At 39.0% G+C, this 144,179-nt stretch overlaps 1 protein-coding gene across 2 annotated transcripts; it reads right to left on the bottom strand.

Moving 5' to 3' along the window:
- Positions 1-35,063: 35,063 nt before the first annotated feature.
- METTL15 (methyltransferase 15, mitochondrial 12S rRNA N4-cytidine) lies at positions 35,064-119,661 on the bottom strand. 2 transcript variants are annotated; one of them, XM_058807520.1, is made up of 6 exons: positions 119,582-119,661; positions 117,901-118,180; positions 87,241-87,377; positions 46,029-46,220; positions 43,286-43,464; positions 35,064-35,610 (listed from the first exon to the last, which is right to left on the bottom strand). In XM_058807520.1, the coding sequence occupies exons 2-6, from the start codon at positions 118,162-118,164 to the stop codon at positions 35,165-35,167; spliced, it is 1,218 nt and encodes a 405-aa protein (XP_058663503.1). In that variant the 5' UTR covers positions 118,165-118,180; positions 119,582-119,661; the 3' UTR covers positions 35,064-35,164. The 2 variants fall into 2 exon arrangements, 1 of the variants encoding a protein (XP_058663503.1); XR_009274848.1 differs by lacking the exons at positions 35,064-35,610; positions 43,286-43,464; positions 46,029-46,220; positions 117,901-118,180; positions 119,582-119,661 and adding exons at positions 75,212-75,432; positions 76,134-76,205; positions 91,083-91,156.
- Between the last annotated feature and the right edge of the window lie 24,518 nt (positions 119,662-144,179).

The following is a 144,179-nucleotide window of genomic DNA, read 5'->3' as shown; positions in this document are numbered from 1 at the left end:
ATTTGTATCTCCAAAAGTTTATTCTATATAAGCTGAAAACCAGAAAATGACAAAGTCAGAATCTGAATCAGAAATCAGAATCTGAGTAGGCAGAAAAACCTCACCAGCTCTGTCCACATTAGACATCCAGAAACAGAGTTGTTGTTTTTACCTTGTTGTACAAAGGGTTTAATGGCTTCTAGACACACAGCACTGCCTTGTAATCAAAGAGAATTAAAGTGTAATTAATTACACCCATTGAAATAAATCTATCAGTTGCTCAATGGTACCATTTCCATCCCTAATATTCTGTGAGCTGGGTAACTGAAGCAGGAATTGTAACCCCAGCACGACTTGCTCTATGCACAGTGACCATCAGCTGCCTTTAATGGTTTGCACACCAAGAAAGGGCTGCAAGTATTCAAATAGCACACTACAATGAAGCTGGAAACAGGCATTCCCTGCTCCCTGGTGGAAAGGCAACTGCAGGAGGTGGAGAAAAACAACTTACAGGACAAGAGAACCTGGGCTAACTCACTAAGCATGGAGAACATTCAATAACCAGTGTTTGGTGAAGGTTTGAAGTGACCAGCCAGAAAAGAAACCAGTCATTATTTGCTCCAGAATGCAAAGTTTGTTTACTTATTTTTTTGTTATTTTTAAGTAAAACAACACAAACACTCATGCACACATGGATGGATCTTTTAGAGTCAGTAGAGAGTAAAGGATGGTGTTGAGATTCCCAAATGATAATTCTTATATTAGCAATGTTATCAATACATTCTAAAGCACCTGCTCAAACAACAACTTCAGAAGCAGCACCAATTCTTCCTTGCAGGGAAAGCTCTACCAAGCAGTTTGCAGTAAAACATATCTCAGGAGAGTGAAAAGATTTCAGTGCTCACGAGTGAGGGCTCAATGCTCATTTGGGAGAGCACTGCATATTCACAGCTCTCTGGAACCACCCTAGGAAATTCTGGAGGGCTAATCACATCAAGCATCTCATTTAAACAAGCACCTAGGGAAGGAATTCCTGTTCCCCTGCCCTGGGCAGCTCATGGCAGTGGTGTCCTGCTGAAACCATCACACATCTCTCCACCAAGCAGGAATGGCGCTTGTTTATTTGCAACGTGCAGTCATAACCTCACCAAAAACCCCACCTTTCCTGATTTCCTGTCTTTTGACCTTAAAAAGCCCACCCCTAAAGGGCTGTGGCTATGATTTGGTTATCCACATTACAAAGGACCAAAGAAGTTTCAGGGCTTTTCCCTCTGCCTTTTCAGAGGCTCCTGAAATGCTTGAGCCGATGCCTTGTGTTGAAACCTCACATCTTGAAAAGTTTTGTTTTGTCTCTATAAGTTAAAAGAGTAATTTTAATTTCTTCCTTCCCAGCATTTATGTTCCCTGTCTATTTGTTATAATGGCATTTCAATGTGTACATCAATAGATTAATTTAATTTTAGTGTCTTTCCCATGGCACAATCAGTAAAACTTTGCAGCCAGTGCCAATCCTAGAAAAAACCTGCATTTCCTATCTGGCAAAATTGTCCAATTCCAGGAAGAGCTAAGGGCTTACCACTTAAAATGGGAACTTTTATAAAAGACTTCCATAACTAAACGAAATATTATCTGGGCTTGCTGTCTGCTCCCCATGGCCACTGAAAAAGTCTTCCTGCTTTTGTACTATTTAACTTCCTTTTTCTGAAACAGTTGGGAGAGATCCCTTACCTAAGGCAGCTACTTTCTGTCCCAGGAACTACCAGGGAAAACACTGTCTGAGCAGGCCAAGTAAAACAGGCCAGGAATACTTCAGCAGGAAATAGCTTAGGCAATTGAGATTCCAGTTTTGGGAAAGGTTCCCTGTTACTGCTGGACAGGATTTACATCTTGGCACTGCTTGTAAGCCATAAATCCCCATTTTGTGCACAATCCCTTTCCACTACGTTTTTGAGGCCCAGATAGGCGCTTTTGTAAAACTGACACATGAAATGCTTCTCCTTTCATTAGCATTGCAATAAACTAATATACAGGGGAAAAAAAATTATTATTACTTCCTTTTAAGTGGACTTTTCTCTGGATCTAGGACTCATGAGATCTCTGAACTAGCTCTTCAGATGTGCTGTTTGCAGCCTTACATTATTCTCCGTTATACAGCAGAGCAGCTTGTACCATCTCATTCTTCAGTTACAGCTCTTCAAAAGGACCCAGAAAATTGGGTGGAACCATGGGGGACTGAATGGCAACCAGATCCTTCAATATATTAGCAGCGTGATTTTCTCTGACTAAAGCTATAAAAGACATACATACACACAGATATATAAAAATATATAAATGCATCATGCAAATGCAAATCTTAGCACCAATGAGAACTTTTTTAACCCACTGAGCAGGCATGCACCTGGTTGAGAGGCCCTCAATATTTGGGATCTCCATTACACCAGCACATAACCTAATCCCAATTTTGTTTATAAAACCCCTAATAAAAAGCCAGGAGGTTGCTCCTCTGAGTCTGCTGTTCCACCTTTTATCCTTTCCTCATTCCTCTCACTGCAAGCCAAATAAAGAGCCATGATTTCATACCTGCCTGCCCCTGGTGGGTTGCCACCTGCTTTGCAGCTGGTGGCTCTCTTCCTTTGCATGGAACAGTTCTCAAACCAGCCCTTCCTTCTGGCACCACGAGGCAAATTTCAGTCCCACTACAACTTCGTGTCCAAGTGCCTTCACATAATCACAGCCACAACCCCAAGCCCTCCTGTAATTATTGCAAAAAGACGAAAAACCTGCAGCAGTTTGAGAACCTGCCTTTTTCGTCCAAGATTTAATGGTCTGTTTGCTCCTTCCGGACACTGCATATTGTGACATTTTGCTCAGTCTAACAGATGCTACAAACAACTCTTCTTAAAGCTGTGACCCTTATTCTTATTTACTGCTTTTGCATAATGTGAAAAGACATATTAACAGTCCCTCCAGTAACTGGGAATTACTGCAATGTATTTATTCTTTACCTAAGTGTTTTTCCACGTGCACAAATTTCCAGTGAACCTCAGCCCAATTGTAATGGAAACTCAGACTTATACCCTTGTATTCCTCCTGACTGTTGCATGATTTCACTCTTATTTTTATTACAGTCCTCTAACAGCAAATGTATTTTATTTAAGAACCTGAGAGGAAAGCAAGTGTCTTTTCAGAACAAAAGAATAAGGGCATTTCAGAGAAGATTTTACTGAAGAATCTGTTGTTACCATGATTAAACCTTCATTTAAGAATTAATGGGTATGCCAGCAGGACAAGTTCAGATATCATGACATACACTGAGATATTCAATTTCAGTGCATTAAGAGAATCTATATAATTCAGATTTGTTGCTTAGTATGTTCCAGTATGGGGGTCATTTTACACATGATTTCTAAAGTTTGCCGCTAAGATTTTCTTCCTCAAAACAAAACACATTAGCACCTTTTGGATTTCACCAAAGAAATAATTTAAACTAAGAGGGCAATTTAATTGTTTTAAAATTAAGATGGCAAATCTTGTTCCTTGCACAAATGCACTAAATAATGATGTGCAACTTGGACTTAAAAGCACTTTGTAACAATTATCACCTTCAGCCTTGCTCACCGTATTTTGCACTTGTTGCAGCTGAAGTGCTTGAAGAGGCATCTCCAGTTCTGCTGTGATAAAGGCTGGAGATAAAGCTGGAAATAAAGCATGCTGATAAAGGAGGAGAGGTGCTGACACAGCCTGCTTAGCTGATTCTCCTCTCTGCCCCGCACCTGCAGCACCCACTTTATCCAACAAGAAACACCAGACTGGGCAGAAGCAGTCAAATGAAGTTCAGTCCACTGAACTCTTGAGAGAGCAGAGCACACAGCAAAATCCAGCTCTCCATACCTATAAATGTACCCCTTTACCCTCTTTGTCTTGCAGTCTCTTTCCTCTGACAGTGCTGTTGCTAAAAAACACTGTTTTGGTGTGGAATCTGCAGGAAAAGCTGCATTGTGCCCAGAGGAACAGATCCTTGAGCCACAAAAGCCCTCTGGAGTCTCCCTCTGCCTCCTGCAGCACTGAGGGATTCTCCAGAGTCAGCCAGGCTGAGGAGATCTCAGCAAATTTTTGTATTGTACCAACTGCAGCAGCTTCAAGGGGATTTTCATGCTAATGATTCTCTTTAATCTCCATATAATTCAGGCCAGCTAAAAATAGACCTTTCCAAACAATGAATCATCACGATTCCAAGCGGATGCAGTCCTGCCACAATAAAGTTGAAATCTCTGTTCCAGAGCACTTTTCTTCACTCCCTGCATGTAACAGCCACCCAACAAGCCACTGACAAAAACCAACGCAGGTAATTTTTCCTCTCCCCTCTCACTTCAGATGTCAGAGACAAATAAAGAAACAAATCCAAGTACCATACTAATTTGCAGGCTAATTCCAGAAACTAAACAGGACTTCAAATTTTCTTTTAAATTTAGAAAATTAATCATGAGATTGTCAAATCTCACAACAGTAGCCATGGTAATTTCTTTTTTGAAAGGAAAGAAAGGAGTACCTAGCCCCAAAGCAGGCTTTAGAGCCACTTTTGCTGCTGTTTAACCCTCCTGGAATGTGTAAGACCTCTGAGACACACAGAGCAGCTGATTACGTGTGATTAATTAGCATCCATCTCACGTTAATTAGATCTGTCTCACAAGGTTTTGCACTGTGTAAATACACAGATATTCCACGTGCTAAGATATCTCCTAGTGTCTCACTACCAGGAGACAAACAGCTTTGCAAATCTATCTCCAAAGGTCAAGCAGGCCTGTGCAGGAAAGGGTTAATTTTGTATCTGTTGTCCACAGCCCATTTTACTCAAAATACTATCTCCAAAGGAAGCAGAAACAGTCATGTTGAAATCCTAAACACAAATTTAACAGAAATTTTAAAAAATGAAAGACAATCAATTGGTTGCCTTACACAATTCTTGTAGATGCTTTGAATTTTGCCAACACCCTTAAGGAATTCCCTTAAGACAAGTGCATAAGATAAAGGATTGAGTGCAATTTTCTTAGAAAGAAGGTGGAATAAATGAGCAACTGCAGAGCAAAGGCCAACTATTAATATCAGAGGTTTAAGGCTAAGGGAGATCCAGGCATTGGCTGATGAAAAGTAAGCATGAGATAAGCTTAAAGATGGTTTCCTGGACTTTTAAAAGCTTTCATGCATGAACTTCTCTGACATTTGCTTTTGGATCTTATTATATTTTATTTTGTTCATTTTCAATGGAAGTGAGCAGTGTGATCCCTGGGTTAACTCATGTACCTTGCTAGCAGTGAGACATATCTCTCAGCTTAGCCAAATTTCAACCTTCATGCTTCTTTAAAGGGTCAGTGTGAAAGGATGCCAGTGTCAGGTTTGGGTAGCAGGGTGGAAACAAACCCCCAGCAGTGTCCTGCAGCCTCTCACACACAGGATTGTGACCCACAGTCTGAGCTGAAAGGGACCCACAGGGACTCCCACAGTGAGTGTCCCACCTGGAGATGGAGCCCACAGCCTGGTGTTATCAGCACCATGCTCTGAGCAGCTGAACTCATCTCAGGCTCCCTGCATAAGGAGGAGTTACAGACATTTCTAAGCCCACTCTGTTTTAAAATCACTTTTGAAAAGATTGCATTATATACACCAATGAAAGCAATGGGCACAGATGAAAATCACCAACCAGGAGACAGATGTCACAGCTGTGACACCTCAAACTAAACCAATTTCTACACATTCCTTTGAGTTTTCTTTCTCTGCATTACACATATTATTCACATATAATTCCCAGGTAAAGAAACACATCCTAAAGGACACCAGGAACAGTGAAGCCCCCAAATAGAGGGCTTGCTACATCTCCCATAATGAAAAATGAAGCTTCCTACTGAAACTAGAGGAGGAGAGATTGGCATTCACAAGTGTTAGGAAGAAATTCCTCACTTGTGGGTGGTGGGGCTGTGGTCCAGGTTGCCCAGAGAAGCTGGGGCAGCCCCATCTCTGGAACAGCAAGCTGCTGTGGTGGGTGGCATCCCTGCCCCAGGCAGGGGATTGGAGCTGGCTGACCTTAAGGTTGCTTCTAACACAAACCTTTCTATGTTTCTGTGGTTTCTGGTCAAAAGGAGCCCATTTTCTTCTCAGCCATTTTTCCCAGTCCAGAGCAGAGTGGTCAGGGAGAGGTGTTAAGATCCAGTTGTTCAAATTGTCTCCGCCCAAATGAGGGTGCAAAAAAACCTGATATGCTGAAGGCAATACTAAAGATTTATATCTAACAGTAAATGGGGAGTGGGGAGGGAGTGATAGAAAAAAAAAAGAGGGGAGAAGAGAAAGAAGGTGACAGAGGGATAATCAGTGGGTCCTGGCCGCATCCCACTGGAGCTTCCAGCCCTCTCAGTGTGAGGGTGGAAGGGATGGTCAGTGATCCACCTGGGGCTGGAGAAGGCTGAAAACACAGAGTGCCCTGGGTTTACACTCACATGGGAATGCCCAGCCACCTCCTCTGGAGAGGCAAGTTCTTCTCTGGATGATTTATCCTTTGGATCAGGGCACACCTGGGGAGCTTTGATGGTCTATGACACCATGTAAAACATTGCAGCTGCCTCCTACAGCATCTCATAGGGGAGCTAAAATAATCCAGCCTGCACACAAAATATTCCAAACCCCTTACGTGCCTTTCCCCTTTGCAGCTATTTTGGCTTTCAGCTTTAGTTTTTTCCTCTTTCCTCTTCTAGTTTTTCCTTTCCAATTATGGTTTCTTTCCTTTCTTCTTACTACCAAACACTGTTCTCTCTCCAAGCCAACAGTTACCAGTTCATGGAATTCATACAATTCATGTCACATTCATAGAAGAATTAACATTGAAGTTTGACTCCAAATTTTTGAGTTCCCCCAGACATTACTGCAGAGAACACCCAAGGAAGTGCAGTCACGTAGCATACCCCAAAGGCCTGAAGTAATCTGGCCTGAAGAATTCCCACTGAAGAATCCTTATTGGGCCTTACTGAGCCTTGGCACAGCCCCTCTAGAAAGGTTGCTCTTACATGAATAGCACACATAGGGACACACATCTCAAAGTCAAGTTCCAGCTGCAGGCAAAGAAGGGTAACAGTGAGTTCCTTCTGCCTTTCTGAAGGAGCAAAGACACCAGGGCTTCACTTTGCTCACCAGCAACTGAAACAAGGATTATGTGAAATGTGGAAGAATTTAAGGGCCACCTAGTGCTTAGATGCACCTCCCTACTTTCAATTTTGTTTGTAATTTCTGAGGACCAAGAAATCCTCAGAAGGTAGGTATTCTGATGGTTTCCTGTTGTGTAAGATATAGGAATAACCATTTACAGAGTATGACCATAGGAATGACTCTTTAGACTCCCTTGGCTCAGACTAAGGATGATAATTTTAAAATTTCCAGATATTATGGCCACAATGAGTCAGAAAAAGCCTATGTGAGGTGGGTTAAGTTGCTTTGTGTGTGTTGCACCTCAAGCACATCAGCACAGGGACCTAGCTTAGAAAATTCTGGTGAGCTACCATGTGCCTTTACCTCAGATGCCTTAATTTCTACATATTCCTTTGAGTTTTCTTTTTCAGCATTACACATATTATTCCCCTGCATTACTTAAACCTGCTTACAAATTTAAACTCATGCCAGGAAAGTCCTTCCTTACAGGTTTTTTTTTCCTTTCCAGCTTTGTGTACTTACCATATTCACACCATGATGTCCACGGATCATGACTGCAGAGATGAGTGGTTTGAATTTACTGATTATTTTCCATAAAAATGAACACTATCCTCATCATAGCCCTTTGGTAAATGATGTTCCATGGTTTTTTTCAGCAGCATACATATCCCAGAAAAACACTAGAACACAAAAGATGCCCATTTCTTTCTCACCTTACATTCCACTTTTCTTTCGTGGCATTTCCACAGTGCTGTAATAAAACAAGATGCATTTTCCAGATTAAAAACTGTTTCTGAGTTGTGTCCCCCAATGGATGTTCCACTGTGCAATGTGTCACAAACAATCTTACAAGTAGCCCAAGAGAGAGAGAGGGAAATTCTACAGTACCTTTGTCTAGATTAAATTATTTGTAATGGTGACATCTGTGTATAGACCATCTTAGGAAATATTAAAAATCAATCCACTTTGGTGAATTACTAATAAACATAAATAAATTACTCCATTCTAAATGAACAGAAATGCAAAAGAAAAAGGATTAGCCCGCCCTGCAGTACTTTGATTCCTCCCTTGTGCTCCATTGCTACCTAAACTGGATCAATTTAAGGATAAACCTCCTCCAACTGAAGGAAGAGCAAGTTCCTTTCCCTCCCTCTCCAGAGGGACAGCACAGCAACTGTGATGAACTGAACACAGCTCTTCCCACAGAAAATTTTGCTGGACATTGTCATTGATTCCTGGATTTGTAGAAAACCATGGTGCCAAAATAAATCATATTAAATCTGCTATTAAGGCACTTTCACTAGGAATGCTGTGAATCTCTCAGTCCATGGGGTGTAAAGAATAAACTCTAACAAAGATTTCCTAGAGCTGACCAGCAAAGAGGGATGTAATAGCTCTGGGACAACACAAGTAGTCTCCATCAGCATAAGTGCACAAACATATTAAAGATGCCTGAAATATCCCTGGTTTGCATCCATATAGACAATATCTATGTGAAATTATCAAGTTTTTACTTTTTCCTGCAAAAGTATATTCCTATTTTTTTTTTAACATAAGAATGACATTTTTAAGCAATTTAAGATTTTAGGCTTCAGAAATCTGTATTACAAAACCAGCTCACATAATGTGAATGGAGTTTTAAAGCCCCTGATGAAAATTTCATAACTTGATTCCCTTTTGGAGGTGTTCCTACTACGTGCACAAATGAATACTGACAGTTTGATTAAAAATCAGAATAACCTTTTTCAAAGCATTCTGGTCTTAGCAAAGGTGAACAAATGCCTTGAGATGGTCAGAAAGCCACCTTCTTCCTTCTTGTCCATCCAAAATAAATGCAGCTTGCCCATTCTGAGTTTATTTTAATAATGCACTAACAAGAGCACTGGTGTGGGGAGCAGAAGCACAGTTTTGAGTGGTATTTCACACCAAGATACTACTGGTGGCTGTTTCAGATGGCCCTGTTGAGAGTTCCATACACCAGGGCATCTTTATCCGGTTGGCCTGCTAGAACAATGCTATTTCTGGGGGGGGGAAGGCAGGGGGAGGAAGAAATCTATTTTTCAAGTAACAGATGGATAAACAGATGGGTGGAAAAGTCCACTGAATAGTGTGTTGGCTGCCTGTCACTGCCTGTAGGACAGCCAATAAATATCATATGGATTAAACCTGTAAACTAACATGTCCCTATTTAATGAGTTCTTGCAGAACAGTGGGTGTCTTCTTGCCAATACCCATAGAAATGAAATGCCACCTTGGATAAGGGGAATTTTTGCAAGAAGACCAAACACCTAGGCACAGTTTGTTCTAAGATGAATAACCAAGAGCAAACAGGGAAGGAAGCCCCGTGGTGAAGTGTGTGCATTTTTACAGACTGGCTGTGAGGTGCTCCTTTTGCACATCTGGAACAGATTCCAGCAAATAACTTCACTTTCAGGACACAGTTTATACTCAGCATAATGTTTTCATCCTCCTTACACCTCGTTTTGTGCGGATTTTACCCTTTTTGTCTCAGGCTTGCATGAAGTGTTTAATACAGTAGCCAGCCATGGAGGCAGCACCCCAGGCCAACAGCAGAGCACAAATTTCATCCTCTTCTGAGAGATTCTCTCTACTTTGTGCTAAGACAAAATTAATGGGAGAAAAGTGCTGAGGTGCCACAAAAATCCAGGTTTTCTGGCACTCAGGCTCCTCAGAGCCCCTTGCACTGCAATGATGACAATTTGCTGTGAGGGATGGGTGGCTCCTGCTCACCTTAGAACGTTCATCAGCACGTGGATCATTACGTGTAAGAGCAGCACCTTTGCTTTTCTTCCTGCCTAATATTCACTCAGTCATTTATAGGTCCTCTGAGACACAGCTGATAATTCTTTCCTCATTCAACAAACCATCCCTGATTTTACAAAGACTATCCCAGGCTCAGCTCCACCGGCTGCAAAATGAGAGAGAGAGAGAAAAAGGCTGCACTGGAAAATCTGCCTTGAGAAGGAGTTCAGCTCTCCTGAGCAATGCCTCCCCACATTCAATCTGGTTCCTGAAGTTTTTCAGAAAATACAAAAGAAAACATTCAGGAACAATAACCACATGTGAATTTAAGCATTAACATCACTTTCAGTAATTTTTCATGATTTGCTGATTTTCAAAAGCTTCCTTGAAGACAGTATTCTTGAAGAGAAAGTGCAGGGCTCGTTGGTGCCATAAAACATAAAATATATAGCTGTGCCTAGATGGAAAAATATAGAAAAAGAAAATGCAAAATATTTTTGTTCTGAAAATATAATCTATAAATTCACTACCAAGAGGTGGGGTGAATTTCATTAAAAATTTCTAAAAATGTATGGACAGTTGCAAAATGCTGAGAACAGTATTTTGCAGCACTATCAGATGTGAAACTCTGGATGCACCCAACAGAATGTTTCATGACAGCAGGATACTGATTATTATTGGAAAAGGGAATAAGAAATAAGTCCAAAAATCCTGAATTGGTGATAAAAAAGATTTGACCTAGGGTAGATGTGGCGTATATTATCTTTGAAACTCAGAAGTACATTTTGGCATATGAAAGTATCAGCATGAAAGCTTCTTTGCCTTTACACATCACCTTTTCCTTGAGGAGCTCCAAATCCTGTAAAGAGGTTAACAGCTTTGTGACATTAATTAGTTTAATATTACTCTATTTATATGAAATGTAAAAAGTGTGACATAAGAGGAAAGAAACCATCAGCACTTTAAGACAATAACTTAAGAACTTTTTAAAAAAGCATAAAAAGACCTGATCAGTTTAGTGTCCCAAAGAGCTTGGAAAGGAGAACTGTGAAGAGCTCAGAGGAAGACTTGGGCTCCAGTGTTTGTCCTGCACCATCTGTTGGAGAGCCCAGACAAAGCCAGGGGCTGAGGGGTGCAGCAGAAGACTAAAGACAAAACTGCTCCATGGTCAGCAGGTTCCTGTTGCCTACAGAACCACAGGGACACTGCCACAGGGTGCCCCTGGATCCCTGGAAGGGTTCCAGGCCAGGCTGGATTGGGCTATGAGCAACCTGGTGCTGTGGAAGGTGTCGCTGCCCACGGCAGGGGCTTGGAACGAGGTGACCATGGAGGTCTGTGCCAAGCCAGGCCATTCCATGGTTTTGTGCAAGGAAACACAAAGCACTGAAGTGATGCCATGGGGAGTGATGTGACCAGTCCCTGCTGAAGAAACTTCTCCTGACTCAGGTTCCTGATAAACCATGCTGAGAAAACCCCACATCCCCCCTGCCAGCTCTAAGGCACTCCAGGAGATCTGTTGGGACATTGGGGACTCGGAATTTGTTTGCATTTTTAAAAACAGTCTTATAGGTGCTTTTGATTGTTTTGTTATTTTGCGTTGATTGAGTTGATCCTTCAGAGAAGCTTTCTTAGTAATATAAAAAACAGGGAATTGTGGAGACCCTGGGTGGGCATTTCCTGGTTGAGGGAGACACAAGAACTTCCCTCAAAAAGCTGTTAGACCCCATTCCTTCCCCTGTTCCTATGTCCCTGAGCCACTCTTTCCCTATTCCCTGACTGATCCTCATCTTTGCACTGCCCTGAGACTAGGGTCAGCCCCCAGGCCCCTGGGGAGAGAAAGCTGCACCCTCCTGTGATGGTGTTCACAGGACTCCCAGGACAAGGGAAGAGATGAGAATCTTGACCCCATGTTTCAGAAGGCTGATTTATTATTTTATGATATATATTATATTAAAAGAAAAAGCTATATTAAAACTATACTAAAGAAAGAGAAAGGAGATATCAGAAGGCTAGCAAAAAAAGGAATGGAATGATAATAATCTTGTGACTGACCAGAGTCCCAACACAGCTGGACCTGTGAATAGTCATCAAGTAGAAACAATTCACATGAGACCAATCAAAGATGCACCTGCCACATTCCACAGCAGCAGATAATCATTGTTTACATTTCCTTTCTGAGGCCTCTCAGCAGAAAAACCCTGGAGGAAGGATTTTTCAGAAAATATGTCTGTGACACCCTCCATGTGTGTGTGCCTTGGACCTGATCATCTCACCACATGGCTGAATTCAACATCTGTGGATACCATGCAAACGTGCTTTTTGCTTCCTTACCCTGGACCATGCCAGCAGCAATTCAGCCTGCTGCAGTGATGCCATGAGCAAACACATACAGGAGATTTCTGATCAGGATTTCCTGACTTTTCCTCCTCTGCCCCAGGAGCTTGCCCTAAGCAGAGGCAGGGGACAGCAGAGGATTTGCAGCCCACTGGTGCAAGGTGACCCTCACAGTGGTGCTGAGCCCTCAGTTAGAGCTGATGCCTGCTCTAACAGCCTGTGAAAATCCCTTTTTAGCTCCAGAGCCTTGACAGGGCTCCAGTGCACCCCCAAACAGGTAACTCCAGCTTTTAAAAAACAGCTTTCATTTTTCTTGCCTCTTTGGGCATGTGAGGCATGTGCTTGGATCCAGTCTTGCCCTAGGGCTGGAGAGTTCTTCAGTAGCTGGGTACATTTCCTTAGGCACTCCAGCAGCCTTTGAGTGGCTGCACACCTGAAGGGGTGAATTAAAAGTAAAATATTCTCTTTTAGTGGAATGTAGCATGTAACCATGCATCTTGCTGTACATTTAGTCATCCCTCTATGTGTGAATAAGCCCTCCTGTGAAAGAGCTGCTCTACTCTGGGCATATTATTATGATTGACAGGATCTGTCAAAAACCATGGTGAGGTTTTTGGCCTCTTTTCCTTAACTTACATGTGGCAGAAAATGACTTTTTTTAAAGTAGTAGAAAAGTTAATAAAGCCACTAGAAAGATAGCTGACATAAAGAAACACAGGCACTATATTTTACCTCTCAGTACTGGAGAGTCTCAAATTTGGCCAAGCAAATCTTTGTCCAACTCATTCTTTTTTAAACAAAGAAGCTTTACACATCTGAAATAACTAAATAATTCCATAGAAGCTTAGATTAAAACTAAATGAGGCTTAGATATGTTTCTGAACTGATTTTTTTCTCCTCATCTGGTTAGTATCTGGAGTCTTAGAAATGTCCATGTCCCAGTTGCTTAAGGCAATTCCAAGTCCCCACATTTTGACAGCATCCAAGATTTCAAGCCACAATCATAGAGTAGGAATTTATTCTCCTGAATAAGAGCAACATGAAGCAATCAAGTGTTCTCAGCCTGCTGGGTGCATACAGATTTAAAGCTACTTCTGCCTTGGAATTTTTGTGTCCCAGCAAGGATGGGTTATTCCATAGAACATCAGCCAAAGCAGGGCATGAAGAAATTGTTCACACCAAAGCACACACAGTGAAGATTATTGCTAGCCTTTCCATAGTCTTCTCCTTCGTTTTGATTGATTTTTTTTTCTCAAGATCTATAGCTTTGTTTTCTCAGCTATCAGGATTTTCTCAGGTTTTTTGTCACTTGGCTACTTCAGGCTTACCTTTTCAGCGCATTGGGCGCCCCCAGTTTCTCCACCTCTGCAGCTTTCAGCCCAATGCCTGCTCCCAGCAGATGAGACCGAGATAATTCAGCTAACAGGTGATGAGATTGTTGTACAGGTTGATGCCATCTGCAGCTGAGCTCACCTGTGAAATTATTTCCCCAGAGACCGTGAGGAGTCCCTCTGAAACTCAGCCACAGAACACACAGGCACAGCACAATTCACAGAATATTCTGAGTTGGAAGGGACTCAAAGGGAGTCCAGCTCCTGGCCCTAGGCAGGACACCCCAAGAGTCACATCTTGTGCCCAAACACTTGGCATTGTCCAAGCCCTTCCAGAGCTCTGCCAGGCTGGTGCTGTGAGCTCTGCCCTGGGCAGCTGTGCCAGTGCCCAAACACCCTCTGGGGGAAGAACCTGTTCCTGATATCCAATCTGAACCTGCCCTGATTCCAGGCCATTCTCTGGGTGCTGTCCCTGTCCCACAGAGATCAGTGCCTGCCCCTGCCCCTGCCCCAGCCATCCCTGGGTGCTGTCCCTGTCCCGCAGAGCAGAGATCAGTGCCTGCCCCTGCCCTGTCCCACAGAGATCAGTGCCTGCCCCTGCCCCAGCCATCCCTGGGTGCTGTCCCTGTCCCACAGAGCAGAGATCAGTGCCTGCCCCTGCCCCACAGAGATCAGTGCCTGCCCCAGCCCCAGCTCCAGCCATCCCTGGGTACTGTCCCTGTCCCACAGAGCAGAGATCAGTGCCTGCCCCTGCCCTGGCCCTGGTGAGGATGCTGAAGGCCACCATGAGCTCTGGCCTCAGTCTCCTCCAGGCTGAGCAGACCCAGGGCCCTCAGCAGCTCCTCACACTCTGCCCCCTCAGGGCCCTTCCCCATCCTCGAGGCCTCCTTGGGATGTTCTCTAATGGCCTCATCTCTTGTTTATGTTGTGGCACCCAAAACTGCCCCAGCACTCGAGGTGAGGCCACCCCAGCTCAGAGCAGAGCAGGACAATCCCTCCTTGTCCTGCTGGCCATGCTGTCCCTGATGTCCCCAGGTCAGGGCTGGCCCTCCTGGCTGCTATGGATCAGGAGCCCCAGGTCCCTTTCCATAAGGCTGCTCCCCAGTTTACACATCCAGCCAGGGCTGTCCCCACCATGTTGTCTTATAGAGCATTTGTTGTCTTAGATATCAAGGGTTCTATTATCATTATAGTGCAAGGATTCCATATCCTCAGAGTTTTGTACCTCTAGATGTTTCTTGTAGTCATCTCCTCTAAGCACTGACTGCTCATGATCCTTACAGCAGCTGGATCGCACTCTTTTACACCACTGTTCTTATTGGCTACAGGTGTGGCCTGTTAAGATCAGGCCTGCTCCTAATCTTTAGTAATTAGTCCAGCTGCAACTCACTGGGGGATAAGATTACATTCTGTATTACCTTAATTTACCCATACTGTATCCCCCTACACCACAGAATCACAGAAGTTCAAGACTGGAAGAGACCTATAAGATCATCAAGTCCAGCCAATGTTCTAACTGTTCAACCAGATCATGGCAGCAAGTGCCACATCCAGTCTTTTTTTGAATTCTTCAAGGGATGATGACTCCACCACCTCACTGGGTAAATGATTCCAGTATCTGACCACTCTTTCTGTGAAATATTTCCTTCTTAATTCTAACTTACATCTCGCTTGACGCAGCTTGAGACTGTGTCCTCTTTTTCTATCTGTTGTCGCCCGGAGAAAGAGGCCGACCCCCAGCTCACCACAGCCACCCTTCAGGAAGTTGTAGAGAGCGATGAGGTCGCCCCTGAGTCTCCTTTTCTCCAGGCTAAACAACCCCAGCTCCCTCAGTCGCTCTTCGTATGGCTTGTGTTCCAAGCCCCTTATTAGTCTCGTTGCTCTCCTTTGGACTCGCTCAAGTAACTCGATGTCCCACCAGGCGCAGAAATTGGCACTGTCCTTGCTGAACTCCACATGGTTTGTGATTGCCCATCTCTTCAACACCTTGAGGTCTCTCTGCAGGGCGTCCCTGCTTTAGGAGAGTCAGCAGCTCCTTCCCATTGTGTGTCATCTGCAAACTTACCTGGTTTCTCTCCGAGTCCTGTGTGCAGCTCTCCCCAGCACTGCCAGCAGAGGGTCAGGGCCAGGGTTCCACACACACCATCAGTGCCCATGTGGATCCTCTTCATGCACATCTCTCAGCACCAGGCTAGAGCTGACCAGCTCTGCAAGTGGTCTGGAAGACAGACAGCAGGATTTGTGTGTCTGTGGTCACCCTGCTTTTCAGAACCCAGGACATTGCTCTGGCTGCCCTGGAGGACTCGAGACCCTGGCAGGGGGCTCAAAAACCTTAGCATGGAGTCACAAACACCTGTGCCTTTGATTTTAACCCATGGAAACAATTACCAACTTTGTGTGAGGAGTTACAGGCCACAAGGGTTTGAATAGAATGATAGTGAATTTGTCACAAAGTAAAAAAGTAGAATTTTAGAGTTTTAGAAAGAAAGTTCAAAAAGCAAAATAAAAGAATCTAAGTGTCTCCTGCCTTGTTCTTGTCCTCCATCTTCTGCTGTAATGGTGGCACCTTTAGATTAGTTTAAGATAGAGACAAACTATTGGGAAATTATTGTAAATAAAGTACAGTTTTAGTATAAAAAGTTTATAAGTAAGTTTTAGTATAACAAGATAACACTGCCCCAAGGGCGGTCAATGTGCCTCAACCCTGCCAGACAGACCTCCATAAGTCTGAAAAAGAATGTATTAAAGAAGAGAAAATAAACAACCTTGAAAACCAAAGCTGAAGAATCCCAACTTCTTCAGATGCAAAGCTAAGAAAAAAAACTCTTTAATACCTCGAGAGCCACTTCCAGCAATAACAAACCCAAGACCTGCTGTCACACACAACTCCCACCTGAACCTGCCAGGAGTGTCCAGGAAGGACCTGGGCCAGGTTCTGTGCAGACACATCCAGGGAGGCTCCAAAGCAGCAGCTAGATCAGGCACAGCCTCACCACGTGAGGCTCCTGCTGTCCAAACACAGTCTTTTCATGTGTTTGACCCTGAAACATCAAAGCTGCATTGCTGCAGAGACCACCTTCACCAGAATATTTGGTTTTTAAGGTCTACTTTAAACACAATATATGCTAGCGCCATCAGTGCCTTGCAAAGGTGCGCAAGAGACTCTTATAATTTGAATGATCATAAAAAATACTTTCAAAAGTGTGTGTTATCATTTAGGAAAATTTTAAAAAGCCAACAAAACAAAAAGACACAGAAGAATGAGGTTGTAGTAATATATCAGATTATATCATTTAATAATAATATACTATCTTACCATTGGATAAAATAAAAACCCTGATCAAAGTAGTCTTTGAAAAACACTGCTAAAAAGTTTGGCATTTAAAGTGACAGTAACCCCCAACATTGCTGGTTTTATTCCTACACATTTTTTTTCCTCTTAAAGCCATTGCAAATTTGTAGGACAAGATGGGAAGAACCTGCAGGAAAATACTTTGTAACATATGAGCAATGCAGGCTATGTAGGCTGATTTCATGTCTCTTATTTTAAAAGTCTTAGTGATTCACATTAGATTACTTTCTAAATTTATTTGTTGATAGAAGAAAAGCTAAAAAATCTCCAGAAAACAGCCTGCCACTCAAACACCTAAAAATGAAGATAAGAGCAAGTGTGGATCATCAGGGTATTTAATTCTTAGTTTTTACCAAACTTTTGCCAATAAAATTTTAAAAATTCCAGCTCTTCCTTTATTTCACTTCAGGTTATTTAATGCTGAAAAATCATGACTGGAAGGTTTCATGTAGAGTGTTTCTTAACTTAATCAAATCAGCTAATGAGGAAAACATCCCATGTAAGTCTGAAACAAATTTTTGGGTTACGAGAAGTTCGACAGAAATTTTGAACTTCTGTGGTTCCTGTAAAGCTTAACCTCTGAACGAAATTTCCAGATTACATTTTCAATGTACCAATAACAAATGTGTTTAAAGGAAAGTGCCCATTTAAGAATTGCACCTGAGATTACAAGCACGGTGCAGCGTGGTCTCCTCAAGCATCGCCCCGAACACATCCTTCCCTGTTCCACAGCTTTTCTGAGTCCAAGCTGTGATTCAGAAAGAGAAGAATAGTTCAGGGGCAAAGGCAAGGCCTGAGTCATGCAGGCTCTGTGGAAAGAGTTGGTGTATCATTAAGCAATAGAGGAGGAAAGAATAATTGATACAGCCATGGGAGGACAGAGCCCACATCTGTGCTCCGTGACTCAGCAGCGGCAGCGCTGCACACAAACAGCTCCAAAACAGGTGGGGTCTGTCCAGAGGAGATTTGGCAATTTCTTACAGCCCAGAACATCTCTGCAGCATCACTCACATGTCAGGGGAAGTGATTGCACTACAGGAGGGAGTTTGAGAAAACATAGGGCCTCTTTGTGACTTCTGTGTGCCATGCAGACTACAAACTTAGCACTACATAAACAAAAATCACCTCCTAAAGGGGAAAGAAAATTTGAAGCATCACAGACAAAGAAGCTGGAGTTTAGCAATGCCATTTGCCACCTCAGTTCTGCCATTTTAGTTGCAATAGTTCCATTATTTTCTCCACACCCCTGTTCACACATGGCTCTTTCAAACCACGGGCACATCACACTGCAGCAGAAACACAGACATTGACTCATCTTGATTTCAACTAAACATCAGCTGAACATGGACAGGAAACATAACAAACTCCTTGGCTTTCTGGGAAGAAAATGGGTGTGCTGGTTCCCACTATTTTCAAAAGAAAACCCCAACAGAACACGGCTGGGAAGAAGAAGGTGACTCTACCAACATTTTCCATTTCCAGCTACTGAGGAATCAAACATAAATATGAGAGGTCAACGCAATCTAATGACCTAAAATGAGAAATTGTCTTCTTTTATTTCATCCCCCTGTAGTACAGAAGAAATCTTTACATGATAGTTGCCATTTCTTCATCAAGTCTGACTGGAAAAGCCACCTATGCATCACCTTCCGAAAAACCTGGGCAGTGACATAACATTCACCCTTACATCTATTTATGCTATTTTTTTTTTGCCTTCAAACCACCCCAGATTTGCTTCCATCTCTCTCTTTTTCCACGTTCCAATTATTTCTATTCCAACATCACAAATCTCTGCAATGGTCATTTGTGAGCCAGTCTCTCAGCTGTCACACGGGTACAGGTACAAGACAATATTGCAATAAATGGATTTACAAGTGCAGTCCATTACTGTTGTTAGTGGCTTGTAAGCCCTTACATTTAAGGGCTTACAAGCCACTAATATAGGAACTTTCCTTCATTAGCCTGGCTTCTTCCTCTTGAACTAAGGCCTTGTCTTCTCAAATACCCTAAGGATGGCCATGGTAAATAATGACAGTCACATTCATATTTTCTGAAAAATCCCTTCACCCAGGATTTTTCTCCTGGGAAGCTGAGAAGCTTCAGAGAAAAGGGAAAACAACAATTATCTGATTTGCTTCTCCTGTGCTTCGCTGCTTTGGAATGTGTTTGGAGATTGTTTCATGTGAATTGTTTTGACTCTTTGGCCAATCGTTGCCAAGCTGTGTCAGGACTCTGGAAAGAGTAATGAGTTTTCATTATTATCTCTTTAGCATTCTCTAAGTATCCTTTCTGTATTCTTAAGCATAGTTTAGTTTAGTATGCTTTAATATAATATAGTCTCATAAAATAATAAATTAGCCGTCCAAGAACGTAGCCAGATTCATCATTCCTTCCTGCCACAGGGCACCACACAAATACAACAAATGACAAAATATTTATTTATGGTGTGTGTATATATATGCACATATGTCTGTATGCAGACCACACCTGCATACACATACCATTAGTTTGGGTAAAACAGCACAGATATATGAACTTTGTGTCAGGTAAACAAAAAGTGCAGAATTCATCCAGAAAAAAATGAAACAGAGATGGAGGAATGGCCAAAACCTCCTCCACTTATTTTTCCTGTATCTTCATTTTGGGGTACAGAAAAAAACAGCAGAATTTTCTTTCCTTCTACTTAAAATCTGAAAAAAACCCCATGCTTGTTTTCAAATACATAGGCAACTCTATTTCAGCATTCTGACTGAAAGTATTTCACATTTTCCAATGGTCATCATTTGGAAGAAGTGCAATATTCTCATTAGCGACAAGCTAAGAATTTCCAACAAGCTCTGCCTTAATTCAGTGGCATGAAGGGAAGAGAGAAATAGAATTTATGCAGGGAAAAAGGAGAATTTGAGAAAAAATGCCCTGCCTCTTGGCAGGCAGCAACTAAATGGTACAACCACGTGAAAACTGCTTTGTGTAAGACAAAGTGTTTATCCCCTCAGTTTGCATCTAAAGACTTTAGCACCAATAAAGACTTTAAGAGTGGCAATTAGCATAATTTCAAATGAGTTACTTGAGCTTGCATTTCACTGCCTAAGTGATGCTTTACTCAACAGAAGGTGTTTCATACACACACAAACCAGAGTTTTATTAGAAATGTGGTGGGTGTTTTATATTACAGACAAAGTAACATGCTAATAAAGCTGGAGTTAGAGCTATAATACCATTTTGAGACTGTGCTGGTGCCACAAGAGTTTTGCAGCAGAAACTATATTGTAACTATATTAATAACAGCTCTGCTGTCAGTTAGCTCTCTATGTGCTTGCCACTTGTAAATAGCTGTAGATATGTGTAAGCCTACCCATATTTATGATCACTACATATTTCTGCTATTTACCCTTTTTCCTCATCAGAAATGACTAAAAGGTTAAGGAGATAAAGTGCACCAGAAGTTTCCTCATCCCCCTAATAAACACCGGAAGGTGAGGGAATTTAAAAATACTCTGTTTGCTATTTCAGATAACTCCAGCCCTGTGCAATAATCAGTACCACTTTTAGCAATGCCTCTCCACAGATTTTTTCCTCAATCTGACAACTTGACTTCCCCTGTGAGAGGAGGACAAGCCCCATTACAGAGCACTGGAAATATCTGCAGCAGATGGATTGTTATTAATGGGAAGACCAGAATTTGTTTATACAGGCAGAGGTGGCACAACTCTATTTTTAAATACAAATTTAATTCATTTAGAAAAGAATACCTGAAAGTTTAAAGAAAGTAGACTGCTGAAACAGGTGATAACACTGTTAGTTTTAAGACCTGGAAAACGTTAAATAAAGAAAGATACAGTTACTTAAACTCTGCCAGTATGATAAAAGAAAACAATAATAAATTTCTGCACGAACATATTAAACCCACACATGAACTACATTTCAAGGAAAGGAATCTTTCCCAAAACAGCCACTTAGGTTAAATGGGAGGAAATTATGAAACTGAATCACAAATCTGTAGGCCTCATGTTCATATTAAAAAGAAAAATAATAGGAACCAATCACCCACTCTTTGCTTTTTGTGATTGCTATTGCTTATTTATTTTTTTTAAAACCTAAGCAGGGAAAATTAAATTTTTCTACTAATGAGTATGTGTTGTCTCCTGTGAAACTCTAGTGAGGACTTCTCACAAGTGTTCACCACAGCTATTTTAAATTTACTGCGTGGGCTCAAACATCCTGAATGACCCCTTGAATGACCAATGAAAACACTCATTCTGAAAATACTTTTTAACAGTTTCAGCTTCTGTGCATCTTTAACACCCAGATAAGAGAAGCTTGCTAATAAACCTTTTTCCTTTTCCAATTTTCTCTTCACCAAATGCCTTGCTGTGGGTTGAGCGAATTACTGCCACATTTAAGCCACCTGCAGTACTGGGCTGTACTTGAACAGCAGCACCTACTTACCCTGGCTGTTAACACCACTGAATATCATCATAACGCTCTTGGAAATGTCAGTATTTAACCTAATTTATCCATTTGTGCAGAGATAGAGATGGGGACCTTTTCACAAGTCCCTTTCAAAGACCTGTGTTCATCCCAATGAAGTTTTTTAATTGATTCCCTGCAGAAAGCCAAATAAGGAACAACCACAGGCAAAACACTCACCAGAGCCCAACCTGCATTTTGCAAGCAGAACTGGTTACTTCTAGTAGAAAAATTGGGTCAGCAAAGGTCTGGATGGACAAGGAGAAGGAGAGGATGCCTGGGTGAGCAAAACAGCCACAGGCAGCCTGCAGCGCAGAAAAGAGAGCTCATAAAAATAAAACCTGACAAAATGCATTAAAAAAGGGCTTAAAATTTTAAATAATATGCTTATTTCTGCATGCAGACACACATTTCATAAACTGCTTGTTGAGCATCAGATAGAATCTCGCATGGGTATTGAATTAGATTCTGAATATTTTTCCCTACACATCTGGAACATTTCCAAAATATTGAGATTATCAGGTATATATATATATGGATATTTGGATATTTTTGCAAGCAGGATTTTCATCTCATTTTTTCTGCATGATGGGCCTTGCCATGGACCCACTGGTGGAGAGATACACCTTCCATTTATTTTTGCAACTTGTGCAGCTCATTGTGACAATAAAAACCAGCACGGCTGAGGGCTTTCATCCCTCCATAACCCTGGGTGGATTTCTCCAGGCCAGTGGTTAATTTTTTTTACTGAGACTTTGATACGTCTTAAGGATCTGTACTTTGTCCCTTAGAAACAGCTTTTTAATTAACTTATTTATTTATTGGTGAGTGTAGATGAGAGGAAAGAAGCAAGGGTAATAAGGGAAGCACACACTCCCAGCCTATTAACCTCTGCTATTGAGAAATGCTCCAAAACCCTCTTAACTTTCATCTTTTCTCTCTCTAGATAGAAAAAAACCAATGTTTTACATTCTGTATGGAGGAGAACTGACATCTTTGCCAGCTAATATCTGCATAAAATGAACCCTAGATCAATAGGGTTTTCTATTTACAGACATCTCTCCCAGATGACTGATTCTCCAGCAGATAAAACTCAGGAGAGATGAGAAATAGTTGTTGAGATGCTGCTGGAGAGGGGCTCCATGGCCATTTCACATGAAAGACTACAGGGTTCTAACAGTCTTTAACCTTCTTGGACCAAGGCCTAAATCCCTGCATTTGCCAAAACTGTGCCTGTCAACTTCTTTCTGATTTATTTTAACGTGGTGCGCTCCTCTGCTGCTCATCACACACTATAAATCATTCTAAATAGAGGGATAGCTGCCATGACTGCTATAAAAAGACAACTGCAGGCATTGCAAAGAAAGCAGTTGAGGATAAAACATGAATTGGTATTTAATGACATTTTGACACACTTGAAAGTCAGCTGAGGAGCTATTTGAGTAGAACATCACTGGTGGAAACCCAAGCTGCCCCAGTCAGGTTAGCCTGTTCAGGAAAAAAAGGTTGTGAGGGAGACATGGTTTCCCCTGCTGCAACATAGCCAAGCTAATAATTTTTTGTTGAATAAGGATTAACAGCTCTGCTTTAACTAAATTGCTCTCATTTCCAGGAGTAACATTCATCTGCGCAGCTTTTACTAAATGAGCTATTAAAACAAATTCACATCAAGTAATTACAGATTGTGTGTATTTAAGATCATTATTTTAAGTGAAATCACGGCTTTTCCTGTCACATTCAGGCATCTCAAAACCCTTCAGGCCTGCCTAAGCTTTATCCCTGGATTTTGCTGCAATAAGGAAAATGTTATTGTTGTGCCATTGCCCATTTTTGCCACCAAAAGCTGTCAGGGCATGCAGTGGGCTGCAACTCCCTTGGGATTTGGAAAGGCAGCAGTGGCCGCAGTGAATGCAAATAGAGGTAATAAGAATTATTAAAGCCAACTGGATACCAGTCACACACATTCTAACATTTCTCAATTTTTCTCCCAACAACACTTGAAAGCCTTAGAGCATTTCAAGCTGCTGGATTTAACACAGGGACAGATCCCATATAATTGCCAACTGCCCACCAGCATAGCATGATTTGGGGGAAAAAATGGCAGCATGACTCAGGCAATTTGAATTCTGTCTCTGGAAGAGATATTCCCAAAGAAGCATCTTTCAAGTGAAACATTTCTCTCCACTGCAGAAGATATACCCCTGCAATTTACCCTGCCCAGGAAAAGCTGAGTAATGGACACAGCTTTTCCTGAGAGTGATGAAATGATCCTCCTCATCCAACAACAGCCCTCAGCCTTCATGGCTACCCAAGGCAACTGTAAATTGCACAATCACCAATTGCACCACGTCCTGCCAGAGGGATCCTCAGCACCACTGAGCAGTCCTGGCAGGCTGCGGCTGTCTCTGGCATTTCCCTGCTTTGCCATGCAGGATTGCTTCAGGGACAGCGTGAGGGGCTGCTCAACTGCAGACCCCAAATCTCCAGCTGTCCCCAAAGCCAGTCTGGTTCTGGCAAAGTGCCTCCCGTTGTGGTCACCAATTGTTGTGGTGTTGCTGAGGGTCCCCAGGACGAGGCAAGAGATGAGAATTGATTCCAAGTTCTCAGGAGGCTGATATTATTATATGATATGATATGATATGATATGATATGATATGATATTATATTATGTTATGTTATGTTATGTTATGTCATGTCATATCATATTATATCATATCATATATCATATGGAAATGCTATACTAAAACTATACTAAAGAAAGAGGAAGGAAACATCAGAAGGCTGGACAAGAATTAATAATAAAATCCCATGACTGACCAGAGTCCTGACACAGCTGGGCTGGGATTGGTCATTAAGTAAAAACAATTCACATGGAACCAACCAAGGATGCACCTGTTGGTCAGCAACCTCCAAACCACACTCCAAGCAATCAGATAATTATTGTTTACATTTCTTTTCTGAGGCTTCTCAGCTTCTCAGGAGCAAAGGGATTTTTCATAAAATATCACAGTGACATCCTATCATTCAGCAGCCTCCTCTGGAAATGGATTGACCTAGCATTCAAGACTAAGGAAATTGCTCATTGGGAAAAATTGTGATTACAAAGCTGGATTGATAAATCTTTTCACACAGTCCTTTAAATTCAACAAGAACCTTACTAGGATATTGTTGGAGTCTGAAATGCAGGGAACTCTCAGAACTTTGGGCCTGTAAGCCAAAGCTAGAATTAAACCCAGGATTTGACCTGAGACCTTGGAAAAGGCTTGCAAAGCTTAGAATAAACACAGGATTTGATCTGAGACCTTGGAAAAGGCTTCCAAACTCAGGGGCTGGAAAGGATTTATAATTTAAAGCAGAAAGGTAAGAAGCTAAGTAAAGGAAAATTTAGAGTTTAAGATATAGAAAAAAGTAGTTACAGAGGTAAACAAGGAGTTTAGCACTGTAGGTTTGTGTGCCATAACATGACTGGCTAAGAAAGCTTACACTGTAACATGGGCCCATAAGACGAAATTTTGGTGGATTGGGTCAAAAGTATAAATATCCTTGTTGGCAGTGTTTTATTGATCAATAAATCCTTAAAAGGTCCTATAGCTGAAGATCTTGTGACCTTCTGAGCCATAGAGTGAAGTTGTGAGCCTTCCTGCCTATGTAGAAGGTAAGAAAAATAAATCCCATCATCTAAAAAACTCAGAGGTCCTGTCTCGAATTCTTTGAAATCTCCTCACAGGATACAAAGTATAAGAAATACTTTCAAGGATGCATTTGTAAAGGCTTACATTTAAGAGAGGCTTTTATGCTTCAGAGAGCAAAAATTGGTGTGTTGAAGATGACCTGATCAGCTGATAAATCACACATAAGCAGGATGTAGCAATGAGCCTTTTTCCTCCAGTTCAAACCTTTGCATACGTCTCCTGGAGTGGAAAACACAGGGCAGGGGAGGATGGAAAATCAGAAGAAAGGGGCCAAAAATCCTAAAAATCAGAATCAAGGGGCCAAAAATGCCTTGGCCATCCTGAGGGAAGCCAGAGGGGATGGAGGGTGGAAAGGAGTAAAGTGAAACTTAAAGGAGGGAAGGACAAAGGGGGAAAATAGAAAAGGAAAATGCAGAAAGATTCTACTTGACTATCACACATAGTTCTGGGAAAGATAAAGAGCTTCAATTTGCATGGTTTTCTCTGCTGCCATGAAGGCTGGGATTCAGCTTTAATGTTTCAGGAAAATTGATATTCTCATGCCCAGGGGAAAATGTGGAGCACCATTAACAACAAAGGTAATGAGTGGTGTCAGCACTGAATCTGATGTGGCGACTTGAACACAGCAACAATTCATAACTTTACATGCAAGAATAAGCAGAATTACAAGTGAGGCTTTTTCTTAGAGAAAAGAAAAGCCAAGTTCAGCACAGATACTGCACAGCATCACTATCAAACGAAGGGGAGCAAACTGTGAGTGCCTGCTGAGGAATGCCTGATATTCTGTAGGCTATGGGGAGTGCCAGGGATCAATGGCAGGGCAGGTGGCACCCTGTGTGAGGGGGAACATGAATGACAATCACTATTGAGCAGGCAGCATTAATTCTGCATCCCTAATACAAATAATGAATTACTTCAAAGGAGAAACCACAGCACGAATTCTTAGATGTTTATTTCTTCATCAAAGTTAAGAAAAAACCAAAACCCCAAACAAACAAACAAACAAACAAACAAACTAACAAACTAACTAACAAACTAACTAACTAACTAACTAACTAACTAACTAACTAACTAAAAAAACCCCAAGCACTAAACAAAAAAGTGCAAAGTTTTCTTTGCTGAAGACTGTATTTGGAAAAAAAATGAACTGTCTAATTGTCTTTTCTCTGGAAACCCAACCACTTCGTAACATTTTATTCTGTACAAAGAGTGCTCAAATGAAACAGAATCCTGAAAACAGCTAAAACTTGACTAGGTCAAATGAAATATTTGCCAACTGCAACTATGGGAGTGTATAAACTGTGAAAGGGCATTTTAAATACGCTGTTGAATTACTGAGCTATTGGGAAATGTGGTATTTAGGGAGGGCTGTGCTCCCTTTGGAGTACAACTGGATCTAATGGTCACTGCAAGTAGATTCATTAATTATTTTTGTCTCAGAGACAAATGCTGACTGCTGCTGATTGTATCACTTAATTTCAATAGAACAATAGCCAGCTTGCCTGGAGGAACACAAGTTACCAGGTTCAACCAGCAACCAGAAAATGCCCCCTATGCTGATCCTGCCTTTTCCAAATAATTTGAGATTTATTAATAAAGCCTAAAGTCAGCGCTCTGAAAAAGTAAGATACTGGCCCACTGTAGGGGAGGCTGGGATTTTAATCCCCCAGTCAGTCAGGCAGGCAGTCAGCCATCACACGGATGGCTCCAGCAGTGCTCCTGCCCAGGTGTGCAGGCTGCAGCCCAGAGCTGCTGGGTTTGCTTCAGACACAGACCTGAACAACGGGCAGGGTGCTGGGGAAAGGCTGGTGTGACAAATCCCCAGCCCTCCCTTCATCACCTTGGCTTCTCCAGTGCAGTACAAATACATGGCAGGGCATTTGCCAAGCTCATTTAATTCATCTGCTGTGGTGGTGTTCACAGGGGTCCCAGGATGAGGCAAGAGATGAGAATCCTGACTCCATGGTTCAGAAGGCTGATGTATTACTTTATGATATATATTATACTAAAACTATACTAAAAGAATAGAATAAAGGATTTCATCAGAAGGCTAGCAAGGAAAGGAAAGAAATGGAATTATAATAAAATCTTGTGACTGACCAGAGAGTCTGAGACAGCTGGACTGTGATTGGCCATTAATTAAAAACAACCACATGAGACCAATCACAGATGCACCTGTTGCATTCCACAGCAGCAGATAATCATTGTTTGCATTTCCTTTCTGAGGCCTCTCAGCTTCTCAGGAGAAAAGATCCTAACAAAATGATTTTTCATAAAATGTGTCCATGACAATCTACTATTTTACAATTTCACATCCCCTGTTAGTTTTTAACAGCCTGAGTAACAGTGATAACCACAGGATGTGTGCTGCTGAGGTACAGACCTCATGTTTTTTACAACAGTGGAAACTTCTCCTATCTGTAATAGGTGCAGCAACACCAGAGACTAAATACCCTTTTATCTCAAATAATTTTTCTGTCATACTCCTGCTCTTCCAAAGAGAGGCAGGAAAAAGAAATATACAAGCTTCAATTCCAAGGAATTTTTAAATTATAACTTTCCTAACTTTAGTTTTCTAAAACCCACGAAGCCATTCTAGAATGCACTATACACCTGTGAACCTGCCTCCACATCCAGAACTGGTTCAATTCAGCATCATCACGTTCAGTCACTATCACACACGTGCTGGCAGTCAGCCTGCACTGCCCCATTCTCAGCAGAGTTTGTTTTGCAGAGTTCCAAGTCCTTTCTGCTTCCAGAGAAGCCCAACATCAGCCTACTGACCTTAACCCCTGCTCTGCCAGCTCTCACTGCTCACCAAGGTTCCAATTTCCACTTTAGAAAGAGGCATTCACATTGCCAGGCACTGGAGCAGGCTGCCCAAAGGAGTGGCTGAGGGATTTAGAGACTTGTCACACCTGCTGTGGCACTGGGGGGACACGGTTTGGGGATGGACTGGGCAGTGCTGGCATGACTGAAAGGTCTCCTCCAACCTCCACAGCTCCATCATTCCACAGCAAGGCTGCACCCACAGCTGTGAGCTGTGCAGGTATTGACAGGCAGGCGTGTCTCATTTCTCCTGACATTGTGACTTCTGCACTGCATTTCAAAACAGTTTCATGGAATCTCCATTTTCAGACTTATCAGCCAAGACTGTCAATACTCATTTCAGTTCTTAGCAATGTCTACAAGAGATGCTCTTCAGTGTGAAACTACTTGATGAAAAAAAAAAAAAAGTATATCTATAATTTACAAGAAAGATGTGGAGAGATGAGCTTAAAATACTGTTCAAATTAAAAAAGAATCTTTCCTGGCCTGAATTGTTGATGACTAAGTGATTACTAAGCTTCCACAGATTTTAGTGTACAAGCTATCACGATGCTTTGAGTTTTGTTTTTTTTTACAGCTACTAACTTGTGCTATGACCTTGTTAATGCTGTGTTTCTGTGTTAATATCCTTAGTATAATTATAGCTAATAGAAAGTTCTAATAACATGGTAAGTCTAGCAGAAACCTATTCTGAGCTCTGGTGTACCTTCAGTACAAATATATACCACAGACAGATAATATTTTCTATAGTTTTTTTGCCAGAATCACATCCACAGACTGGAACTGAAGAGATGACAATGGAGTACATAAACCCTAAGTTTTTATTTAGGTATTCCAGCATGTATAAATTTTAAGATGTGATTTATTTAGTGTCATTTATTTTCATTCCAGTTTCTGTCATATTCAATAATGTTTCACTAATGTTTGGGCATATTTTTTAAATGAATGGTCAAAACCATGAAATGTATTTGCCACTGTTATGTCTGCAAAAATTGTATAGGCACTAAAGAATAGACAAAAGTTTTATACATACATATTTCATTCTAATAATAATAATCTTATTATAAATTTTGAGAAACTGGACAGGTTTCTTTTTCTGTGTTTTGAATTAGGCACCTCCATTGAAGTATTTTCAGCTAAGAACACGACCCTTTTGCTCTTTTAAAATTCCAGTTAAGGTAACTTAAAACAACTACAAACTTGTAAAACAAAGTTATCCCCATGTTGTTGTCATGTTGGCAATAAAGATGCTCCCCCTGTGACCATTTGCAGGTGCTCTCAAAAGACACCAGAGGCACTCCCAGGACAGACAGAGGGAGCTGTATCTCCAGTTTTCCCCTTTAAAAAGACATCTGTACACAAGCTGTCAAGTTTGAACTTGCAACCATAAAAACAAATTAAAAAACACCCTCTGGCTTGTTTTTCACCATTACAGCCAATCAAATTAAACTTGTAAAAGCAACAGGAAGAATAAGATTTGCCTAAAGATCATGGTACAATGAAGAAAAGTTTAGCTTTTGTAAATATTGCTATGTCATTAAGAAATTTAGACAACTGATGACTTGCTCTGTTTTTTTAGCTTTGATTTCCTATGAACAAATATTTGCCTCTTTTCCTGATTTAATGATGTAATGGCAATACTAAAACACATGGCATGTCATCAGTGAAACATGTCAAGTACAAAAGTATTATCTAGCATTAGTTTGAATAAACTTCTAAGGACAGGTTTTATGCTTCACCAAAAAAAAGAAAAGCCCTTCCCTCTCATTCACCTGAAACAAGCTTAAAGAGGATCCAGAAAGGCAAACACAACTCTAACTACAGAGGAGACAGAGGGAAAACACAGAGATCATATTTAGAAGCATGTATCCCTTGCCACTATTCCATCTTTGTGCATGAGGAGCCATGCTCTGCAGACACTGAGCTCTCCCACTGCTGCTCTTTGTCCCCAAACAGGCAAAACCCAGCAATGAACAGAAAAACTAACAGAATACTGCATATGTGAATTTCTGTTAAAGTTGGAGATCAACCTCATAAAGAAAACTTTTAAAGACTTTTCAACTTTACTGCCTATATCTTTTAAATTCAACATACTTTTCCATTCTATCTTCTACACGGTCTGGGTGAAGGGGAAGGGAAAAAGCTGTTCTACATTCATTTAAATTATTTGCAAGATTCACTTGTAGCAATGAAGTCTTAATTAATCCCCAAAATCCTGCTTTAATTGCAGTATAACTCCAGTGTAAAATGGCCTCTGCATTTAATTATATTTCTGAAAGATTTATAAACTTAATTTCAGATTATTTTAACTCACAGATAAGTTTTAAGCAGGTGCTTTATGAACAAGGAAATGTGTGGATTTAAAGACTGACTTCTATCCTCTTGAAAACCCTGCTGTAAATGGTATTACATCTACTGAAGGGCTCTTTCTTGAGAAGAGCACAAGGAAACCAGGCCTGAGCTCCTTTCTTGCTGTGCTAAAGATGTTAAGTAAGGTGGACAGCAAAAAACTGACTTATGAGTTCATTAGTTCTCTGTTTATTCAAATTTGTCTCATTTTTCACCAGTACTTTTGCACTAAAACCAGTGAGTCACAACTGATTACTTAAAACAACTAAGTTATTTTAAAATTTAAATTAATCAAATCACCAACAATCTGTGTCTTGGGCTTCTTATTGCCACACTCCCACCCCCTGCACATCAAATTCCCTATGCTGCCCTTTCCTGAGGGCACAGCTCTGGTGTTGCACAGCTCTCCAGCTAACACCATGCCTTCCCCTGCACAAAAAGCAATCTCAGAGCAATTAAATGAATCATTAATTACCACAGACACGCTGCTCTAGGAAGCAGAATGCCAAACACCTGATAGAACACTTGCTGCTGGAGGAGGCGCTTGCTGAGGGCGCTCACTGAAGTCAGCATTTTCCCATTTGTGCCCCATTAGGAATCCTTCCCCTCCAGCTTCCATTGCTCAAATACCTCCACTCATCCTCACAGAAACTCACCTTCCAGACTGGGATTTTGTTCAAGTCAAGTGGCAATCATAACTGTAAAAGACACCTGATAAAATACTGAACTGTGAAAGCTAAAAATAAAAAAAACCCAAATAACCCAAACTGAAGAGATATTAATTCCTTCTATTACTTGCATTATGAAACAATGAAACTCTTTCTTCAGGAAGCAATAATTGTCAGTAGGCCTTCACTGGCTGTAAATGCAGACAGTTGTGTTTATACTGTTAAATTATGTTTTAAATGTACTGATTTTTTATTTTAAATGTCATAGTCACAGGATAAATGTGCCTACTTTTCAAATAATTATTCTGTGCCAATTTCTTTACCAGGCAGGTACTTCTGATGGCATATCAACTCCTACAATAACTTGGATTAACTAATTAAATCCCATTATCTAGTAAATTCAATAGAAAGCATGTTTGCAATGTATACAAACAGTTTTATAGCTGGGTTTCATCCTTTTAATTTTTTTTTCCCACTCTTTTAAAGTACCAACCTGAAAAGATACACTCTTCAGCAAAGTGCTCTGCATGCATATATTCAATGGCACCAGAGCTGCCACATGATGCTCTCCACAATTATTGCATTTTTCTATATTATAGAATATTGCATATTCTGTATTATAGAATATTGGATATTTCTACCCTTCTTGTTGTGTACAGGACCACATTCTTGTCACATTCCCTGCAAACACAACCTTTTTTTTCTTGATAGATAGATGACCTTGCATTTAGCTGTATGAAAATGTGCATTGCTTAGGTGGGATGGAAGTTTCTAGAAATGATCACCTGTACCTTGACAGCAAGCCTTGGATTCCAGCAAGACATTTTAAAAGAAAATTATATTTAAGGATGTCTCCTCCTTAAATATAATTTTCAACTGTGCCAAAAAACCAGTTAGTTTTAGTAACATGACATACACACACAACATTAGAGAAATTTAAGGTGTGCTCTGCAGACTTGTGTTCTGCCAGCAGGATCAGTGTCCAATACCCTGCACAGAATTTCATGTGGCTCACTAAGTCACACCATCACAGAGTGGTTTGGGTTGGAAGGGACCTTAAGGATCATCCATTCCCTGTCCCCTGCCATGGCAGGGACACCTTGGTCACTCTGATATTTTCTGGAAAAGTCCTCTTTGCCCAGGATTTTTCTCCTGAGAAGCTGAGAGGCCTCAGAAAAGAATGTAAACAATAATTACCTGATTGATTTGGAAGGTGTTCTGGAGGTTGTTTACCAACAGGTGCATCTTTGATTGGTTCCATGTAAATTGTTTTTAATTAATGATCAATCCCAGTCCAGCTGTGTCGAGGCTCTGAGGAGTCACGGGTTTTTTATTATTCATTCTTGTCTGGCCTTCTGATGAATCCTTTTCTCTTTTTCTTTAGTACACTTTTAGTATGCAAATATAATATAATAAATATAATATAATTATAATATAATAAAAGAATATTAATATAATTATAATGTAATATAACATAACATACCACAAACATAACATATATATGATATGATATGATATGATATGATATGATATGATATGATATAATATAATATAATATCTCTAATATAATAATAATAATAATAATAATAATAATAATAATAATAATAATAATAAATAAATCAGCCTTCTAAGAACTTGGAGTCAGATTCATCTCTCACCTCGTCCTGGGACCCTCACAAACACCACACACCTCCCACTGTTCCAAGCTGCTCAGAGAAACAGACCCTCTAAAGGGGAAAAAATAAAATCAACACATTATGTACTGTCCTGGCTGTGCAACTCCAACCTAAAGGCAAAGAAAAGCCTCTTTTCCTAAATGATGGAGCATTTACACAACCCTGTATGCAGTCGTTCAGTTATCCTAAGAAACTGTGCCTTTGAATTTAGCTGTGAGAAGTGTGGATTTTAAACAGTGTTTTAAGCATAAGGAATTTTAATGTTTTCATATAATTTCTGAGGTATCAATTCTGCTATAATAATTGGATGGTCTTTCCCTGAAGTGTGTCCTGAACAAGGCACAGCATGGCACTACAACTCTTCTGAGCCTATGCTGGAGGCACAATTTTTCAAATCTACAAATGAAATACATTCCAGTATGAAATCTCAGCTAAAAATAGCCTTAGCTATTTATATTTAATGTTTGCACAAAAGAAAAAAAAATCTGTCTATGTAGGGTACAGTGTGTTGTCTCAAAAATGACAAGAGTAAGCAATATTATTTGAAGTGGAATGTTTTATTTAAGCAGCATGTAAAATGAAGCTAGTGGAAAAATATTGAAATTTCAGAAAAGAATGAAATGCCCATCATCATTTAACTGTTATTTCAGGTTTGTGATAGATGTCATGATCTATTGTATTTGGGTGGTGCCCCATGGCAGGAAAGAATGATGAATGTGACTCCATGTTCTTAGAAGGCCAATTTATTATTTTATGATGCTATATTATATTAAAGAAGACTAAACTAAACTATGCTAAAGAATACAGAAAGGCTACAGACAGAAGGCTAAAAAGATAATAATGAAAACTCGTGACTCTTTCCAGAGCCCTGACACAGCTTGGCACTGATTGGCCAAAGAGTCAAAACAATTCACATGAAACCAATGAAACAATCAGCTGTGGGTAAACAATCTCCAACACATTCCACATGTGAGCAAAACACAGGAGAAGCAAATGAGATAATTATTGTTTTCCTTTTTCCCTGAGGCTTCTCAGCTTCCCAGGAGAAAACCCTGGGCCAAGGGATTTTTCCAGAAAACATGAATGCCACAATCATCTATACCTAAGAAACACATTATATGACTTACCTTTACTAAGGAATTAAATATCCAGCTATTTCACTATATTGTGTATTAGACAGTGAACCTAAATATCAACTTGTGTCAGTATGACCCAAAAAACCACCAGGAAGTCATCATTTACATCAACACAAAGAGGATGATTGGTCAAAATCAAGTTCAGAATGATCCAGTCAGTTGCTCAGGAGCCAGTGTAGTGGTCATTTCGCTGAGTCAGAAATTGCATTTTTTCATTTTACCAACCAAGTTTCAGACATCACAAATGAAATCCTGGTACCAATTTGATTATTTAAATTAAGACTTTTTCCTGAAGAGATGAGTCAGAGGTCAAAGAAGTTGAAACTTGTACTATTTTCCATTCATTTGTAGCAAATAAAACTAGAAAACCAGTGGCCTCTTAAGATAAAATATAAACCCCAAACTAAATTAAATTCATCGTAACTAAACAAGAAATTATGTTGAATGTTCTACAGCTGAGTATAGCACCCAAACAGAAAGCTAGTGTTAAGAGTGAGCCTTTCCTAAAATAATTTAATACCTACCTCTTAATAAATGATCACCAGCAAAGGAGAATACTTCGTAAGGCCCACAACATTGTTTTTTTGATGGATTAATTATAATTCCATCAGCACCTAAAAGTTTTAGAGGATCTGTGCAAAGGAGTTATGGCTGCAGGAAGAAATTCAGATGATCAAGTACAAATCTGACTGCTTTACTGTAGCATCCAAGTGCCAAAAGTGGATTTTTCATGACCCTTTTTTCACACCCAAGACACATGTATTATTTATCATTAAACAACCAGGTGATCACTCAGACATAAATACTTACTTTAAAAAAGCTAAGAGTCCATTTACAAACTGCTGGACAGAACATGGGACGCTGAAGTCACTTTATTTCAGAATTACCTCTTGTTCCAATGGCATTGATGCAACAAGTTAGCTGGGATACAGAAACAGATATATAAACAATTCTTAGGTTAGTTTAAACTTACTCTAGACTAAACTACACATCTGAATCAGGTGTGTGAAATCCACCCCCATAAAAATATGTCTCAATTAGCTACTGAATTTAGACTCTTAATGCCAGGATTTTGAAATTAATCTAAAGGGAATACTATAAATACATCAAACCTGCAAATTTTATAAACTTGGTGTTTGATGGTCTTTTAAAAAATGATGTCTTTTTTGTATAATTAGTGACACCCACTTATATGCATATAGTTTACATTTTCATGCTCTATACTACTTCCTAAGCAAAGCACAAAGAAGCACAAAGGTAAGAAAGAAAAGTTTTCTCACAGCCTTCCTTTTATTTTTTCAGTTTGACAAATATCAGTTTGACAAATGTCCAGTTAGCATTCTGGAAAACAGAATTTCAGGAAATGATACAATCACATAATCATATATTTTCATTTAGAGTTTAATAGCAGCTCTTAGCTTGGCCGACCTTCCTCTTGGGTTTGTTTGAATATCCTTGGCCTTGGGTGTGAGAACTTTTTTGTGTATAGAAATCCACTTGGAGTTGGATTTTCCACAGGGAGATCCTTGTGTGTCTTCTCCTTTGGAGGCATTTTTCAGAGCCTGTCTGATCTTCTGCTTTGAGCCAAGGTTGTGTTTCTCTGTCATGTCAATGCCATGAAGGAAACGTTTGATGATTCGATCTTCCAGGGAATGAAAGGACAGGGCCACAAGGCGACCTCCAGGCCTCAGGAACTTCTCAGCTGTCTTCAGCCCTATCAGGAGCTCATGGAGCTCATCATTCACAAATATCCTCAGGCCTTGGAAAGTTTTAGTAGCAACATGCACAGGTCTCTGAAGCAAGTCCTTCCGTGCGTAAAGCGCTGATGCTGGAAAAGCACCTGTCACACATTTTAAAACATGCATGTTAATAACTTCTTATTTCTACATCTTGACATCCACTCGTGCAAGATGACTTTAAAGGAAAGCATAGTCAAAACTGAACCTTGAGCAGTGAGCTTCCTTCTTTGTAATACATCTTTATTTTATGTTTTGAATTCATATCTCTGAACATGATGTCTATTAAACTAATATGCTTTGTGGTTGGGTTTTTTCCCTAGAATCTTTTAGAGAAGTTCCTTCTCCAAAAGCATCACCAATTTAAACTAAAAAATAATGGCTGAAATCCAGATAAAGAAAAAAAAAAGATAGGACAGACAAGTCTCACTTTACAGCTCAGTGTAATCAATGTCAGCTTGGAATTTGTGGTTGTGTTACACTTTTAAGGAAAAAAATTAATGTACAATGGACACAATCTTACCTGTGGCTTCCAGATAACTGCATTTCTTCACAGGCTGAAGAATGTCTACCTGGCAATAACTATCTTTCAATGAACTACCTGAAGTTTAAAAGAGGTATTCTTGTTTGGAAATAGCAATTGTTGAACACTACGCCTGTGTTTCTTCAAATGTTCACAAAAACCCCTCGAGAAATTTAGAAAATGCAGCTGACACTGCTTTGTTTTCATGTGCCTACACAGCAGAATGTGTAAAGGTTTGTTAGACCTAAAATCACTAGCTTAAATATTTTTTTATTAGATACACAAAACTCCCTCTTCTTTTCCTCTAAATTCTTATGAGTCAAATTTTTGTAGAGACCAAAATTTTGATAGAAATTTTCATATATCAATATTTAATGTATTTTAAGCTTGAACTTTCATTATATGGATACAGAACAAAAAGCTAGAGAAGCCAAATGTGATGGATTTTAGAGGAACTAAAGTGCAAGAATCCTGTAAGATCTGTGAAACCCGAGTAAATTTACCATCTATTACCTAAGTGATCACATGAGTCTGGTAAAGATAAATTTAATAAATCATGCTAGCACATAAGTGGACAGTTATTTTTCTAAACAAGAGGCAATAAAATTGGTATGTATGCATTAGAATGCCCCAATTTCATGTCAGTGCTAAGTTACAACATATTGAAGCAAAGAGTTTGAAGTAAACACAGCTCACAATCAAGTAACTGATATTCTACAGAGTGAAGTGAAAGAGGGGAATACTGTACCTCTGAAACTAGTTGTCTAAATTCAAATTTGCATGGGTGATTGAAAAAATTAATAGAGATATCATTATTGAGAGGCTCTCACAGAAGAATTTATTAGTGTAATTCTTGAGAGTTTTAAAGGTAAGATTTTACTTATGTCAGAAAGTGTAAGTGTTCACAAATCATATCACAAACACAAAAGCAATCTCAGTCTTCAGCAAAGACAGAGGAAAATAATGGGATTTTAAAAGTCAGTTGTTATTAACACAGCCATTATCACATATGCTATGTCCCTAAGATATGTTTCTGCATAATTGATTTTCCTACCCACCTTGCTCCTCTGATCTCCAAAGCTAACAGCTCCTGAATTCATTGAAGAGACCCTGTTGTAGCTGTGGCTACTTCCAATCCTTATAGTCTGAATGCTTCAAGACAGAAAGGGGCAACAGGATTGACTTGTCCCAGCCAAGGAGTGCACGTGAATTTGTGGCCTGAAGCTGTCTCACAAAACAATAAATAGATGCAGCCTGCAGGAGTGAGGCTTCTCCATCATTTACCAACTCCAGAAAAAGCTACACTAGCTGGTCAGTGTAATTCCTGTCCCTGAGAACATAACTTGCTGTACTGACCATGAATCACAAACAGAATGTGTGCTCTCATTGATGAGAGGTCACAAAGCTCGTTTTGATGAGAGACCTCAATTAAAAGGAGAGCTAAAAGCCATAGAGCATGAGGAATCCCAAGAAACCCACACCAAGCTCGTGCCTACGGGCAGGCCTCTGTTTCCATGTCTCTTTGCACACCTAAAAATGGGTTCTTTGAAAATGGAGCCCTTGGAACAGCCACTGAGTGCCAGCTGTGTGTGATGAGAACTGTCTGATAGCATAAAGGAAAATCGTGCCAGGCAAAACAAACACAACTTTGTTTAAAGGCCAAGTAACAGCCACCAGCACTGGTGGGATGCTCACAACTATGGAATTAATCAGATTAGAAGAAATTCTTCCCTTTGTGGATAGGGAGGCACTGTAACAGGTTGCTCTGTAGATTCCCCATTCCTGTAAATGTCCAAGTCCAGGCTGGACACAGCTTGGAGCTCCTTGGTCTAGAGGAAGGTGTCCCTGTCCATGGCAGGGCAGTTGGAACTGCATGGGCTTTAAGGCCCCTTCCAACCTAAACCATCCTATCCATCTAAATTCAACTTCCAAAGGCTTTGTAAAAATGTAAATGGACATAGTATGCTGATACCTGGGCAGGTTTTCATTGGTCTGCTCATCAGCACTGATATTTTGCAACTGCAGTGCTGAACAGATGAATAAAAGAACAATGACACTGAGGCTATTAGCATGACTATGACACTAACACTTTGGGAGGTTCTTCCACTAATCCTGCCGTGGCTGTTGAGTGCAGTTTCCTCCTACAATAACCTTCTATGACAATTAACTCTGACATTAATTTACCACTATGAATAATTTATCACACACTGAAGAAAAATTAATTAAAGCCCAGATATGTTCTGTAAGTATAACTCAACCTTACATGCCTCAGTTGAATATGCACAAAGAGCACTGCAGCTCCTATAATACAGCACAGAATACTAGTATTCAGGAAATTGGCAAAGAAATGCAGCCACTTTGCAGTTTTATGGAACCAAAACCTCCCAGACTAAAACCAAAATCAAACTGTTTACATGTTCAAAGACTTACTGGTCTACTGTCAAAGACTGGAATTAACTCATAAATGGAATCTCTGGTTATTCCAATCTGGTTATTATTATATATTAAATTTAATTCAGGAAATTGGTAATGTTTATTATTATATAGTAAATGTAATTCAGGAAATTGGTAAAGAAATGCAGCCACTTTGCAGTTTTATGGAACCAAAACCTCCCAGACTAAAACAAAATCAAACTGCTTGCATGTTCAAAGACTTACTGCTCTACTGTCAAAGACTGCAATTAACTCATAAATGTAATCTCTTGTTATTCTGATCTTTTATATATTATAAAATTACATATTAAATAAATTCTACATTAAATGTAATTTCTGTCACACTGGTCTCCAGCTTTTTAGCCAAAGCAATAGATTCTGATCTATGTTCCACAGGTGAAAAATGCCCCTATCACTCTTAATCCTCTAGTTCAGTTAAATCAAAATCTATTTGTGCTTTCTGCTTAGGCGCATCATTTCTCACCCAGGCCCCTCCAGTTACCAAGACACTTAAAGAAAATCCTTCTGGTAACTGGCTGTTCAATGCACAAAAACATTTTAAAAATTAAAAAAAGAATCTGTATGGGAAGCTTGTAAAGTGAATTTCATTCTGAAAAACACCACGTTTTTGGCTAGATGAGTGCTTTGGAATCCCAGTGAGAGAAATATCCATTTTTAGTTTCAGGATGCCCTGATGATGGTTAGCACTTTAAAAAAACAATCTAATAGACTCTCACGTTGAAACATATTGAAATTTGAAAAGCTTGTGAATGGAATTAGCAGTGTGCTGTGCCTGTCAGTAGGAACTATGCAAGTCCCCAGAGTGTGAGGGAGTGGGAGAGTGTAAGAATGAATCCAGAGGCTGCACCTGTTGGCAGGAATTCATCTGTTGAATTAGCTCTGCATTTAATAAGTTGCTGTGACGCAACCAATGTCCTTTTGTCTGGGCTCCCTCAGCACAGTGCTAATTCTCACCCAGCTGAAATGCAGACAATATTACAAATTCCAAACTGATAATTAAAGCCTGTAAAAGTGAGCCAGTCTGAAAGAAATTGACTTCACCAATTAAAGCTCTCTTTAAACTTTGAAAAATTTTTTAACATGTCATCAACTCCTTTCAAGTTAAGGCCAGATGATCACATGATCTCAAAACTGTCTGTTCATAGATTATGTGCCTTAATAATGCTCAGGAAAAATAAATTTTGGACAAAAATGAATAGAGAAAAAGGTATATTGCCCCCTGAAAAGAAATCAAAATAGACCATTAGTTGTACAGGAAAAGCATATGAAAATTACATCCTAAAAATTTCACCATTTTTAATGAGTTTTCCTGCACATGCAGTCAGAGCTAGTATTTCCAAACAGCTCAATGAAGTACAACAACAGACATGAGGAAGTGCTTCTTAATCAACTTTCCCACATCTATTCACTACTCTTCAGCTAAGAACTACTGATTTTCACAATTTACAGAGCACTCAATGCTGTAAACAGCTCTGTGAAAATTACAAACAGTGAGAAGAGTTCCACTGTGCTGCAGGAAAATATGCTGTTCCCCAAACTCCTCCTACTGCAGATTCCACAGCTCCTAGAGATCCTATTTAACCAGATCAGAAGCTTTTTGGATAATATTTATAAACACCAGGAGGAAGACAAAATTTTTAATGCTGTTTTGTTTTCTTGGGGTTTTTTTTAAACTACATCCTTCACTTTTATCTCCCAGTGGATTAGGAACTGCAACATGTGTTCTAAGCTTTTAGGGGGTGGTAGGAAAGACCAGAAATCTAGCATTCTATCAAAAGAAATAAAATTTTCCAAGCTCAGGTTAGTCCAAGTCTAGATTCACTGTGATTCTGATGATCAGCTGGACCTTAAGATAAAACTTGGGAGCTCTGGAACATCTGAAGCCACAGTAATCAATAAGAGGAGAGAGAAATACAGGCACTATACAGATTCTCAGATGCTGACACCCAGCTTCATTGGCTACATTGTTTAGCTTGTGTTCTGGTTCCTGTACCAGGCAAAAATGATGACCCTGCTCTGGAAGATAATCAGGCTTGCAGAGAATCTGCAAAATCTGAAACACAAGATTTTTCTCTTCTAATTAATATTTTATTTTTTAAAAGACATAACATTTAACTAATAGGTCACAAATCTTACTCTGGTCAAGTCCTGAATTAGTCAGTGGTTTTTTGGGCTGTGCCATCATGAGGTTTCTGTAGCTGTGGTCTCTAGCACTGTAGCTCTGGCTTATCACAATAACTTCACCAATATAATTCCATGTAAGAATATATGTTAATTACAGATGATAAATGAATCAAAATATTGATTATTTTGAAATAATCAATTCTTAAAAAAAAATATAAAAATTATGAAAAATTTCCTTAAGGTTTTCTCAATCAGCTAAAAAACTGATAGGATCCACCACAGTGTTTCCTTACTGGATAAACCAAATTAAAACTGGAGGAAGTTTTATGCAAACAGGGATCAGTGTAACAGCTCTAAAATTGCTATAATTACATGTGTACTCCCAGAAAAGCACACCAAACATACATATTTATTGTCTTGGATACCTGACTTGTGGATCAAGAAGCTCTGCAAACATAGCAGGGAATTTAAAGGGAGGACAAAAAAAGTCCTTCTCATTGTCAACTGCTGGCTCACATGAAACATGAAGGGATCTCCAATTGCTGCCTTGCATACACCTGCATTTTCACTCCCTTACTTTCAGCTATGGCACCAAATTATTTCAGAATTACTGAGTTGCTTGTGTGTAACAGGTTATCTCTTTAACACAGTGGGACATTTGCTTCCAGCTCAGGGGTAGTACATTGTCTTGTCAACACTATTTCAAAAAGCATGGAATATATTTGACAAAGCTCACAACTGTTATTTCAGGATATTGCTAATGACAACATTAAAAATTTAAAAGCTTATAAAAGCCTCATAGTGCTTTGTCTCTTTTATTTTTTATTTTGTTTTAAGATAGGTTATATTCACTGTATTTACAGCAGGGGCTTACAACAGCAAGCAGTGTCTTCAGGTCCTTTTATCACATCAGCTGAACTTTGAGCCTTGGTTGACTGGGCTAAAGCATCCTGACTTCTACAAATCCAGACTTTCTAATTTCTCCATCGTTAAATTTAAGTGCCTTAGACTTCCAGTTTAAGTAATACAAATTTTTAAGAATACCATAAAATTTTTAATAGTCTTCAGGATACCAATAAAATATTTTACGCTGTTCTTTGGCAAATGTTAAATTTGGATTAGAATTTTAAAGGTCTGTATTCAAAGTCAGCAGTTTAGACTTATTTGTGACAAGATGTGGTGATTTTCATCATTTGGGTAAAAAAAAAAAAAAAAAACATCCTGATGCTACATATTATGTTAATGAACAGGATTCGCGTGTCTTATGAAAATTTTTACTTGAGAAAACAAACAAAGGTTCTTGATGCAAACACTGCTCCTGCTTAACTGCATTTTCTTTCAGCTGTTTACAGTGAGGAGCAAGGAAGATGAAGTGTTTCAATAGTCTCTTCAGGCTGATCTAGTTGGCATGCCCAACGTGAAGCAAGCCATGTATTGCTTTGTGCTTACTGATTCTTTAAAAAGACAGAAATGATCTGATTTTACTGGTAATTGGAAACTGCCATGGTACCTCCGCTTAAAATATTAAAATACAGACACTTAAAACTAGGATAGATATGACATATCTGGTATTTGAAAGGATCAATAGCCAGGGATAAAGAATACCCAAGGCTGCTGTCATTCTGTGGTGTATGAAATGATAAATCACTTCATGTTAAATCTATTATTGAACTAATTGTCAAATTAAAATACAAAAAAAAAAAAAAAGAGAAAAAAAAAAAAAAAAAAAAAAAAGAAGAGATCTGACATCAGAGCAGAAGGGGCAGGATTAGACCCCGCACCACTCCAAGGACAAATAGATCCCTCTGGGACTTGGCAGGGATTAATATTTCCTTCCCTCCTGTGCAGAGTTAACAAGGGTACCTGTAGGGGCCTGAGTAAATATATGTATTGTAAATATATGTATGGCAGTAAAAGATCTCTGTATTGTAGAAGTGACCCTGCCCTGATTCTAGTTATTGTAAATGGGCTGCAGCTGTGATGTGCTTGATGGGGCAGCAGCTGTAGCCCGTGGAGCTAGCTGGGATAAAAGGGGGTGAGGCAGCCAGAGAGCGCTGGAGAGGAGCCCTGACTGAGAAGACAATAAGAATACTGCTGTGAAGATTACAACATCTGGTGACCCCGACGTGATGGAGAACATGCAGCCATAACAGAACACCGAAAGAAGGTATGGGACCCCCTGAAATGATAGAAGATAGGACATCTGAGAGCTGTGGCAGCCTGAGAGCTGGGACTCTAGAATATAGTATGGCCTTTGAATCAAGGAGCTGTAACAGCAGAGAGCTGTATGACTATGGCCTTTGAGGAAAAGAGCCTGGGAACATCTAGGGGTTTGTATGTATTCAAGACAGCCGAGAGCTGTGGCAGCCTGAGAGCTGGGACAAAAATGTGTATTGTAATTGTATAATTGTTAAAAGAAAAGGGGGAAATGTAGGGGCCTGAGTAAATATATGTATTGTAAATATATGTATGGCAGTAAAAGATCTCTGTATTGTAGAAGTGACCCTGCCCTGATTCTAGTTATTGTAAATGGGCTGCAGCTGTGATGTGCTTGATGGGGCAGCAGCTGTAGCCCTTGGAGCTAGCTGGGATAAAAGGGGGTGAGGTATTCAGGGAGGGCTGGAGAGGAGCCCTGGCTGAGAAGACAACAACACTGCTGTGAAGATTACAACAGGTACCTGCCACGATGCTGGCCAGCTGCCTGGTGCTGGTGATGGGGTAGATGCTGCGTGCCTGCACGATGGCAGAGGCAATCCTCCTGGCGTGCCGCTCCTCGCCGTACGCCCTCAGCACCGCCGCCAGCGCCCGCCGGTCCAGCGCGTTCACCACGTCTGCGGCCGTGGCCATGCCAGGACACCTGCACACACAGCAGCAATGTGTCCAGTTAGTGCCCTGAGGGCAGCTGCCAGGCACCAGGGGTGAGCTTCCATGGAGCCACACACACACACACTGCCTGGGAGGGGTGCACGTTGGAAGGGCCAGCGCTGTGCAAACAGCTCGCGCCTTCTACATCCCCTTCTCTCGCTGGTTGAGGTGGAGTTTGTCCCTTAACTTCAGTTAGAACAGTTTTCATTACCTAGTGTTGTGATAAACCATGCTTGTGCCTTTCAAATCCCCTTTTCTCACTCTTCTAAGTGGAGCTTGTTATTCAACTTCAATTAGAACAGTTTTAACTTCTAAGTTTTATCACAAACCATGCTTGTGTCTTTTACATCCCTTTCTCTTTCTGATCTAAGTTTGTTCCTCAACTTCAATTAGAACAGTTTTCACTTCCAAGTGTTGTCATAAACCATGCTTGTGCCTTTTAAAATCCCCTTTTCTCACTTGTCTGAGTTTGTTCCCTAACTGTTCAGTTAGAACAGTTTTAACTTCCAAGTATTATCATAAACTATGCTTAATAATTTAGAATAAAGAATTAATTGTATGTTTTCTCTGATTAGTAAACCCACAGATGATGTTCATAAAACACCCTGAACTGTTTTATGTAGTCAAGTGACAGAGATATAGATACATAGATTGAAGGCTTACACTGTTTAAATTGTACTGAGTTCTGTAGTTTATATGACTAGCTAATTTCTATTATCTCAGGAGAGTATTTGTATATAGATTCTTATGCCTTTTAGTGAAAAGTAATGTTAAATTAAGAATAAATATATTCCAGTATTGTGCTAGGATAGAAATTATGTGTGACCTTTCTCTTTAGCCAGATTTAGAATATGAACTTGCCTCTTATGGGTTCATTTCAGCCACCTTGCATCATATGTTGTTTTCTAGCCAGAACTGATTTCAAAGATCTTTTATTTCTAATCTCCTGCTATGAAAACAATTGCTAATGAAGATAATTAAGCATTACTTTTCACTAAAAGGCATAAGAATCTATATAGAAGTACTCTCCTTAGATAACAGAAATTACCTAGTCATATAAACAACAGGACTTATTACAATTTAAACAGTGTAAGACTTCAGTCTATACCTATGTATTTACATCTCTGTCACTTTGCTACTGAAATAGTTCAGGGTATTTTATGAGCATCATCTGTGGGTTTACTAATCAGAGAAAACATACAAACTACCTAATAAATTCTCTTCTTGGCTTTCAGGCATTTTTTAGTCCCCTGCAGTATCTTACAAAAGATAAAAAAACTTGGAGGCAAGTAGTATCATAGCAACAACCAGAGTGTAAGGCTTTTGTTATGCCTCAGGTACCCTTTGTTCTGAGGCTCCTGTTCTGTGTCTGTTTTCTCATGATGCATCCAAATTACACGTCAGCCTGGGGTTCAGATTCCTGGAATCTGAGGACTGAATCCCAGGAGAAACATGGGAGCATTTTGCACAGGACCAGAAAAAGCAAGTATCATGAAATTTGCTGTGTTAAAATGTAGCATTAATATGGTAAGTTAATTCCTTAGAAATTGAGGCTTCCCATTGGCTCCTGTGGGCAATGAAAGAACAAAAGGCATTTCTTAAGACACCACGTTCATCAAAACACCAAGAAAAAATTGCCCTTCCCTGTCATGTAATGTGTCATACAATTACAGCCATCACCCAGACAAGACAGATCTTTGCTGCTTGTGCAAAAAGCAGAGTGCTGCAGAAACACATCAGGTTGTCTGAAGATGAAAAAGACTGTATAAGTGGAAATTATCACTCCACGACTACTTTTCATGCTCTTGAAAGCACTGAACACCAATCCAAATTTAAATAGAGGTGATTTACTCAGTAACCATTAATTTGACAATTAAGTAAGCCTGATGTGCCTCCTACACAAAGAGAAAGGAAGCTTATAATTTTGCTGGCAGAGCTTACAAAAAATGCATGGCATGGAAGACAACATCACACCAGCAAGCTAAAAGCAATGTGGCTATCTGATTTAAGCTAGCAGATAAAATGAAGAGGATTTTATTTATTAATTTTTATGATGTTCCTTTCACAGAGAAGTAACTGGATCAAATGATCATTGCACAAAAGAGGGACGCTGCTCCTTTCCTGAGGGAGCAGCTGGACCTGCTCAAGTGAAGTTTCCACAAACAGCAAGTGTGGCAGAAAAGGAGAGGGACTGCAGCAAGAAGTTGTGAGCCTGCAGATCAAGTGCAGGTAGAGAAACTGTGGAAATAACAGGCCTCTGAAAGACAGAGGTTCCTGTAACTGTGTACCACATACTCCAAAAATGCTACCATTTAAAGGTGCAGCTAATCACTCACCACTGGAACCTTCCCCTCATCTCCAAGAAGACAAAGACAACCAGGGCTGAGCACTGAGACAGGAAAAAGCTTTTTTGGCAAAAGACAGACAGGACACTCGTGCAGTATCAGATGTGGTTGGAGGATAAGAATTCTCCATTTTAAGAGGCAAGGAAAAGCACAGGGGTTGCACAGCAGGCAGTTTTTGAGGTTCAAAAAGAAGCGTTCTATTATAGTGTACCTGTCATGATCCATCCTCATGTCCAAGGGCCCATCCTTCTGCAGGGAGAAGCCTCTTTCAGGTGTGTCTAACTGCATGGAAGAACAGCCAGCATCCAGGAGAACTCCGTCCAGAGTGCCTGGCTCAACCCCAGATGAGATTAACAAAGCCTCTGACTGGCTGAACCTTCCCAGGAGAGGCTGAAGCTGGTTCCTGTAAGAAAGGAACAAATGAATAGCCCCAAGTTCAGTTATAACCTTGCCCTCTCTCCCCCTTGCACAGCAGGAATTAGATAATAGCACTCAACTTGTCTCAGAAGCAATAATTCTATTCCCCAAGTAATAGTTTATGTCTTTTCTTATGCCAACATTGAAAACTGGTCCAGAACACCCCTCAGTGGCTACTTCAGCTTTAACTCTTTACTCTCTTCCTGCTTTATCTTGAAGTAATGGAAAACTGACTAACATTTAATTTTTTCAGTGAGCAGGAACTCAAGAGGACACCTTGAGCAGCAATGTCCTGACTACTGAAGTACCTGCCCTGCCCAGCAGGGCCCTTAGTAAAGCTAGGCCAAGGTGCAGAAAAAAAAGAAAAGATCTAGAGAAGCAGACAAAATGGAACAAGAGGGCACAACCCTGTGGTTAGTATTTAACTAGCAGGAAAACAATTCCAAGCTCCTGCCATGGGACCAAACACGTTTTTAGTGGCACTTGTGATTTTAAAAATAACTGGGAGAATGAGGTGCACTCAATCACAGGCAGGTTAAACCCTCAGTGCATTTTGGATTTAGGCACCTGATGACTGCAGAGAGTGGTTTAACATGCACTTTTGTGCTTACTGCTCTTTCTTGGATTCAAAGTGGTTGTTTCTTAATGTTCCCATGCTGACAAGGAAAAGAGGAATGGCAAGGGATGAGGGAACACACCTTGGGCACACGCACACACGTGTGTCCAACCACACAGAGCTCAGCAGTGCTGGGACAATGCTCAGGATGGAATTCCTGGGCTCAGTGATCCTGGTGGGTCTGCTCCAGGATGTGATTCCATCATCTCTCAGGTTTCCATTGCTCTCATGGGTATCTAACCCCAAACTTCTGGGTTTTGCCTATATTTAAGGTGGCTTACAATTACGCAATTTATTTTCCCTGTCTCTCAAAATCTAAATGGGTTTCACAGACTTAGAAAGATTAATCAACAAATTGCTGCGTTTTTAAGCAGTACCTGAAAAGCAGAACACGTTTCTGGAAGCCACTGCCTCCCATGTGGAGAGGAAAAGCTCCATTAAAAGGAAGACACTCACGAATCCAACCACATGGAAGAACACTCAGCTAACACAAGGCTCTCCTCATTAGAGCAGGACAAATCCACCCAGCAAACACAGCACAGAACCTGGGAAACAGTGTGAATGGACAGTGTCCACCAGGGATAGCATGATGGAGCACACAGTCTGGAACTGGTTTCTGTCCAGCCCATAACTGAACACAGCTACTCAGCATAATAAGAACTGACAGCTCCTGAAAAGCACAAGGATCCACTTCAGGCACTTAAAACAATTTAAGCTACCTAGTTAGATAGTTTTGAGATTGTATTTCATCCCCAACAAAATGAGGGGAATTTCCTTGAAAATGCATACTACTTTTTCCAACCGGGCAGTGTTTCTACCTTCCTGACTCGTGCAAATGAATGAACTTTAAAATTCCATATGTGGGAAATGAAAATTAAATGAGACCTGGATAAAACTATAAATTGCCATTGTCCAGTTCCCCAGCAGCCAGTAATCCATGTCAGGGGCTCTGAAGCAGTGCTCTGCCAACCCATCTGAAAAATTACTCTAAACATGTTTTTTTATTGCTATAAATTGTCTTACATTTCTTTAAACAAGCCATAAATATGTGGATAGCTAAGATGTTTGTGACAGCTTTTGATTTGTGATCTGCCAAACTTTTGTGATAAGAAAAGGCTAATTTAAAAAAAGAAGTAAATTTTGAGTAACTAGAAATTTACTCTTTGGTAGAGAGATGCTTCAGCTGAAAAAAAAATCTGGAGCTTGCAAATAAAATAAAAAAAATATTGAGAAATTATTAGGTTGACATTTGATGTCAGTCTTTCAGCTGTGTGGAATTACAGCTTCTGTATATAAGGTGTTTGTTATGCACTGCCTTGTGTGTACCAATGCTGGATACAGGAATCCTGGTGATTATAAATTATAATTAATTATAATATAAAATATAAAATATTTTATTAGCAAGTAATACAATATTAATAAATAATTTATAAATTCTCACTAAAACCAGCTGGTTTTTATGAGGTTATAATGAGTGTATTACAAGGTTCAGGCCAACTCTCTGGATTCCTGTTTCTCTGTGGAACAGAAGACACAGAACAGTTTTAAGCACCTTGGCTCTCTCATACCCTTCCATTAATCAAACCAAGTGCACAGCAATGAAGGATTTATCATCTTATAAAGGGAAACACAAATATCAACTCTCTTTTTGGTCAGACAGTAACTATGATAGTGATGAAAAGGCCTAATCCACTAGATTATAAGCATGACACATTTATTTGAAATAAAATATTTTACCAAGAGTTCAGGACATTTGTTAGAAGATACTCTCCCCTAGTCTACCATTCTTTATGCCTATATTCAAATAAAACCTGCCCGTTACACACAGGATTTTTCAAAATATTCTTAATTTTCCCTCAACTTCCTTTTGAATTTCAGGTTTTTATTTACGTGATCTGTAAATCCACTTTGCAGAAAAATCTCAAATAAATAATAAATGAATAATAAAGGTTACAAACCTTTATATCCCTACAGTCACATGCCTTCTGCTCTACCTAGGTGTGCAGAATTCTTGCCACTTTCTTTTTCAGCCTTCCAATGTTTTCTGTGGTCAAGAGAAGATTTATCTTCTATGACATACTTACCTAGTGTGAAAATCTATTACCCTTTCTTGACTTAATTTATTGCAAAACCAGTGCTTAGTGGAAAAAGCAGGCAAGGTAAACCAGTGAACATCTGTAAACACCAAGAAAAACAGCCAAGCTTACAGTTCTGAGAGGCCTGAGAGGAGAGAGCACATCCAAACATCACAGAGCAAGACTGGATGGGGATTTTCACCACTGCTGACACCTTGGAAAGCTGCTGGGACTACAAAGGGTCCCTGTAATCATTTTAGGCAGTCTTAGAAGGTTAAAACCTGACTAAACCAAGTTGCCTGCTGAAAAGATTTAAACTTGGTACTTGAGCAGCATTTTATATATTCAGAATATTTTAGAAACATAAAAAAAAACTATGAAGAGCTTTTAGCTCCTCTCTTATAAATGGAGAAACAAGACTTGTAGAGCTTAATATTTAATGACTTGAAGCTACCACGTAGAAAGCTAAGACAATTCCAGAAACCATGGTCTGAGGATGTAAGAAAGCAGAAAATACCTGTCACATTGGCTCTCCTTTGGGGGGGTGGGTATGGGGTAACAGCATGGCAATTTTTCAGCAAATTCCCAACTGCTACAGTCAAGCCATCTCTAACTTCTCAAAATATTCAACATGTTCACTCCCCCTTTAGTAATCCTGACATTCTACAAGAAAAATGTATGTAAGATTTCAAAAGAACACTGGGAATATGGACAACCTGGGCTGTTTAAAAATAATTAAAAGTTATTCACAGCAACTAATGTTGTGGGGCCCCAGTAGATTTTCCTGTGCAACAACTTCAGAAGCTTGCAGAATTCTTGGGAAATAACACAGTTGGAAAATACTATAGAACCTTCAGGGTTCAGGTCCTTTGTTCAGGTCGTAGCACAGTATTTTATTATATTGTGACACACAGCATAGTAATTCTGCTAGACAGGGCTTGATCCACACTTCTCAAGCACAGGAAAGAGCAGAATGAGAAAGAGTTCAACATCTCCTAAAGTATTTCAGGCTCGGCAGGTTTCAGTTAATCTCTGGTATTCTGCAATGCTTTATAAAAATATTTATTTCGCATTTTACTCAGTTGAGAGGGATCCATACAGCAAAAAAAAAAACAAACAAGTAAAGCATTAACACAGCTTTGACAAAATAAATGGAATCTTTTCTCTCATCTAATTTCTCTTGATTGCCACAGACATTGACATGACGTCAATCATTCAAGGAATTTCACAGAGATGTACAATGATGCTTTGATGGTGCTTCAGCATTTTTTATGTATACATATTAACACTTGCTCCTGATGTTTCACTATTACTCCACTTCAAAATTCAGTGTATAAACCCAGGCCCACCCCTTGTGAGCAGTGAAAACTACATTTCACCCAACCAGAACAAATGGTTTCTCCAGGAGAAGAGAAAACCAAGTTTTCCAGCCAGCTCTTGGCACTGCACACCAAACAGGGAGACCAGTGTGGTGCTGGGATGCAGTGCCTGCACTGGGATTGCCATCAGGGTGTGACGGTGCTCACAGGGGCTCTGGGATGAGGGAAGGGGTGGAGAATCTCACTCCATGTTTCAGAAGGCTTGATTTATTATTTTATTATATATATTACATTAAAACTATACTAAAAGAATAGAAGAAAAGGTTCTCATCAGAAGGCTGGCTAAGAATAGAAAGGAATGATAGCAAAGGCTTGTGGCTCGGACAGAGAGCTCGAGCCAGCTGACTGTGACTGGCCATTAATTAGAAACAACCACATGAGGCCAATCACAGATCTCAGCTTCTCAGGAGGAAAAATTCTAAGGAAAGGATTTTTCATAAAAAGATGTCTGCGACAATCAGGGGGTCCAACAGCCCCAGCTGTGGTGAGGACGCTGGCGCAGACCTGGTGTGACACTGCCTCCTCACCTGGCTGAGGTCACCCACAGCTGTCACTCTGCTGCCATTTTCACTCCTGGCTGCACTGCCCCAGGCACGCCCAGAGGCAAACTGTGAAGCATTCCAGCCAGAAATCCCAGCAACTTCCAGCGCTCCTGCCTGGGAACTGCGGCGTGTTACTGCACCTCAGTGCAACATCCCTCTCAAAAAGTATACCTGAAAATTGCAAAAATCTTTACACTGCCTTTACCAAATGGAAAACTGGCACGGTTTTCATGCCTGCCAAGTGTATTGGTTTTGCATGGCCTGGTTTGGGCAGTGGGGGGCACAGAGGTGGCTCCTGTGAGGAGCTGCTGGAAGCCTCCCCCGTGCCCAGCAGAGCCAGTCCCTGCTGTGGGACAGATGCTGGGACAGGGACAGGTGCTGGGAATGCCTCTGGGATAACAGAGTGAAGGAAAAAGCAAAGCAAAGCTGGGGGCCAGAGGAGAGGAGGAGGAGGAGAAAGTAAGAACACGAGAGGGAAAGAACCTGGAGATACCAAGGGCAGTGGGGAAGGAGGGACAGGAGGTGCTCCAGGGGCAGAGCTGGGATTCCTCTGCAGACCCTGGGGATGATCAGGGTGAAGCAGCTGAGCCCCTGCGGCCCCTGGGGATCCAGGGGGGATGCAGGGATCCACTCACAGCCCCTGAGGATGCAGAGACCCACCCACAGCCCGTGGAGATCCAGAGGGGATGCAGAGATCCAGGGGGGATGCAGAGATCCGGGGGGAATGCAGAGATCCGGGGGGATGCAGAGATCCGGGGGGAATGCAGAGATCCACCCCCAGCCCACGGAGGAGGTGCCCAGATAATTTCTCCTGGTTCTTATCACAATCCATGAACCCTTTGTTAAATTTTCTCTCCTCTGTCCAGCTGCAGAGAGGTGTGAGTGGCTTTTGTGAGTGGCCAGCATCTGGCCAGGGTGAAGCCAGAGCAGCAAGAAAAAAAGGGAAACCAAAAATTGTGGCATCTATCACCTTATAAACCAACCGTGTCTTTGCATTTCTAGTTTTATATAAAATAAATTACAGATCTGTGGAAAGCCCAGTAGCTACTTGACAGCTAACAACTCAGTCTAGGCTGTGTTTTGTGCAACAAAATTATAAACTGAAATCTCAGCCACTGATCAACAGTGTCCTAGGAACTGGAAGAAGCATACATAAAAACCAATTTCCATAGAACCAAGTTAAGATTTTCAAATTTGAGGGCTACAATGACAACTGTACTCTGTCTGAGAATCCCTGAAATGCCATTTCAAGTATTTTTAAACTGGTAAATTTTACTCACCACATATTCCCACTTAAGAGCAGAGAGCATTTAAAAGGCATGCATACATTTGAAAAGTCAGCTACTTCTCTCTCCATATAACCTGAAGACATCACAGCAAAAAAAATCCCAACAAAAAACAATCCCCCCTTTTTGTATGGACTTGTAGAGCACTGAGCACCTCACACTGTCAGAAATGCTATCCCAGGAGTGCCTTTCTGTGCCTCCTCTTGCCAGCTGTGTGTATTTCTTACACCAACCTCATGGACCTGGTTATTTCCTGCTTCAGTGGTTCTCCTCCAGCTCCCTGGAAAATTTCCCCTTCTCCTTTCTCTGCCACCTTCTGCAAAGTGATGCAATCCTTCACTCCTCCTTTGCCATTAGCACCAAATGAGCCCAAAACTTAATTTAGAGGTTTAATGTCAGAAGTTTGTAACAACCTCTCAAGCACGTCTGCTCCAAACAGACTGCTCACTGTTTAAATGCTCATTTTCATTTCTATATGAAGTCTGGGTTCCACTGTTCTGTCCACTAACACAACTTCAGCAAAAAACTGCTGGAGAAGACACTGTTCCAACTAAAGGAAAAGATGTAATTTGTAAACCAAGAGCACAAACATCAAAGATGGTTTCCATTGAGTATAAATCCAAAATCTGGCCATATTAGACATCTTCCACAGCAGGTATACTCAATCTCATTAAAATAAGGATGAAAATTTAAGTTCATAATGGACAATGTGTCCTGCTAAATTACAGATTAAGGAGGCAATTCTTTTTCTTTTTCTGGGAAAACCAAAGACTAACAGAAAAAGACAATGGAGGCAAATTTCAAAATTACACGTCCCACCAAAATTTGAAAAAAAAAGTTTTTTTAAAATTTCCTAAGTAACATAAAGTTTTGCTGCATAATAAGAGCAAACTTTATGCAATTGCATCTAGCCATTAAAGCCTTTGCTATAAAAGATATATCATCATTATGAGTGACACCTTTACTACAGAATATTTGTGGCACACATAATATGCTGCCATCATTGAGATGTGCAAAGAAAACCAAGCTGTCAGAATGATCTGCCTGTCACTCATAGGACACAACAGTTTAGAAAAGTCCTGGTTTCCATTGGGATCTCAGGTTGGCAATGGCCAAGCTGGAACAGCTGAGTTATCATCATCATCATCACCTCAGGACTCCCAAACACTCAGTGAGCCCCCCTCAACTTTATTGCCAATTTTAACCACCCCAGCACAAACCAGATGAATCTGCCTGTTCTTTCACCTCTCCTTATAAACTACTACGACCACTTCAACAATTACTGCAACAAGTTTTGTTGGCCCTTTCTGCTGACAGTTTGCACAAACACTTTTAAAAGGCGAATATCCAACTCACCGCTCAAGTTCTAAGATTATTTTTTCACTGTAAGAAAACACTGCAAAGCAAGTTTTCTTAGAGCTAATCAATCTTAATAATGATATTCTTTTTCTACTGGCATCTTAAAAGACAGCTGGATAAAAACTGCCTCTCCAGCCCACAACAACCCACACATAAACTCACAATTTCACTAGAGACACAATGGTACTTAATTGAACTCAAAAGCAATGCTGCTACTGGCCATAGAAGGAAGGAAGGAAAGTTCTGTTTAAATCAGTTACCAGTAGAAAACAGAAAGAAATTCTGGATGTACACCAGCAGGTTGAAAGGTACAAATTACCACCAGGAACATAAAAGCTGTGTATGAACACGTTTCAGTCCATGAATGTAAGAACACTAAAATCTGTAGCAACAAGCATTGTAGACAGAAGTTTTTCCAACATGCAGGAAAGAGGCAGATCTCTTTTTTCCAGGTTAACACACAGTCTCAGAGGAATCTGAGAAAATTGTATTGAGTGTTGCAGACTGGAGATAAGGCACAAACTCAGATTCATTACTCAATCAGCTTTACTGATCAGTTACTGAATAATTGAGATCAGGTATGTACAACGACCACAGTACCATATGTTACAGTCTAAAAAGACAAGAACTTGCCTCAGTTTCGTCTCATTTGTTGAATGAACAAAAAAAAAAAAAGTGTATTTCTCTAGTACCTGCTGTCCCCCACTGCAACATTTCAGTTTCTGAATATGTTTCTGTCTTAAATCAGTAATTTGTCACTGTGATATTTTCTGGAAAATCCCTTCGCCAGGATTTCTTCTCCTGGGAAGCTTCAGCTTCTCCATGTTTTGATGCTTTGGAATGTGATTTGGAGAATTGTTTACCCAGCATGTGAATTGTTTTAATTTAATGACCAATCCCAGTCCAGCTGTGTCAGACTCTCTGAGTCTGTCGCAGGTTTTTATTATCATTCTTTACTCGCCTTCTGATGTCTCCTTTCTCTTTCTTTAGTATAGTTTTAGTATATAATTTCTTTTAATATAATATCATAAAATAATAAATCAGCCTTCTGAGAACATGGAGTCAAATTCTCATCTCTCACCTTGTCCCAGGGACCTCACACCACCACAAGTAATTAACTATTCTTTCTTTGACAAACCATTTCCTTGTTTGAAACAGCACTTAAACCTCAGAACACTGAGGATAAATACATCCAGCATCAAGAATTCATTTATTACAGATGAAACAAGTAACTTTTTGTTCCTTCCTGCTCTTCTTTTCTAAGCTGAGCCATAGAAGAACATATCTACAATTGGAATTGACTCTCACCTCAAGCACAAAACTTTCTGCCTGTTCCTTGGACAGCATCCCATGCTCCTGATTGTGGGGAGGAGAAATCACAGAGGCAAAACGCAAGAGAAATGCAAATTAGGAAATGGGGCATCACTCAGCCACAACTGCAGTTTGCTCTCCTGTGCCTTGGCTCACACCAAGTCCTTGCCTTGTCCAGACAAAGCAACACGAGCTCTGCATAACATTACAAATTCCACCACATCGTGGTGTTAAAAGACAGGCCAGCAGGCAGTATTTGTTCTCTATTCCTTTCCCAGTGGCTTTTAGCATGCTCCACTACCCAGCAGTGAACACCACCTGTCATTAAGGTTCCCAGGACAAGCCCAGCGTCTCACCTGCCTCTGGTCAGCTCACAGCCCACACGAGTGAACCTGACATGTTTTGCCACACCTCTTAACTCTGAGTCTTTCCACCTGCTGCCTTGTGGGGTTCTGCAGTTCTCCAGAAAAAAAAGCTTCATTTTCCCTTTATTAGGTAACATAGCCTAAAATCAACAACAAAAAGCCAACGAAAAGTCAACGAAAAGTCAACGAAAAGATCAACCAAAAACCATGCCACCCACCAATATACTGGCTTATTTTGATAATTGATGAATAACTAAGTTGCATCCTTGTGGCACTGCACTGGTGAGATCATCTGAAATGAGGCCAGAGTGACCCCTATAACCAGGCAGAAACTCCACACCAGAAGATTGCTTTGCTTCCACTACTCACTCTCTACACAACTTTACCTTGTTAAATTGCCCTTGCTACTTCTGTATTTACCAACTCTGAAAATTGCTCCAAAGTATGAAACATTTGAAAATCAAAATTAAATCTATATTTGTTTCTCAGAACATTGCAATCCAATCTTGGGAAGAAAGTAATGTGCTTAATCCTACTAAAGGTTATAACATGTATAATACTGTAATCATAATAAAGATTATAACATGTATAATAATGTAATTCTACTAAAAATTATAACATGTATAATAATATAACATTACTAAAAGTTATAACATGTATAATAATATAATCCTGCTAAAGATTATAACATGTATAATAATATAATACTACTAAAGGTCATAACATGTATAATAATATAATCCTGCTAAAGATTATAACATGTATAATATAATCCTGTTAAAGATTATAACATATATAACAATATAATCCTACTAAAGATTATAACATGTACCTGCATAGTGAAAAGATGTGTGTAAAATATTGTAAAGTATTTTTTTACAGGTAAAAAAAAAATGACTTGTTCATCAAATGAAAACCTCCACAAAGTCATGATTTCCAAATCCTGCATATGCAAACTTAGGTATATCCCTCAAGAAAACCTCAATTACAACAGTAAGCATTAAATTTTGGAAATTAAATTTTGGAAAACTACCAAGGGTACACAAAAGATTATTATTATACATTACCAACTCTAAGAATGCTTTTGATTGAAAATGCTTTCTTAAAACACAAGTTGGCAGCTATCCACTTCCCCAGTGACCCTGACCCTTTTTTCTAGTTTAAAAATGTCAATTTCAGAAAGGAATCCTAACAATAAAACCAGTTTGTTCAGGAGCCACGAGCATCTTGGACACCACCAGTTAGCATCCACGTGGAATTGTACAGACAATTCTATATTTAAGTCTCATTCTGTTACATCATTTATTAAGTGCCTTGTTATAAGAGCTGGGAAATTTAAATACATCCCACCAGTGACAATCTATTCTGACATTCAGTGTTCCCTGCACTGACATTTTTACTTCATACAAGTCATGAAATGCTGCATTCAAATGAACTTCCCTCCTATAAAATGAACATCCAGAAATTGTGCACATTATCTTTTAAGTCAATATCAGAAATAATAATTTATTTTTTTTACTGAAATACCCTAGTCTCAACAATGTTATTTTTTCTGCACAGAGACTACATGTAGTCTAATTACTTGCCACTGCAGATTACAACATAAAGTCTGAAACTGTAAGTATTTGAAGAAGTAAGAGAACTTTCAACTGAATAATATTTGCTCCTGAAAGTACACATACAATTTTAAATTACTGCTCTGATTGTCTCTAATGGGAAAATATATTCAACTGAGATACACTGAGAAAAAAAAGAACAAAAAAGCACCCCATTTGTGAAATAAGACAACATTCTGAGGGAAAAATGGAAAAAAAAGAAGCTCTACCAAATATGCAAGGTAAGGAAACAGACACATAATAATCAACAGTTAAATCAACAATCACATAATCAGCAGTTAAAAAGACACCTTATAGAAGTAGTAATATGAAAGTATAGAAGTATAGTATAGTACAGTATAGTATAAAGTAGTAATATCGAAGTATAAAAGTGTGGCAGACCATGAGAACAGAAGGTGTTGCATAACCCCACCTAAAGTATCATGAGATATAATTCTTACAACTCCATAAACAAGAAAAAAAAAAATTTGCAGCAAGTTTCTAGCCTAGAAGGGGAAGTGTCAGCCCAGCTAAATTTGTTGCATGTGCCCCCCAGTAAAGGAGGCCAAAGTTCCTAAAAGATTGCAACGGATAAATGTGATGAGCTCAAAGCACCATGCGTAAAAATATGTACTAAATATGTTAAGAAAACCTCTGAACAACTGAAAAAACCCTTGCCTGAGCTGAAAGTTCATCACCTGGACATAAACATGAAAAAAAGGAGCAGCGAGTTTCATTTGGCCATATGAACAGTAAACAGCTGTGAAAAGGGAAACAAAACCCTACAATATGCGAGCCAGAAGTCTCAATTGGAATAGAGAAGTATTTAAAATAGAATAGCAGGACTTATCCAGAGTTTGGTATGACATTACAGGAGCCTTGTCTAAAACAGAGGAGCTCAGAGTGGAACTGGCACAGAGGAGCTGGAACAGGATGAGCAGAAGTGAGAGATTATGAAAAGATTAAAAAACCCCAGACTTGTTTTGCATGCAAAAAAGGAGGGCAAGAATAGATGTCAATATTCTACAGCAAGTATTTTAAAATGCCAATGAGAGAAAAGAGCTAAGAGATATTAATAAACTATTACTTAATTTTCTTCAATTAAAATTAAATTAGGTAACTGCTTTAACTGGAAATTTAAAAAAAAAGTTTCATATTATGAAAAATTAGACTCTGGAATAGCTGGAGCACTGCATATAGAACTCCTAATTACTTTTAAGATAGAGCACAGGGGAGGAGATTAAATTATGCAGTGGCTTATAACACCATGCAATTGGATTCAGTGCTGTCAGAAGTCTCTTACAGCATGTTTATACTTGAGCAGCTATTGTAATTCTCCTCTGAAAAGTTCACCCTGAAAATGTTTATGTAAACTTATCATGACATATACACATTACACATTTTACATGTGTATAAACATACTCCAACCTAAGAATAACTTACCCCTTAGGTATAAATGGTTCCTTTTATTTTTAGAAACCCCTTAACTGGATGCATAAATACAACATTGGCACTGAAAAGGCTTCTTTCTCTTAATTTTATCCAAAACAGTTACTGGGGAACTTTTAAACAAACATAACCTTGATATTGACTGGCAACTGCTATTTTCTGATAGAAAACTCAAAAAATACATTGCTCTCAGATGCAACTTTTTCTAGCATATTTTTTATGCCCTTATTCGGAAGATGAGAAAGAAACTTCCAAATGGAACTTCCAAACCTGCCACAAAAGGATAATTAGGACCCCAAGATCAACAACTTTTGATTGTTATTGAAGGAAGAGTTCAACAGTTCAAAAGTTGAGTGTCTGCTTTTCCATAGGGTGCAATAAAATACTCTAAATGCATTAACTTAATGTGATGTAGAAGGAGATAAAAAAGAAACTCCCAAACAAAATCCCAAGTTACTTTAGTGCTACTTTTAAGTATAATTCTACCCAAATTGAATAAAAAAGAACAGGCACCTCTAAGAACATTTTAGCCCTCTGCTCCATGGCTTGGGACTTTGCAGGCTGTATTTATTTCTCCACGCTCATCAGCAGGTTCCCATCTGTTTTGTAAAGCAGCTGATTGCTCAATTAGACAACTACTTTCTAATATGTCCCTACAGGTTAAGATCCCATAAGTAAAATAATTACTGGCAATTTTCACATCAAGATGAATGCCCTTCCAGGTGCTAGAAAACACAACGTGATCCTGACAGCCTTTAGAAAACAACTACAGCCCACTCCAGCATTTATTTAAACTCAAGTTTTCAAAAACTGGAATTAGGCAAGAATCCATTTGATCCACAAATGCTCAGACTGTTGCAGGGAATTTTTTTCTTTGTGTGCCATCTTTTTACCTAGTGTTTTGCGGAGAAAAGAAGAAAACCCCAAAACTTTGTCAAAGTTGTAAAGCTTGGTATGTTTATTACAGCGCTGGACGCATGCGGAGATTGCTCTCCTCAAAAAGGCATGAGTACCTCTGGGAACTTCAGGTCTCTTTTTATCTCTCTCTCAAATACATATGCATACAGTTTCACAATAGGTTCATACATGTTCATTTTTATGGGTTTCGTGTAACTTTTACCGCTAGTTCCTTTTTATCAGAAAGAATTCCGAGGTCAGGCTGACTTGCCCTTACAGCAGTCCCTGCCTCTCTCTATCATCTTCTGTCTCCCTCCCTTTATCTCTGTCCTTCACTGAAGTAACTTCACTGAGCTTAGGCCTTGCAGTCTGGCTAAATAACTATGGTTTCTAACCACAGACTCAACTCAAAAATGTACATTTCACCTAAAGTAAGATGGATTTTTATCCTGGAAAATCTTCACTTTGCTTCACTAGGAATCACAGATCTAGGAAACAATTTGCCAAAGAGGCCTCCAGAGATGTTCCAGCCCAAAGCTCGGTGCAGACCTAACTTAGGTGGGCTCCCCAGAGCCAGGTCCAGCCGGACACCTCGAAAGATATTCCACAGGAAACCTCTCCCAGTTCTACAGCCCTTCTGGCCCTCTCCTTCCCTGACACCTGTAACTGGAATTTCCTTTTACTCATATCTCAGAACCCCCACCAGACTCCAGCTCTGGGCCAGCCCTTCGGGCAGGTGAAAAACTCCAGTGCAAATTGTTCACAAAGTTGGCAAAGGGTTTTCAGTTGTTTAAGTCTTCAAAAAATACTACGGATCGCTGATCCTGGTTTTAGTATTTTTTCCCTAGAATTACCAAGACAAACTTGAGATTAGGATGTAGTAACTGTGTATTTAATCAAAATTATCAAAATCAATTAATACACTACATAAATCAATTTAATAAAAACACAAATTAATAAGAAATTAATCAAATCAAATTAACAAAATAAAATTAATAAAAATATTATAAATGAGCAGTTTGACATTCCCCTGGAAAATTCATTGTTAGCTGTGTTTTGTCACATAGAAAGCTAAACAGTTACTCTTGAATCATTTACATATTTACTACAAGCAGACTCATTTTCCATATCAGGCTACTAATTTATGACTTAAGAGTTTTTGATGTTGGGTTTTTGGCAGGATATAAAATAATTGCTTATTGTTACCTGATGACATGAAAAATTTAAGAATCAACTCTAAACACAAGCTGGTTTACATCTCAGTATTCCTGCATGTTCCCAAAATAGATGATTTTTCAGTTCTATTATGGTTTTCTTTGGAAGTACCAGTAAATTGAATTTCATTGCTCTCCATTTGCTACATTACTTTAAAAAAAAAATCATTATTGAGCAGAATAACTCCCACTGGAACAAAGTCTCACTTCTGTTACTATACAAACACATTTCTGTTCCTGTTCCCAAGCTGAACTACTGAAATCATTATAAATACCAATACCAGCACTTCAAGTGGAAAAAAAAGACCTTTTATTTAGAATAAATGCCTCTTTGCCAATGCAAAACCATGAGTAATCCATTAAATCCTTCAGAGTACTGCAGATGGCTCCACTGGTGTTCCCACTGGGTGCTCTGGTAACATTTCAAATCACCCACGGGAGATGCTAAGGAAACACTGTCTATTTCATTTTGGCAATATTATGATGCCTTACCTGGAGAATCTCTTCCCTAAGCTGCCATACCATAAGAGTAAGTATATCTCCATCTGAGAAGCTCCTTTACAAGAACTTTAAAAGATCCCACCTTTCCAACAACAAAATATCAAATGAAACCAAGCAGAATTGCACAGAAGCATCCACTGGAAGTGGTCAATGCCAGGACAAGCCAACCTTCTGCAAAGCATTGCCACCAACTTGCTGCAGCAAATTTCATCCCCACACACCACATGCACCACCACTGACTCTTGTGTCATAGCCACAGTGTGGCTGTGGGATTTGTCACAGAGTGCATGGCTCCATTGGATTTATGAAAGTAATCCTCAAGTGATCCCATCTCGGAATCTCTGCTGCTCAGAGTGACCCCGAGATGTGTTAGAAAGTCTCTTTTCCCAACCCGGTGGTTGAATAAAGCATCAGAACTCTTCTATTCTCATTCTCAAGGTTGTTTATTGTTTCTTATCTATAAAATTCTTTCTCCTGTCCAGCCAAGGTCTGCTCAGCAGGACAGACAGAGGCACTCTGCCTGCCCTCGGGGCGGTGTTATCTTTTTATACTAAAAACTACATGTGCACTATTTACCATAACTTCCCAAAATCTATTACCTATGTTAGACAGTGAGCTTCTACTCTAAACCAATCTAAAAATGCCAACATCACTATCACAGACACATTTTATGAAAAATCCTTTCCTTAGGATTTTTTCCTCCTGAGAAGCTGAGAGGCCTCAGGAACAAGATGCAAGCAATGATTATCTGTTGCATTCAACAGGTGCATCTGTGATTGGTCTCATGTAGTTGTTTCTAATTAATGACCAATCACAGTCAGCTGGTTCCGACTCTCTGTCTGAGACACAAACCTTTGCTATTCATTCCTTCTTTTTCTATTCTTAGCTAGCCTTCTGATGAAATCCTTTCTTCTATTCTTTTAGTATATTTTTAATATAAGATATATCATAAAATAATAAATAAAGCCTTCTGAAACATGGAGTCAGATCCTCGTCTCTTCCCTCTTCCTCAGACCCCTGTGAACACGGTCGCACATCACAGCAGAGGATGGAGGTCAACAAGAAGAAGGAGAAAGGCTGGACACACCCAGATCCCTCCATCTTACCCCCTGAATCCCCATTCTAAAAACCCAAAAAAATCTATTTCTCACCCCGTGCCAAACTATTATTCTACTTATACTTTTGTGGCTTTTAGATCTTCATATAAGGCAGGTAATTTGCTCCATGGGTCATAATCAAAACCACAGGGGCATCTTGGGCTCTGTGCCAGCGTCTCTGAGCCCCTTGGCAGGGATCCTGGCAATCCAGGACAGCCAGAGGGATGTCCTGAATTCCAACAATCCCAGAGCTATTGTTCTGTCTCAGAAATTGTTGTAGTGTGTTCGTTAAGTTCATTTAATTCCTCCCCCATTTTATGTATCTGCTCCCTCCCATTTTGTGTAAAATGGTTCTGCTCTCCTCAGTTTTCCCGCCACAGCCCTGCCAGTTCTATTGTCAATCTGTTAGGTTCTATAATTCCTCCTCCCCCTTTTCCCTTATATGTATGCTTTTTCTCCTCCCTGGGCCAAGTCAATCACCCCCTCCACTCCACCCAGTATTCCAGAAGCTTCTCCTCTTTGGGGGTTGTGGTTGGCTGTGGTCCCGGGGCCCCTCCCATACCTGGTACCTATTGGGCTCTCCACTATGTCATTTGTGTTAAGCTCATCCCCTCTTCTCCCCCTATTGGTCTTCTGTAAACCCCTCCCGGATCCACCTCTTCCCTTTATAACCCTGAGGCGCCCTTTGTTCTGGGTCATTTGCTGGGACATCGTGGGCTTTCCAATAAATCTCTTTAGCCCCCAGCGAGTGTCCAGCTCCTTCCTTCTCATCGTTTAGCAGCGATCCAGTCCGCAACCAGCACAGCCCGAGGCTTACGACGCCGAGGGGCGCTGGCAGGTTATGCAGTTAGGTGTCAGCTTAATCTCAGCTAGCCAGACTCTGATCTTCTCTGCCCTTGAAGGCCAAATACACCTCGCTGCAAGAAATTAATCCAGAAACCGTGGCCCAGAAACCTTCCACTGTGGGTCTGACTGCCCAGCACCTCCTGCATTTCTGCTGACTTCCTTATCACAGCCCATAAAATGGGTGAATTATCTGACACACAGATTATTAACACCTTGTGGGAGATACTGCCTGCCAAAAGGGCTCTCAGAGAGTGCTGGTGCCATCAGATGTGGGGGATAAAAAGCCTGTTCACCTCTCTGTAGCTGTTTGGCATCATGCATCTCACAAAGGAGGAGCTGAGCCAAACAGCTCAGGCAAAGGCTTAAATCACGGCAAAACCACACTGGGGTCTTCTCAAAACATGCAGATCACTCTAACAAATATTAGACAAATACTCTCTCTAAAATGGAGAAAAGAGTAGAACCACATTCTGCGCAATAAGGGTGTGGCACAGCTTCTTTACAGATGCATCCACCAGGAAAAAAATGCTAACAACTTCACAGTATAATTAGCAGAAGTCTGATAATCAAAATTAAGTCAGGTAGCCTATGTGTCAGAGAGTAATCAGGTATCACCTCAAGTACTGGGCCAAATTTTACAGCAGGTGCTTTAAAACGAGAAGTCAATAAGCTGAGAAAGATCCAGAGAGCAGCAAAGAAGCAGGCAGAAAACATGAGTCACGTGGAAACACTGGAAGCTGAGATTTTGGTTTGTTTTTCTTTGTGAATAAGGAGGCTGGAGGGGATCTGATGGTTATCTCTGTACCAAGTTACTAAAAAGTTACATTCTGCACGCCAAGCCAGAGCAAGTCAAGGAATGCTTGCCTGAAGTGGCAGAAAAGGAGCTCTGAGCTGGACGTTGGGACAACTTCTTCATGTATAAACCACAAGAAATCACCAAGACATGTTATTTATGCAATTCCTGTTATTATGGAATGCTTCTAGGAAGAGGAAAGGCAAACAGTGTTTAGGAATTCCAGAAGTACATTAGATTTTGTTCTAATTTTGCAATTTATTGACAGTGCTTAAAGCCCTTATTTCCAACATCCATTATTTATTTTATTTGAATTTTCTTTTGGGAATCATTCGGGGTTTAAGTTGTTTCATTGCTAAGTTTGATCAGGAAATCTGCAGTTAAATTTCAAGTTGGTAACATCTGATTTCACATCTTTGGAAAAGTGACTGATGAAATTTTTGCCTGTGTCACTCTGTTCTTTCTTGCCTTACCTCCTGATACTCCTGTAACTGCATCAGGGCTTTCTTTACCTTCCCAGTATTTTTATTTCTTTGTATTACAACAAGGACACAGATAGTTGGCATGCTTGCCCATGGAGCAGGGGTTGGAACCAGACAATCTTTAAGGTTCTCTTCCAACCAAAACTATTTTTTGAGTCATTATTTGGGGTATTTTTAAACAGGTACAACACACAGAACCCATGTTTCTTTCCGAAATCGAAAATTTTGGCTCAAAGCTGAACGTATGAACATAGATGTTACAAAACAAACAAACAAAAAAAATAAAAGTGGGTCATTTCCAGTCAAATCTGAAGGGAGCAGAGTACACTCAGAAGCCTTTTCACTGATTGATTTAATGTTGAAGTGGACAGAGAGGTGCAAAGCCACAGCTCTTTCCATGGCAACTCTAAGGCATGCCACATATGTTTCTGCAGAGCAGAAGCAGCAGCTAGGCTGTAATGCACAACCATGCACAATGTTCAGGTTTTTCCCCTCTAAAAAAACTACCAAAACCTGTCTTTCACTCAGTACATCTCCCTGAACTGCACATTCCTGAAGATGTACCCTGAAGCTCACATCAAGCTCTTTTTTGGCTATCCCTGACTTACTCATCAATTTTAACTGCTGCTGTCCAATGGCCAACTGTCGTGGTTTGACCGCAAATGGGACATCTGGGATATGTTGTTTTTGTAGTGGTCACCAATGGGTGTTCTGATTTTAAGATGAGCACCTGGTTTGACCAGTGGGGTACTGGATCCGCCTCTTGAGACCACAAACCCAAGGAGTTAAAAGCAGGGCTCTTGTCCTTCAGAGCCCTCTTTGGATTTCCAGCGGGAAGGAGTTGGGTCTCTCTCCCCCAGCCCAGTTGCTCCCTTTCTGGAGACGGAGAGAGAATGCAGCCCGTGCTGGAACTGTTATCTTGAAACTTGATATCATGTGCTGGCAGCACGGCTGGGAGGGGGGGGGGGGGGGCAGCGAGCAGCCCAGTGGCCTGGGAGAGCTTTTAACCCTTGTGGATAATGAGAACTTCACCGAACATTACCTTTCCCAGGAAAGGGATAAGAGTGGAAGATGAAGGAAGAAATAGGCCAGTAAGGGGGTCTGGCAAAGAGAAAGAGAGATGTTGAAGGAATGGAGGAAGATGGAGTGGCAACTTTGCTGGACTCTTTTGTTGTAGATCCATGGACTGTTTCCTGGTGATACAGAGGCTGCATTGCAGGGGGAAGCGGAGGCTCGGAGCCAGGAGAGTTTGGTGTTGAGACCCCTCGGCCCCAGGGGGTATAGAAGAAATGGGGGGGACAAAGGTCCCAGAGATGAGACTGTGCTCTGCTTGGAACGAGACGAGGCATCCTTAAAAAGGGCCACTCTGAAAGCAGGCCTCTGCCCCATCCCATGCCTGGTGGTGAGAGCACCTTGGCATGGAAAGGAGACGTCATGAGATAGCAGGACTCCAGGCGGTGCTAATTGTGACAAGAAGTCCGTGGTACAAGGAAGGACTCCGTCTACTCTTCATGAGCTGAAGATTTGATTTTCTAAAGGGTGGTGCCAGACCGAGTGTGGATAATTTTGAGAGATCAATTGTACGGGGATCTGGAGAAGGAGGGGGAAGTGTTTCTGTGTAGTTTTCATTCTCCTTGTGATTTCTTTTTTTTTTTTGTGTGTGTAGTTTAGTAATTGTGTGTAGTTTAGTTAATAAACTTTTCTTTATGTTTAAGCTAGAGCCTGCTTTGCTTATTCCTGCTCACATCTCACAGCAGATATCAGGTAGAGGGCAGACTCATGGGGGCTCTGGCTTTGCCAGGCCCAAACCATAACACCAATTGATATTTAATTTCTGTTCTTTGTATTTTGCCTGTCACATCCCATATTTGCACCTCTTCCATTCCTTTTATCTCTGTCTCATAATACTCCCTTCAATCATGAATTATTCAAACCACTTGTTTTCTTGGTATTTTTCTCATCAGAACTTACACATAGCTCTTGTCCTCTAGACTTGCTTTTTACCCTTCAATTGCTCTATTTTCCCAATTCTCCACATGTTCATTCATTCCTTGCTCTCTTCCATATTCTTCCCTACTGCTTTTCTACATCTATCAAGGCAATCCCATAGGCATTCTTGTAACATAAAAACTTCCATGGTCTGTGAACAATGAAGAGGTGTTTACCACAGAAAGCATCACATAGAAAACTTTTCCCACTTCCTAGGAATAAAAAAATTTGTCTTAGGATGCTTAGTTCTTGCTATTGTATCTAATTTACCAATGTATAACACAAATAGTTATGAGCCAGGCTTCTTTTCCAGTATGATACAGAGAGTGATCAAATTGAACGTATTCATGTTCATTACAAATAAATCCCACCTAAATGATATGAAATCGCTGATATTTTACAGTTCTGCACAAATGAAAGTCAGCTTTTTTAGCTCATTAGTTAAGCCAAGTTTTACCAACCAGCCACTGGAGCTGGAGGGCTGAAACTCTGATTTGTAGGTATGATTCAGTTCTTCCCAAAAAGCTCTCCACTACAAAAGCTCACAAACTGGAATTTAAATAATCACGTGTGAATCTTGCATGTCTAGCTCAATCCAATCTCTCATGGAACAGCAAATGTTAAGAAAATTAATCTGAAATTAATTTGTGTATCATCAGTGTCATGTATTAGAGACTTTGTTCATTCCTGTGCCCATGAGAATACAGGGTGGCTGAATTACAGATATTCTCCTATACAGGGTAATGTATTGAAGGAGATTAATATTGTCAGGCAGACTACTCTAAGAAGCTAGCATTTGTGATAAAAGTACCTCTTTGGGAGTGGGGAGGAAGAGGGAAGGAATGCTGAAAAAAATCCAGCAATTAAAACTACAGTGAAACTGCGCAACTGCTGCCTGTATGATGACATACAAGAACCTTAGCTCATGATTTTTAAAAAATCTGCCTGTTAGGGATATCCACATTGCAATTATCTGGATTCTCTGCAGGTTGTGAGAGCCTAAACACAAACTCATTTTGACCAGTTAATTCAGAACTTTAGCAGTCATTACCCTGATCTCTTTTTTTACAACACGTTCTCCAAGAGATCTTTTCTTCAATTTTTGCATGTGTAGTAGCAGGAGAACGTCTACAATCATTATTCAGATATCCAAAAACTACTGTTCCAAATGTTGCCTAAACACCTGCAAGCACCCAGGAAAACCCAGCTGAAATAGTGAATTGTAATTTAAAACTGGATTAACATTAGAATGTAACTCTTAAATCTGAGATTTAAAGTCGCTTTCCATCTTCCAGAAGTAGTCAGCCCTGTATTCACATTCCCAGTCAGGCACCACAGGCAACCAGAGAGCTTCAAAAGGTGACTGTTCCAAGGAGAAAAGGCTGTTCCTACTTTTTTTTAGAAAAAATATTGGAAGGATCATTCAGAAAGACAACTGACATTTTTGATGTGACAAACTTTCACTGCCAGGGCAATGACTGCACAGCACTGAAAGGAGATTCAGGACAAATGTGCACCCAGGAGGAACCAACAAGGCTTTCTGGGAGACTTAATGCCTCCTCCATAAAATTACCAGACAATTAAATCCTTTTCTCCCTCTCTAATTGCCTTCCTGTTTTTCCCAAAGAAACTGGAAACACTTCCTGCAGTTTTCCTTCTCTTCTGGAATATTTTCTCCTTTTTGTTTCAATGGTCTCCAAATTTTGCCATCTCCTGGGCAGTCCCTCCATTCAAACAACCCCTTCTGTCACGGGCCTCACAACTACTTTCTTCTACCTTCAACAATTTTCTCAGCCACAAAGAAAATGTTTGTCCCCATTAACTTGGTAAGGTTACAGCTTGGTAAAACACAACAAAAGTCAGGTAAAGAAAAAAAGACAGGTAAAATCTCTGAGGTGCTGCACCCAGAATATCCAAAACACAGCAGTGAGGGATGTCAAAGGTTCCACACATGCAAAATAAAAGAACCAGGAACAGAATATCCAGAAAGTTTCCCTCTCGTGGCTGCTCAAAAAACAATTGTTGGCCTGGAAATCACATTACAACTAAATTACACTTAAATGCAGATAGCTGATACTTTAAGATCAAGCAGCTTCTATTTGCTTGGAAAATCAGGATGTAGCTGCTAAATTTAGATTGCAGCCACAACCTTTAACACAACACGTTAAAGTTGCCCTCTTAAAATAAAGATCAGAGCCTTGAAGAGAAGCAGTTTTTGCAGGGAACAACATACGACAAAAGCTGGTGATATTTTCACTACTGATACAAAGAACACAGTACCATTAATAAAGTGCAGGAATGGAATAATATCCTTATATAAAAGAGCATTCCCTTCCAAACAAATCCACAGCACACCAGCAAAGCAACGAGTATAAACAAGCATTTTGTAACTTCAGTCAACAGGCAGCTCTGAATTCATGCCTGAATGCTCAGTGCAGATCACCAAGCCCTCAGGAGAAGATCACTGAACATCACACAGAAGGAAAACACATCTGGTGTTTTCCAAGTCCTGCTTGCAGACATTTCTTATGCAGTGAACCAACAAGGATGAATCGCATTCCACAGCACCTTCTCATGCAGCTGCTCCATCCCTCTTGGTGTGTAGGGTCTACAAAGCTGCTTAAAAAATACGCTACCAAATGTGCTTTAAAAAATATGCTACAAATACACGTAAAAAATATGCTACAAAACCTCTTAAGGGCTGCTAAAGTTTAGCTTTTAGAGGAAAAAGGCAGCATCAGAAACCTCCAGTGGAATTGCTCTCCATTTGCAACCAGCCCAGTGCCTCCACACCTCCTGCATTGTCATATTTTCTGAAAAATCTCTTTGCCCAGGATTTCTTCTCCTGGGAAGCTGGGAAGCCTCAGAGAAAAAGGAAAACAATAATTATCTCATTTGCTTCTCCTGTGTTGTGCTCATGTGGAATGTGTTTGGAGATTGTTTCATTGGTTTCATGTGAATTGTTTTGACTCTTTGGCCAATCAGCGCCAAGCTGTGTCAGGACTCTGGAAAGAGTCAAGAGTTTTCATTATTATCTTTTTAGCCTTCTGTAAGTATCCTTTCTGTATTCTTTAGCATAGTTTAGTATTCTTTAATATAATAATATAATAAATTGGCCTTCTGAGAAACATGGAGTCACATTCATCATTCCTTCCTCCCAACAGCAGGCGACCTCACAAATCCAAGATTGCATCTTCCCAGTTCTCCCTACCTGGCCCCTCCAACATCCTGCTGGAGCTCCCAGGCTGAGCTGAGAGGATGACTCAGCTGCAATGACATTAAATCCTGATGATGAAGGCTCCTGCCTCTGCCAGGGCTGGACCCCTGCCTCCCCAAGCACACGTGTGCAGCCAGCAGGAGAGCCCAGGTGTGGCCCGACAGAACCTTTTGGGAGCTCTGAGTGCAACCATTCACTCTTTTTTTTTTTTTTTTTTTTTTATTATGTTGTTTCTGGAAAGCTGTATTTAGTAAGTCATAAAAAAGATCCCTTCCCTTATTTCTATCTTGAGAAAGGATCCTAACTGGCTAGAGCCAGTCATAAAAATTTAACCGTGTTTCTGAAAACACGAGTGCCAAAGGGTAATGCATCTCTAATGGTTGCCAGTGGAATAAATAGCAGTTCTGACGTCAGAACTTTGTTACACTCCAATAACTGGCTCATTTGGGGTTTCAGGTACAGCAAGTTACATGTCAGTTTTAAATAAAGTTGTAAAAATAGAACGCACAGTGAACCATATTGCCACTATGCCGTCTGAAACTACATGATTTATGTCTAATGAAATATTAACAAAGGTGACAGAGGTTATAAAAATAGTATTTTCTGTCTCATAATATCCTATTACTTAGATTTGAGAGGGCAAAATGAGGCAGATACAATTTTTCTTTTGTTTTTCAAAACATATGGCCGAAACCAGAGTAAGCAATTTTGAGTGAAAGTGACATTTAAAAAGTATTTATAGTACCTTTACCCAGAAGACAGCATAGTAAAACCCAAGTTCCAAAAATCTGCATCTCTGAGTCCTGCTTGAATAAACACATTAGGCAGCAAAGAAGCTTTGTCTTTTCATTCTTTCTGCAGTGCAGCAATTAAACAAATTACCCTTTCATTGTGTACAAGATGACACCTTGGGCTGTGCCTGTACAAATAAGAGTTTAATGGTTCAGGGATTCAGCCACCCAGCTGATGGACAAAGCTGTGGTGCATGGATGGAGCTGAATATTTCAGTTTAGGAACTTGAACACACAGTGCTTAACACTTGGAATTAGGGGCGTGCTGGAGCTGGCAGTGCTGGGTTAACAGTGGCACTTAGAGGTCTTTTCCAACCTAAGTAATCCTATAATCCTTTACACAAAAAACAAGAAAAGTTTTAGATGTGCCAACATGGCTGCACTCACAGGGAAGGAAAGGACAATACTCTTAGGGTAACACAGAAAGCCAGAAAAGTTTGAAGAAATCACATTAACTCCAGAGCAGTGTAGTAATAGATAAAATTGTCATTTTTGACCTGTAGGCTCTCCAATGTTCAGCTCAAAGATATTGAGACATTTGTACCACTCCATACAGCCTCCAGAGCAAAGGGAATTCAAGGAGCCCCCAGCACTGCAGATCAGAGATCACACACATGAAATCCCATCCTCGTAAAACACAAGAACCAGAACATCCAAAAAGTTGTAAAAGGCTGCTGAAACACTCACAAGTTACCTACACTGACCTAATCTTTGGGCAGGAAAGATTTAGTAATTATAGGAGCCTGTAAAAGAATGGGAGTAAAGTGTGGCACCAACTGAAACAATCTGCATTTGTAATCAAATTATGTAAGTAGCAGAGTAGGAAATCTAAGATAAAAATTTTGGAGTGAGAAAGGAAATTTTGCCACAAGTCTTCTTCAAAAAAACCAAGATTTGCCTTCATATAATTGAATGCAGTCAGGTAACCTGGAGGGGAGTGTGGCAAAAAAAAAAAAAATTTAAAAAATCCCCTTGTTTCACATACAACAAAACTTGGTCTCTTTCAAAGGCACTAGCTATCATTACATAAAGGTTTACTAAATATTTGCTCTGATTTGAAAGGATCACAAGGTTTAAGAGAGAAAGAGACCAGAAGAAACGCTACCCTTTAGTCAGAAACCTTCAATAGGTCATAGAAACACATGTGCTCTTCTAGTCCTGAAATATTTGAAATATTAAATGCCTTCCTGCTGTAATGGCAATCTTCAGAGTGACTTAGAATTTAGAGAAAAAAAGGAAACAAAAATTACACAATACTAACATCCATTTGAGTGGATGTTCTTGAGCAAAAGCAATGCAGTAACATTTGATAAATTGAATAATTTTTGCATTAAATATAAAGAGGAAGGTTTAGGTTTTACATGAAATTACCAACAAAATATCTTTATTTGAATTGGTTCTTTGTATTCCTTACAAGAAAGCAATTTTTTATAGTATGAAGTGCAACCAGTAATACTTATTTTTGCTTCTACAATTTATTTTCTTTGTTCATCAGCATCAACTGCACCTCAGGCTCCTGCTGCTTATTATCCTGGTCAACTTTAAGCCCTTAGGTGACTTGTTAGCAAACGATTTGGAAATAGAAGGTGACACAAAGGCCATGTAAATCCTTATTAATTATTAACTCAAACTCCAAACCACCTGCAGTACCTCCTAAAGTTGATTATGGGGCAGAAAGACATCAGAAAGCCAAAATAAAAAGAACATTCTGGTTCTAGTTAAAGGGTGCACAGTTCTTTTTCATACAAACTCTTATTGAAATTGTCATTCAATCAAGATTAAAATATTCCAAGACGAAAACGCATTGGATATGTGTATTAAAATTGTAACAAGCTGTGACTGGATTGAGCATTGCAGATGAACTGTGTTGACTTAGGGTATGAGTTAAACCAGTAAATGATAATTCCCTTTTCTATTTAAATCATTTAACTCTAGAATAAAGTCAAATACAAGTATGGAATCCCTCTTAGCTCAGGTGAGAGCAGAGCCCAAGACCATGTGCTGCTTTCAGAGAGGGGCTCCACCTCCCCATGCAGAAATGCTTGCTAAGAAACCCTGAACCACAACTCTTTTTTCCCAGACCTTATCACAGACAATATAGAAACAAAGTTCTAAGATGCCATTCATTCCCTGCTTGACTTTTACACAGGAACCTTCCAAAAATCCTTCCAGTGATTCAAAGGAAAAAAAAGTCTTATTTAAACATGGTAATGTTCTTTGAAAAAATTACTTTGAACCTATCATCAAGTTGCTTATTATTTACAGTACAGGTTTTGCTTTTCATTGGTTTGTCTTTGTTTTTTTCTTTAGAAGGCATAATCAAACAGCTTCAAGTCAGCTATAATTATTAGAGGGTTTGCCATCATTTATATTCACAACACAAACAATATTTTTAAAAGAAATAGAAGCTAAGTCCAACTTCATCTCTGACAAGGATAATGCTCTCTGATGATTTTAAACAAAGCTGTCAGTGACACAACTGACTGAAATTCATCTAAAGAGATCATTTTTGAAATTCATCTTAAGAGATCATGTGTTATGCAAGTTACGTTTCTCCTCTGCATCATCTTTCAAAGACAAATAAATGACAAGTTCTATTTCTCAAAAGCACTTGAAACTTTATACTACTAAGAGTATCAGAAACTATATTCATATTATAACTTAAAAATGGAATTGAACACTTCATGAAATGAATCAGTAAGAAAGTGCTAAGCCAGGTTGACACAGGACAAGAGGGACCACTTGTAGTAAACTACACAACACCAAAAATAAGGAGTTGGTAAAAACCTTCTGGTTTTAGAAACAAGTATTCCACAAAAATTTGACACCTCAGGTGTCAGAGCTCCTGACACAGCCTCAAACAGATTTTGGAGGAATAACAGTGAAGGGTGCATCAACAGATTCTTTTTTATGGAAGCAATACAAGAATCTAATAATACTTTTGACCATTGATCCTAGATACAGTGACACCCTGCAATCCAAGTCTTGAGGCAAAACTGCAGAACTGGTGATGGTAGCAGAGGAGACAACAAACTAGAAACCACAGGATCCAGAATGTGAAAAATGCATATTTTATGATTGGCTTTTCGCAAATATTAAAATGAATGTTATATGTGTTGTGTTAGAAAGTTATGACGCATTAATTCCCTTAAGTAGTGTGTTAAATATGGTTTTAGCTTATAACATAATGTTAAAATAGAAACTATGCTATGTAAGATACTTTTTTAAAGGAAGGACTTAAAGGAAAGCAAGATAGCAGCCACGGGACACCTCTCACTCTTTCAGAGAAGAGAATTTATTGCTCCATTATCAGAAGAAATTAACTTCTTCCTGCCTTGCTCAGCCATGAAGAGCTGTCAGGATTCAGAGGAAGAAGCTGGCACTGACCAGATGGAATCCTGTGTTTGAATGGAATTTATGCATCATGTATGAGGTGGATGAATGTGCAACAGGCTGTTTTTTTTAAAGGTTAATCCTTTGTTAATGGGTGCCCTTTTTCAGACTCATGCTGCCCAGAAAAAGGTACCCAGATCATCTGTAACTCTTTGTTTCTATTGTCTCATATTGTCCTTATCCAAATTGTCCAAATTATTATTACTCTAATTGTATCACTATTTTTATAACCATTTTATTACTATTAAACTTTTAAAATTTTAAAAACAAGTTTAGCGCACAGGAGACCTCAGCCTTTTGAGGGAATAGGTAAACAGGAGGCCCTTCCTGGCATGAGAAGGAACTCAGGACAACAGGTCAAAGCCCAGGAACAATTCCTGCCATGTGCAAGGGAATCCATATGAATCCACACCCATATGAAAACAAAAAGATGCCAGCTTGGTTGAACAGGGAAATGCTGACTCTGTCAAAGAGAACAGGGCCAAGAGGAAGAAGCAGGGCAAAATACTTTCAGAGAAATCCTGAGCTGGACTTAAGAATACTTTGAAGATTGGATTTAAGAATGGGTTTAAGAATCTGTCTGAAGCAGAAACTGCAAATGGACATACCGTGAAGATCTCGAAGAATGGCCCAGACGACCCAGTAATTAACTTCACTAAAAAGGCTGAGGCAATTAAAGCTTTGGCCGAGTATTTCCTGGCAAAATGTGCCCACTGTCCTTGCCCAGGAGGGAAATGTGCAGCAGCACAGCACAGGAGCGCCAGCGAGCGTCACACAGAGCAGCTGGGCACGGACACCAGGCCAGAGCGTGTCAGGAGAGCCGGCTCGTGTCACAGCTCCGCCAGCTTCTGGGCAAATCCCTGTAACTCTGACAAAGCCACTGCCATCCTAACTCCAGAAGAGCATCAAGAAGGATTTTCCAGAGAATCACAGGCCGGCAGAGCTGCCTTCATCATTACACACTGCATGAAGTCTGCATGAAAACTGTTACCCAGAACTCGAAGAGCAAGATGAGAACAGGCAATATCGGAATAAATGAGGTTTATCCAGGAGTGTTTTACCTTAAATAAATCTAACAGGCAATATAGAAATAAATGAGGTTGATCCAGGAGTGTTTTACCTTAAATAAATCTAAGACAAAGTACCTGCCTCTGTAGGTAGCAGATAAACAGTAGATTTAATTCCATTTTAATACATTTCCTCTGTTACCTTGGTAGGCAATGTTAGACCCACAAAATATGGGCAAAAATCTGGATTCAAGGACTGTTGGTGCATTGGATCAAGGTGTGACTTGGGCCTCAAAGTCTGGCAGGAGGAGAGAGTTTCCTTCCAGAGACAAAAACCTGCCTGAACGATCCAGTTTTGAGTTGACAACTCAAAAGCAAGATTCAGTAATTATAGGGTTTACACTGCCTCTCTGAATGTAGAATTAATGCATAAACATTTTTATGTACCATAATTTTATTACATATTTATCTATTTCTATGAAATGTGCAACACCAAATCATTGAGAAGCTTCCAGATTGGCACCCAAGTATGGACATTTCTTCCTATAGTAATGGAGATAGGGGAAAACAAGACATTTTTAGTTCTGCACACTTCTATTTTTCAATATCTTATTAATTATTTTAATATCTTATTAATTATGATAATTAAAAATGGAAAAATATTCCTTTGAAAGCAAGAAATTCCCCTGATTATACAATGAGATTCAGTTCTTGTTTTAAGCCATGAAGTCATTGCACAAAAGGAGTAGTGAATTTTAAGTTTTTAAAATTCAGTAACATTTTTTATTCACAGTTCTTGCTACGACAGATCTGAATTTATAATAAACTAGTATCTCAACTAAAGAGCTATGAAAAAAGACATCAAATTAACACCAAAAGCCTACAGAGATTTCCTTTTCAGTCCATTTTTTTAATCTGCAAAATATCCAAGGAAATACTACTCAAGATTTCCTCCAGACATAGTTTTGGTGCCCTGTCCATCAAGTACGTGACCCTGCAAGACAAAGAAACAGATGAGACCAAGAAAACCAATGTCTGCTGCTCTATTCTGCTAAATTCCCCCATTTTCTGTCACCAGAATAACTCAAGAGGTCTCATCCACTTTGTTCTACACAACAAATATTACAACCAGCTCAAAGCCTGGTTTTATGACAGGTCATATCATCTCCTCATTATTACCAGCCATTTTAGCTAATATCTAGTTAATCTATTTGAAAGTTTAGTCTTTTTTAATCTTATTTTTAATCTTATTTTTAATCTTATTTTTTAATCTTATTTTTAATCAATTTGAAAGATTTAAAAGTGTATTTCAAATATAAATTCTATTTGAAACCCAATGGGTTATTTTGAAGGCAAAAGAGAAAGCTATTTTGATTATGCATTTTATTTTGGGAAATCTAAATATTTTTCAAGGCATGGTATGCTTTCCAAACAGGCAGAAATAAGATGATTTAAACCACACAAGTCATACCATAACCACATATAACACAAAAATCCTACCTTAAGCATACTGTAAAAGTAAACATATTTGTGGGGTTCCCCCTCATTACCATGATAATTACCATGATAATAATTTCATTACCACACTAGCATTAACCTTTGTACTCAGCCTTTTCTTAGCTGCTAGTATTGACACATATGCCAGATTAACCTGAAGGACATAAACTCCTGCATAAGAAAATTTCACTTACATACCCAGATTTTGTTAGCTTGAAGTAAGAAGTTGCCCTTTATACTCTCAGAGCAGTATCCAAGATGGCCAGCTCACTGTGAGTGAAATAAGATTTCTTGCAGCATGAAATTTAACAAAGTGACACCACTGATTATTCAAAATGTTCACACAACATTCAATATTCACACATTTTTGGTCCTGCTATTTGGAAAAGTAACAAACTACACATTCAATTCTGCCATGACACATAATTTTTACTTATCTATAGAAAATTAATTTTACGTATATAAATTTAGGACACCAAAATGTAATAGCATAATTTCCTGCATCACCAGATTTTGGCTTAAACACTACTGAATGCCAGAAGGTATTTAATTTTAATATTGTACTCACTGGGTGCTAACATCCACCTAAAAGCAGAATGCAGAAGGGGTGGAATCCACTCACACATCTCTCCAACCTCAGTCCAGGCTGTAGTGCAAGGAACCAAAACTTACCCTGATATACTCAGGTGAAGGAGATTTTAAATATTTAAATTGCAGTAGCCTCTAACATCTCGTACCACAGTGACACTGACAGAATAAACAGCACCAATAACACAGATTGTTTGTGCTGGTGAGATTTGACACCCCTGTTATTCCTTACAAATCTCTCTGTGTCAACACCACTCAGTCAATATTGGTCTCAAACATTTGCACCATTCAGTGGCGACAAGGCCACAGGAAGCTTCCATTCCAAATTGCTGATTTTGGAATTTTACACCGAAAATCTTTTGAATTTCACACGGAATTTCTTTTGAATTTCACATGGAATTTCCTTTGAATTTCACACAGAATTTCTTCTGAATTTCACACGGAAATTTCTTTCGAATTCTACATGGAAATTTCTTTCGAATTTCACACAGAATTTCCTTTGAATTTCACACGGAAATTTCTTTCGAATTCTACATGGAAATTTCTTTCGAATTTCACACAGAATTTCCTTTGAATTTCACACAGAATTTCGCTGGAATCCCTCTACCCAAATCTTTGCTTCTTGATCAAGCTAAGCTGATGTATTTTTCAGGCAGCCAAATACAAAGCAGCAATTAAGTGCCTGATTTTACTTTCAGCCCTTTCAATATTCTGTACAATACTTGGTGCAGCTGAGTCACGAAGACTAGAATCAAATTAAAATGCAAATTATGTTTATTATCATGACAAGGAAAAACCAGAATTATGTATTCAAAGTAATTCATTTTTATGGTCTGTGTCACCTATATGCATGATCCTGATGCTTCTAAGAATAACAGTATCTGAAGCCCAATGACTCAATCAGAAAAATAATCTGAATTTCTCTGTACGGTTTTATATTTCATAGTTAAGTGTGAAGCTCAGTTCTGATACAGAAATCTGTTTACAAATATTTTCATTTAGTTACTTCTTTTCCTTTTTATCAAGTAGAAGAAATAAGATTATGAATCAGAGACTATCAGCTTTTTTCTTGGGTTAATTTAGCCACTTAGTAAATCATATGTTTATCTTAAATACCAGCATGACTTGACCTTCTCTCAGTAAGTGACAAGCATCTTTTTGTCCACACATTTATATAATTTATATAATTTCCACCTTCACAGGAAACTGCTGCTGTCTTCCATCCCCAATGATTATCATCTATCTACTGATGAAACCAACTTTTGTCTGTATTGTTTGATACAAGGAGGAGTATTTTAAATCAGTTTATGTCGTCTTGATTTGTGCAGAGTGCTTTAATACCTCCCACTGTCAGTGTGAGCAAAAATAAGCTAAATATGCAGCCTGGTACAAAATTGCTAAGGAATATGAAAATAGTATTTCCTTATCTAGACAAAAAGATATGTAGATAACCAGCCACAAAAACCTCCTGATTGGAAATTATTGCCTTCCTCTCTGCCTTCCCATCAGAAAGAGTTTTGCTGTTATGAAAAACTGAATTTTAGAAAACATGAAAGCAGCACTGTGTCAGCGTCCTTTATGAAACAAGGATTATTTTCATAAAAATCAAACTGTAAATCCTTGTTACTGTAATGAAAATAAACCCAGAACTCAACTGTTCATCTGGAAAAAAAATGCTTCAGCTGTTTACACGATATTTCTAAATATTTTTGAAACATATGTTATAAAGTGTTAATAATTAGAATTTAAGTTCTAATAATTAGAATTTAAGAATTTTAGTAATGAGATAGTTACAAAAGCAGTATGAAAGTCCTTAAGTCATCCAAACACCTATATGAAACTTTATCATCAAAACCAAGGAGGAAAATTGGCTGAAAGAAAAAGCTGATGTCTCCTTTACAGATCAAAAAAATGCAAAGATTATTTCAGTATGGTAACTATTTACTTGATGGGTATTGAAAACACTTCTTCCTCTTAGAAAAAAAATCTACAAGCCAAATTAAGCCTCAGAGAACTGTTCTTAGAAATACTCCTAGTTTAAAAGCTGTTAGCAGTAAGCTCTAAAGATTTCCTGAGCACTTTCATACCACACTGATAGAGATGACTTAAAGAATGAGAATATCTTGAGTATGTCTGAAACTACCACTGGTTAAAGCAGCACTTGATATTGCAGTCCATCAAGCTGAGCTAACAGGTCTTTAAAAATAAATTAGGGATCTGGACATTTGTAGCAAAAAGGAACTCAAATTACTCACATTCAGCTCCATCTCCTTAACCAAGACACAGAAGGGTTTGCACTTGTTTGAAATTATTTCTGAGACTTTTACCCCTCTCTTGTGGCCACAGCTCTCTCCACAGAGAGCAGCAGGCACAACTTCCCAAGGACTTCTCCTGGAGAAGCACAGAGAGAAGAAAACAATTCCCATCTCTATTCAATGCTCCTGTTGTTTGGCACGTGTGGAAGGTGTTATGGAGATTGTTCACAAAGTGATTTGTCAACTGGATTCTGCTGAGGGTTGTTTGGATTCCTTGGCCAGTTGGGTCAAAGCTGTGTCCTGGCTGTCTCAGACAGTCATGGGTTTTTCTCTAGTATCTCTTTTAATATAGTATCTCTTTAATGTGTAATTTATTATAGTATTACTGTAATATAATATATTTTAATAAAGCAATTGTACATAATAGAATAATAAAAAATTATATATATAATATATATAGAATATTATATTATATTATATATTAATATATAATAGTATATATTAAAATGATTACAATATTATATAATATATAATATATGTATACATTATAAATCTATAGTTAATATATAATATCATATAAATATACAATATTATATATAATATATATACAATATTTTTATATATAAATATATAAAATAAAGTATAACATATTTTTATAAAGCCTTCTGGAGGGAAAGACAAAAAAACAGGTGGAAAAAGCTACCATTTTCATTGCCTTCTCCGGAAAAAATCCTGGGAGAGAGAATTATGTCTCTCTCTCTTCAGAGACTACGAATACCACATTCTCTATTACTTACACGATGGTTCTGTCATTCTGTAAGGGTTAGAACCCTAAATACTGAGAATTTTGAGCTTTCGGTGCTGAGAGGCACAAACTCAGAAGAGAACATGACGTTTAACCTAAAGCTACAAAGGAGGCTTCCAAAGTTGGTTAGTGGCACTAGGATTATGGGTTGTAGTTGGTTAGAAGTGGATAATGTCACAAAGTAAAAAACTTAAAGTTTAGGGCTTTAGAATGTAGTAATAAATATGAAGCAAAACAGATGTTTTAAAACAGAAACAAATTATTCTTCTTTACTTTCATCTTCCTTCTTCATAAGTTTAAATAATATTTTATAATTAAAAAAGTCTGCATTGCAGACTTCAAATAATCAATTAAGTTTAAAAAAAACTAAGTATAATTTCTTAAATAACTTAACTTTAAAAAACCTTGTAACAAAAAGAAATTCACTATTTTATATTTTACTAATGAAAAAACTGCAGAACTCACTGCTGTAGAACTGTAACACTAAGAAAAACAATAAACACCTAAATCTGTAAACAAACTATGATCTCATACTTTCAATCCTAAACCCAACTAAAATAAAAGAAGTAACCCAACAAATAAAAACCCCACATGTAAGGAGTTAGCATTTCAGAGTATTCCTAGAAAAACAAACTGTGATGGAAGAAAACCAACTCATCGTCATGAGTGTTTCTTTGTTTCCTGATCTCCACCTGTGCTATAAGAAGTGCAGCCTCTCCAGCCAGACAGGAATGGAGCTGCCTGACCTGTCCCTCCATTGTCTGAGGACATCTAAAGCTCTCCGGGATAATCCAGGTCCATGGGCAGATGGATCACACTGATGGGGCTGATGTGTGAGGCTGGACCAGACCACATCCTGAGCTCTCTCCCTGTGGGAATGGTTTTGGGATTGTGGCACAGTTTGGGAATGGCACTCCCCACTTGGGTGCTCCAAACCATCCACTGCTGGCTGATGCCTCAGGGTTCAGCTTTTATAATTTCACATTCTGTGCTGCTTCAGTGTGTGGCTCTGGGCTCCACATTCAGGGATGGTGAGCTCTGTGCACAGAGCAGGGAGACAAAACAATTCCTGCTCCAGCTGGGCACCAAGGACAAATGATGCCAATCTCAGCCCCAGAGCACAAACCCCGTGGGCTGCAGAGAGAAAAACAAGCAGGCTGGGAGTGCCTGGGCTAAAGCTGCAATGGGACAATGAACTGCAAGGTGCAAATGGAGCAGAACTGATCCCAGGGAGAGAGCCCGGCAGCGCTCGTGCATTTTGGGGCCATTTTGGGTCATCTTGGGTGCAGCCCTGGCTGGGCTCTGGTGCTGCCCAAGGTGGATCCATGGAGGAGATGCTTTGAATCAATCCCTGCTGTATTCTGTAGCTCTGTCCGGCCCCTGCAGCCTCCCCAAGGCATCACTGCCACCCCCTGTCCCTGCAGCAGGAGGAAAAGGAGAACTGGAGGCACAGCAGATGAAGATCACAGGCTGGGCTGAGAACAATTTACTGGAAGCAGCAAATTAAATAAGAAAATGAGCAGCACTGGCAGCAGTCCCAGTGTCAGGGTGCACAGGAGAGGTAAACAATTCACACACAGGCGTTTGTGACCATGTGGAACTCCACAGGCTCCCCAGCACCCACCCACACCTGGGGGAGACCCCTCCCCACCCTGCCCAGGATGTGGGGTGCTGGGGAATCACATCCAGGTCCTGGCCATGCCCCTCCTTTGGCAGCTGCCAAAGTTAACCCTGCTGGAACCAGGATATATTGCAAGAGAAACTAAACCAAAACTGATAAATGTCAGTTACCCACAAAACTAAACCTCGCTTGATGTAAAACCTATCTCTTCTAAGATTTTTCTACCAAAATAATATGATTAAGCAGCTTATTCAAAAGCACTGAGATCAAAATGACATTATGTTTTGGTACAGAAATGTGTTTGGCTTTCCTACTCAAATGTTTTGGGAAACAAAATAGAAGCCATTAAAGTAATATTTTAATGTTAATGGCATTTGAGGGTCTTTTAACTACCCTCAATTGACTTTTTCCACTTCATATTTAAGGTAGCTCACTTCTCTTTTTTGCCTGCATTTGGGAGACAGCCAGATGTTGACATACATGGAGAATTCTTTAGAAAGAAATAACCCTATAAATATTTAAGTTATAGTTATATGCAGTCAAGGCACCATTATAATGAATATGCCTTGATTGCAATTAGTTGTACTCCTTATACAACTACAGTTAAAAGCTAAATAAAAATAATACATAGTAAGAGAAGCACCAATGTATGATACTCAGCTGCGACTCATAAGCACATAAAAAAGCTTATCAAAATTAAAAAAACCCCTGTTTTTTCTAGAACTGGAAAAAAAAAATCTATTTTCCCCAGAGCATACAATGCCCAGCTGATCTATCACTTCTTCCCTGCAAACTTTGTATAATTCTGAAAGCAAAATCCACAAGCACGCCCACACCTCAAAATCACTTTACCTTAAAAAATGGCACTTAAATTTAATGATGAATTCTATACTATTTATCCATACTTTTGGGGCGCAATTTCTCATTCTGCTCAGAGAATTACAAAGCACACATTTTTTTCCCCTCTGCACGAGTTCCTCATACTTAAAAATTTTCCATGCTGTTGGTTAACGGCCAGATTTCAGCCACCTCTCCAGCCTCTTTCAGCCCTTTCAGTGGGCGTGAAAGGGTTTATTTGGAATATCTGGTGCTACTGCCTGAGTTTCACCTTCTTCTCCTGCATCCTCAGCAGCAATTCCCAAGTTGGTGGCTTCCCCAGAAAGCACGTCAAAGGATTCCCACCCACACACTGAATATCTAACAGACCCTGACCCATTTTTGCCTTATTAAAGCAGCACTACATGTTTAAAAAAAAAAATAAAAATAATAAGCAGCAACACCAAATGAATGTGAGAGCTGCAGCTGGAATTCCTCTGCCCTCTTCAGATTTCAGCTCTGATAAAACCGCTAGCAAAAAACAGAGGCACATTTAAAGTGCAAACATCAAATGTAGTTTTCCTCAGTTTTCTCCTCCAGTGACTTATTACTCCAGCTGTCTTTCAGTTAAATATATGGAGGATTTCATTTATGAGTTCTGAATATAGAAAAACCCCTTAATTTAGCCACATTTATCCACTGTTGCCACAACGCCTTTGGGTTTATTTCACAGAATCACAGAAATAAATGCTGAGGTTGGAGGGAGCTCTGGAGACCACCCAGTCCAACTGCCCTGCCCAGACAGGCTCACCTGCAGCAGGTGTGCACCCCCAGTGTACACAAGTTCCTCCTCCTGTCCAGGTGGCACTCGCTGTGCTTTAGTTTGTGGCCATCAGCAATCCAAGCCACACAGTGAGTAACCATGGGAATTATGTGATTTCACTAAGATTACTGCCATCTAACCAGAATAACCAATAACACACGCAGCATTCTGGTTTAAGCAGGGAAAAAACGGCAACAGAAAACTCAGCTGAAGCATGGCTGTCAGTTTGCCCATTGCATTCACAGCTTCAGCCAGTGAGAATCAGATTTTACTGGTGATGGGTACACAAGAGCCTCTTCCCCAGCTTGGTGCTGTCATCTCCAAAGCACAGGAGCACTTGAGCAAGTCAAACAACCTCTTCCTGAACAGGAGTGCCACAAAGAGGAGGTGGAGAACTGTCTGGAAAGTGGAGGATGTTTCCAGCCCTGTGCTGCAGTTTTTCAGTGAGGTACATGGAGGGCACTGCCTCTCACAGAGGGACAGCCCCACATTTCTCTCAGACTGCCACTGCCATTCCTAAGGTAGCACAACTATTTCTGTGGCTCCCTGGTGAGCCAGGCTGCTCTTTCACCTGAGAACAGACCTGACCACACACAGATGTCACCTGGATCAACTCCCCAAGCTTTTGATGCCCATATGGATTTGAACTGAACTGATGCAAGGTTTGTTTCTAACACAGTGCAGAAAATAGACAATAAAATCACATAATGTTAGACCAACTATCTTTTAACAAATATTGAAAAATATCCATTTATTAAAGCTCTATATCTCAGAAATAAATCCCTTATACTCAACTAATTTGTAAGCAAGCACCAGCTTTACCTGTTTATAAATTATATCCTTATGCCTCCTTTCTCCTCTTAATTTTACAATGGTTTATGCAACTGACTTCCCAGGGAAAGCAAGTTTATAGTTAGCACATATAGAACATTGTTGTGCCAAAAATTCTAACACAAACCATTATAAGAAAAGATAGTATTTACCTTATGAACAAGGACTCACCTGTTCTTTCCAATAGGAAGGACAGAAAATGAGGGAAAAACACCAGAGCAAAGAAGAATATGGCTTATATTATTATATCCAGGTGACATGCAGTCATCTTTCAATGATCAAGACTTTTCACCAACACCACGTTATTTAAGGATCCACTTCATTCTAAGGATAACTTGCATCCACTAAGGTAGACACCAGCATCAAAAATTAGACCCAGACCTCCTTTGTCTATTAAACCATCATAAGTTACATCAACTGCTATGCAAAGTTCATCTTTTCTAAGCAAGCAGAAAATTACTGGAGTCAATTATTGTCAGAAGAGCACCCAACACTTGTCAAATGTCCTCATCTATCTGGAAAATGAACTTTTCACATCCAGGTTTGCAGAGGGTACTCTGAGATAAACTTATACCGACTCACAGGACTGTTCATTGTTGGTTTATGTTGTGGTAATGTTTCTAAAAGACTGGGGTTTTTTTTCCATGACACAAAGAACAGAAGACTTTACAACTCCCATGACACTTGGCAGAACATGTTTTCAGGCTTAGCTTAAAAGAAAATGGACTTTACTTCACAGAATCACAGAAATTCTAGGTTGGAAGAGACCTTTAAGATCATCGAGTCCAACCCATGTTCTAACACCTCAACTAGATCATGGCACCAAGTGCCACATCCAGTCTTTTTTTAAACTCTTCGAGGGATGGTGACTCTACCACCTCCCTTGGTAGATGATTCCAGTATTTGACCACTCTTTCTGTAAAAAACTTCCTCTTTAATTCTAGCCTGTATCTCCCTTGGCACAGCTTGAGACTGTGTCCTCATGTTCTATCTGTTGTCGCCTGGAGAAAGAGACCGACCCCCAGCTCACCACAGCCACCCTTCAGGAAGCTGAAGGGAGTGATAAGGTCACCTCTGAGTCTCCTTTTCTCCAGGCTAAACAACCCCAGCTCCCTCAGTCATTCTTCATATGGCTTGTGCTCCAAGCCCCTTACCAACCTCGTTGCTCTCCTTTGGACTCGCTCAAGCATCTCAACGTCCCTCCTAAAGTGAGGGGCCCAGAACTGGACGCAATACTCCAGGTGAGGCCTCACCAGTGCTGAGTACAGGGGAAGAATGACCTCCCTGCTCCTGCTGGCCACACCATTCCTGATGCTGGCCAGGATGCCATTGGCCTTATGGCCACCTGGGCACACTGCTGGCTCATATTCAGCCGACTGTCAACCAGCACCCCCAGGTCCCTTTCCACCTGAGCACTGTCCAGCCACCGTCCCCAGCCTATATCGGTGCAGGGGGTTATTGTGGCCAAAGTGCAGGACTCGGCACTTGGACTTCTTGAACTTCATCCCGTTCGATTCTGCCCATCCATCCAACAGTTCCAAGTCCCTCTGCAAAGCCCTCCGTCCCTCTAACAGATCAACGCATGTTCCCAGCTTAGTGTCATCTGCAAATTTGCTAATGAAAGACTCTAAACCCTCATCCATGTCATCAGTAAAAACATTAAACAGAACTGGCCCCAGCACAGACCCCTGAGGCAACAATACTCTCCACAGCATTCTGTCAAAAAGAGCATTCTCTGGAGAAATAACGGAGGGGAGAGGCATTCCACAAATTTGTAAGTATACACTGCATGTCACTTCAGCCCAGAGAGAACTGAAAATTTGGAGAAATAGATGCAAGTGGTCTTAGAGAGCAAGATGGCTAGAAAATAAGCTATGCTGTCCTAGCACATGCCTGCATTTCTCCCACGGGGTCTCTGTCCAACACACTTGAAAGGAATGCATAGTTTAGCCCTTTATCTTAGAAAAGCTGAGGAACACCTTCTGCGTGGCTTAAATATTACTGCTGCCCCAGAACTCCTCTTTTTGTGGGAAACATGACTGAAGAACCAGGTGGTTTTTCATCTGCCTCTTCCAGATCTCTTCTCACTGGAAATATTTGCTTTTCTTCATTTTAAAGCTCATTTTGAAATAACGTTTTCAACCTGACAGTGAGTATTCTCTCCTTACTACCTCACCTAAATTTCTCAAGTCTTGACTATTTCGCATTATTTGATTTTGTATCTACACATTTTTTCAGATCTGAAAATGTCACTTTCTGAAAAGCTCACATTCAACTCCATATATTGCACACTTTTGCACCAATGCACTGATGTTCTGACTGGGTTCTTTCCTGAATTAAAAAAAGGAGCTATAACTTTGCATAACTAAAAAAGATGTGAAAATTTGCACTTAGCAATTGTTCATTTAGCAAATTCAGCACTCGTATTTAAAAAGAAAATTGAAGCATAAGCTATACACAGAAATTGCAAAGCTATACACAGAAACTACTTATTAAATTGTTCAGTAGTTTCTCAAGCCAGTGGCAAAATACTTAGCAAACCCAATACTGAATTACAATTATTTTGAGGTTTTTAAAATTAAAATATTCATAATCCATATTTAAATGACCTAATTATTTTAAGACCTATTATTCCATCATTTTTGTGAAATTCATACCACCAACATATGTTTTTGTGCTATTTGCAATCAGAACCATCTCAAGGCAAACAGAACACATGAATCTTTTTAAAACCCCCTTTTAAATATAAAATCAGCTACTTGATGCTTGCTTAAAATGAAACCCACAAAACACACCTTGAACTCCAAAACCCCAAGAAGCAGCTTCATGCTCTCACAAACAAATTGATTTGGATCATCTCCTATTCAACAGGGTGCAGAGAGCACAGAACACTATTCCACAACAAGACATTAAAACTATAAAATATATAAAATATATAATATATATTTTATATATAATATATATGATACTATATATAATATTTTATCTACTATATTTTATTATATAACATATAAAATAATATACATATATATTATATTTTCTAATATAATTATATTATAAAATTATGTTGTGTTATGTGTTGTGTTATGATATAATATATTGTATTATATATTATATACAGTTATAATATAAATATATAATATATATAATATATTATATATAATATATATTTTATTATATAAAATATATAATATATACTTTATATATTATATATATTATGCCTGTATAATATAATATATATATAATAACATAACATGTAATATAACATGTAATATAACATGTAATATAACATGTAATATAACATGTAATATAACATGTAATATAACATGTAATATAACATGTAATATAACATGTAATATAACATGTAATATACAATATATTATATTGTGTAATATATAATATATTATAATTATATTATATAATATACTGTATTGCATATTATATTATCTTTTCTATCACATGTTATTTTATATTATAATATATAAAAATATATTAAATTACTGCTAAAACACCCAAGTACCAGCCTTATCCCAGCCATTTTTATAGGACAGGAGGAGATAACTCACGGGTAGGCTGCTGCCAGCTGCTGAGCCATGCTGTGAGCTGTGGGGTCCCTGTCCAGGGCATACACTGTGATGTCTCTGGCTCTCTCCAGGAGAGCTGCTGTGTGACCTCCAGCTCCAAATGTCATATCCAGGAAACACTGGGGAGGGAAAACACAAACACTTTCACCTCAGAGCACTGACAAACTGATGGATGGTGCAGAACTTAAGTTTCAAAATCGCCCTCGTGTACTAGAGGAAAACACACCGTTGCCTTTCTGGAATTGTTTCTTGTATTCTGACATCATTGCAATTCTGCAAAAAATAATCTCTCACCGTAACAAAACTAAAAACAAAAAAGAAAACCAAGCACCCACAGACAAACAAAAGCACCAAAAAAAAAACCAAACCCAACAAAACCAAAACAAACTAAACCAAAAAACCGCCCCTCCCAAAAAAATACCAAAAAAAACCCCAAAAACACAACAACAAAAATACCCCCAAACCTCTTACTGGAATTCTTTTGTCTAGGGAATACATACTAGCAAGAAGAAAATAAAAGGATTGTTATTGTTTTTGTGACATTGTATCTAAACCAAAGTACAAATGTCACTGCCTCTCTGCACCTTGGTATTGCCATAAATCTTTTCTCTCAGCCCTGATTGAACTGACCTCTGTTGTTGAGGGAAACTCAAGCTAGACCTGAAAAACAAATTCTCCATATACTTGAATATTAATATTTGCATGGGGATTTTTTCCCACTTCTCAGATGATTTTTTTTATGTGAAACAGTTACAGTTACCAGTTACAATCATATTCTGCAGAAATTGATATGAACTGAACTTATTCTCACAAATTATAGGGCCCAAGGGTAAAAGCATTTTTTTAAGTGAATTTTTTTTCAATCTAACTCTTGAAAGAACTAAGATTCAACCAAAAATTCCTTTGGATAAGAACAGAAATTTAAAGGCAATGAAGAAGAACTAAGGTTCAATCACAAACTCCATTGGACAAGAACAGAAAATCAAAGGCAATGAAGAACAACTAAGGTTCAATCACAAACTCCATTGGACAAGAACAGAAAATCAAAGGCAATGAAGATCCAAATATCCAGAACCATTTTTTAGAAAACAAAGACTTCTATATCAAATTCCCCTCCCCAAAAAATAAATAAGACACTTATGAGACTAATAATCTAACTCTACTGTGCCTGAAACAATTATTTAACACAATTTCTTCATGCTATACTATCACATTTGCTAAGCTTATGTTCTAGAAGCAAAAATTTCCTACAATATTTTACAAACTTAATGAAGTGGGTGATCACTCAATATTAAGTTGCATCACTCATATGAAGAAATAAAGCACTGACCCATAATTTTTTGTAAACAGTATCTGTAAGACAAATCTGTGTTGCAGAGAACACATCATCCATTCTAAACAATCTATTTAAGCATTCTGATTTATCTTCTGCCAAAACCAAAAGCATACTCCTTGAAACCAATTTATAAACACAAAACTGATGCAGTTAAAAAATGTGGTTGTTTCTTTAACTCAACTGAACATAAGAATTTAGCTAAATTTTAAATATACTTGCATATGCTAAAAACTCCAAGCATATTCTCTATAAGTTCTCACCTACCTGTAAGATTCAGAGAAGCTTTCTTATTAAAGACTCCCATCACTCTGGGTTTTCTTTGCATTGTACTGTTACTTCTACTACACTCATAAAAATGCAACACTGGCTATTGAGTGGGATATTAAACTAATTAGCTACTTTATTATCTTCCTTCAATGAAAATGAATATAAGAATGTAATTTTTCACTCTGCATTTAGCTTAGCGAATTGTAAAAATGAACATGCATTTTAGAAAACTAAAATAAGAATCCTAAAAATAAACTAAAATAAAAATCCAAAGTAGCTAAATATCTAAAATACAAATTCTCCTAAATTACTTTTAAAATTTCCAGGGTATATATGTTATGCTTTGATTTCCACTCAAGTTATTTCCATTTAATCCTTACCAGAACTAATGTACATAAGCAATAAACCTCTAGCTTTTATATTCTAGTTCTGTAGGGAAATCCATTTAGAAAATCCCTTTAGAAATATGTGGAGGAGCAACAGAAAATTAAAACCAGTTTTTTTTTTTTTTTTGCATAAGATTAACCCACTCAGAAATGCACTCAAAAACTTAATCACAGCAGTCCCAAGTGTCATTTAGGATTACACTTATTGTGCAGCAACACATTACAATCAAAACCAACCTAAACTACATCATAATTCCTCTTGGAAAAAAAAAAAAGTTTCATCAGCATGAGTCACATCTTCATAGCTGGGTTTGGTTGTTTTCTTTTCTTTAAAAAAAAACAAACAAATGCTCTTGTTCTTTATCATATGTACAAAACTAGGATGAAAACTTTGAAAAAAAAATCAACATTTCCTAAAACAGACCTACAGTGTTGGCAGGAAGAGTCATGGAAGGGATACGAAGTGTCAGAAGACCTACTTCTATCTTTAAAATAAAATACATTGAAATAATAATTTTATTCCACCTTAAACTCACTAGCAAATTGACTTTCCAGAAAATAGTCTTTTCCCACTAATATGTTTAACTACTCATTTATTTCTTGCATGCCTGTTTGTCTTCTAAACATCTGACTCTTCTTTTGTCATCTCTACGAAGTACTGAACAAATGTGATGCTTCTTTCACCACCACTCCTACAAAGTCCTTGGTTCCATCAGGTTTGAACAGCAGAACATGAAAAAATAAATTAGGGACCTTTTTGGCCAAGCTTCCAGACAATTTTGCTTTTTAAGCAACACGTAACACAGAGATTTTTATTTCCAGATGAATTTTTGAAGATGTTTACAAACAGGACAGCACTGCTGTGAACGTGCCTTGAGCTGCTTTATTTTCCAGCATCACTCTCATTCCATGGTTATGACAATGGGAAGATGCCAGCAGCTCACATCCCAGGCAGCAGAGCAAGAACTTAATGCTACAACTCACTTTAGAAGTTTTTTGACCAACCACACAAAGCAAAAGCACATTGACAGTAGTTCTATCCAACCACTATAAGCACACGTGCCTTTGGTTAAACACTGCTTGCTTATTTCAAACACAATACCTGCTTGTAAGCCTTAAAACACAATGCACAGAGCGCCATTATTAAGCTTCAAACTTCCTAATACCTTCTAAGATCAACTTTTCTGCAGCTTGGGGAGCTTTTCTAGACAAGCATTAATACACAGACCATCGTTCTATTTGTCCTTGCTTTTCTCTTTGCTTTTCTCCTTACATAATTTTTCTGCTGACCAATCTCATGGCTGCTGCTTAGCTCCAATCAGAGTTCTGCTGTCTCTGAGGCCTGCCTTTTGCAGCTTTCCCCAAAAACCTCTGATTTTATGGATTCCCACAATGTTCTAGCTCATTCAAGAACACTTATATTTTGTTTAACAGTCTTACCTTTCCTCACAGACATCTGCTTCTGCTTTAATTCATTTTCAATTTGATACACTTTAAGGTTGACAAGCCCTTTACACACCCTGCTTTTTAACAGACCACACAGCACATGTTGAAGATAAACCAAAATAAACATTGGCATTGCAAGGTGGAGAAGAGAGAGGATGGGGCGGTTGTGCCATGGCACAGTGACAAACTCCCAGCATTGTGACAGCACTGGGAAGCTTCAGTGAAGAACCCAAGCTGTGAATGAACACAAACTCACTGAATTCCCCTTTCTGGAAGAACCAACACGCACCACCCCAAACCTTTAAGCAACACCGGCCATGGTCTTTAACCTGAGAGCACCAGATTTAATCCACATCCACTGCTGTCATCCTATTGCAAAAGTTCCATACCTCCTTGGTGATTTCTCATGGGCAACTCCTCACAGCACTGACTCCAACTCCCTTCACAGCACAACCAGGAAACTACAGCTCCCTTCTCACCCAGCTACCCCACTCTTTCATAGCACTCATCCTCACTGGACACAGCTGTGGCCTGTTAAGGGCAGGCTTGTTCCTAATCTTTGGTAATTAGTACAGCTGCAACTCCTCAGGTGTAAGACTACCTTCTGCACTATCTTTATTTTCTTACATTCTATCCCTCCACAATCCACCTCCTCATAATCCAGCTGTTCCACTCAAAAGCTACACTCTGCATCTAGGATCTGAAAAAAAAAACCAACAAAAAAACCAAAACCAAAACTATCACCCTAAGTTATCAAATAGAATGATTATGGTATTAACATGACCATTTTGGAGCATTGGTCAGATTAGAAATTAATCACTGTAATATCCTGCTCCATAATATGCTTCTTACATATTCCTTCTATCTTTCACGCCTGAAATAAAAGATGCATCATTTTTTTCCTTCCTCTTTCTCTCTTGCCTACTAGTTTTTAATCAAATGAAATTAAATGACATTTTATCCTCCTGGTCCTATAAATACTGGGAAAGATTATTACATGAATTTCTCCTGCAGTGACTCACCATTCCATTGTTAAGTTATGATAGTCCCATCAGGGTCCCCATGGGAATTTCATAATCAGTTTGTGACTGCAGGTTTTAGAAAGCATTTGGCTCTTTCATGACACACAGAGAGCAACAAACTAAAATTTCACAGCTTTCATTTTCCAGCTAGCTCTACTACAGTTAGAGAGACACAAAGAGTTGGGGCTCACCATTTTGGTATACAAGACTTGGTACAGAAAAGCTCTCATAATAAAGACCTTTTAAGCATTTCATTTTACTATGGCTGATTTGGAATTCCTGTAATGATTATGTTCCACATGTGATAAAGTTTACTCCACAACACTTGACAGCTTTTGTGACTTTGTGATTATTTTTTCTTTGCTGTGTAACAAAATGAGATTGCAGAACTTCCACAAAATTGAGACTCAAACGTGACACATAAATTGAAACATCATAATGCTGGTTTTTAAAAGCTCACAATTCCAGTATTTTCCACTCTCTTCTTTCTTTATGTTTTAAAGGCAAGAACTTTATATTCTTTTTTAAGTAATTTGATCCTTTATATGTATGACTTCATTTCCCCCTAATTACTTCAAGCATTCCACCAGATGATCTTCCAAAAAGTGTTTTTTCTTCCTCTGACAACCCTGACATTGTCGGAAAGAGGACTCTGACATATTGGACAGTATCTCCAAAAGATTGTGGCAAATTGTACAAACCCCCTGAGACATGCTGAGTTAGGATACAGGACATGGCAAACAACCTCCTGTCCTGGGCATCAGTGTCCCATGAGCAGCCTCTCTCTCCCCATCCCGTGGGACAAACTCCTGCCATTCCTCTTTTTGTCCAGGCAACCTCTCTGGCTCATTAATACATTGTGATAAAGATCATTAATACATCCTGATAAAGATCATTAACACATTGTGATAAGCAAGCACACATAAGGCATTTTCCATGGCTCTTTCCAATACACAGAATTAATTTCTTCTAAAACCAGAAAGGCTGTTATTGCCCAAAAAGTGACCTTGCACTGCGTTACTATTTAATTCTATTAACAGAATGTATTTAGTTCTATTAATTCTATTAATTAATTCTGTTAACTGAATGCATTTAATACTACTAATTCTATTAACAGAATTTATTATACTAATTCTATTAATAGAATTTATTTAATTATATTAATAGAATTTATTTAGTTCCATTAATTAAATTTATTTAATTATATTAATTATTTAATTTGGTTATTTAATTCTGTTTATATTATTCAATCCCCAGTCCTGTTTATCCACTTTTTTGATTAAATAAAAATTAAAAATCCATATTGACAGTGACCATCTTGGGCGCCTTCAGCAAGTGTAATCACCTAAACCATTTTACCTCCAAGTTCTTTCTCTGATAAAAAAATAAAATAAATAAAAATCAGTCTCGAAAGAACTTTCCCAGAAAATGCTGATCCTTCCTCCAATGGTTTAATACACAACCACAAGGGACAGCCCCACAATTACTGCCCTCTGAAGCTCCTGCTGTTGGCACTTGTCCCCTTCTTGCCTAAAAGAAACATTTCATTGAACGGCAGCCATTCGAGCACAGTGAGTAAAGCATTTTGCAGTACTCCTCCCAACTTAAATGCTCATAAGAATCATCCAACAACATGAATGCCATGTTTAAAATATGAGCAGAAGAAAAATTAGCTTGCAAGAATCCCACCCTTAGGCAGTACCACATCAATGCCATAGAGAACATTTTAATTTAACAGTGATCCATGCCTAATGGAGGATTTCCATCCAGAACTGGGCTGCACAATTGAAGAAACCAGAAACCAGATTTATCTGAAAAATATCACAAACTAGAAACCCAGAACTTAGTTCTGGGAGAAAATAAATACAGCCACAAACCGTGCTGCAACAGCTGAGAAAACAGCCCCAGCACCCCACCACTCATTTTTCATCTCCCAGAAGAGTCACAAAGAACAAAAATGATAAAATTAGTATAGTTTCAGTTTTAGCAATGATGAAATAAGTATAGTTTCAGTTTTAGCAATGATGAAAATAGTATATTTCAGTTTTATCAATGATGAAATGAGTATAGTTTCAGTTGTATCAATGATGAAATAAGTATAGTTTCAGTTGTATCAATGAAATGAATATATTTTCAGTTGTATCAATGTTGAAATGAGTATATTTTCAGTGTTAGCAATGATGAAATTAGTATAGTTTCAGTTTTAGCAATGATGAAATAAGAATATTTTCAGTTGTACCAATGACGAAATGAGTATAGTTTCAGTTGTATCAATGATAAAATTAGTATATTTTCAAGAAACTTGCAGAACATATTTGTTTTGAAAATGGCACTCTTACCACTTTTTGCAGGATTGTAAAAAACACCCACAACCAGAGTACTGATTTATTTAAAACATACTACGAAGGAAAAACTAAACAACAGCTAGCCAGCATCCAAGCTATGCTGCCTAACATTTCAGCTCCCTAGAAGAAAAGGAAATACCTGGAAACTGCAGCCTGAAGAAAGAGAAATGAAATGGAGACTTTCATGCAATTGGCATTCACGCAAATGTCGAAGTAACAATCTTTTTTCTGGGAGTATTATTATTATTATTACACTGAGTAGTCTAACACAGGAGAGTGCACAAAAACACGATGAGAGAAATAGGTTCTGTAGTATTTCTGTAATATTAAAGCCACCATCAACCAGTGTATTCCAAGCCAATCAAAGCTAGATCACAGTGCTCCTCTCTGATTTTACTGATCTTTCTCAGTGGGATGACAAGCCAACATTTTTCACAATAATAAATTTTTCATACTTGAAATGAGAGCTGGTGTTTGCTTGAAAATGCAAAGAAGGTCAAAGTAAAAGGATGTTTGTTAAGGCTAACAATAAGTATTTATTACTGCATTGCCAGCCACTGTTGGTCTGTATTAAAGTTTTTGTTCTTATTTTATTTGTATCTATTCCATCTCTTTGTGGAAAAAAAATCCTGAGAGCAGAAAAGCAATATAAACAAAACAATCAACACGTTGCAAGATGCTTTTTGCTGCTTCATTTTTCTGATGTTCCTACGATGAGTCATGTTCTCGAAACTCGCTGTCTGGATTTCCTTGGTATTCACAACAGAAATTGGTCATTGTCACAACACAACTTGTTTTCCACTCTGCTTTATTTTCCAAATATCAACTCTAAGTGCAATAAAAGACATCTGACCTCTTGTTCAACACCTTGGGTTTTCTACAGCATACTATTTTAAGGTACTCAACTATTTAATATACACCAGGCAGAATGAGCTGAATTGAAGTGGGGAGCATTGACAACAAATTCTATAGGAACTTTTTCTAACAGTGATTTTTTTTTCCCAAGAAATAGTTGATCTGCTTTATCCTTTTATTATTACATCTTTCACAACTAATCACTGCAAAGGTATGAATAGAGACATGGTAAAAATAGTTACTGTTGTCAGTGTTTCTTGAATAAAGTACACAGACTATTGTTTGGGCACATATTTAAAGTCCACTGTGAGAAAAGGCAATCTCTTCTCAGTCCCTCAGGATTTTATTTTCCTTCTGCAAAGCTCAAAATTGAGAATTAATGTTTAGTGCTGGCCTTTGTCAAGACCAACCTCACTGAACCTATAGCTTCAATAAACACAGAGAGAAAATTAACCTGAAGGACAAATGAAATCTATACTCTTTTCCTTCTAAGAGTAAGGAAAAATACATCCAAACTTCAACCTCTTTTCTTCCAAATTCAAGACCAATTTCAGCTCCAGTGGATGAGCAATGATTTTTCATCCTAAAACACATCAGGTCTATATGGCAGCAGATAGGAACAGAAGGTCTGTTGCTTTGAAATCCATAATTTTCACCCAAATTCAGTCACTAACATTTCATTCAGGCCTTTCTAACAGCTATTCTTTGGGAGATGGCCAAAAGGATTTGTATATTTCTGAGGTTTTTCTTTAATTCCACTTCTTTATTACATCATCAAACCACTCTGGATTGACCACGATGCACCTTAAAAAGCAGGAATCTATGGAGATATTGAAGTGCTTTCATTTTAATATAATTGCCCAAGTGGACAGAGAACCCAAATTTTTTTTCAGAAAAAAATTTCCCATGTCACTGCATGCGGCAACATCCTACATGACAATTCTAGGAACAGAAAAATATGATTATTCCCTTTTTTAATGCTATTTGAAATGCACAAGGAGCCGATATAGAAAGAGAGTTCTATTCAGGACATGCTTACCAACAAACACTAAAATCACCATGTTCAGTAATTTTAAGTACCATGTGATGATACAATTACAAAATCAGTATATTTTCAAGAAACTTGCAGAACATATTTGTGTTAAAAATGGCATTCTTTCCACTTTTTACAGGATTGGAAAAAAAAAAAAACCCAACATATATTCCATATTTCTATATCAACAAAGAAAAAGCAGACAAAACCATTTTGTCCAAATTAATTCACAACCACCAAAACCCCAAATTCACAACTCCAAAAGCCCCGGAAGAGCAGAAATGGGGTCTTTATGGCCGTCAAGCCAAGCAGGGGCCAGCACACTGAACTTCTGAGCTTTGGGGCACGAGCACACAGGTTCAACAGGATGAATTCAATAGGATGAATTCATCATAGGATGAATTCAATGGGATGAATTAAATTTGAATTCACTACAGGATGAATTCAATAGCATGAGTTAAATTTGAATTCAACATATGGTTAAATCAATAATATAAATTCAATTTGAATTCATCCTAGGATGAATTCAATGGGATCAATTCAATGGGGCCAGTATTAACCTCCTCTGCCCAGGGAGGGCTGAAGGCTCATTTGAATGGTTATGCAGGATGTACATAGGGACGTGCCAAGTGCTCAAGGGGCAATGTCTGGCAGCAGAAAATGCGTTTTAATTAACAGAAAATACATTCTCAGAGGATGCAATGCTCTAATTCAGACATTTTCATGAGAAATTAATGAAAGGAAAAAAAAACTTGTTCTGTAGCAAAGTGTTTTAAAAGAAAGCAAAAGTATCATGTTTATGTATTTTCACCCTAATAGCTGATCTAAACCTCATTTGCTGCTGAAGTTGTTCACCAACAAAATGAACACTACATTTCTCCTGTCCTTTTTCTCCAGGTCACCTCCAAGGCATGCACAACTCAAAGCTACAATCCAGATTTCCACAAACTGCTGATTATAGATATATAAATATATATATATATATATATATATATAAATATATAAAATATGTCAGTGTATATATACACACACATATATGTCAGCATTATATATATAATATATTTAAAATATAATGTATTATATATATTATATATATTATGTAATATATATAATATAGTATATAATAGATATATATATATATAATATATTATTGAAGCTGGAGCTCTCTGACATGGCACACATGTCAAAAGTATTGTTTAGATATGCTGAAAACAGCAATTGAACAATCAAGTTTCGCACATTAAAGAAAAAAAAAATTCTAAACCTTTACCACATATTCAACATGTGCATTTCTTACAGCACTATATGTGCACTACACATAATTCTGTCCATCGTTTCCCACTAAATCAGAGTCACCATTTCATCTTCTTTCTTATATGGACTGTGAGCTTTTTCAAAGAAATGTCACTATCAGTTTTTGAAAGCACAGCAAAACACGTGAGTCTAAAATTATTATATGAGATACACGCAGAAAATCTTGGTTCTGCAGCTCATCACTTTTGAAGCCACATGTCTTGGAGCAGTTTGGACAGATCATGGCCAAATATACCAGAAACAAAAAAGAAAAAAAAATTGGGACTGTCTTTTCCTAGCATATGCTCTGAACAAGTCCAGAAAATTGTAATAACCAACAGGAAGCTAAATTTTAATTGTATAATAACTGTAAGGTACAATTCTGTCAGAGATAGAAAGCGAACCATTCCAAATCTCCTCACATAGATTCTATTTCAGGCATCATTTTGCATTTTAAGTTGCTCACAATTATTTCTGAACAAACTTTAATGGTCAGTGTGTGCAGCAAATAAAAGAACTTGGCACAAAAGGAAATTTGAACCACTCCCCTAGGTCGCTGTGAACATATTTATGTATGAATAAAAATAAAATAAAAAGCAATTATTTCAAAACCTAGGTAAGTGAACACTTCCAAACCAAAAAACCCCAAAGCTATTAATTGCAGAGGCAGTGCAAAGTCACAGCCAGGTAAAGTCACTGGCAGCAGCTCAGTTACACAGGGCTCAGTGTTGGCTTTGGGACACCTTATTATGGGAACAAACAATCCATGGGAGAGAGACTAATGGAAGTGGGATCACTTTTCCTCTGAAAGACACGTGGAGTCTTTTTTCTGTCAACTCAAGTTCATGGCTGGACTCAGCTTACAGCTCTGATCAGGCCAGCATCCTTAAAACCTCACAGTGTGTAGGAACCTCACAAATATTCTCCTGCCAATAGCTAAAAATTACCTTTATTCTAAATAATGACTATAAAAATAACTTTATTATTTATTTATTATTTTAATCATCATTATTAGTTCTTCTCACAATTTTCAATTTATTTGAAATGTAACAGCGTAATAAAGCTCCAACCAATTAAAAAAGAAAATCACAAACACACAAAAAAATCCCAACCCTCACCCACGGGCCTCTCCAGAAGAACACATTCTGCTTGAAAAATTATGTATTTTTACTGTTCATCTTGGGCTGAAGTGTAAATCCAAGATCATAACTTGTACAAAGTTGCCAATTCAATTATACTATGACTCAAAGTTGCTGTTAAGAGTAATTTGCCCTTCAACATCAAAAAAATCTACTCATCCAAACATTCTAAACAGTTCTCTCTTAGTAATATTATTTCACTTAACATTCCCTACTGATTAAGTAATGGCTATTAAAAAAAATCCCATAAAAAACACAGAACAAAAAACCTCAGCATATTTTCAAATAAATTTCAAATACATTATTCTTCTCCAAGAGAAAGTCAAAAGGCAGGAATTTGGGAATAATTTGCAATTTGATTTTAACATATTTCATGCAATAAGTTTAAGTGTTTTTCCAAAAATCAACTCAATGAATTCTTTTCTCTCTCCACTTATTTTCGTTCTCTGTAACTCATGGAAGAATACAGGTTACATTAGTTCTCTTTTCCAAAAATTCATAGAATATTTTTGCACTATGGTAGAATTCAGCCATATATTTATGAAATACCGACAAATATTTTCAAAGGCTTTACTTTATTTTGCATTAAAATATCTCAAAATAATTTACAACAACCTTATATTTTTTGCAATTCTATAGTATATTTTACAGCAATTGTTTACCATATTGTAAAAAAAACCCTATAACCTTACTGATAAGGTAACTAACTATAGCTGAACACAGTCACTCTCTAAAACAAGTGGCAGCACAGCTCATTTTTCATTATTTAGAAATGCAGTGCTACCAAACTTCATCCAACAGGGAAGATTTAATGACCTCCAACACACTGTAACTGGAGATGCTCATATTCTCATCCAGCATGCAAATACTATACACTAATACATAATTAAAGAACAGGCAGTTACTGATTTATATTTATGTGAGATCAGCTTTACAAAAAGGAACATACTTCAGGCTCACACGCAATTAAAACCAGATTAATTTCCTACCACAAACACGAGTTCCAACTCCTAGTGAGAACAGCAGGACTTATAATGTGCTTTTATACCCTTTATTACATTAATACAGCAATCAAAACAAAAACTGTCAATCACCCCTGACAAAAATACTGAGAATACAAACCTTGTAGAACTGTGCAGTATAATCTATATAGTATATTCATATTTATATTTGTTTTCATATAATCTATTGATTAGAGAAGTGATCTATTGATTACTTGGCCCTTCAGAGCATAAAATCCAAGACCAGGAATTCCCAGCCTCTTGTGGAAATTGCCCAGGTGGTTCAATAGTGGCATAAAAAGTCTCAGCAGAATGCAATTATAGCAATAAAATATCTTTAAAATGTTGATGTAAGCCAGTGGGAAAAAAAAAAAAAAACCACAGGCATGCACAATCTGCCATCTGAACAAGGGTCCCTTTGCTTCCATTTTAAGGCAAAAACATCCTCAATTCCACCAGCTGTGCACTTCAATACAGAATGCCATGGTGCAAATCCCAGAATGCAATGGCATGACGAAATCAAGCAAATTTTTGGAGTGGAGGATTTATTTTCTAAAAAAACAAGATATTCAGCTGTGAGTTACAGAAAGCATAAAGAAGTGGATTAAGAACATATTAAATCACACCTTGGGCTGAAGCTGTTGAGCTAATGGGTTGTTTCCATGTGACAGTGAGATGCTATCATGAACCAAAAGCTGAGCAAACTCCACTCTCTGATAACACTCTTTGTTTACCAACAGAGCACTGCCTGTGGCAGCATGCTGCACAAGGAGGAGCTGCTTTGGCTCACACCTGTTGGTTCCCAGTGGCTGAAACAAGGATTACATCTAATTACACAGATTAGATAGAGGCAGTATTTTAATCAGCTGGTTCTAACACAGCAGTGCTGCAAAACTCAACAAACGAGCCCAATGACACTGAACACCCTACTGTAAAAAACTGCTCTAAAAATCCCTAGGAAACACACAGAAAATAAGACAGCTTTTACCACAAGAAGAGTATAAATGCAGTAAACTTGCTTGCTCCCCTTTGTCTGGTATTCATTGCCTGCAAACAAGTTGGTTTACACAGTTTTTTATGGTGATGCTTGTATGCCATGATCCTTTATTAGAGACCAAAGGAATTATCACTAGCAAAACCAACTTGCTTTATGATCTGCACACACAGAGGATGCAGTTCTTTTCAAACAAACCTGTTATCTAACTCAAGATCAAGCAAATGAATATGACAGAGTAGGGAAGACCATGCAGATAACAGTATCAATTCCATGCAATTACAGATAAGCAGTTGCATCCTTCAGCACAAAGCAATTAAACGTGTTGATTTAACTACCTTGGAATCAACATGCACAGATAGATGGGCCTGTGAGTTTTGTAACTGTTAGCTTTACCCTGTATTTTCATCCAAAAGTTAGTTACACAAGAAGAGAATAATTAAATAATTATAGTTTTAAATCATCTCGTCAACAAGCAGAACCTGAGCCACCAAGTGTGCTCCAATCCATGTTAGACATTCAACAGCTCCAACAGGACACAGGTTTAAGAGTTTATCTTAGTGGGATACATTTTCTTCCTATTGAACTTCACATAATTTCTTATGTTATTAAGCTTATTTTAAGATGGGAGCACTCTTCTGTTCTGAACACACAACATCCTCATGCAGGTGGGTGTACCCAGGCACTCTGCCTATACCAGCACCACACAAATGAGGGCACACCAGAGGTGCTGCTGACCCAGCTGAGTTGTCTTCCACCTCCCTTCCATGAGTGGAACCACTCAAGAATAGTCATGTCTACTCTAAATACATGTCATCACCCTAAAAATCTCTGTATGGAAAGGTTTAATGCCTTAATGCAAAACCCAGCACCATTATTGCTTTTCTTGTTTTTCTTTCAATGTCGTTGTTGTTTTTGATAACTTGGCCCTTGAATTCCACTCTTTGGCTTTCAGCATGGATATATTTTAATATACTACTCAAACAGAAAACTAGCAACCTGACTTGCTGAGCAAAAATAATGACATTCCTAAACTGTATAGGAAAATGCTTTACAGAACCATAAAAAACATAGGACTGAGAATACGTTTCCAAGTGTACTTAATGGACTGCTTGATAAATTATTTTAACTATTACAGTATTTGAAACTATTCTAAAGCTGGTACCTTAATTGTTTCATGCCCTAGTAGGTGTTAAAATTTATTTTCTGGATTTTCCAAATGCCAGGTTCTGAGCACTTATTCGTGCCCACTCAGAGCCAGGTCAACAAGACAGAATTTTTTATAACCTTTGCTGAAATGAAGTCTTGAGTCTCTAATTATTCTCTCCACCAGCAGATAAAAGACTAACAAATACTTCCAAGACTGGTGCTGCTGATGCCACTTAGTGATTTAAATTTTTTCCCTTCCTGCCTGGAAGAACAAAGTAACCCACTAGAAATTTTGTGCAACATTTGTAAATTTGTAAAAGCAATCCATTGACCACAGCAAGGCAAAACCACTGGCTGTGACATGCAATGTGTCCCTGTACACAGAACACAACCTCTGAACACTCAAGTGTTCTACTAAGTACATCATCAGCATTAATTTGGTGGTGTTATGAAGAAAGCATTGTCCCACACAATTCAAAGAACATTGTTTGTTAATTAGTGTACATAAACACTCCTGAAAAGTTACTCCACCTAAAGCAAATGACAATCCCACTACTGGTGAGATTTTCCAGACTTTTGTACTGAGATACAAAAATCCCATTAACAGGTGAGGAATCTTGTTTCTTTATCTCCAGTACTCCAGCTTACAGCAGACTGATTCTGCCAAGCAAATTCTGCCTAATCCAAAGAATTTTGAAGTGCTAAAACCCAAAAAATATATGTGCTAATGGTGTGTGAGAAATGGGATGAGAACAAATAGATTATTATCACCACTTTTAACTCTATTACCAGGATTACATGAGTAATATTTTACACATTAATCAACTTTATCACCAAAAGTACTGCTGTAGCTTGTACTACTGTACGAACCACAATGCAACAGTTCCCAAATTATTAAATTCAAAATCCAAGCTACAACTTTCCACCACAGCAATCTTCTCTTAAATCTCCTACACAGAGCAAGAAAAAAAAAAAAAAAAACCAAACTCTTCCATTTCAGCTAAACTTATCTGATTTTACCTAGAAACAGAACACTTCCAAATAGAGCTTTATTCTTCTCAGGTGAATGCTTTGCTTTAAATCTTTACTGCTGTCTTTCAAATTGAAAAAGATGCTTTGAAATATGCTGCATTTTACTCTTCAAGAATTAATTCTATTGCTAGTCTCTCAGACAAATATGATTTTGGTGACCATATTCAAAACATCTAAGCTTCTTCACAACTGATGAAATAGAACTAATACCTACATGACAGAGTTACAGCCCTAAAACTACTCAAAAATTTAGTTTTTAAAATGTAGCTAACATGCAAAATCAAAATACTAAACACTTTAACAGAGAATAAAACTAAATTAGGGAAACATAAAAACCTGTTAGAAAAGGAGCAAAACCAGATAAAACCAAGATAAAGATAACAAAGGAAAAATGCAGGAAGAAGGAAATAATTTAGAAAGGAGGGAGGCTGAAAAAGAACTGCACCAGTAAGGCTCACACTCCTAGGAGAAGGTTGGTATGAGGGAAATCTCCAGTCCAGAAAAACAATAAGATCACATTCAAAGAACAAATTTCAGAGCCAACTGATCATTTCAGGAGAGAGCAGAACACCTTCCATCACTGCTGCTTTATATAAAACCAGGCTTAGATGAGGACAAGAAAGTAGGAAATGTGGAAAAGAATTCCCTTAGGACACATCTCTCTTCTCCAATAAAACATCCAAAGGCTCCAGCAGTTTTCTGTTGAGGACTATTAAAATTGTTTTTATACAGCTGCAGCAGATGGTATGATTCACTTATCTCAAAATAAAAGAGCTCAGGGAACTTGATGATATTATCAAGCATCAAGTTAGAACAAATAAAAAAGTGCCTTTCATGCAAATATTGAAACCATGAATAATGTGGAGAGAAGTCCAGTACGTAACACACTCTGTAGAGAGATGGAAGTAGAAAAAAACCACAGTGCCAGTGACTGTCCCAGCACATGTCACAGTCAAGAGGGCCACAATGCACACCAGAAAACTTCAGAAAGCTTCAACTCATAAAAATAAACACCTTACCTTTTCAGGAGGCTGCAAGGGTCAGTCCATGCAGAGTAACACCTCACCTCTTCAGGAGGCTGCAAGTGGCTGCGCTTGGTTCTTCAGCCCAGCCTTTTATGCCCTCCTGTTGATGCCCTGCCCCTGCGTGCCCTCTGCTCCCTGTGTGATTGCTCAGCACCCCTGGGCAGCCCCTGGCTCCTCACCTTCAACAGCATTCACCTGTCCTGCACAGCTGGAGACAACTGGGGATCAGCCACAGCCCCACTCCCAACCACCACAAACTCAATTCCTACAACTTCATTCTAGTGAGTGCACTAGTAATTAACCAACACCAAACCCACACTGTGCAGACCTGCAATCTATTAAAGCATTAAAAGAAATTTAAATAATTAAAATACTTCAAATACTTGCTTTTTATGTACTCAGCCCCACGCCCAATCATCACAAACTCTGTGCCCACAAATGATATTATACAAGTACAACCCCCAGCCTTCCCCCTGCAAGGGAGTCCTTCCATGACTGTTGTCAGGTGAAGGTAGCACCAGGAATAGAAAATAATCATTCTCTCCCTTCCCCTTTTCTCAGGCTTCCATCAGCAGCTGCAGCAATGGAATTTTGGAGTGCCAGGAACTGGACACTTGGCCAGGTGCACTCCTGATGTGAACCAGTGCTGTGGCACTGATGTTCCTGTGACTCAGCAGTGTCCTTCCATCTAAAGAGCTGCAGTGAGAAGAAAAACTGTTCAAGGGAAAAAGAATTTATCATCAAAGAATCTTCCACCTCCCTCCAATCTCTAGAGAGGCCTTTGTTCACCATCCCAGCTTCAGCATTCATCACATATGGAAGTCTACAGCCTTTCTTACAGATCAAAATTATTGTCTCAATAGCTTCTAGAAATAAGAAACTCAGCTGCAACCAGCCATTCATGTTCTCACTCCTCTGCTCTCAGTGGGGACAAGCAGGAGTCTTGCACAAAGCCTGCAAGGTTTGTTTTCTCTAATAATGCAAATGACCAAACCAAAAAAAAAAAAAAAAAAATATATATATATTAAAAATCAAACCTTGCTTTCCTCCCAATGCTTTAAGGTAGTTTTATTTTCCTTAACGAAACAGCTTCAAGACATGTCCTGTTGTCCCATGTGCCCCATCCAGCCCTTTGCCTCAAGCTGCATGGTGGTAAAAACCACACACACACAAAGGAACTGAAGAACAGGAGAAAGAAAGGCTCAAATGCTACTGGAAAACACTGCTCATTACCTGGGGATGGTGGGCTCACACATGGACAAAAAAACCCCATTTATTATTATAAACCAGGGCACAACACAAGATGAACACCAAACGTGAAAATTACCAACACTGAAAACGTAATTGGCAAGACAACACAAAAAATATATTTATTTTTTAAGTTTGAGTTTTAAAAGGCCTTGAATGATGCTTTAAAGAGTTTAGGAATAGTGAAGAAACATCAATCAGTACTAATAGGACAGTTCTTAATGACTTAAAGTCTAAAAGGTCCTCAAAGGATTCTAAACATCTGTAAGTGCACAGGCATGGTAAAAAGCATAATTACTGAATATGTGACCTAACAGAGAAAAAAATCCAAACTGAATACTATAAAAATCAGAGAGGATAGTAAAAGATAATGGCAACAACAGGGCTATTCAACAGAAACACCTTACACCACACAAACTTTAACAGCAAAGAACAATTAATCCAAGTTGCTAAAACCAAAATACTTCAGTGGGATGGCAGTCAGTAACCCAGAGCTGACAACTGTGCTTTAATTACATTTGAGACTGTTACCAATTAGTTAGTCTGCAGCACTACAGGCTTCATGCTATGACTCAGTGCACTGACTCATTCAGGAAAACTTTCCTACACAACTACCCGGGCACCCACAAGGATGCAAGATCAAAAGGAAAGTACTTACACTGACCTTCTTAGCAAAAGTCTTGTTTTAAATTTAGATGACCAAAAGCAGATAATGACACAAGTGCTCAAGTAGGCTTTTTGAAAGGGAGACTTTCAGGAGCACTGTTTTAACTCCATTTCAGATCAACATCTCAAAAAATCAAAGTACAAATAATGCTTTGTACAGTTTGAGGCTGAAGAAGCACATTCTAAATCTGGTTTGGTTTTTTTTTTAAGATGCTCAAGTAGCATTATTTACTATTAATAAAAATATCCACCATCAAAAATCCTGTTTTCTGTCACTTAAGAGTCCTGGCTGATTTGAACAGTTGAAGGCTGAAATATTTTCTGTGTTAGAAGTTGGAAGCTGATGGAAGGGGGTGGCAAAGAGTGACAAAAAATGTCTTCAGCCATCTCCTTGTTTTGGGGAAGAAAAACAACCCTGTGGTTAGATTTTTGAATTTGAACAATTCTACCATTGCACTAAACAGTATTGGGATTTTCAAGTTTGGCAGTGAAAACAGGAAGATAATCCTAGGTGAAAAATTCTTCTATTGATATTCACACAGACCTCCAAAAACTTGTTAAGATTTCCAAGTAAAACTTCTGTGCCAGGCTCTGATGCCAAAGCTGCAAGTGCAGGATCCTGGAAAAGGATGTGTTAATTATTCTCATCTGATCCAAGAACTTGAGAGTTTTATTTTAGGCCTGGAAGGAATTGGAGGAAGAGGTAAGGCTCTTGAGGGTTAAAATGAGCATGAATATTGCAATTAAGAAATATTTTTAAATTAAAGCACGTTTCCTCCAGAACTACACTAGAACCTACAAATCCCAGTATTTAACATGAGGTTTTAGCAGGTGAAAAATCTGTAACTCAGAACAGGCACATGTCACCTTCTCACAGCAAAGACAAAGAGGGACAACTTACCTAAGATTGGAACTACACCGATCAGTTGGACTACCAAGTCGCACAAGATGGGAAGTGGTAGGCGTAGGAGTAATTAGGCATTATTTTCTCCTGTGTGTTTTCCCTTTTGCAGTTAATTTCTCTCAGCACAGGTGTTTACTGTGTACTTTCACAAGCCAATTAAACTCAGCAACATGGCCCAAAAAAAGAGAGACAGAGAAAAAGCTGCATTTTTTTTCTGGCATGGGAGTGTGTTCAACTGATGTGCAGAGGACAGGGAGGGACAGGAGCTCAGGGAGTGTTGGGACCCAGGACATTCCTCTGGTTGCCCAGGAGGACCCTGGCAGGGGGCTCAGAGACCTTGGCACAGAGTCACAAACACCTGTGCCTTTGATTTTAGCCCATGGAAACAATTACCAACCTTGTGTGACGAGTTACAGGCCACAAGGGTTTGAATAGAATGATAGTGAATTTGTCACAGGGTGGAAAAGTAGAATTTTGGGGTTTTAGAATGGGGGTTCAAGAGGCAAGATGGAGGAATCTGGGCATGTCCTGTCTTTCTCCTTCTTGTCCTCCATCTTCTGCTGTGGTGGTGGCACTTTTGGATTGGTTTAGAGTAGAGACAGACTGTCTAACATAGGTGATAGGTACTGGAAAATTATTGTAAATAAAGTACATGCAGTTCTTAGTATAAAAAGCCAACACCACCCCAAGGGCAGGGACTGTGCCACAAACCAACCTGCTGGGCAGACCTCAGTGGGTCAGAGAAAGAATGTAACAGAAAAGAGAAAATAAACAACCTTGAAAAGCAGAGCTGAGGAATCTCAACTTCTTCTTCAGTCGCGGGGCTGGGAAAAAGACTTTCTAATACCTCAGGAGCCATTTCAGCAACACAAAACCCCAGAAAGGAGGTGGTGACACAGGGGAGAGCAGGGACCCTGGACCTGTCCCCTTCAGTGGCATCACTCCACTGCCTTTGTGCTCAGCTTGGCTCCTCCAGCAAACCCTCAGGAACAATGCATCACCTCCATTCCAGCTTTCTTTCCCAAAGTAACACTGGAAATGGCAACATCCAGGCCAGTAACTGAGAAACGCAGCCAGCTGACAGAGGGACACTGGAACTTTGGCCACACAGCCCCTGTGACACTCAGGAGGTCACCACACCAAGCAGGTAGGTCGTGCTGCTCCTCCTTTTTCTGTCTGTAAGACGAACAAACTCTGGATCTGCTTCCCAGGCACGCTGTGACCTCACCAGCTGCAGGTGGATGTCCCTCCAATGTGCAGCAAAGCTCTCCACCAAAATGCTGACCACCTCTTTGAAAAACCAGGCAAAGAGGCATGTCTGCTCAGGCACCCAAAGCACACTTTCAGCATTGCTGCCTCTAAATTCTGCTAAGTGGAAGCAATACAACTGTGCTACTTTATAAGAGAGCTGTAAACATAAATTCTGTGTAATGAAATTGAATTAATTCATCTATAAAGATAATCTGTGGATGATTCGAAGGTTGTAGGGATATAGTTTAAGAAACAGAAGTCTAAATTCAAAGTAGAATTTGAACAGTAAACAGCATATAAGACGTGTCCATGAACAAAATATTTTGTTTGGCTCTACCTACCTGAACAGGCCAGTGGCAGGAGAGTCTCAAAGGACAGAACCACTCTTTTGTCTGGGCCGCTGCACAAAGGCCAGCAGGTTTTACTCCTGATCATTTCCAAGGTCATTTTCTTTTTTTTAAAAGTGTCCCTAGATTACAGTTTGCTTATAAATTCAATGCCAGCAGAGGTCAGCATTCAATCCTGCTCAACCATTACCCACGTAAAAAATTCTTCTTCAAAAAAAGGGAGAAGTCAAACAATATATACAAACAAAATACACACTATGTATGCTCACGCCCAAACTCACAATTAGAAGATTTAGCAATTGGAGGTCCTCTCCTTCTGAGCATTTCAGTCCCCATTGTAGAAAACGGAGTTTCCTTGGAGCTTCCTCCCCTTGTGCTCTGCCAGTCAACCCTGCTGAATGAACAGGGCCTGTGTAAGCTGAAATACCTGCAGCTCCTCACAGCCATTGAACAAGGACTGCAGGCTAAATCTAACAACTCAAAGCCTGCCCATCCCTGGCCAAATCATGTGTCTACAAATTTCCATTACGTTTCTCCATCCTAAGCACTGTTTCTTTGGTTGACTCAAGATGTGACTTAAAATGGGTAAGTATTCCGTGTCCTCCCAATTTATCTCAAAATTATTTATTGCTCCTACCACTATGTCCTCCCCAATGCATGCGCAGACTGACCATGTAGAGAAAAGTTTCTATTTTAATTTTTGCATAACAACCCGAGAATGTGTCTTCAATTTCCATTAAATATACAAGAATTAAAACTGTATACTTGTTTTATATGTCTGACAACAGGCAGGGTTTTTAAAATTACATGAAATAAAGCAGATTGTTAAAAACCATTGGCATCGTGAGACATGATACATAAATTACTTGTGAGAGAGCAACAAAGATTTGTTAGTAGAGAAATGTACTTTTAGAGAAATGCTGGAAGAGTTGTACTGTTTTTCCAAATGACCTAAGACACTACACACACTCAAAGTCTCAGAAGAAAACATTATTAAAACATACCTTGCTGCTATTCACATGCAAAAAAGAAAAACTATCACAGAACTAAGAAAATGAGAGGTCAATGAGACCAAGTTATTCTTGCATTTTCATACTGTTTTATTCAAATTTAGTAAAGCAATATTTGGGCTTCAGCATGCTAATAACCTTCGCTTTCTCTTAGGAGAATTCAAAATATTTTGCAAGTAAGTTCTGTGAAGTAAATCAGACATAGCTGTTTTTCAACTGGAGCACTTTGATTTTTAATCACCCGCTCAAAATCAGAAGGGAAAATAATATTACAAATCCAGTGAATCACACACTGTCCACAGACACCTTGCTGTGCTATGCTCCCATCCTGAGCAGCTGTAATTTCCATTTGCATTCTGTTACTTCTGTAAGAACTCTAAAAATGAGAGGTGACGTTCTGATGTCATCTCAACGTCAATCAGTAACAGCACACTGCCTTGCTGCAATAAAATTCCTTAACAATAAAAAGGAGCAAAAAAAGAACTTCTGGAAAATAAAAACATCTGCAGCAAGAAGTGGTTGAGGTTACCCTGTAGAGCAAAGCCTCACTACAGGTTTCCCTGCAGTAAACTGGAAAATGTTTTAAACCTATACAAGGTAAACAAGCTTTATACAAATCTCTAGACCCAGAACCAATAAGGTGCTTTAGATAACACCACCATGAAAATTATCAGCAGCTACTGACCTTTACAGGCATAATTCCCATCCAAAGCTTGCTCAAGTATCCAAGAGCTGAACTTGTCAGTGAAAATATTATAAAGGGAATAAAAGGCATTTTGCAGGATGACATGGCCTGCCAGAAAATAAAGTTGACCAAAAAAGCAAAAATTTACAGTTCTACGTTTTTGCTAATGGTAATAAATTACACCAAAAAACCTGTTTTTTTCTAGCACCTATGAAAAGGAAATTATCAAATTAAGTACATAGCAAAGAAGAATTTTGGTTGCAAGCAAAAGGTGTCTCCTATCAGTTCTATACAGTTCATGTCTTTCACCTATGTAAAAAGTTATCACTTGTATTTTCAAAAAATAAGGCCTGATAGGTAAAACATAACCGGACTAATTTTTCTCCACAAGTAATTTTTGACAGACTATGAAATGATAAAAAAGTTGTTTACACACCAAGTCTAACAACTTACATCACAAAGAGAATATAAATGAACAGTTGGCATTTTTGCAGGCAAACAGCCTCCTCAGATCACATATTAAGTACAATATAAAATGATTTTCCAGTATCAGCAATTCAATGTAATGCAAGCATCAGTTCCCATTTTCCCCATTCATCCCATTGGTACATCAACAGAGGATGCTGCTAGATTATATTAGTGTGCAGCTGAAATATCTGTAACATCACTAAGTAGGCATATCCAAGAATTTCAGAGACTGCACCATCAACCATCTCTTCATCATTTCACACAGAGGAGAAAAAAAAGATTCCTATGGACACATTTTGCAGCACCCATCAATCATACCCACTTAATGCCTCAAAATCATTTCCAATGTATTTTCTTCACAAGGGTTCCACTTTCTGATAACAGCTAAATATGAGACAACACATGAACAGAAGTGAACAGGTTTTGTATGAAAACACAGAAAAAGGCATTTTACCTCTGTTTTGTTTTGCACTTCCCCCTTGCACAAGAGGTAAGAGAAGCAAACAAAAACCACCACCTGCCTCTGCCACCTGCTTTTAGACAGCACTGGCAGACCTTGCCTCACTATGCATTATTTACTTCACTCATTTTCCTAAGAGTAATGTTGTCTGGAATTAGATTTAATGACGTTATGACTCAAACACACCATTATTAACATTTCCATAGGAAATTAAAATTTCAGTGTCTGAATGACTTTAGATAATCATCAGACTTAAAAAGAAAAAGCTGACTTCCTCTGCCTAAACTCAGAAGAAACTTCTTTCCTCAATTATAACCGAGGAGATATTTAAGATGTAATGAAAATTTTACAAAGGCTCAAGTAAAAATCTAATTCTTTATCGTTAATGGCGAGCCAACCCCAAAAATGCCATGGATGTGGTTTTGGTAAGCCTTGGCTGCCAAGTTCCTACAGCAATTTGACATTAAATAATACCATTTTAATACAGAGTCAGCCTGAAACAATATTCATTTATTTCAGGGACATTATTAACACAGATGAATTTGTCATTTATTAAAACAGTTATTAGAAAAGTATTTTCCCAAGATGCTGAGCATCAGCAAACATCACTGGAATGAAGATAACATGCTCAGGAAGTCTGGGAAAAAGAAAAAATATTTTAAAAAAAATCAGATCACATGTGTATATGCACCTTCAGATACCTGTTTAAACAACAAATTTAGTAGCTTAACCTCTTAATCATCTCTTTACCCAGGTTAATTCTGTGCAAAACTACTCCCAACAGTATAAAACACAAAATATGAAAACAAAACCTGCAGATACCTCCCATGCTCCACCTCTGATCTTCAATCGCTGGTAATATTCTGTGTGATAGAAAAAAAGTCTGCATTTCTGTTTGCAAACTCAAATTCAAATATTTAATAAGAAAGCTTAGCCAAAAGGCTGACTAAAGACACACAGTACTAGATGAGGAGGAAATGAGTAGCTACATATATTAATTATCACCCTTTCTGAGAACACAGGCTCACTCAAGTTAAAATTTAAAGGGCTTAGATTACTTTCTGGTGAATTTTATTAGTTTTCCCCAAGAGGTGCAAAGACTAATGCTGTCACAACAGCCAAGGAGAGCATACACAGCGTCACTGCAAGCTGAGTCACCCCAAAGCACTGAATCTTGCTTTATTATAACACAGCATCTTAAACAGCCTCCTGAAGGGCTGTCATTTGTTATGTGTAGAGCAGGAACAGCAAACGAACCCAGCACCACCACCAAAGCAGATGTGCACATCTGCAGAGCTGTTTGCAGCAGGCAGCCCCTGCTCCCTTGCTGGTCTCTCTGGATAGAGCAGCTGCAGGCTGTCCTTCCTTCCTCTACTGCCACAGAGAAAGATGCAGAAGCAAGCTGGTGAGGTCTTGTGCTTGTGGCTGCTGGTGACATTTGGGTATGCCTCCAGAGAGCCGGGATGCGGCTGGGGAGATGAGGAGGTCAGGCAGATGTGCAAGAACTACAACCTGAACATTCTTTTCTCTGCAGCTCTAGCCATCAACTTACTCTTCCTCTCATCCAAGTATTCTAGTTACTTCCTCTCTGAAGACCTAATTCTGGAAGGATAAAAAAAGTAAAACCTGAAGGGACTTCTTCAGCATGCCTCATTCATATCCTGCCATCAGTCAGCTCCAAACCCACGGACATGTTTAATTTCCTGGTACCACAGTCTCATCACTCAGCAGTACCAGCTTCAACACAGAGAGCAGTCATGCAGTGCTCTCAGATAAATCACACACATTTTCAGTCACCTGCCAATATGGAATTTAAATGCCTGTACTTCTGGAGGGCCCACTAGGGAAGTCAGTAAAACAAGCAGTTGAGGAGCGAGACCTCCTCTGCCTCCTCAACTGGCAAGCTGTTCCTGAGTGTCACCTCCTGTCCTGTTCTCTTCCCAGTCCCCTTCTGTCCTCTCTCATGCTGGGATGGCGCTCACACAGGTGCAGATACTGTAAAACACACATGACATTTGTTGCCATTACACTGTCCAATAGCACTCCTTCTCCCTCAGCACATTTTGTTTTGCCTGCATGTCACAGCAGAGAGCAATTGGTTCAAAGTCAAGGAACGTAAGCAAATGGGGTCTGCTTTTCCAAATCTGCATGCATACACTACCATTGCAAAAACAGACAATATCAGTATTTAAAATAATAATAAATACCTGAAGCACTATCTCTTGCACATCTTAGTCAAAACTATTTTGAGAATGTTTTCCAATTTCATGCACTAACTTCAAATGCTAACTTCACTAAAATCATCCCTCTTGAAGTATGATTTTAGCCAAGTATTTTAAACAGTGCTATCTGATGAGAATCCATTTAACTTTCTTCTAAGTAGACACATCCAAAAATAAAGATATTTTGCATAGATACACATTCTATTGCACGGACATTTTATTACACACTTCCACACACGGCTGTGACCTGAAGCCTGGCTAGCCACTTCTGTAAATTTACAGTATGTGCAGCCAGGACATCAGGCAAGGTAAGAGTGACAGAAAAAATACACAGGAACTACATGATCAACTGAAACAACTCTCAATATGCCCCAGCAACACCCAAGCACTGCAGGAAAAAAGTGTGTTCTGGAATTCCCAGAGTATTTTCAGAATTACTCTATGTTAATTTATTGACTCGCAAGTTTCTCTTACTTCCTTTTTTACAACAATCACTACAAGGCTCACTGTGCTGCTGACAGAGAAAAATTAGCCAAAAAAATTTGTGTATGGAAAGATATTTTCAGCATGCTTCCCATAAAAAATAGTGGTTTCTACAATAAAGAACATTATGCAATTTGGCTGCTTTATGTCACCTTATTCATTTTACAAGTCCAGTGAAAAACAGGCTAAAACAATAAAAATTTTTACTACATCCACGTGTCTGTAAAGTATTAAATACTTGTTTTCCAAAACAAGTATTTAATAATTTACCTCATGATGCAACTAATATTCCCTTCCAAACTTGGTATTTTGGCTGCACTTCACCAAGCACTCAAACAACTTGAGAAGTCAGAATTAATTTTTCCAGATCCCTTTTCAATTCCTCTTTACTTTGGGCACCCAGCAGAAAAGTTCAGTTTTGAGCACCTCTAGCATAAATGGCTCACTCCAGTTAGAAGTGACTTGCAGATGGCTTGGGAGGTGCCGTGAGAAGCCTGGTCACCAGCACCACCTTGTAACTATTTATACAGCACAACACTTGGAAAGCTTTGCCACAGAACAGAAGTCCCCTCTGCAGGGTGCTGCACAGAGAAAGGTTAGTTCTGCCTTCCACTTCCACTTGGTACAAGGCAGAGGGAATACTGATGTATGGACAATACACAGAAAGTAAGAGAACAATTCCAGAAGTGACTCTGCTTTCTCCCAGCAGCAGTGTCCCTCAGCTTCCTTCAGGTGTGTTCTATTGCCTGATTAGCTCTGCAGAAAAGGAAGGAAACAACCATGCTCCAGATCAAAACCCAAGAGTAGCAACAGAACCTCCAGGATGTGCAAAGCTGCCTTCAAACCTGAACCCCAGAGCTCCAGCAGGACCTCACTCACAACAAAACAACGTCTGGCTGGCAGCAGTGTCTTTTCCTGTTATTTTACAAGTCCATGCTCAGACTCCTTCTGAAAAGAGAATAATTTGATGTTTGGATGTATGAAAATAGTAACTATCCTGAAAACAAAGCAGTATGTACCTGAAAGAGGGAAAGGAGAGCTCATGGCAAAGCTGCATGTTCTCAGGAAATACTTGTCTCTTTCTGGAAACCAACACATGATTTCCAAGACAAAGAAATAATAACACGGGGACCAACACGTGATTTCCAAAATAAAATAACAACACGGGGACCAACACGTGATTTCCAAGAAAGAGAAATACTAACACAGGGAACCAACACAGGGAACCAACACATGACTTCCAAGACAAAGAAATAATAACACAGGGACACACACATGATTTCCAAGAAAATAAAATAATAACACAGGGACCAACACATGATTTCCAAGACAAAGAGGATACCTCCTTCAATGAATGCCAAGTAGCAAAAATAATCTGAATAACATCATGGAGAATCAAAAGGGAAATACCCCAGTAAGTCCTGGCTAACTCAAGATGATGTCAGATGAGATCTCTTTGTGGAAAATTATCTGCCTTCTTGTTTTTTTAATACAAATTAACATCATGAAGTAATCATCTACTATTAATGGCTTAACCACTCAAACACTGGAGGAAATGGAAAGGTCTCATTCATTATTTCTCACCTCAAGTTTGACCACCTACCATTTCATTTACAGATACTAAAAAAAGCCCAGCTTCTAGAACTATCATAAAGCAAATCATACTAGCAGAGCTTATAGTATCTCCATTATAGTCTCTTCTAGATCATACTCAACCATGGATAAAATCAATCACATAAAACCATAGATGTCATCAGGTTACAGGCTTCCCCATATAATCTGAATAAGGTATAATATTTGCTTCTCTTCTAGTTGGAGTTTAAAGTTTATATATAGAAGTATTTGTTGGTGCTGGAGCAATATAATTTCCTAGAGCTTTGCAACTCAAAAACCTTGAAGATTCTCATAAGAACAGTTACAATTTCAGAGTTTCATCCTCTGGCATTCATATTAGAACTCATTACTATTGAAGTTATTTTACTTAACATTATAGCCACAGTATGTGGAAAAGATCCACATCTCTAGTTAAAATAAACATGAGTATTGCAAAGGAAAAAAATAGGAAAAAGCAGGTTGAAAACTGGGGAAACATGCTTCTGGATGTCCAAACATTGATTCAAAATAGGTTTGGTTCTTTAAGAGAACAGAGAATTGTCCAGACTACTGCAAAACCACTGGTCAGGTACTTGCAAACAACACCCATGGACTGAGAAGACGGAAATGTAGTGTAATCAATACAGTAAACTTAAAGAGGAAATCACTTATGTGTGGACTGAGTGCAACAGACTTTTCATTGAGCACTGAGGTGGATTGGTGAAATCTAATTGGTAGTCCTTGCCTCAAAGACAGGACTACTACAGGGACTTGGTGGAACAAGGCAATAAATGAAAATTCAAAGATAAATGGAAGTATTATTGCTCCAACTCCTGACACACAGATTCCCCAAAGGAGACAGTCAACAAGAATATTCAGTGGGAGGGCACTAACATCTTTATCTCAGTGGTGACTCACACTTAAGTAACATTTCCTTTCTTAAGAACCTCTGGAAGTTAAATGAAAATCCCATTCAGTGACCATAACTATAGAGAGAACATCCTCTTTCTAATTAGATTTTTTTATATTGGTACCTCCTTGTCTTAAGACACAAGAACCAGAGGCCCAAATCAGCTATTTTATAACAAAGAATATAACTCTGTTAAAGCTGAGCAAAGGAAATCTTTATGTGTGAGGAGAGAATAAAGCAGAAAAACTGAATTCCAGATCAGAGCACTGCCTTTCCTGCCCACAAAACAAAGTGTTCATAGACTTCCTGTCATGACTATAACCTTAAAAATATAAATTTCTGTGACCCTCCCAGTTGACATGCATGTTAGGACAAACTGATTACCAGCACTAGGGTTAGTGAGGAACTGTCTCAACCTGTGTTCAGACTTTTGGTGACACTAGCAAAACTCGGCTGACACACTGCATCCTTTTTTACACTGCTTATTTTTCAAGGCTTCAGACAGTGCTGTGAATACATGCAGAAAAAGAAAACCAGAAGTGCAGAACAGTTTGCAGTTGCAGTCCTGCTGAACAGGTTGGCAGCATTACAAATGCTTGTGTTTGAGGTAAACACACTTGGGCTCTCTTATAGCAGTCATAAGTAGTTCACTGCCAGTTTAGGAATCTGAAAAACCTGTACACACAGACCTGAAAAAAATCCCACCCCATAATAAGCTATTTTACAACCATAAATATTTAAATTAGAAAAAGTCTTGACGGGCAGTAATAGTTACTCTCCACAGTTCATAACCTTGGAGAGTTTCTGTTACAAGTTCTGTTGCCAAATAAGATTTTCCACATCAGCAAAGAGAGTCTAATGGATACTGACTTCATCAGGCTCTTCTTATCAAAGTCAAAATTTACACAACTGGAAAAAATATTTCACACAGTGTATCACAGTTTATGTGTTCATTTAATGTGTGAAAATGTCATCACAGTTCTGACATCACAATGAAATCTGAACTCCAAGTTCCTCACATATTTCTCTAATTTAGGTGTCTTCAACAGCAGAACACATGCAATTAGAGCAATTTGCATGCTAATGGGTATCAACACTATTTGCATTTTCAGTGCTTCTTCAAAGACTTAAAATTGATACACAAGGCAATACAACAAGATTTGACTCCAAATTTTTGATCACTGTATCCACCTCAAACTTGCTGTATCACTTTGCCACTGTTGGACCGTGCTGTTCCCAAATAAAAATATCACACTTGGACCTTTCTACTTCTGTGCCTATTGTTCCACTCTTTGTAGCAAAACTGATAACTGTGAAGGCAGTAAACTTGAGGCAGCTCTTCAGTTTCACATTTCTGGACAGTTTGTTCCTCTAGTAAACATTGATAACCCTAAACTAGTAAGGTTCTATGAAGCTAAGATAAGCACTAAAATCACAGATCAAAGTACCTGAAATGTAAACATTATTTAAGAATTTACATTATTCAAGAAATCCTTTCACATCAATACTAAGACCACCCAGACAAAAACATTTCCCTGGGTATAATTTTTTTTTCCAATTTTTTTCAGGTGTTACCATTTACTACCCCACATACCAAAAGCAAAGCACTCACAGTACCACCCAAACCAGAAGGCTTGAAACAGGTTCTTCATGCCAATGAGGCTAAACAATTTTTAAAACTTACATACTTACAACCTCTTATCCAGGAGGAAGAGGGCTCTTCAAAAACTGATGAGATAACCACACATGAGAACTCTCCTCTGAGTCATTTACATAACCTTAAGAACACACAAGTGCAACTCAGAAAGACAAGCACAAAAGCAACAGAAGAGTCAAATATGACAGATTTAATAAACACCACCTACCTGGGGATTCAGGCACACAGACACCAGAATTTTATTAGTTTGAATACAGAGTTTCAATGTGAACTTCAAAACAATTAAGAACCTTTGAAAGATACAGCTGATTGTTTAGGAACATCCCTTTATTCCTCTAAACAAAAGTCCACACTCCACGAATTTTTCTGCTGCACAGTTAATGGATCAGAGATGTCAATTAATCATTTAACTCACCTGACCAGGCTGAGGGGATAAACAATTAACAACCTCCTCCAGCATCACTGGTACGTGCAATCTTCCAGAATCACTGTTCTCTGTATTTTGAGGCAGCTCTTCAGATTCACATTTCTGGACAGTTTGTTCCTGTGACTCAGAGTCAGAAAGCTTTTGTGATGAAGAATGGATCCTTCTGGCCAAACCAGCCACATTTACTGAGTTCAGTTTCAACTTACTCAGAAACAAACATTTGCAAAGTTGGCACAGATTTTGAGGTACCATTTTGGAGTTGATCAGCCTAGAAGAGCAGTAGATGTTGGGAATTACTTTCAAACAAATATTTGTTTAAATAACATAGAGGAAATGCTATAGGCAAAGCTATACACATTCCAAGTTGGGCAGCTTTATAATTATGTCACATCAGCAAAATGTTCCCAGAACTTAGATTATCCACAAATCAATCATGTTCAAGCAGTGAGCAGATTCTTTTCACCATCAGATTTTACTTTTGTTGAATTGCCCTTGCCAGAGGCTACCAATACTTTGCCTGCATAAGGATATGCTGAGAAAGTTACTCTGCTGATCATTTAGGCTTTAACAGGGCAGTAATTCCCCCACCTTAAATGAAAGTGCACACGGCTAACTTTGAGCAGACACACAGATGTGTGCTTTGCAACACTCCCCGGTGTGCCTACAGAAAACGTGCAGAAAACATGGGCATTACCACGGTGTGCTCTGCTGGCTCTGGCTGGGCTGCAGTTCATTCCCTCCCCAGGGGCTGAGCTGGGGCTGCTTTGGGTTCCTGCTGGGCACAGCAGCGAGGAGACACAGCTGGGGCAGCGACCCGGGGGACTGAAGGGATTCCCCAGAGCAAAGGACACCGTGCTCCAGACAGAAAGGGGCATGTTGGGAAGGATGAAAGTTTGACAAGAAAGTCTCACAGATATGTGTGCTTAGCAGAAAGATTTTTAAATGTAGAGTCTGATGAAGGGATAGAGATGGAAGCAAGTTTTGATATAGAAGAAAGGAATTGCTGAGCCAATCTCACTGGATAACGGAGGAGGCCGAGGGTGTGTTAGTTAGAAGGGGTTTTTATGGCTTAGAGAAAAGGATGAACCCACCCCAAACAAGAAGATGTTTTACCAAGCAGAAAGACAGCACAGGCAAACAAGCCTGCTGATGGTGCAAGTAGAACAAATGTCTCAGAATTTTCCACTGCAAGAAAACTGAAAAACAATTTCTAGCTTAAACTGTAATGTACTTTTAGTGATTGGAGAATAGTAACATGAATATGGAAATTACAGTAGTTATGATAGGTTATAGATAATAGTTAAGGTATAGATTGGTTCTACTGTATGAAGATGCTCAGCAAAGAAAAGGATATAATGCATTGTAACCTAAAGAAAAGTGTGTAATGCATTGTAACCTAAAGTATATAATGCATTGTAACTTAAGAAAAGTCTATAATGCAGTGTAACCAAAACCAAAGGGTCTCAGGCCTGCCTGCAGCTGGAGCTGACAGCTGTGGGCACAGCTCTGTCACCCACCACCCTGGACTGCTGTAGCCTCTTGGGTGGAATGAACTGCATTTTGGAGAGCCCCTGCAGTCCCACATCTCTCATTCAGGCTCTTACAGGCGCAGAGCAGGATCGGGGTGGTGGCACCGGTGTTCCCAACCATGGTGACCATTAATTATCACCTGAGATGGGCCCTGCTCTCCGGAGATGGCTGAGCCCACGGGAAGGCTTTCCTTGCTCTGCCCTGCTTGTCTGCACAGCTTCTGACTCTCCTGCTGAATTCTCTCCATGGCACCGCTGAGTTTGTGCCTCCCGTCCCTTGCCCTTCCTTCCCGGCCGTTCTGCTGAGGGCGAGGAGCGGCTGAGCCCCGGCCGTGCCCCCATCCCTGCCCTGCCCTGCCCTGCCCTGGGGGAACGCGAGGGACGCTGCCCACAGAGAGCCCCCTCCTCCTGCACCCCGGGCATCTCCTCCTCACGGCGAGAGCACAGTTGGTGTTTTATTTCATTTCACACAGCGCACGCCCCCAGGGGCAGCCTGAGGGGCACGGCTGCAGGCCGCCACCTCGGGCCGGCGCTGGAGCAGAACCAAAGGCGGCGGGACAGAAACCCCAGCCCGAAGCGCTTTGGATCGGAGGCGGCCGGAGCAGCGCCGCGAGGAGAGCCCGGGGGGCTGGAGCCGGACACGCGGAGCCACAGGCGCCCCTTCCCCGGCAGCCCCGGGAGCGCCGCCCTTCCCTCACGGCCGCCCTCAGTCCCTCCGTGCTCCCTTCCCTCCCGGCCTCCCTTCCCTCAGCGCTCCCCTGCCCTCCCCGCGGGCCCCGCCGCCGCCGCCCGCGCCCCTCAGACCCCGCGCACGCCGCTACGCGCCCGGCCCCACGCACTCACCGCCGGCGCCGGCGCTCTGCTGACGTCACGGCGCACAGCCAATGAGGAGGCGAGGAGCGCGGCATGTCCGTGTTTGAATTGCGCGTCCGGTGGATGGTGGTTGGTGCGGAACAGGGACCGAGACGAGTGACGGGGAGAGACCGGGACTGTGAGGGCACGGCCGGGGGCTGACACCCGAGAGGGGCCGGGAGAGCCGGGAGGGGCTCGGCTGAGGGAGGCGAGCCGGCCCTGGAGCGGCAGCGGCGGCGCTGGCAGCCCTGCTCGTGTCCCTGCCAGGGGTGAGCCGGCAGCGCGCTGCCAACAGCAGCAATGGGCTGTTTGAAGGGAATTCCGCTTTGGGGCCGGTTACTGCATCCCCTGCGGGGCACGGTAACGCAAATCCCGCTTTAACTCTCTTGAAATGTACGCGCGACGTGCCTGGCTCAGTCCGGGGAGGGCGACACGGGCAGCTCCTCTTTGTGCTGAAGGACAAAAAGACTGCTCGCCTTGGTCCGCAGAAATGCGGTGTCTCCTCTGAAAGCTTGGTCTGTATGAAGGGAAGCCTGTAGGCCAGTTGGTAGTTTACATTCTGAAATAAACTCGAGAATTCCCTGGGGCGGTGCTGGTTGGTTCCTTTCTGGAAGCTGCGCTGAGTTCAGGCACCTTTCGGTGCATCGCGGAGTTCCCAAAGTCTCCTTGGGGCGGCCCTTGGGCCCGGCACAGGGGCCCGAGCAAACGGGGGAACTGCTGGGAGGAGTGAAAGGCTCCTATTGCAAATAAAACCTCTCTTGTCTGCCGCAGAAAGGATTCGGCTGCTGGACCTGAAAGAGCGCTGCGAGCGGAGCTGGGGGCAGCCGGGATGGCTCCTGCCAAGGAAGAAGATGTGTGCAGCCATGTCAAAGTGGTGGTGCGAGTGCGCCCGGAGAGCCAGAAGGAAAAGCAGGGCAGCTTCAGCAGGGTGGTCCGTGTCATCGACCAGCACGTGCTGGTCTTTGATCCTAAGGAGGAGGAGGAAGTCACCCACAGGCACAGCTTCAACAGGATTGCACCCTTACACATGAGGACCTGAAAGGACCGTGCAATTCCTTCCTCCTAAAATGCTCCAAAAATGCAGGTTGTGTAGGGGATTATCTACACGACATGCAGTTCATTCTAAGGCTATACTGGAAAAGTAAAATCTTTCTTTTTTAACTAGGAAAGAGCCAGTTTTATAGCTATAATGGGTTCCCCATAGAGGAAACAGTACTGTCAAAGTAGGAATAACAAATGGAATATTTTCTATTTCTTTGCTTTACTATGAATTCTTTACATTCCCACAGCCTGAAAGTCACAGCCTGCCTTCAAATGTCTTCAAAACTACAGGAACAATTTTGTGAAACCCCAACATGTGAACTTGGTGTCTTCTGCATACTTTCAAGGCCTTTCATGTATATATCTCATCCATCCATCCACCCATCTTCCTCTTTTCCAGAGGAAAAAGTTTGTTTTTCTATTCAGGTGATAGAAGCCAGCACTCTACATTTAGGAATGTAAGAGAAGCCATAACACAGAACTAAATAAATGCAGACAGATTTTAAAGTATTTTAAAGTTACAGTATTTCATCACCTTATAACTTTTTAAGGATAATGATCTAAATCTTTAGAAAATTTAAAAATTAAAGTTACAATTCTCTTTAACTGCGTAGAAATCAGAATCACATAATTTGTTGAGGCTTCCAAACTCTTAGAGCTGCCTTATTTTACAAGAAAAAGTCATGAATTGACCACATGAAACTTGCATTTAATGGAAATAGAGACTGACTCCTAATTGCCTGTTGCAAGTGAGCACTAGAAATTGAATTTATTTTTGCATATTGCAATCTAAATACTGTACTTTTTGATATTACTTATTTTTATATATTATTATATATTATATAATTATATATTGTTATATATATATTTAATTTATTTATTTATATTATCCGTTTTTCTAATAAAAATATCAGAAAGTATGGAAGAAGACTATTTTTATTTTTTCATACTATTTACTAGCATTATACTATCAATATTTCTGGTTTGTGTGTTCCCAGAGTGTTACCATGTTTTAAAATGAAGCAAAAAAAATGGTATTATCAACTCCTAGCTCCATTAAATGAACCTGAACTTGAAAGAACATTCTGTTCTCTAAAAGTGAACAGTTTTAAGTGCTCAGGAAGCTCCTAGTGATAAAAAGCTTTTATATGATACCAATGAGTTAGAAACTAAACAGTGTTGACTTTGATTTTTAGCAGCCCAGATAAATTTTGTTTTCATTATAGAAGTTGAAAGGATGATGAACAGATTTTGCTTCAGGAATTTTCTATATTCCTTTATATTGTTTCTAGTAGGAAGAGAGAATTCCTACTATATTCTTCCTATTCTACAAGTCAAATCCTCTTTCAGAACAGAGAACATCTCATATTGGGCAAATCAAATTACTTTTTTTCCCCCATTCTTACTTATGGTCTCTGAATATTATTGTTGAATTATGGTCTCTTTATCATTATTATTATTATTATTATTGACTTTTTCACAAGCATGGTCCAAACCCTACAGATCCAGGTGCAGTCAAGTGCCAACAGTTTGCACATGGCAGAGAGTGGGAATGGATTTCACTCACTTATTTAACTATTTCTGTGGCCAGGGGCTGGGACATGCTCCTGCAAGTCTTGGATTTCTGATCCTTACTGTTTTCTGCAGTGACTCTGTGTTGCAGAATGCCTGCACAAACTGCAAGATACAGTACAGCCCAAGGTGGTTTCCTTCCAGATTTGCTGGGAGGCAGTGGGCATTTTGTCATCTTTGAACCTTGTGAGGAGCCTCATGACTCTTTGTAAAAAAAAGAATAATTTTTCATGTTGAAGAAGCTTCTTTGGAAGTAGAGAATCTCTCACTTAGCAATTTTATTTCCAAACAGTAATAATAAAATAATAATAATAGAATCCTTGTTTTTGAAGGAAGCATGGAAAGGATTGGAAAAGAGTGTTTCTCAAAGCACAGCAAAGTATTTTTAGAAAATAAACCCAGAAAGAGAACTGGAAAAAGCACATAGGCAATGGGTTTAGATGCAGGCATCTCAATTCTCATTTCTATCCTAGACAGCTAAGGCCTTTACCAAATTTGCCCTAAACACCTGGATGATGTGTGTCAAGCTGGAATTTAACAGGGCTGGGAAACAGGGCAGAGGAAAACAAACAGAAATTTATCAGGAAGCATCAGGGGCAGGGCAGAGTGTGCCAAGAGCTTTCCTGATAAAACAAAAAACTACTGTATTCAGGCCAAAACATATGGAGCAAGGAAGAGGAGGAGCTTTCTGCAAGCCAAGCATAAAGAGGCACTGCTCCTGAACTTAAGGAACAGCAGTAGATGGGATAGGAATTAAAATGACTTTTCCTCTGATAATTTAACTAATATTTGCCATGATCTTTCTCAGAGCAGAAGGGTTTATTGGAAGAACACTGTGCTCAGTGTTTCTTAAGAATGATTCCTTTTTTTTTCCTATTCTGATGCTATTTTGGCATCGTGGAAGGTACAGCTTGTGTTCAGTCTGTAATTTCTGCTGAGCAGAGTCGTGAATCTCGTGACAAACAGCAGCAATCAAACTGCCCAAATGAGAGTTTCTACCACTTATTCAACATCCCTAATTACCTACACTAGGGTCTGCAGACAGCCCCACAGCACAGGACTGAAGCTGAAGGTAAGAGATCCCAGGTTTGCTCGGGAATTTGGCTGCAAACATCATACTATACATACTATACTACACATACCATACTCCAATCTGCTTTCTATTACATTTTATTGTGCTTTGCCTCTCACCATATGGATCTGGCTGACATCCCAAGGAACACAGAATGATATATTTAGGTATATGGTGAGGTAGCTTCATTGATGATGGGATATTTTGAAATTAAGGTGGTCTCAAAGATTTCCACAATTTGTTATTTTTCTGGAATATATAACATTAAAACAACCTTTGCCTGGAATACCTTCATGGTCTCCACATTGTTTTTAAAATGTTTGCTTTATGAATAAAAATTTAACTGTTGTTTTTTATTTTTAGTACATCTAAATTAGCTTGTTAAAAAAAAGATGACTTACTTGAAATTTTGACTTCTTTAACTGCATATTGCTGTGATGCCCCTTGTGAAAGAACCTAAGTTTTGAGAAAACATCTGCAAGCCAGCCACCTCATAAAATTGCTGAATTTCACTTGCTGATGCAGAGCCATGAAAGAGCAGCACGCCAGGCGAATCACATCCCTCCTAGAAAGAACCAGATGCATTTTTAAGCCACTGTGGCAAAGTTTGCAATTCAGTTTATTACCATCCACACTCAACACAGGACTGACCTTCTGTTAAAGCTTTGCATCCTTGACCATCACATTCCATCTCTTCCTCATGCTCTCCTGTTACTTTAGATCACTTTGGTTTTCCTTCCAAAAGCACATCAGCAGTAGATTGAATGTTTTCAGTAACCCAGATGTGATAAAGCTGTAGGAATTTCTGAGTTGAGCCCCTGCTTGGTCACTTCTTGGCAGCTGGGGCTGTGACAGGAGTCAGCACAGTTCTCCATGAGCAAAAAGTCCAATTCCTTGGGATGACTTTTTCTTGCAGCATCCCTTGGGAGAAGTTACACTTTTCGTTTCCAGCTCTAATAAACACAGCCATGACGTGAGTGTTTGAAGAGAGAGAGCCCTGCAGTGATGCAGGCAGAGCACAGGAAGGGCAAAGAGCTCAGAGACAGGGCTGGCACAGAGTTATTGTGGAATTCACTGTGCAAACAAGAGATGTGGGGCAAAAAAAGCCAAATTTATTGAAGTGTGTGTATGTGGGGAAACTCCCAGCTCCAAGAGTGGCATATTAGAACAAATTCTACATGTACAATGGGGAATAAAAGCCCCAAGGTAGTGATTTCTGCCTCTTAATTTTTAGTGTATTATGTGGTTTTTTCCCCTTTGGTTGAAGGGGTTTTTTTATTTACTGCATATATGCTGAAATACGTGTGTACTATCTAATGTGCTGTTTCTCTCAAAACAGTAATTTAAGATGAATCTCATTAAAGCCCTTCTTCCTGAGCAGATAAACAAAGTGCTAATGTATTTTTAATGAGGTAAGGTGATTTCTTGCTGTGAAAATGGGCCTAGACCTGTAAAAACACCATTTTCTTTCCACCCAATGAGGATAATGATGAGTTTTTATCAATGCATCATTGTCCTATTTGCTGCTAAGACTGACCTAGTGAGCTACATACAAGAACTCGGGACTCCTCTGCCAATAAAAAATTCATTGTTGCCCTTCTGAATTTGAATTGTTTCATTGTTTGAATTGCTATGAAGCCATTATCATAAATTTCCACAATCTTGTTTGAATTACAGATTACAATTTGGTGATGTTTCTTTTTTTTTTGTTTTTAAATTTAAGTTTCCCAGCTATTGTTGCTGATCCCATTCAAAGGGATGCCCACCAGAACTGGGGGGCACTTATTTTTGGGGGGTTTTCTGTGCTCTGAATAATTTCTTGTGGTTGGAACAACATCTGACCCTTTCTTTCTAAAAAAAAAAAGCAAAAACATTTTGTCATGTTGAAGAAGCTTCTTAGGAAATACAGCATCTCTCCCTTAGTAATTTTATTTCTAAAAGTTAATAATAGTAGTAGTAGTAATAATAATAATAATAATAATAATAATAATAATAATAATAATAATAAATCCTCATTTTTGAGGGAATCTTTGGTTTTTTGTTCCCCCTTGAGGGAAGCATGGAAAGGATTGAAAAAGAGTATGCAGAGTGTTACTCAAAGTACAGCATCACAGTATTTTTAGGAAATAAACCCAAAAAGAAAATGGAAAAAACTATGTGAAATGCCACTCCTGAAACACAGAAATTTCCCCACAACTGACTAAAACCAAAACAAAGTCATGAAGTATATTTTACCCTTTATCCAAAACCTTCAGAACCTCTTTGGTGCCATTTAATACAGAGCACTCTGGGTACTGTGGGAAATTTATCTTTGTATATCTGACACTTCAGATTGCATTAAAATAACACAAGGGAAAAAAAATCCATGATTTTGTGTATTTTTACATTATGCTGAGGTATTTCAAGTTTTATTCCCTGAATTAATTAAATTACTTTCTGACATTTGTATATTATTATTACAGTAACGTTTTGGGTTTGGCTTTTGTTTTTTACCTTTTAGTCATGTTAACAGATATGACAGACCTGTTGCAAATTTGTCTGTGGGGACTATCCTGTCTTTTACACTAAAAAAATTTCATGTGTTCTTATAAATACTAAATAATATTATAATAAATTCCATAGTCTTCTTATTGCCTCCCTAATTTTTAATTTATGATAATCATTGGATCCTTGCTATACCTAAATCTAGCAAAGCTCTGAAGTATAGAGCTGTCTAATTTTACACAAGGCATTGGAGAAATTCAAATTTGAAGTAAAATCTCTGCTTTTTGTTACAGCCATAATGTAAGCAGAAACTTCTGAGGAAAAGATATCCCTTCACCAAAAGGCATTTAAATTAATATCTAAATGGTTAATGTGTGTTGCCTAGAAAAAAAAAATAGATCTGAGACAATCTTGGAAACTATTTTCCTTTCATTTCCTATTTGTAGAAAAACTGCATCCATAAAATAATTATTGGCTTCAAATTGAACCTCAACAAGTGGCAAGAGTAATTGGTGAATTATTGGCACTTCGGTTTTTTTCCATTTGGGACTTTTTGTGGAAACATAGATATTTTTAGCAATATCTGAGGCCAAATTATTACTTGGTTGGTAATGACAAATACTGATCTAAGTGTGCAGATTCTAGACAAAGACAAGGGAACTTTTTTAGGAGCATTTAATTTCAATGATGGAGATTAGTTTTGAAGAAAATTGAGCAGTGCCATCTTTTGTTGGAAGAGACGAACTGCAACACTCAAGTGACAATATTTGGATCAGTTTTGGTTTGTGCACACAAATCTCTTTTTTTTTATCACTAATAGGACAGATTTTTTTCTTACTGAACACAAGAAAGAACATTTGCTGCATTTGGCGATTTTTTTCTGAGAAGAATTCAAGAACAAACACTGCTACAAATAAAATAATACTAGACAGGTATCCTTCTATAAATGAAAACATTCAGGTCAAATCCATAGGAATTGGTTGTGTCTTTTCTAGAATAAAGACAATGCATTCGAGTTGGCTGCAGCTGACATTTCTAAGAAAGGGAAATAAAATAAAAATACTTACCTGTAACATTTTCTGCTGCTGAATCACACTTTTCTGAGAAGAGAGATCGAGTCAAGGGTGCTCAGAAGGTCTTGGCTTGCTGTTGTGCGGCTCAGGGAGGAGAGAGTAAAATGAAAAATAGCAGGTGAAGAACACAAAAAACATGGAAAATATTGTATATCTGGTTTTATCCATTGTGTGTGATGGGGACTTAGCAGGGACTGGTGCTTTATGAGCAGTTTTTAAGCAACTCAGGGAAATTTCTTAGTGTCTTTCAAAACTGTGAGTTCTGTTTTTTTTTTTTAATCAATTCTATCAATTCTTCATTTCCTTAAGCATAAACACATGTCAGATCCATACTTAGTATTTTTTTATCTATTTTTGAGAATTTTTACTTTCTTATAATACTCCTGAGAGTTCTTTCTGTAACTTTTGTAGCTGGTAAAACCAGGACTCCTAAATCTGGATTTGACAGTCAGTCTCTTGCTGGATTACCTACAGGCCTCTGCAACTGGATTTCAGTACCTCAGCAGGAGAAGAAGAATGTTTTTCAAAAAGAAGAGTAGAAGAAGAAAATTCTTCAAAAAGAAGAACAAAAGTAGAATATTCTTCAAAAAGAAGAGAGGAAGAACATTCTTTAAAAAGAACAGAAGATTATTTCTCAAAAAGAAGAATAGAGGAAGAAATATTCTTCAACAAGAAGAGTAGAAGAAGAATATTCTTCAATAAGAAGAGTAGAATATTCTTCAACAAGAAGAAGAGAAGAATATTCTTCAAAAAGAAAAGAAGCAGAATATTCTTCAAAAAGAACAAAAGAGGAAGAATATTCTTCAAAAAGAAGAAGAGAAGAAGAATATTCTTCAAAAGGAACAAAAGAAGAATATTCTTCAAAAAGAACAGAATAAGAATATTCAACAAGAAGAACAGAGGAAGAATATTTTTCAAAAAGAAGAACAGCATAAGAATATTCTTCAAAAAGAAGAGTAGGAGAAGACTATTCTTCAACAAGAAGAATAGAGGAAGAATATTTTTGAAGAAGAATATTTTTCAAACAGAAGAAGAACGTTCTTCAAAAAGAAGACTAGAAGAAACGTGCACATTTACACCATATGTTAAATGGATTTATAGTACATACACTGCACCACAGTGGTCCTTCCTTCCCACCACAGAAGAAATTCCCACGTGGAAGTGCAAGATGATGGAAAATGCTGGTGGGAGAGGGAGAGAAGTACCAGAATAGGGGAGAGCCCTCAATAAAACCCTCCTCCTAGGCTTGAACCATCCTTTCAGGTGAACATCCAGTATTCCAATATATTCAGTTATTCCAATACAGCAATTATTCCAGTATATCCAGTGATTTTTCCTGAGCTGGGAGAACTGCCACCAGCCATCACAAACTGCAGCAGGAAGCACAAGACTTGGATCATCCTCTGAATCTGTGGCTGTAAAAATTCCTGGATATTCTCTGTCCAGATGCTGCCTGATCTTGAGCACTGAACTTATCTGAAATGACAGCCACAATAATCCTGCTCTACCCAAGCCCCAGATCATCTAATTTCTTAGGGTTTTTCCCCCCCCCACTGGGAATGTCCAAATCTTTACTAGAAACATGTCACTTCTTTACAAACAAAATGGTTTCACAAACCACTATCAATACTTTAATATAAAATATATCTTCCCTTGGTGTCTCTAAATTTACTTTCTAACTTACAGTTCTTGACAAACATTGTTGAAACTGATTTATTTAGTTCTTTAGAAATGGTCCACTTCCTTTAAAAATGATAGCATCAAACACTTCTTGTTGCTTTAATTAAATTTACACACATAAATTTATGTGCATATATACACACATATATGTATATATACACACATATAGATTTAATATTTAATATATATTTTTGTACATATATGTGTTATATGTGTTAGTATATACATATAATAATGTATATGTATACATTATTATATGTATACATATACATTATTTAATATATATAATATATAATATATATACAAATACATATATATTTGTGTATATATGTATATATAGGTATATATACATATATATGTATATAATACATATATTATATGTATTATAATATAATATTATATGTTATATATTACACATATATATGTATTATATATATTATATTTAGACATATGTATGTATAAATATGTATGTAATTATGCATCATTGTAAAGAAAATAATTCATCATTTCTACAACCAATAACAAACACTAGAGTTTATATATATAGTTTATAGACCTTCACTTTTTTATCTGTCAAGGCCCCAGATTTAGTTATATTCCAGTAGCTTTTATGAAGCAGCTTTGGAAAATGAATTATTTGCCAAAGCTCATCTCATTAAAAAAAAATCTTGTAAAAATAGATATCAGAGATACAATATTTAGATAAGACCTAGACATAATAATCTTGCTTATTTCAAAATCCAAAACACGATTTGCAGAATAAATCTCTCCCTCTAATTCATTTTGATAAGAAATAATTCAATCCAATGTGTTAATAAATAATTAACATATTAATATGTTAAATCAATGAAATGATAGTATAGATTTTATTCTTGGTTTTCCCAGCAGGCTTTGCTGATTACAGTTTCACAATCTCAAAAAATGAACTGCAAAAGATTTCATCTGCTTCTAGGAGTAAGAACTGTACTCAAACAGCAAAATGTTAATGAGCACACCCCTATCAGTCTGTGTCTTTTGTGGACAGAACTTGTTCACAAGGTTTCACATGGTTTCCTTATTTCCTTGGATATGTGAGCACTGAATTTGGAAAGATCTGAGTGCCACTGATTTAAATCTTCTCTAAATAACATCTCTTAGAGGTTTGGCCATGCCAGTGCTTTTATCAATATTGGTACAACCACACATCGACAGAATGCCCTATTATTATTTTTTTTACCAAAATAAATTTATTGGAGGTAGAGTTTAATACATTCTGACTTTCCAAGCAATTTCTGCATTACATAGGGTGGTGATGTTGGTGGTCTTTAACCTAAGAACATAAACACATTTGAGTGATGTAGGAAAAGTATTTTTGTCCGCAGTCAATGGTCAACTAAAAACAAAACAAGCAAGCAAGATAAAAATGAAAAAAAAAAAACAAGTTTGTGCATAGAATGTCCCTTTGTAGAGCAGGAAGAGTTATTTTCCTCTTCTATAGAAGAATAGAATTTTCAGGGGGGAGAAAAGAAAAAACAAGAGCATGGTAAGAGCAAGGGCTGCCCAAAAGTCCTGCCCACTTTTGGGGTTACCATGAGAATGGTGATGCCTTTCCTGCTGAAGTGAGTGACAGGGGGCATTGCTGTCTCTCAGATCAGTTTTTCATGCAACAAAATTTGCATTAAAGTTCCCAGCTGTAGTTTGTTAAAGGTTCCCAGAGTAAAGTCTTAGACTGAGGGAATGTTCTGGGCATTTTTTTTTTATTTTTTTTTAAGAAGTAAAACCTCATGGTTTTTGACACTGAATAGAATGAGCTGTTCCTGCACAATGCAAAACCCTCCTTATAACAGCAGGTACATGAAAAAGCAGTAAAATCAAGCAAAAAAAAAAAGATAGCACAAATATCTTTTTCAACAATTCTAATGTATTTCCTTTCAAGACTGGAATTTTCAAGCTACCCCTCCATAAACACTGTTTTGAGAGGCCAAGCATATCCTACCGTGCTTCCAGAGCATCCATGGTCTTGCTCTGCCCTCACTAAGTTCCTTTTCCCAAGTAATTAGGTGGTACCTACTTACATGCAGCAGACCAGCCTCTGTCTCACACATCCATGCCTCATTTCCTCATTTACTGCTCTTTGCAGCCTTGTTATTTATTTTCTTTAATATTACACTTCCAGCTCTATAGCCAGATGAGTCACACTCATTGCCATCCACAGCAGCGCTCTCCAAGGCCTGTGGAACAATAAAGTCATTTATAAAAGCTTCTCCAACAAAGTTACATACAGGGAATCTAACCTTTAGTTTAGTGGCACTTGAATTATGATGAAGCTCCATTCAGAAAAGATTATTCATAATAAGAAATAGAAGAACATAATGTATGTATACTATTAAAAAATTAAAAAGAAAAGAAATGAACCCACAACACCACAACATAATGGTGTGAGACGCAGAAGCTTACAATCACAAACTGTTCTTCATTCAAAGCCAGAAAAAAATAAAATAGACTGAAAATTTCAGAGCATTTTCCTTCCTTGCCATAGAAAAGGGGAGATGTAATTCTTAGAAATTTCTTCACTAAATACAGAATGACTGATTTATTTCATTACAGCAGGAGAGCATCTTAAAATGTTGTCTCTCTTTATGCTGTTCCCTGTTCAGCTGCCATTATTCCACCTACATTTATTGCATTTTGCCATCAGAATTTGGGATAAGAAAGCGATTGCAACCTTCCTGAAAGTGACATCAACAGAGACCAAAAAAATGTCTGTGTGGGATAAAAGAGAGGGGTTCTCTCCTATACTGTTTCTAACACAAAAAACCAAAAAAATGTTTCTAGCCAAGAATGAAGAGATGCAGAACTCCAATAAAGAAGGATATATCAATATAAAGAAGAATATATTTACCTGTCAGAAAAGGGAACTCCTGTACTTTTTCCATGAAGAAAAGTACCATTGTTTCAATATAGGAACATGACTTGTGAAGGCATTGTGCATTCATTTCCTGCCATTTTAGCCACAAGTTTCATCACATTGATAATGAAAGGAATAGAGGAGATGGAAGAATTGTAATTCATTTATATTCATTTATATTGACTTATATTCATATTAATTGTGGCCTGGCATGTTTACCTCTCCCAGTTTACAAAAACATAAGATGACCTGTCCTGCTTAAATTTGTTTATGGCAGAATGACACAAATGCTCAACAGCATTCCCATGTTAAGGAAGCAACCTCTTATTAAAGGTGAGAATTTTCCAAAAATTCCCCAAAAAAATCCCAATTTTTTTTGGCCAAATATCCCAACTTTCGTCCCAACAATTCCTAATTTTTTCCCCAAAAATTCCCTTTTGTTTTTTTGCCAAAAACTCCTGAAAAAATTCCTTACAGTTCCACTTGTTAGGAAAATAAAAATTACTCAACAATAAAAATTAACAATTCAGAATTCAGAGTCTAATGTTGTGTAGCTCATGAATTCTGTCAACTTGGACTTAAAATGACAAATAAAAACCTGAACAGACAAGCACTGCAGAAATGGAAAAATACTAGGTTTTGGTTTAATTTTTTTGTTAAAAACCAACCAAACAAATACATAAAATTTCTTTTATGCAGTATAAAAGGGGGCAGTGAAATTCAGGAACTAGACTCCTACACTCCTCATCTTAAGTTTACAACACACATAAAATGAGAGTATTTTGTCAGAGCAAAAAGATGACTAGTTAGCCAACACAAACCCACTAAGAATTACAAACTGCTGTTTTGTCTATGGGAAGAACATCCCGTTCACATTTAAGAAATATTTGTTTTCTTCAAAATTAAACTAGTGCTCCATACAAATTTAAATAGCATAAATTTTCACTAGCTTAAAAAAAAAAGAACCCAAACACAACAAAACATTAAAAGTATCATTTTAGTACCACTGCAATGCTATCAAAAATCAGAGCACATTTAATGCTTGCCGAGGAAGATGAAGAGGAACACATAATTTATACCACCTTAAAAATTTAGTTATAAGTTGTGTCATGAGAATAATATAATAAAGTTTCATTAATATTTGTTGTCATACCTGCAGATTTCTGGAGACCACAGCACGTTACAGACCTGTGTAAATGTCACATACACAATTTTCAGCCTTCCTGTATGGAAAACTTGAAATTTCTGTAGTATCCTAAAAGGAAGATAATTATCTTTGGCTGTGCACTAGCATTGTTAACAAAGTCCTTCACAAAAAAAAACTCCACATTCTGTAATTTTCCCCAGAGCTGCAAACTCTATGAAATGCTCACCATTCAGGCAGCACTCTGGGGAAGGATGCTGTGAGGCTGTGAATGTTGGGGACATTCCCAGGGAGATCCTCCTCGAGGGAGCTCAGCCAGTGTCTGCTGCAAATTGTGGGGATGCCTTGAGCAGGCTGCCCTAGAGAGAGGCTGGGCAGAGCTACAGAATAAAGCAGGGATTGATTCAAAGCATCTCCTCCATGGATCCACCTTGGGCAGCACCAGAGCCCAGCCAGGGCTGCACCCAAGATGACCCAAAATGGCCCCAAAATGCACGAGCGCTGCCGGGCTCTCTCCCTGGGATCAGTTCTGCTCCATTTGCACCTTGCAGTTCATTGTCCCATTGCAGCTTTAGCCCAGGCACTCCCAGCCTGCTTGTTTTTCTCTCTGCAGCCCACGGGGTTTGTGCTCTGGGGCTGAGATTGGCATCATTTGTCCTTGGTGCCCAGCTGGAGCAGGAATTGTTTTGTCTCCCTGCTCTGTGCACAGAGCTCACCATCCCTGAATGTGGAGCCCAGACCCACACACTGAAGCAGCACAGAATGTGAAACATAGAAAAGCTAAACCTGAGGCATCAGTGGAACAGTGGTGTTGTCACCTTGCTGAGGTAGGTGATGTTTCCAAAGACTTTGCTCTATGTTGCCTTGCCAGCTTTGAAGAGAAGCAGTACTTCACATTGGCAAATAGAACCAGGGTTGGAAAATCCACATAGGTAAAGCTGATAGTACCCCACTCAATGATTTAAAATTGGATCTTGATCCAAGGCTTATTTGCTCTTTTCCATCCAAGATAGTTCTATATTAAATATCGGTTATTCAAAATCAAACACCAACCTGTTTACTGGAGAAGCACCAACAATAAACAGCTTTATCTCAGCACTTGAATGATAATTCTGCAGCCTCTTGTAACTTAAAGACATGCACTCAGCTCTTCCACCTTCTTTGAGGAGCCGGCACTGCTGTAATTGTACCCTGTGTTTGGAAATCTAACCATGTGATAGGACTCATGGCAACTTCAGTAATTAAACACTTACCAGAAGCAGGAGAGAGCACAGGGTGGCAATAAAAAAAACTAAATAAACCTGAATTTAACATAAATAATTTACTTCTTTCTTCAAATATTACCACCCTTCAGGGAAGCTTTCTTCATATTGGTGGTGCTTCTTTCAGTTCAGGCTTCATTATTGGGCTAGATGCTGTCTCAGATTTCTGATGGTTCTGCTAATTTGTGTCAATATTGAACTTAGTTAAGCAAAGAGAAAGAAAAAAGTTGTGGAATAATGTTTTCAAAATTCTCATGTTTGAAACAAGGATTAAGAATATTACGAATATGAGTATTTCATAGGAAGAAACTTGAGGACACGTTCAATGCTCACAGAAGGGGTGAAGACAAAGAGTTGATTTTTTTGTAACAAGCATACTAAGGAACTGTTCTTATAGGACTTGATACAAAGCTGTTTTTTCCAAAATTGTGTATGGTTGCACTTCCAAAATCCCTTGTCCTGTATCTCCTTCTGCTTCAGGTGGCGTTGCAGTGAGTTTAATGAATGATACATGAAGGGTTGTTAGGAAGTTGTGCTGTAGGGAAAGACTTTTCTGAGTCATCAGCAGTGCTCATCTTTAGACTCATTAATTTGATTAAAATCACAGCTTGTTATAGGCTGCCTGGTTATGCAATTTTAAAGCGTTCCATAGTCTGAAATCTCATTAAATGGACTTTTATTTGTTAGCATGACTTTTCCATTTAAACTGCCACATTATTGTATTATTTGCATCATCACATGTGCCACAGGTCATGCATGTGTAACTCCTGCACCTTGGCAAAATAATCTTTCTCAAGCCTACAAGGAATTTAATTCAATTTGCAGCTCTTTGGCAGGGTTTGGAATTATCAATCATTCAACACATGCAAATATTACATAGCTTTGGTGCTGGGCCTATGTCATAGTTTTGAAAAACTCTACTCTATTTTGAAAAACTCTCCATAGAGAGTTTTTCATAACATTAACAAAAAACCCCCACCCAAAAAAACCAGACCAAACTTCTCTAAATAAACTAAAAAAAAAAAAAAAAAAAAAAAAAAAAAATTAAAAATTATAAACTAAAATTTTTACATTTTACTTATTTACATTGTCAGTAAAAATTATTTTACAGATTCTAAAAAATTTACTCGAGTTCTTACTACTTTTAATTTTAATTGTAATTCTAATTATTAATGATTTTATATATAATTTAATAATAAAATTATTAATTATTTAATTAATAATAAAGTTTTATTTATGCCCTTTTAAAATTTTAAAACCTACTTTACCTTTTTCCTAATCCTATCTCACAACAAAAAATATATACCCTAGTAATTAACCAACACCAAACCCACCACACTCATTGATACATTAAATCAAAAGATCTCAAAATTAATAAAATCTCAAATTAACAAAGGAAAACCACTACAGGCCCATCTCTGCATCCAGTTTGAAAAATAAGTACCTAACCCAAAGGTACCTCTGATAAAAAAGCTTGTAACAGAATTTAAACAATCATTTGAAGCAAACTTCATTTCTCTTTTTCAAAAAGTAAATTCAAATAGGAGGCAGCTAAAAAAACCAATCTGAACAATTAGTTCCGTAACTGCTTTCCTGAATGTACTTCTTTCCCTGGTGGCCAAAGTTATTAAGGTCACAGTGATAAGATTATTCTTTCTATGAATTACTCAGTATTACAAACCACAAGGCAATCAGCAATAAATAAAATATTACTCTGAATCATCTCCAGACATGCCAAGTCAGTAGGTAGCAGATAGGCCATTACAGCTAAAAAAACCCCAAAAACATGAGCAAAGCCAACTCAGTTCAAAGTTCCAGCTTGTATTACTGTTGTACCATCTACGAGCGCCATTTTTAGAAGGAATATGTAATGGTTTGAGTCATATCCAATCCACTCTCTCCAGGGGCTGCAGGAGGTTGCTCTGCGTCATCAGAGAGAGAACACCACAAAGATGCTGCCAACACCCTGGAATGTGACTGTGTGTGAGCAGAGAGCTGTAAGGGAACATTTCCTTCCGGACCTGAGCTTTGGTGCTTGGGGAACCCTTGCTGACATGCCTGTCATGACCTGGCTCTCTCCTGTTGGGCTCCAGTTCTGCAGGGAAGAGCTCCTAGCTCCAAGTTCACTGGGAATATCATGCTTGCTAATCAGGAGATGTGAGTGACAGACAAATTCCAGCACCGGGGTGGGCTCCAGACCCTTCTCACCTGAGTTTGATGGAGTTCTCTCTCATAGACACAGCACATGCTCTTTCAAAGCTTGACATTTTTCCCAGTCACTGTAAAGCTGTATCCTGAAGGTAAAACAGAGAAAGAATTTTTCGCTTGCTGCATGGATCTTCTAAACAAATTCTGCAAATTTAGAGACACAAATGTTCCATGAGTGTTGAAAAGGAACATATAAAGTTTAAAAAATCCCATACTAACCAAGCTTCAATAGAAAGCACCTATTGCTGGTAAGGTTTTATTCTGAGCATGGAGCTTAGCTCCCTGGATTCATCTGAAATATGTCACATGGGACTTAAGCAAAGGGAAAGCACTTTTCTGGGAAGTGACTATTACACCAGCTAAGAGGTTATCAGAGCTGTAAGCAGAAGGGTTTGCTTGGGTTATTTTTTGTGAAATGTGATGAAGTCCTGTTTTAAAACCTGGGCCATCCATCCCCATCAAGGTAATCAGGAAAGAACAGCACATGGAGGAGCCAGTGAATGCATCTTTCTGGAGCTGAGGCATTTTGAGTTTTCTAGTACACACACATTCTTCTACCTGAGCACTGCTCAACTTACACCAAGAACAAGAGAAAGCTCTATCAAATAACACGTGAGAAATTTGGCAAATGCCCCACCAAGGCAAAAACCTTACTGGGATGCAGCTGAAAAGAGAAGTACAGTAGTCATAGGGCAACAGAAATGTCTAAATCACAGAGCTGAAAGTAATTTTGAACCAAAAATTAACAGACACAAAATTAATTAGTGCAATTCAACAGAGGGATATTGCTTCTCTGTCCTGGCTCACAACATGCTGTTGCATCTCCATCCAAATTAACTTCTTTCTTTGACACTGTGATGGACCTTTCATCTGCAGCTCCTCTGCATTTCAACAAGACAAAATCTTGTCTCTGAATGAGGATGAGCTGAGCAGGCAAGGTTTGAGAGATTCATCCTCGTGGATCTTGGAGCTGAGCAGCATGCAAAGTCATGCACAAGGCTGATCAAGGAATCAGGATTTTGAAAATGTTGGTGGTTTAGAAGTATTTTATTAGCTACTTCAATATACAGCTACAAAATATTGTAATTCTCAGGGTTAAAAACAAAAACAAACCAGGGTTCATTTAGCACAGCATGGCCAGCTGGGCAAGGAGGGATTGTCCTGCTGTGCTCTGAGCTGGGGTGGCCTCACCTCGATTGCTGGGGCAGTTTTGGGTGCCACAACATAAAAAAGAGATGAGGCCATTAGAGAACATCCCAAGGAGGCCTCGAGGAAGGGGAAGGAGTGTGGGGAGCTGCTGAGGGCACCATATCCTGAAATTCTGTGAACACCAAAAATAAAAATCTGACTATGAAACAATGTGTTTTCTCCTTTGATGTGCACGACAACATCTCTCTCATACACATGGTTATTAAGTGGATGATCTTAACATTATATATTGCTTTTAAACAGGCTTTGCTCCTGGAATCATGAACTATAAATCCATGGGCTGTGGAATGGTTCCACCAGGAGGCCCCTCACCTGTACACTCAAGGTGATTTTGCACCTGTAAATCATCATGAGTTATGTAGCACACTCATTATCAACTGATCAGAGTTTACAAGTAGTTCTAGTTTACAAGTAGCTCTAAATTTGCTCCAGGGAGCTCAGATGAGATAGCTGCCAAGCTGTCTGACAGCAGCTGGTTGTGTTTTGAGTCTGCTTCTCCACTAGACATATTTTAATGATTCTTTTTTCCCCCCTGTTTCTGCTACAATTCTTGGGGGAGCATAGAGTTGGCTTTTTCATCCAAAAAACTCCTAGAAATTTACCTGCCCACCACTACTTGCAATTGGATTGTTGAAGGTGCCTTCCAGCTGGAACTATTGAAGTCTATTCTCCCCCATCCTGTTCTTTAAATAACTTATGGAGTTGTAGGAAATAACTAGGTCCATACCTAGAAATGACTTGTAAAATATACCTAAAAAATATCTAAAAGCTGTATTGTCCAGTTTCATTGATACTAAAATTAAAAAGTTTTCCTTATGTGGGATCTTACCTGATTTTACCAGCTCCAAGTAGATCTTTTAATTCCTCTCCACCACTGAGAGCCTGTTGAGTTTACATGATATCTAAGAGCATAACACTCCTATGAAATCCAAGTCCTGTAATTGTGCATTTCACCCATCACTCAAATTGACAAAGAATTCACCCCAGAAAAACAAATAAACCCCACAAGCAATAATTTCGCAATAAATTCTCAATATTGCACAGGAAATAGCAAGAAGAAGAAGAGCTCATTGATTGGTAAAGAACTAATCCTTTCAAAACCAGTTTCTAGAAGGCAGCAATTTTGGCATCAAAAGCTGGAGCAGTGAGTTAATGAACCCTTTTCACTGGCTCTGGCTACTCTGTTCTTCAAAAGAAGTTTGGATGACTTCTTTTTCCTGGAAAGTAGTGGAAATGTGAAACAGAAATCAGAAAATATAAGTTTCAATTTCTAGTTTGGTTTTTTTCCTTCAAGTGAAACATCAAAGTACCTGTCTGGGGAAAAAAAAAACATTAATTGAACTCACCTTTTAGCAAAATTAGCATGACAAGGGGAAAAAAGTGTCCTCAGCTCATTTTGCATGAAAACTCAACCATCCAAGCAAAGAAAAAAAAATCCCAAGATAGAAGTCTCACTAATGAAAAATACTGTAGGAAGACATTCATTTTTGAGAAAAAACATTTTGCTAGCTGGAGGTGGCTGGACTTGGATGGAAAGTCTTATGAAAGGAAAACTGACTGGCATCAAAGAACCATGGCTCAGTATTTATATTTACTTATTTTATTAGAATGAGCTTTGGAAAGGTTGTGCTTAGCACAGTTACATTCTTCTGGGCAAATTGCTATAAAAAATACATCTTGGAAGACAGAGAGAATTATTTTTAAAGCTACAGATGACGTGGACTGCCTGAGTTCAAGAAGTGTTTGGCCAATGCTCTGAGGCACGGAATTTGTCTTATGGTCTCTAAGCATAATTCTACCAATAATGTTGAACTTTTAGAGAAGATATTAATTAATGAACATCCAGAATTGTGAAGAAATCGTTATTTTTCCTAAAGAAACTGCAAATTAATTGATATTCACGTATTATTAAATGAGGCATACAAACTTTTGGCTTTGTACATAAAACATAAACTAAGATCACAAAATGATGGAAACCGTACAGATATTTGTTATCATTGTAGCATTGTTCCTTCCAGAGTATCTCTCATCTTCTCAATGTTGTAAGACTTGACTTCTGGGAGAAAGAAGGAGCCTGTAACCAAAGGCACCAGAGAATTCTTGAATTCTTACTTTTTTGGTACATGCAGAGCCTCTATTTAAAGCCTCATACAAAAGGTTTCTATAGAAACCTGAAGGACTCAGCCAACTGGTGCTGAAAAGCTGGACCCTGAGGCCTACACAAAACCCACATGAACATTTATCTCTTCCACTGGTTCCTCAAGTCACTGATCTCTATCCTGCTTCAGCATCCATCCTTTATGCACACCATTGTCCCTTACACTAGCATGCCCTATCTCTGGAAATAAAACATTCTGGTAGCTGTTAAAAACATGGCTTTGACTCAGATCCCAAGGCTGGAGAATTGAGACTTAGCTCTGGTCTCCTTTCTGGCACGCACCATCTCCCACAACAGGTACTAGGAGCTTTCCTTTTTCCAAGGAGCCTCTTGTCCCATATAGAGTTGTGCTTTAAACTGTTACTCACTAAAAGAGCAAGTATTTTTGGTTGTTTCTGACAGTCATATTTCCATAGTGATGCTGGCAGAAATGTGCTGCACATCATGGTAAGTGAAACTTCACTCATTACCACAGACACTGCTCCCAGCTACCATTTTAAACCCAGTCTGTAGTATTATAAGTGCAAAACTCTTTTTTTTTTTTTTTTTTTTTTCCCTTGAACCCTATTTTAAGATTATGTTCATTATAAAGCATTCAGTCTCCTTAATGCTCAGGTTGTTCCCTGTTTCTGGGTTGGTTTGTTTGTCAGCTGGAAGCAGGTAAGGGCTCATGTCAGGGTTCAGCCGGCTGAGGCTACACCAGGGTTCTCTGCCTCTTTCCTGAATGGGGAAATACTCTCCTAACTGTGCTGCAGCCCTACAACTGTCCTTTCAGAATGCTTCTGAAAGCATTCCTACCCTTGCAGAATCTCTTTCCATCCTGCTTGTTTTCATAGTCCAGATACACCAGGATCCTCGTTCCTGAACAGTTTTCCCTGTGTTTCTCTCCTGGAATGCCTATAAATGTGCATGTTTTGGTGGTTGTCAGGGCCACGTAGAAATCCAGAGATACACTGGATTTTCCAAATCTGAAAGCTTTCAGTGAGAAGAAGGTGCAGCACAACAAAGGTGGGAGGCAATTCACCTCTGCCACTTACTTGGGGCAGCTTTTCCATGTGCTGGAGAGCACAAACCCCACGTTTCTTGTGCCTATTTAGTGGGAGATGACTCTTGCACAGAATCTTTTTATTCCTGGGAATATTCTCAGAACTGCAGATTCCTTCATTTCCCTAATTTCTATTATTTCTTTGTGTCTCAATTCATGCTGAAAAACATTTGGACAAGAACTTCTTCCCACTACACCCAGAAAAACCTGCAAGGAGGAGAGAACTTCAGAGTTCAATAGAAATGGCAGTGTTTGACAAAGAACCATCTCTCCAAAAGACATGGAGCATCCATTTCTCACAGAATCTGCAGATCTCCCATAATAGGACACACCAGAGATCCAATCCAAAAGATTATTCATACCATGGATGAACAACTCTCACAAGTGCTATGGAGTTTGGGGCAAGTTTATCTTTGTAAAGAATTCATGACATCCCTCCTTTCAATCATCTCAGGTCCACCCACACTGACATTTCACAAACCAAACTTCTCTGTAATACCTCTCAGCACAAGGCATTTTCTACACATCTGTTCAGGTCAGCAGCAAATGTTCTCATTTTCTAGCCTGAAAAAAAAAAACAAACCACCCTCCAGAAAAGAATTTACTCCCTCATCCTTATAATAAAGACTACTCAAGGTCAAGATCAAGAAAAAAGGTTTTTCTCCTCATCTTCTGTCCTCGCCTTAGCTTGTGCAAGACTTTCTTTCACAGGGTGCACAATACATTTCCAATTGGAACTCTGCAACTCTTGCAAGTTCTTTTTCCCAGGGATAACGCAGAGCAGACAAAAACAAAATGACAGATAGTGAATATCTTTGTCTACTTCCCACTGCAAAAATAGGGAGCTGCCTGTTGTGGTGTTGTTGTGAGGGTCCCCAGGACGAGGTGAGAGATGAGAATTTGACTCCAAGTTCTCAGAAGGCTGACTGATTATTTTATTATATTATATTAAAAGAAAATTATAGACTAAAACTACACTAAAGAAAGAGAAAGGAGACATCAGAAGGCTGGAAAAGAATGAATAATAAAAAACTCCTGACTGACCAGAGTCCTGACACAGCTGGACCGGGATTGGTCATTAATTAAAAACAATTCACATTGAACCAATCCAAGATGCACCTGTTGGTAAGAAACCTCCAAACCACACTCCAAGCAATCAGATAATTATTGTTTACATCTCTTTTCTGAGGCTTCTCAGCTTCTCAGGAGAAAAATCCTGGCAGAGGGATTTTCCATAAAATATCACAGTGACAGCTACCACCACAGAATTTAACTCTAAATAATTAAGTTATAGACAACAAAACAGTCTATTTCTTAAATTCCCACTGTACCTAACCAAGAACTGCAGCATGAGTTTTTCTCCTGTTATTACTGCAGATAAATACCACATTGGACTTTCCTGCTGTATCTTATGCGCCTGCTTTGTCTAGAGCAGGCTGTGTTTTTTCAACAAGGCTGAGCAGTCCTCCCTGCTGATTCTGAGGCAGCAGTTGTGCTTTTCACACGGATGGAGCTCAGTGACACACTTCACTTCCCAAAAAGTGACAGGAGAGACAAGCAGGGAGTTGGAGTTGCCAAGGAGATACATGTCTCTGCTGCAGACAAACTTCTGTCTGTGATACTTGCTATATTTGATGAGCTGCCTTCAATGTTGGAAAACTACTCATGGAAAATACTTTGGTGCTTATGCAAAATCATTAAACATGCAAAAAGATCCATATCACTGTTTCTCTCTCCTTAGTATGATGCAATGCTAATTCACAATTACTTGTTCACCAAGAAAATTATTTTACAAGATTCTGTAAGTGTTAAATGTATCATTCTCCAATTTACAGATTTTTGTTTTGGAAGTGAAGTCACTTGCATCTTGCTACTCTTTCGTGGCATCAACTGCATCAAAATTAATTTATATTAAAATGAACTATTACCTCTAAACAAAGTAAGAATCCATTGCTGCTCTTTCAGAGAAAATCCCTCATCAGCTTCTGAATTTTATTACTGTACCACTTCAGTGCTGTGCAGAATTACTCATGAAAGAAAGCTGCTTTCAAAAACCCATGTCAAAGAATGCTGAATAAGGATTTCAGAGCCTTTTAATTAATTTTTAATATTTGTTCCTGAGCATGGAGCTGATGTCAATAAAATTTCCAGGAGGACTCTAATTTATTTTAAGAAAAAATGGTCAGGTTTATGCCACTATTTGCTCCCAGGTATAGCTGAAATGTTTTATCTTAAACAGCCGAACAAAGTCAGCTCCAGGCAACTCATCTCAAGTTAAAAATACCAGCTCTAGGAACCAAGTACAAAAAGCAAAGTTCAGGAGACAGGAAAACAGGACTGAAACAACAGGAAAACCTGCGTTCAAGGTTCCACAGTGCCACTGTGATTTGTGCATATTCTTGCAAAGCCCTTAAACACAGGTATAATTAAGAGCTTAATTTTTAATTAATGCCACTGAAGGAAATAAAGCTGCTTTGTATGCACCACTCTTTTGAAAAGGTACAACGTTGTTTTCAGAATATTAAGATTTCAGAGAATTCTGTTGAAGATGATAAATTATAAATTTTTCAATTTTTCTGATTACATGGAATAAGAACTATCCCACCCCCCAAAAAAGTACCCTCCCACAAATTTAAACAAAGTGACTTAAAACAAAATGCATTTTTACAACTTAAAATATATTTTAGGATGGAAATCAATGGAGGACATTTAGATCTCGGTCAGAGAAACCAGTTAAATTCACTTGGAGAACCTAGTCAGAGTTTTTGAAAGCATCAAGAGCTGCTTTGGGGAAAGGCTCTTTTCTGCATTCAGGGGAGGCATTGCTCACATTTCTCTGCTAAATATCAGCACATGTCCAACAGACTGCAGAATGACTGGTGCTGCTGAAAAAAGATCTCAAAAAGGGGTCATGAAGGGAACAGGCATCAGATTTGATTTAAGGACAAAATCTCCTAAAAATAACATGCCTGTGTACAATATCACTGCAGCAAAGGAAAAATGGATAATTATAACAAATTTAAATTGAGGTCTCCACAAAGGAACACAACA

Source organism: Ammospiza caudacuta, chromosome 6 (genome assembly GCF_027887145.1).
Source record: "Ammospiza caudacuta isolate bAmmCau1 chromosome 6, bAmmCau1.pri, whole genome shotgun sequence".
Taxonomy (NCBI): domain Eukaryota; kingdom Metazoa; phylum Chordata; class Aves; order Passeriformes; family Passerellidae; genus Ammospiza; species Ammospiza caudacuta.
The sequence above is the reverse complement of the archived record's forward strand: the minus strand, read 5'-3'. Positions and strand labels throughout refer to the sequence as shown.

Excerpts from the sequence above, each read along its gene's own strand:
- METTL15 (XM_058807520.1), bottom strand. The coding sequence starts at position 118,164 with ATGGTACCTCAAAATCTGTGCCAACTTTGCAAATGTTTGTTTCTGAGT. Across the intron at positions 43,465-46,028 it reads ATGAGGATGGATCATGACAG|GTGTCCTGGCATGGCCACGG; the intron begins GTACACTATAAT and ends CTGTGTGTGCAG. Across the intron at positions 35,611-43,285 it reads GCTGGCCAGCATCGTGGCAG|GTGCTTTTCCAGCATCAGCG; the intron begins GTACCTGTTGTA and ends AATGTGTGACAG.